General features: G+C 39.5%; 2 long non-coding RNA genes across 3 annotated transcripts; both read left to right on the top strand.

Annotated features, from left to right (window-relative positions):
* Positions 1-42,991: 42,991 nt before the first annotated feature.
* LOC148005134 (uncharacterized) lies at positions 42,992-46,153 on the top strand. Its single transcript, XR_015622903.1, has 3 exons — positions 42,992-44,167; positions 45,376-45,558; positions 46,058-46,153. It is a non-coding gene; the product is annotated as an uncharacterized LOC148005134 (long non-coding RNA).
* An 8,581-nt stretch (positions 46,154-54,734) lies between these two features.
* LOC120103503 (uncharacterized) lies at positions 54,735-111,191 on the top strand. Of its 2 annotated transcripts, XR_015622901.1 has the most exons (8): positions 54,735-54,780; positions 63,657-63,705; positions 77,018-77,089; positions 92,076-92,329; positions 93,050-93,146; positions 94,529-94,632; positions 99,034-99,127; positions 110,201-111,182. It is a non-coding gene; the product is annotated as an uncharacterized LOC120103503 (long non-coding RNA). The 2 variants fall into 2 exon arrangements; XR_015622902.1 differs by lacking the exons at positions 63,657-63,705; positions 77,018-77,089 and adding an exon at positions 57,029-57,375 and having other exon boundaries at positions 54,748-54,780; positions 110,201-111,191.
* Positions 111,192-144,179: the final 32,988 nt, after the last annotated feature.

The raw sequence follows: 144,179 nt of genomic DNA, 5'->3' as shown, positions 1-144,179 counted from the left end.
CTGAGCCAGGTCCAAGAGTTTCTAAACAAACTCAGCTACAACACGGTACTTTGCACTGGTGTCTGTATTTTCTTCTAGAGTACTACTACATGGACCTAGCCTTGGAATTGTGGGTCCTACTCCATGTACTTAAGGATTTTATTTCTTGTAATCTACTATATACATCAATTTCAACATTTGCATGTTCTAAATAAGTGTATTGTGGATTAAAGTCTCTGAAGGAACAGGACAGAGGGATGTGTAATAAGGAACGGGTCCACCTGATTTTGGAGGTTGCCAAGCAGGCTAGAGACCCAGGGGAGTCGATGGCTCAGATCAGGTCTGAGAGTGGTCTACTGGATAACTTATTTTAGCTTAAGGTCAGTTGTTTTTGCCCTAGTTGGATCTTCAGAACTGTTTGAGAACTATCTATATTGTTGAGGGAAATCCACCTTATCTAAACCTTCCTAATTCCAGTGTTTGTCTCAATCAGAAATACCCTCAGAACTGCTACATAAAAATTTCCATTATATTACCATTGTAATTTGGCTCTTTACATGATTTAAGTCTATTCATGGCATTATTATATGCCCCATAGAATGGATGCTATTCAATTATTTGCTTTCTGACATATTAAATATGTTTATTTTCATTATTTAAAATAATTCAAATTTCACTTTGCAAGGAAAGATTGACAGTGGAGTTAGTTATGGCAGCCTTCTTTCTCGTCCTTTGCTTTCCCATGGGGTTCAGGATTATTTCCACGGTCTCACTTCAGCCTGTCTCTCTTCTCAACATTTTTAGTGAAGACCCCTGGGTAGTCTCACATTTATTCTAGAAACCTTCTAGGCTCATTTGGGAATCTTGCTCCTTTATTTTATTTTTTGAGACATGTTTCTGTCTTCTTCCCTCCTATCTTCACGTCTTCTACTGAAACCACAATCCCAGAGATGTTTGGCCAAAGATTATGTCAGTCTCCTCTTTCTGGCTGTGGAGGAGACACTGAGTCTGCCTCCTGTTTCCAATCTAATGTGAAACACTCTTCCCACTCACTTACAAGTCCAAGTTCTGTCTACCACCTCTTGCTTTCTCCTCTGCAGGGATGACTGTGGCCTCTAGCTACATAAATGCAGTGGCCAACGATCTGTTCAAGAATAACATACAAAGTAGACAAACCTGTGAAACTTTAAAGACCAGAACTTTTGTAACTGGATTGGCCAGAGCCAGAAAAACCAAAGCACAGTGAAGTGAGAGTGGCTTTCTGGAAGCCATGTGTACCCCTGGAGACTTTCCTCTCCTTGGCACAAGAGGTGAGGCTGAGATGCTTGGCAGGGTCTCCGTGCTGCAAGACAGAAAACCAGCAAAGATATTGAAGATGTCACAAGACTGAAATTTGTACTCTAAATGGAGTTCTGCAGCTTCCAAGGCAGTGAGGACTTAAGAAGAGATGGTGTAAGACCCTGTCTAAGAACCACCAGAGGGAATGCTGCATACATTCCTAATAAATGTTAATCCTGGAAGCTGAAGACACATGGTGCTCTAAATTTTATCTAGACCTTTGCACTCCACAGAAACACTCATCAAAGGAGATGACCCTACAATACAAGTGAAGAGCAAAATCCCAGGGAGTCTGCCATAGCAAATATGCACTAAAATAAGTGTGAATGGAGGTTTTGGGCAAAAGTGAAAGGACACTAGACAAAAATACCAAAGTGTGAGAAGGAATGGAAAGGGCCTACAAAGGCAAATAGAAGGCTGGTAGAAACCTTTGTTGATTTCCCTATACACCAGTAATGCATTCAGGGACTACTGTATTTGTTGGCTTACAATACAAAAGAAAAAAACATCAAAGATGGGAAGGAATAAGTAGAGTATAGAGTATTCTATCAAACAACACTGATCTGGAAAGTGGGAAAATGATCAACCAATAGTGGCTGTTACTTGCATTTGCTTTGTTGGCCTTAATAGTCTACTAAAAACAAGTGCCTTAAAACAATACTCATTAATTATCTCACAGTTCTAGAACCCAGAAGCCCAGAACAGGGCAGCCAGGCTATGAGTTTTTCTAGTGTTCTGTAGGTCAATGTCTAGCAAGCAACTCAGTTTGCTTCTTTTGATACCAGAGGCATCAGATTTCCTTGGTACATGAACCTACTTTCATTGTTGGTACCATTTCTATTCATCCCTCTCCACTGACTCCAACATTCTTGCTACTTTGCCATAAAGACATTTGCTGTAGGAGGCACAGAGATCTTTCTGCTCACTGATAAGCATTAGAGGGATCTGGAATGTTAAACACACAGGGTTGTTCCTTCAAAGGAAGAGATGCATAGCCTGTTGCCCACCCAGAAGGCTGGGAATGGACATGGTTAATAGCCTGGTGACTTTGTACTATCTGTATTACCAAACCACACTGGACTCTTACTGTAGACTCTTAATCATAATCTTGTTCTCAGTTGGTCTACAAACCCATGTTTATGGACTGTGCTACATGTACTTTACAAAGGGTTTTGATGCAGTCACGACTGATGTTTATTTGGCTTACTTTGCTCCTGAAGATTTATGTATGCTTTATTATATACACGGAATTGAGTTAATTATAATAAGAAAAAGAGTTACCAAATTGTGCTGTGATTAAATATATCTAAAATGAACTACTTGGGGCCAGACTCCTGAAGTTTGGGCTAACACCGTCCACTTAGTTGTTTTGAACCGAACTATCTCCTTACCTCCTGCTGATCGTAGTTCCTCTGCTGGCTGTGGTGATTGCATAGATCTTCAAACTTTCTGATGACATTGGACTTAATAAATAATCCAGAATAATCCCATTTTAAAAAAATTGGTTTTTCTTACACAGGAATATATTTGCAAATCTAGATTTCATGGTATAAATAACTTTGGTTGGGAGACTTGTTCATTAGTCTTCCTCTAACAGTAAACTTTCTAAAGTCAAACTTTACAAATGTCTCACACATAAATACGGTCAATGTAGTCTTATATCCTCAGCAATCTCTATTTATTTTTCCAGTCGTATTTTGGTGGCAATCACTTCTGCAGGAACTTCCTCTTCCTTCATTGCGATGATCGGTTGCCATTTAACAGGCTTCATTCAAGGAGGCGTAGAAAGGCCACCGTGGGTGCTGGTTCCATATTTGTTCATTTCTCCTGTGAAGAAGCAGTCGCACTTTTTGGTATATTGGAAATAAATAAATCAAAACAAAAGGTCCTGTGGGAAAGCTTGATGACTCCAAATCAAACCTTGACTTATGAAGAGGAGGCAAAAGGTAGGATTCAGAGATACACAGAGTGCCAGTGTTGGTGACAAAAATCACAGTCTGGAGGTTGACTTTGGAAGGGACACAGAATGACGGGAAGCGGGGCTAACAGTGTGCAGGGTTGCCTCACTGCTGTGACTGCATAGCAAAGCACATATTATAGCAGCCTTAAAGAGTGCCTTGCCAAACAGAAAGCAGGAATTATGCGTCACTGAGTCAAATAGTCCCTTTCATTGCCTTCTCCAAAGAACTAAAACTCTCTGGGATATATGTTGGCCTTTATCACACCGGACTTGCTACAATCACTGCAGAATTCTTCTAATGCCTATAATATAGAACCAAATGCCTTGGCTTAGCACACAAGATGTTGCTTTTGTATTGGCTTGGCCTTCTATCCATTCTTCCTTGGCTTTGTTCATACTCCTAGCGTTTGCTGAGCTATGGACATTTCTTGAACAGTCTGTTCCACGACTGCAAGCATGTTTGTACATATCATTGCCTCATTTTTTCTTTTTTCTTTCATCCTATCCATGAAAATTTACCACCCACCTGTCTCCATTTATCTTGTCTTTTATTTTCCCTAGATCCTTCATGGAAAGTTAATCTGCTAGATATAAATGTATTTTCTATCGATTTAAATAAAAGTCCATGGTGGTAGAAGTTCTCCAACTTCACGGGTTTATTTCTCTGTATAATCAATATACCAAAGTGAAGTACAGTGTTTTTGAAAGATTTGTCATGTATTTCTCCGATCATTCTTACACCTCAGTATATCTTAGTATGCGTCGCAGGAACTGAAAAATAATATGTGTACTAGATATAAGAAATGAGTGTAAACCTTAGTGGAGAAATTGTATTAAAATGCATAAACATGACAACTACCAACATGATAATTACCAACAGAGTTAAAGAGGCCATGTGTCTTGGGTATAGAACAGACATACAAAACTGACCATGATGAAATAACTCTTCTACATTCCACAATGGAGTAAATGAGCATACCATATATAAAAGCACCTTAAAGACCCTGGGCAAGAAGCAAAGGACTATGGTTCCTGAGGAAAGGAAAACAACTAAACTATCACTACAACTGTCACAACAAGGTAGAGGTTAGGACAGGGTTTCCAATAAAAAGAGAACCCAATCTTGACAATATTTGTCTGAGTTGAGGTGATAGAGGACAGATTTCCAGGAAACGAGAATCACGAGAATTCATAAGTTAGAATGCCAGAGGAAAAGATACTATATAGGGAGATTCCCTCTGAAGATCCACAGAGAAGTTCCAAACCTGGATCTGGATGGCTATTTGACATATTGCAAGGCAGCTACCTGAGGCTGGAAAAGAATCCCAGAAGGAGAGGAAGATACTGAATTAGCAGAGTTTTCAAAAAGCTGTGATGAATTAGTGAAGAACCTGACAGAAAATAAGGGTCTGAGAGGCTGCTCAAAATATTCCTATCTTCAAAGGCCTATAAGGATGGCTTAGCAGTTAGCATGAATACTCTTTGTTCAGTGGACCCATACTCAATACCAGCTCCCACATTCTGGCAGCTCACAAGCACCTGTACTTTTAGTTGCAAAGAGCCTCACAGCTTCTTCTGCCCTTCAACTACCTGCCCTCATGTGTGCATGGACCTGCACATAGACAGGTACATAATTAAAACTAAAAATAAAGCATCAAAAAAGGCATGGTCTTGAGCCTGGCAGTAAATTTTGAACCGGATCTTTGATATTTTAACATATTGCTTAGCCATGGCAAAAAGCAAGTTTAAAATAATCCAAAAATAGTAATAAAAACCGGACAGCCAAAATTATGAAGTTCACAATATCCAGACTATCATAAAAATGAAAGGATTTTTAAAAATGCAGATTGTACAGTAAACAATCAGAAGGAAATTTGATTAATAGTAAAGAACTAAGATAAAGATGATGGAAATTATACACAGAATCATACAGACATCTATTATAAATATCTACATATATTCAAGAAGGTAAAAAAAACTATGACCATGATGAACAGATACACTAGAGTATGAAAAACTATTGAAAGAATCTAAAGACAGCAATGAGTATGTATATATATACATATATGTATATGTGTGTATATATATATTTCATAGATATAGACACTCAGTGTCTTATTGTTGTTGATTCTTCCTAAAGTAGTCAAGAAGGATTTTGTTTGCTTGACTGCTTCCTTATTTGTTTGTTTTGCTTAACTTTGCTTTAATGAAAATTGATATGTAGGTTATATCCATTCATTTATTTATACTTTAATTATATGTATTTACTTTGGTGTGTTTGTGCATATGGTGCAGTGGGCACGTGGAAAGGAAAACTGTGTGAGCCAGTTCTCTCTTTCAGCAATGTAGGTCTCATTATATTTGGTGGCAAATGTCTTTACCCGCTAAACCATCTTGCTGGCCTGATTTTATCATTTATACAGAAATTCGAACAACTTGTAAGTTTAAAAGACAGTTCTGTAAAACAATAAAATTAGAAGGCTTACACTATTCAATTTCAGTACTATGACTGTGATAATCAGTGGCTGAATGAGTGTGTGTGTGTGTGTGTGTGTGTGTGTGTGTGTGTGTGTGTACATGTGTGTGGTTTTTTTAAGAGTGAAGATAAATATATGCAGAGAAAGTTGTGAGTGTGTGTGTGTGTGTGTGTGTGTGTATGTGTAATGAAAGAGAGATTCACATATGTGCCTATACAGAATCTACTAAATATATGGTTAGTTTCCATCTCAAAACACTTGCCATAAATCAAAAATATAATGGGCCAGATATATTCGGCACCCCAGTTAAATCCATTACAAAATTTAAAACACATAAGTCAGTCTCTTGTAAGTTAAGCATCAAATTATAATGAGAGAGGCAGAAAGGAATAGAAGTAGGGAGGATGAAAGGAAGGAGAAAAAGAGGATGTGCGTCTTTGGAATGTTGAACAAATGGGTTACTATCTACCAAAAATAGGCGACCTTTGGCAATTTTGTGACATTTCTCACATTCACATAAATATAGATAGCATATGTGCAGCCCATGAGTATGGCTATAATGAAATGAGCAAAGCAATTTAAGATTAAATCAAGCACAAGAGAAAATCATGCAGTAATTACTGGAATGGCATAGAAGATCCAGAAATGTCCTCACATACTTTTATTTTTTCCCAGTACACATTTTTCCAACAACATTACATTTTTAACATCGAGGTAAGTGAGTGGAAAAGAAGGACTGTCCAGATAAGATCATGGTAGAAACGTGTGCTTGCAGCTAACCATTGATCTTTAATGCCCTATACAATTTGCAAAAATTAACCTGAGACGAATTTGGGATGGTGCAGAATAGAAGAGTGAAATCTGCAGCTATGTAAGGAAAGAGAAGCATAGTAGAAAAAAATCTTTATAATCTTGTTGGACAAAGTTTCTGTGGCATAGAAAAAGCACAAACCATAAATAAAAATTACCTGGATTTTCTCAAAATTAAAAACATTTTATTTACACATGACACTTTAGGAAAACTTTTTCCATACATCACAAATAAAGAACATTTTCACACTCCACAGTCAGATCTGATCACGTTCATAGCAGATAAATTATTTCGACTCAATAATAAAAATCCACACAATTCACATTTTTCAAAAGGGCAATAGACTTGACAGTCACTTTAGCACATGAGACAAATGACAGACAAGTGCATGCAAAGATGCTAAACATCATTAGTCATCAGTAAAATGTAAATTAAAACTGCAGCGAGGCATCATTACATTCGCAGTAAAATAGCCATAATTAACAAGACTAACAATAGCAGGTGCTCGGAACCATTTAGAGAAACTGTAAGTCTTCCATGTTGATGACAAGAATGCAAACTATACCATCATCTGCAAATCAGTCACCGGTCCCTATGGCAGAAAAGATTCTCTCCAGATGACTAGAAGGATTGTATCTTTAGGTATTTAAATGTTTTAATACATATGGCCAAATGGTTCCACTGACACATTAAAAGAAATTTGTTTCTAAATAACCATAAATTGGGAGTAAAACTACATATCCATCAACTGGCGAATACAGAAATGATGGCCTATGCACATCGTTGACTATACTCAATACTGAGAGCAAGTTTTTTATACATAGGACAACCTGTATCAAGCACAAACCATACTAAGCAAATGGCCCAGGACGCAAGAGACTACTCACAATTGGATTTGATACTTATGAAATTCTGGAAAAGCTGAAACAATAAAGTGAGTAAACATCCTGTTTTCCTGGAATTTCCTGGTTATTTAAAACTGGGCAGAACCACAGGGCCAATACAAATACATGTTCTCTATTTATATCCTGAAGGTGACAGTGGTTGTAAGACTATGTATAATTGTAAAAGGCTGGCTGAATTGCATGTTCTATGTTGCCTGAGTTTCCGTTGCTGTAAAAAAAAAGCCATAAAACAACTTGGGGAGGAAAAGTTTTACTTTGTCTTATGGTTCCGTCATTGGGGTTTGACACAGAATCAATGGAGGAACATTGTTAATGACTTCTTCTTGGATCCCATTCAGCAACTATCCTTATATATTCTTAATTCTTCAACTAAGTTTCCCTATCCCCAGGTTTATCAAGTTAACAACCAAGAATAGTCATCACAGATATGTTAAATTTTATTGTATTTAAACTGCATTTTAATAAAATAATATATAAGAATTTGGTAGGGATTTTTATGGAAGGCTCAATTATATGCTTACAATCCAGACAGAGAAGTTTATGTTTGGAGTAAGGAACAATAAAGAATTAGTATTCTTATATAATAAATAAATGGCCCTCTTGGGGTTTATAAAGGACTTGGATTTTATTTTTGGCATTAGTAACTATTTTATTTTCCTAGGTCTAAGGAGTCCTAGGGATTTCCTTAATAAAGGAAGTTAAAGCATGTACTTTTCGCTGTATTTATATAATAAAACTGCATTGGTAATGTGGAAAGATGGATGCAGGTGGAGATAATTTCACACACTAGTAATGACTTAATGGATTCCCTTAAAGATGCTGTAAATTGGCTAAATTTTACACCTCACATTCAAATCTAACAAGAGCAGAAGGAAAACACACCTGCAGATATAATAAATATCCTTTGACCCAGCAGTCTGAAACAAAACTTAAATAGAAAACTTCATCCCTGTATGTTACCCTTAAGAGAATTTACCTCCTATGACATAATGAGTGTTCTGATCATGACAGACCAGATGAAAGCATGATTTTGCAGGTGCACCATTTCTCCCTTGAAAGAAGCTGTTAAACCATGAAGGGCAAGTCAGAATCGCTATCATGTTTTTCCAAACACCAAGGAGATCACCGGGAAGAAAGTAGTACATGCATATCAAGTCAATCCAGGCTAATGCACAATTTCATTAACTATTCAGCAGTATGAGTTACTCCATGTTTTACATATAGGATTGGATTCCCTTTGGGAATGAAGTAGTGTAAAATCCTTGTTACAAAGGACCACTGGTGACAGAAGGGCTCTGTCTAATTTCTGTTGACATAGAGTGCTATGAAATGACACACACATCAGCTACTGCCAAGAAATTACATTAAGCATTGCTTTTTTTGAGATTTTCCCCCAAATTACTTATAAATAACTACAAGAAATTATTTATTGCATGTATAAGAAAACTAAAATCCTTCATATAGTAGGAACTCAGAGTAAACAAGGTATGAAGATAAATAAGAAATTGTAACATCTCATAAATAAAAATGTAGTCTATAACCCTAGTAATTTGAGAAATACAAATTAAAATAAAAATTGGACTATTTTAATCTATAAAGGTGACCCAGAATGCAAATTAAGGTTGAAAATGCCTAGTGTAGTAAATGACGGTGAAAATGTTGCAAAGTTAAAAATTGACTCCATCATTTTGGAAAACATTTTGGCAGAATGTATCAAAAGATCAAAGCTCAAGTGTTTGGACCCATCAATTTTTTTGCAACAATGCTTCTACATAAAAAATGACAGGTGTATAATGATATTTGTTGCAATGGTATTTGAAGAGGACTTGGTAGTCTTGCAGGATTATTAACTCCACCCACATTGCAGAATGCTTCATAAAAATAAATGACCATGTATACATTTAGGGTTATTAAAGAAATACCTTTCTACCATGTGTTACCATAGACTACCATATATCTATCAGCATATCGTGCCAAATACTACCATTATCTAGGTCTTAATTCTGTACCATTCTGTTAACTATTTTGTAGTGATATTTCTTTTAAAAATATAACTTTTAAGATTTAATTTTTATTTGTGTTGTTTGTGCCATATTTGTATCTGTGTTCAGAGAGTAAGGTACCTAATGGTCCAGTGTGAATACTGGGAGCAGACATTGGGTCTTTGGGAAGAATTCAAGCTCTCTTAATTTCTGATCATTTTGTAAATGCAGAAGTTTAAAGCAATTCGGGAAGAAAGAACTTGACATGACTTAGCCAGAGTTCCTTTCTTGTTTTTTCTTTCTCTTTGTTAGTCACTTCTCTCTCACATACACACCCTTTCCCTTTCTTCTCTTTAGTATTTGCTGAATGGTTTCTATTAACTAACTCTATATACGAATGATATAATATGGGAAAGATATGAAAACAAATTAAAGATACCATGGATTATGATAATATACTAGAGATCCAACCTAAGACAGTCAAACTTTGAACAGGGGGAAAAGGAGTCAGACAAGGATAACAGGAACATAAAGGTAAAAAGAATTTCCCAGATGAGTAACTAGAAGGTCTTTTTAAAGAAGGTACCAGATTCAGCATTAACCAATCAAGGTTTTCTGATTCCATTTGTTTGGAACTAAAAGAGAGCAACAACAAGATTGTCTCTATAAACTTAGGGAATAAAGTGTCATCAGGTTCATTACACGGAATGCAAAACTTCTGATCTCATAGTTGTCAAAGCACAGAAAATCTTTATTATACTCTCGGTTTTCCAGGATGAAAACCTCAAGAGTTCAGGATACTTTTTTCCCAATCAGGATGTGTGTGTGTGTGTGTGTGTGTGTGTGTGTGTGTGTGTGTGTGTGTGTGTGGTGGGGTGTGGTGTGTGTGTTTGTATGTGTGTGTATGTGTGTGTTTGTGTGTGTGTGTGTCTGTGTGTGTGTGTGTGTATGAACTTTTATGAAGTCACAGCAACCATGTGCTATCAAGTACACAGCTGACATGATTCATGCCAATCCCAATGACTACCAGGACATCAAAAGAACAGCAGAGACATTCTGACATGAGATAAGAGAAAGTAGAGACTTGAAGGGCTCTGTCCAGCACCCAGGGTCTAAAGAGCACTGTTGGGTGCTAATCTCCTTCCCGTTCCACAGGCTGTTTCCCCTCCTAGAAAACAGTCAAGGCCCCAGATGTGCAACAGCCAAAAGCAGCAAAGGACACACAGAGTTTTTGTTGTTGTAATGTTTTTTATTTCTCTTTGTGTTTTGTTTTGATTTGTTTTTTTCTTCAATAGTACATTAGCTTAGATTTTAGAGCAGAAACGACAACAATATTCTAGTCAAGTTGTTTGATATTTTTTTCTCCCACAAGTCTACTTATCTTCCATTTGCACATCTACCATTAGGCAGATGCCAGTTTTAAATTCTGTCATCAAGATATAACCTTATTTTCATCTAAAATTTATTTTAGAAGATATCTTATTTTAAATTGGATATGGAGGCAACATGTCCAGAATTAAAACACCACATTAAAATTTTTTATCGAACATTAGTTTTTTTTATTAAACATTAGTTTTAGTTTTGAATTTTGAATATGGAGGAAAAAATAATTCCTAAAGCCATGGAAAGAATTCTTTATCAAGTATATCTTCAAAAGGAAGGTTGGTCACCTACTAAGTCTACATTTATACTGGAATGATTCTATAAACCTCTCCCTATTCAAATAAGTTTCATGTCTTTCTGGTTTTGGGGGGGTTATTTTTTTTGTTTTGTTTAATGTTAAAATGTGTTTGTATAATTGAATTTTGCAGACAAGAGAGTAAAAAGGCTTCTGTTTACCTTGAAGAAGAAGTGAAATGCTAATTAAACATACACTTCTCCACAAAACTTTCTAAGTGTCTCTCTTTGGGATTTAAACTCAACTTTGTTCAGCATTAAATTAATCTCACTTTGGGGCTGTGCATTTCTTGTCAACAAGATGCTTGGTTGTGTTTACAACCTTATATTGCTTACAGAGGACCTCACTTGGTGCATAGTGTCAGTTTTTCTGAGTGACTTCATGCTAGATTACATATCAATGAAGTGAAACAAGCCAGGCTTTCAGAGCCCATGTGCATAAGGTAGACTTTGAAGAGCTCTGACATGTTTGTTGAAGAAAATTATGTTTTCCTGTAATAAAATAAATACAATGTTTGTCTGGAATATCAAACTAAATCTACATCAAAGGGACATAAGAAAATCCAGAGTACATGAACAAGTCCACAGATGAGCTCAAGAACAGAGAGGAGAAGAGTATCTGATGTCTGGGGGCGGGGCGGGAGGGAGAAGTTAAGTTTTACTGATGAAAAAAAGAAAAAAAAATTTAGCCTAGGTTAAAAATTTACTTTTACTTTATAGCTGAAAATAGGAAAATCAAGGTTAGCTCTAGTTTAGTAAGTCCCTCCTCTGTGTGGCTGTGAAGTGTGAACGGATCTGTGCCTGTCACACAGTAAGTATCATTTGAAAGAGAGAGGCAGTGGATAGACAGGGACCAGCCATGACCAAAACAGACAATGGGATCAGGCTGACAAATAACACAGGAAGGAACATCTGCTCTAGAAAAACATCTGAAGATATAGAACTCTAGATCTCTTTGTGCCTCTGTTTTGCCAGATGGGGTCTCTGCCTGGAGAGTGGAGGCAGGGGATAGACCAGCAGTGGAACTGGCATTTTGAATGATATGCCTGTAGGTTACTACATCACAATCTGCTCAAGAGTAGGTTGCCAGGAAGATGACACTGCCATTTGACATCCCAATAATTTCTTCGGTAACATATGCAATCAGTTCACAGACCCAGCCCAGCACAGTTGGCCAGAGTTGGAGGAGTGGGCGGGGACTTCTTGGCACTCCCAAGAAGACAGGTGGAGAAGCTGCGGATTAAGCTGTTTGCTCATCCAGCAAAGGGAGAAAGAAATGTCAGAGCTTCTTCAGCCTTTCTCTTACTGGTCTAAATACATTGCCTATTAACCAGACCAAGCCTGGCTATGTAAACAGTGATAATTCCAATTGTGTCATCATGAGTTAATTATCTTATTACTGTTTATATGCCAAAAGAGAGAAACCTCCCTGAAGGCAGAAGACTGGTTTATTTTTGTCTCCCTCCAAAAAAAAGTCTTCTATATTTTAAACATTATTTAAATAATAGACTTTGCATAAATGTACTTTATAAAGTGCTGCTTAAATGTTCTGCCTTATTTAGAAAGGAGCTAAAGCAAAAGGAACAAAAATAGAAGTTTTAAATTAAAAAAAAAAACATCAGAATTATAGGATATCAATGCCACACCTAAGAAGAGAAGTCTCCAGCTTTGTAATAATTCTTAATGCTGTCGTGTTTCTCTAAGGACCCTCTTTTATCTTCTTTTTTGAATAAAAATTGAGTGTGCATTAGTGCACTTGAATCCTCTTTGGAATGCATTGAGAATACAAGTGCAGTCATCAGGCAATCATAAAACTTGAAATGGAAAAAAAAAAAAAAAAGCTAACAGTGCACTGTTCCGATAGCGGATGAATCCCCAGAGGTGAGCAGGTTCACAGCACAAACCATCAGCCTGGACTCAAAATGATCATACCTGGCTCTACGGAACTGCAGGTTCATTTGGGAGGTTTAGGTCTCTGAGGGTCAGCAATGTAGAACAAAACCAATGCATGGTCAAGGACACAGCAAAGTTGAGGCTCATGAGACATTTATAGGATTTAGTGGCCTCCTAATATAGCACAAAAAGCCCCAATAGAGAAGAGGATCCTGAACATGCTCCTTCCTTCAGGCATCCACCCTCAAGTAGCCTACATCACAAGGAAGCTGAAGGTTAAAGCAATGAGGACCTACAGCGAGAGCCCAAGAGATGGAGAAGAAACCAAGAGTTGGGACTGTACACCTACATTACTTAGCAAGCAGGAACTGGAAGTTGGTAGGATGGGCTCTCAGCATCCTCCCTTTATCTACAATTTGACAAAACATAAGGACAGATGCAGAGATGGAGGGTGGGAATGAAAATGAGAAATTAGCCAAGATATGGACAGAAGGAACTAAATGAATATCCTCCACACAGGGATTTAAAATCCAAGAAAGCAGGTGTAGATAGGCTTCCAGGTTGGCCACAGATATAAGGAACAACCTTGATTATTTTAAAACTCTCCCTGGCGTGTAAGCACAGGGTACACGGGTAAACATGGGCAGTACACGAAAGGAGAAGCTTATAGGAATGGAAGCCTGAAAATGCTGGTGAAGACCATGGGAGGCCACCCAGAAGGGAGCTAGGGCAACCAGATTCTTCTTTTGTGCACTCACACCACAGCAAAACAAGCACATAAGTAGGGATCTGGGGTTCACCCATGGGTCTAGAATTAAAAGTATGGTAACTATAAGCATGCGTTACTAGAAAGGGCAGAATGAAGCCAGGCAGCCCAACCCATGTAGTAGAAGCTAAACTATGAGCTGCCTGTATCTTAGAACTCTGACCAGAAATGACCCTTCTTTATATACTGACTTCCTTACTTTTATCAAGAATATAGAAAAGAACTTCTGGTGGGAACTCCACCTGAATTTGCTGCCACTTCTAGTTTTTGGTTTTAGGGTGTTTTTTTGGGAGTGGGGATCACTGACCCACATCGTTGTGGTCAAAGCATCTCCCATTTGGCCATAGCAGATGTCCCAGTAAAAGCTTTGCCTGGATCCATTTAATGCTGATCTTTTTCCCTATCGCTTTGAACCTAAAATGTGGCTCCAATAATATAAGCATCAATGTGGTAGAGACATGAGAGTGGCTAAAAGAAACAGTGTCGGAGGCTGAGAGTTAAAGGCTCAGGATTCAGAAAAGAGTAGAATTTTCTAGCCATTCACTGAGAACATAGAAGTGCATGCTGTAATGTAAAATAATGTTGGTAATAGCCAGTATTTATTGACTTCTGTTCATGAGCAAGTCAGTGTGCTAAGTGTTTTCAGTGTGTTCATACCATTCACGGCCATCCCAAGAGATAGGCTGCATGTCTTTTTATTTGTGTGTATGCATGCATAGAAACAGGCTAGAAGATGTTGGGCAACCTCCCATCCTCAGATACCAGGATTCTGCTTTAGGACTGTCAATCACTCGTCCCATTTCCTGTTTCTTCATTGGTGTCATGTAACATTGACTAGAAATAGAGTCAAGGGCATATAAGATACCTGAAATTTTCTTGCTAAAGGAAAAAAAATGAAAGTCCAGGGAAGTTTAAACATTCACTGTCATTAATTTCAAGCTTTCTTAAGCGAGTCATCACAACAAACATCTCAGACTCAACTGACTTTCCTGTCTCCATTATTTTTGCTTGATATAAGCCACGTTCATCTTTCTCCTAGGTCACTGAAGCCAGTCTCCTATCTCTCTCTCATCCTTTCATATCATCTATACTTATCTGAGCAGTTGCAATGATTCTTTCAAAATGAAAGCCAGATTATGTTTCCCTTTGTCTTAAACCCATCCAGAGTCTGGATTTGTCACTTGCCGACAGTGTCCAAGTTCTCCTAATGACATACAAGTCCCTCTATGATTTAACTTTCTCCCTGGCCTCATCTCCTGTCTTCCTCCACCCTTCTTTTTCAGTCTCAGCTACAATCACCTCCTGAATGCAATTTCTGGTCTCCCTGCCAGAAACACTCTCCCCCACTTATTTATATACATATATTTCACCCCACAGTCTCCTTTTATCTCATCAAGCACTCTCTCAAAATTGAGACCTTCCTTGAATGCTCAAAATAAAATGGCACCCCCATGCATCCCTACTCCCACCACATCTTATTTCTCTCTATAGCACTTATCACAATCTGACCTTCTAATTATTCCGTTCACTGTCTGCCTTCTCCCCAGGAGCATGCACTTCAAGAATGCTCTCTCTTCCCTGATGCATCATCAATGAATGTCTGAAACAGTGTATACCATGGGGCCAGTAAATACTTGTTTGATGAATCAAAGCAGAAACAGAAAAAAATCAAGTTCTACATTAGTGTGTATATCCTTGATAGTTTATTATGAATAATGAGGAGATAATTATAGTGGGAGAAGGAAGCAGGACTTCTGGTGGGGAGAGTGGAGAAGACAATTCTAAAGAAACTGGAGGACAGCAACAGATGGAACTGGTCGATAAACAACAAAAGAGACACTGAAATCATTTCTATCCATTATGAGAAGCCGAGAGTATAATTCTCAAGAACAATGAATGACACTCTTTGAGGCCTTTTCCTTTTGCTATTGATGTATGGAAGCCTAGGGACATACTTTCCGAGAAAATCCTTATAACCCATCACTGTCCAATCAATTGGAGCTCTTGAGCAGAGGCAGGCGATGAGAAGAAGCCTGAGAGGTCTGGATTAGAAGCCATCCAATTAGATTGCCAAGCACTCTGCCCAAGCCTGATGGCCATAGCACAGGCACTTATGTCGATGAATCTCATCATTTCCAGGTGGGTGGGGGAGGGGAAGCACATTTTAAAAAATTGCTGGGTTACTTCTCAGATTTGGCCATTCATGTCGATTCTTTTCCAGTAAATCACATCAGCATAAACTGTCTGATGTAAGTCTTCAAAAAGGTACATCTGAGAGCCAGAAGGTGACTATGGTCATCTATAGCATGTTAAATATGTCTAGTGCTGAAGGAGAATTGAAGGCATCAAAACGGTTTTGGTTTTTTTTTTTTTTCCCAAGTGTGCCAGGTGTGCTCTTTATGGCTTCGTCTAACTGGAAGGCCTTTCTATTTTGGGTGAATTTCATTTTAGAGGTGTTGATTGTTTGCAGATGCTTAGAAAAGAGACAACAGGATAAAAACAAGTTTTCGGAAGTCCTTAAAGAAAGTCTTATAATAGCAAGAAAGAGCTTTAAGGTGGCTTCAGGACACCGTGTCTAATAAAGCTAACCTGGGATGATGCAGTGTGCAGAGTTTGAAAGCATGAATTCTGTTCTCAGAGTCTGAAAACTACGTGTTGTGTTCTCGTCTCCTGCAAGCCAGCAGGTCACCCCAAGTTCTCCATGGCTTCATTTGAGGAAATGAGAAGTGATCATCCACTTCCCCAAGTACACAGGGGGGTCCTGCACAACCTGCTCCTGCTGTGACCTACTTTGCTCCTGTCATTGCTCCGCCTACTACAGCTCTGTCAAAACCATGGTAACTAGACAGCTACTAAATGTGTGACAGCCAGGGAGATAGAACTTCAGGTCTTTGCTCTCCATTTCAAAGGACAACAGCTGCCTAAGAACTGTGTGACCTCTTTGGAGGCTAAAAGATTTTGTTTCATCATTTCGTGTCGCCAAGTATGCCTCGGTGGTCCCCGAGATGAGCATTTCTTTGAAAACTGCCCTGGTTGTTATCTTACAGAAGCAACCAAGCAGCCACTGACTCTTTAACAATCTTTCTGTTTTGAATTTCTTTCTCGCACTTAGTGTGTATGTGTCTTTGAACACACACTATCTTTTTTTTTCCTTAAATAAAACAAGGAGGCACAAGTATCCCTACATGTAAGTCAGAAGACAGAGAAAGATCCTTAACAGCATTTTTAATTTTATAAAATTTAATGCATTGATGATGGGGAATTTTAACTTCAGCCAACTAGGCGGCTAGATTGTCATAGCTTAAATAATCATTCTCCATTATTAAAAAAAATTAATGAAGTAAGAGTATTATGAAATTTTAAACGTTTTTCCCTCCCAAACTTCAACCACAATGCAATTTAAATATGTTTGGGGTAAAATCAATCAATTCTTTACCAAGGACAAATTACACTTCTCAAAACCTCTGTTGGCAGGCAGAGTGGACCACACAGGACTAACTGGAAGAAAGCTGCCCTTTGGAAATCCATACTATAGAGGACAAAGGCTCAGAAATGAGACCAGTTGGCTCCTAGCGGGGCTCCCAAGCACCTCATTGTTGCCAGTTTAAACGCTCATCATTCTACAATACTTCAGTTTCAAGATCATTAATAATACATCAGCTAGAGAAGGCAATACCCAGGCAAACAGGGATGACAGCAGGTAGAACACTGGGGACTGTCACAGCCATTAGCATGGCTAAAGCTGTAGTCCATAAACAGTGCATAAACTTCATGGAGACATAGCTAGGAAGAAGCATTATATTCTTTTGACCCAATAGACAGTAGGAAATGTAAATTTGTAAAGGCTTGAAATGTATCTATTTTCAAAAACATTTGCTCTTCTGTTGGAAAACCACTCCATATATATTAGAAAAAACTTAGAACATTTCCTAAGCCATTAAATAGCTTTTCTTCCATTTACTCATATATAAATAGATATTTAAAACTTTTTACCTAGTGTTCTATATATGATGCTATACACTTCACCAGCTGTCTCTGGGACTCTACTCTGTTTTCTCATCTATTTTCCAAACAGTCTCCCTTGTGAGTGATACCTTTGTGATACAGAGTAGACTCCAGGTTTGTTCGATGAAAAACTGGATTTTTCTCTCCAAAAAGGTAATTCACTCTCCACCTAAGGTTGTTTTCTGTATTCATTCATATTGTCCTTCGAGCTGACAGAAACACAGTCCTGAGAACTATCTTCAGAAAGAGCTGTAGGTGGAGGACTACATGTTACCAAACCAGACAGCGGGTGGGTAGGAAAAATGACTGTTTCAGACTCTGAGGAAATTAAAGCATAGGTGGGAATTAGAGGAGTTGAGTTAATCTCTGTCGAGGAGCATGTACATCTCTCCAGAAATGAAGTTGGGAACAGGGTGTTCCAGGCTGCATGCTTGCATTGTTCTAGATATAAACATCTGGACATTAAAATACATCTGAACTTACTATTACCATTTTTCCAAATCAACATAATTTGTAAAGTTATTTCAAATACATATCATTATACCCACAGGTAAGCATAGCTCTCCCCCTTTTTCAAAGATGCCTCCTTTTTAGTAGATATAATTATGGAAAACTACAATTGGCCAAAATACAGAGAAGAATTAATTTTGAGATTCCTAGCACCAGCGAGTACATCTACAACTGAATACCTACAACTAAGTTTCAGAGAACACTGTGGAAGAGTAGGCAGAAAGATTATATCAGCCAGAGGACCAGGTAATCTGCTGTGAGATTGTGTCTCTTGGAAATGACAGGGATTCCTCAACAGCATGGCTTCCTAAACAAAACCTATTACAAAGACAACATCAACAGATATTCCAACATAAAAGGGGGAAGTCAGCCCTAGACAAAACTACAGGCTGCCAATGACTACAGCCACTAAGGATGCTGTGAGAGAATTCGTCTTCCTCAGGGTTGAATACACTATTTGGTGATCCAAAATCAAACAGTCAACCAAAAGGAAATATATATGAGCAATAATACATAGAATTGGTAGGAAGTGTGTGTGTGTGTGTGTGTGTGTGTGTGTGTGTGTGTGTGTGTGTATAACATTACAGTAACAAATAAAAAGAGGCTATCAATTTGAGAGAGAAGTAGGAGGAAGGACACAATGTAATTATAGCTTAATTTTTAAAATGATGTCTCATTGCTACTGTCTTTTCACATTTCAAATAGCTTCTTAGTAATATGTACAACATTCTAGCCAGCAATGTAGTTGATATCAGATATTAGCTCATTTTAATATATTAGGTACAGATGTTTTGGGTATTATTTTCTCCTCTTCTTGGATTCTGAAACCCTCCTCTCTCAACTCTTCCTTCCAAGTCTTCTGTAGTCATTTTTCCTCCTACCTCTAATTTCTACATTTGGGATACCTCAGAGTTCGGTCCTTCAACATCTTCCCTGTACATTCTTTTCTTGGTCAACCCGTTTATCTCAAAGACTCTAACTCCTTTTACAGTAAAGTTTCCAAATTATGAATCTCAGATGTGAAGTGGCGATTACATATAGCTGACAACCTTCAAATTCTAGGCCTTCCTGTGACTGTCACCTGCCAAACTCCTAGCATCACTTATTTTCTTTCTCTCTTGCTTCCTTCTGGCCATTATTCAAACACTGATTTACTAGAACTGTCTTTCTTATATGAAGTAACTTTGTCTATAGTGCCTTATACCCTACTACACGATACCCTGCTGTATGGTGCTGTTTAGTACCATTTATTATCCAACTTACTATATATACAGTTTTTGATATGTTTCTCTTCTTGGCCTTGGGTATAAATTCATTCATTCACAGATGTTGTCAGTTCTGTTCACTGTCATATTTTACTACCTAGCAAAATGACTAGCCCATAGTAGGTACTCAACAAATAGGAAGAGGATGAATTTGATAAACTAGCATATAGATGAATAAATTAATAAATTTGATGCAGTTTAGAGCAGATACTCATTTAATAATGCATTTCTGTCCCAGTAAGACCATGTGGACTTAAGTTTGTTTAGTTTTTGCCACTCTCTAAATCAGAGCTTGGTGACACTCTTAGAAATAGAGCAAAGAATGACCAACATACACCTAAACTCTACTCTCTTATACTCTACTGCATGAATACTAATCTGGTGTTTTATACTCAAAGCAAAAATAATATGAAAAATATTTCTGAAGTCACAGGAGGTAGTGTGAGGTTTTTTTTTTCCCAATGAGAAACTTCAAGCTTTACACAGCCTTAACACTTTTTTATCATAGTTTTGTTAAGGCTTTCATTCTTTCAACACAAATATAATAAACACCTCTGAAGTAAAAAGTGCTACAGCCATGACCTTGGTTATATGAGGCCTGAACATTAAATGGTCATATCCAACTTCATATGTGGGAGTACAGACAAGAACTCAGCTCTTCAATTCTATATAACCTCTGTTTCCTTTCGAAGATTATCAATATTTAGTTTTTCAAGTTTCAATCTTACTATTTCTTTGTCTGTACCCAGCACTGTCCTTGGTCTGAGTCAGGTGTAAATTGGTCTCTTCGGTTTTCAGTATTAGGAGGGAGATAAAAATAGGAGACCCAGAAGCATTTAGGTTTTCTTCCCTCTGCAATAAAAATTTGCAGAACAGTGGAGTGCAGACTTCACTGCATAAGAATATTATGAGGGGTGTGTGTGTGTGTGTGTGTGTGTGTGTGTGTGTGTGTGTGTGTAATGAGTGCTTGCTCTCTGCTCATTTCCACAGCTCCATTTTGTAGCTTATCCAGTTGATTGGCCTTCCTGAAATCAGCCATTTGCAGATCTACTGTTTCCTGTGTAGCCACCAGCTGCAGGGTAGATGAGTCCTAGCAGAGTTTGAGCCAGCTGGAGGAACGTTTATTCATTGACTGGGTATCAGGCATTTCTAAATGGCTCACAAAATACTTTGCAGGAGTCAATTTGTAAACTCGGAGCCAGACTTCTCAAAACAGGATCTATCCAAGTTCTTCTCAAATCTGGCATTACATGCATGCTCTAAGAGTCAATACACATAGATGAAAGGCTATGCCTTTCATTTTGTCTAACTTTGAGAAATGTAGAAGGTTATTTCTTTTTTTAACATGCTCAGAAGCATAAAACCAACCCATTTCCATGCCTTTACAAAAGGACAGTTCATGGAGTTACATCACTCACTAGAGTGCCCACATACGTAAAGTCTAACATTGTTGGGCATGAAACACCCCAAAGCAAAAATAAAAGTCACTTGAACTGGAAAAAAAATCTTAATTTTTTAAAGCATGCATTATATGTGTAACTGCAAATAATTTGCATATTTTAACTCTTTTTATCCTTAGATAAAGGATAATAACCCTAGCTATGACCTCAGAAACACTGTGATGATTTTACACAATGTGTTGGCCATGTCTGTAACATCACTCATTTAGGATACCCTCCAAACATGTTAACCTCTATGAATTTTAGAGAAAATGTTGAATTCTCTTTATGGAAAAGACAAAAAATAAAACAATTGGGAAAAAAATTTTTTGAACCACGTTTAACAGTAGAATGCTTCCAGTCAGCCATTAATTATTCTAGAAGCAGCACTGATTCTTTTTTTTTTCTAAGCCAGCTTGGTGATGCCTGTGTACAACTTGAGAACTCTTGAAATTTCTGTGTCTTTCTTCAACAAATAGTGCATGCTCCTGGGAGAAGACACTTGCTGTTGATTGTGTCTAGTGAAAACTGACACGTCTTAGGGGAACATTTAGCCTGGACTAGTATGCTGAGTAATGAGACCACAAATTCATAATTTAACAGTTCACTGTTTAGCAGAGGTGACAACATGAACACAGAATATTCAAACTTGATATCATTTGCAGCTCTAAAAGGAGATACCTAAGATGGAGATAGCACGGTTTAGAAAAAGTGATAATATAGAAAGGAATTTAGTTTTGAAATAAAGAGCAGAAGAATTACTATTGAACTGACAAAAAAAATAAAAGGGAGTTAGCATTTGAGCCATGGTTGTTCTTTATAGTAAGCGTCTCTCAAATAGGCAATGTTTCAAGTACATAATAGCTTTAATTTTATGCAGATTACATATTTACACTATAATAAAATGGAGAATGGCTTAGTGGAGATACTTACTGCCAGGGACATAATTATTAATCAATATGTCTGTCTAAAGCTGTCAAGTCAGTTACTGGAAGCCATGTAGAAATTCAAATTCTCTTGTCATCCAATTCTTTCTCTTCAAGACTATATTTTACATTCAAAAAGCCACTGACATATAGCCAGATTCCCAGGAGTTTATATGCAGAGTGATATAGGAAGGAAAGAAAGGAAAAGAAAAGAACTCCTTCAGTCTCTTTACAAAGCAGATACACAAACACATGCTCCTTAAGCTATATCTATCCACACTGTTGTGCAAGCAGGCTGTCTAGCAGCTGAAAAATATTTTTGGATGTCTGGCTTGTTTTGTCACTAAAGACCATAACCCCAGCAAACAAATGTTGAGCATTTCTAACCTTCCTCAGCTACAAGGCAGGCTGTCTATAAGGTAGTAGGATTTCTATATGAATTGAATAGATTCTAAAACATAGATGACATCATAGTTTACCTTCAACACCATAGTTAAGACTGTTGAGCCATCAGCATCTCTCTCTCACATTCATCTTTCCTAGGCATCAGACAGTAAGAAAAAAGCAGAGGGTCTGAAGATATAGCACTGTGGCTACAGTTGTTGATAGGATGCCCATAGACCTTGATTTGGACTCTAGCACCTCACAAACTGGGTTTGTGGCACAAAGCTATAATCCTAGCACTCAAAATGGATGCAAGAGGATCAGAAGTTCAAGGTCATCCTCAGATACATAGCATTTTTTATGACAGCCTGTGATGCAGGGACCTTAACAAAAATAATAACATAGTTTTCCTCTAAATATTTAGTTAATGGAGGAAACTGTTGACCTCTAAATCTCCTTGAAAATCTCAGTTTTTAGAATCAAGTTCTCTTCCATTCCTCTTTACAAGAGCTAGGGTTTCTGTTGCACTGGAACTTGACCCGTTTTACACATGAGGTTTAGCAGATTCATTACCAATTTCCTTCAGATATCCTCTCTCTCCATGTCCCAATCCTAATAAGAAAAGACAAACCTCAAAGGAAACTTAAAATATTTAATGACTTTGACTTTTAAACATAACCCAAATTAGATAATAATGTCAAGTGATCCAAAATATCAAACTGAACAAACTGTATTCTTCTATAAAGTTCATATCAAGCAAATCCTCACTGATTTAGAGTACTTTCTGTGAGAGAAGAAAGAATTGTATAGGATTGGAGAATGCTTGGGGCTGGGTAGATGGCTCAGTCAGAACACTACTTGCTATGGAAGCATGTGGTCCTGATTTCTGAAGCCCAGCAGTCATGTAAAAAGAGGTATACACACACACACACACACACACACACACACACACACACACTCACATACACCACATACCCCATATACATACAAAATGTAAGAATACTTGCCATTTCCTCATGTTCAGGTAGAAATAACTAATAAACATTCTAGCTGGTAAAATTTGACACAGCTATACTTATTAGAACAGTATTAAGTATTTAAAAACATGCATTATTCTATTCTATTCATGTCATATAAATGAATAAAAAGGACATATGAAGGAACTGAACTAAATTACATAAGTGGGCTAAATACCATCAGATCCTATGTTTTTAAATTATCTTTGAAAAAAATTCTAAGCTCAATTAAAAGCATAGAGGGGCATGAGTCAAGGCTAAAATCAAGCTATAGAAAAAATAAGGCTAGAATCCTTTTGAGTGATCCTCCCCTTTCTCACACTGACTGTGTCATGACCATTAAAAAAATTGTTGTGTTTATAAAAAGATAAGGAGAGAGAAGGAGTATGTTTGGGGGATATGTAGTCAGGTGTGGGGGAAGGGGGTGCCTTTGCAGGACCATGCTGAGGCATCCCTTCCCCCTGAAGACCAGCCACATGAAGGTATAGTTTATTCAGGTTATGGGAAGGGGAGCTGAGAGGCTGGTAGAGACAGAGAAAGGCAGAGACAGAGAGAGAGAGAGAGAGAGAGAGAGAGAGAGAGAGAGAGAGAGAGAGAGAGAGAGGAAGAAAAAGAAAAGAAGAAGAGGAGGAGGAGGGGAGGAGAGGAGGTAGGGGAGGGGAGAGGAGAGGAAAGGAGAGGAGAGAAGAGAAGAGATGAAAAGAGGCCAGCCATGAACATGAGGAGAAAGAGGGGGAGGGGAATGAAGGGGGAGGGACAAGAGAACAGAGTGAGAGCAAGAAGGCAAGAGAGCAAGAAAGAGTGGAGCGGGGAGTGCTAACATTTGCCTCTGTATTTGACATGTTCTGACTGTGTCTCTCAGGAGAAATCTATATCCGGTTCTTCCTAAAACTGGAAATTTATAACAAGAGAAAGGGGAAGGATATACGCATATATTCATACAATAACAGTTAGTGAGAAGACCATGAATTTGAAGTACATTGTGTATAAGGGTTTGGAGGAAGGAAAAGAGAAGGGGGAAATGTAATTATGCTATAATCTCAAAAAATTAAAGGCTTATATTTTATTCATGTGAATGAATGTGTGTCTATGGGAGTACCATGTGTGTCGAGGTGCCTTTAGCTAGCAGAGAGGGGAGGGTGTATCAGATACCCTAGAGATGGAGTTACAAAGAATTGTGAACTGCCTGTTGTGGGTGATGGCAATGAACTCACATCTTCTGGAGAATCAGTAGGCATACTTCACCACTGACCCATGTCTCCTGCACCTCTTTTGATTTCCTTCAAACCCAGGGATGAAGCCTTCCCCACTAGGACATAACAGAGAACAACTAGAAAAGCACTGAGATATTGAAGTAGATTAGAGATGAAAAATGGTCCTTACATGAGACCTCTGAGGGGCTTTCTATGATATCTGAAGTTATTTAAAAGAGGTTTCACTATGTTCAAATCAAAGTTCACCCCAAAAGTTCTCAAACAAAAATGCCCTTAGCCTGTTCTAATGAGTATAGACAATACATCTGCACTGCCCCACTCTTTAAAACGTACCTGTGTCCAGCCCACACATACTACTTTTCCTTCTCAATTGCAGTTTTTGATTTGCAAGAGTAATTCTGTCAAGATTTGTACAAAGGAAAATGCAAACAAGTAAAGAAAAAAATTATTTACTGGGGATTTTAGTGATCTCCAGCTGTGTTTGTATGGGATGCTCACATAAGAATGCATGAGAGAGGGGTGAAAGGGAGAGAGGGGGAAGGTGATTTTAATTTGAGGCACAATGGATATTGCTAAAAGTTTTATTATAGAGGCAGGGGAGATGGCTCAGTCAGTAAGAGCACTTATTGTGAAAGTCACTGGTACCCAAGTAAAAGTCAGTCATGGCTGTTAGATGTGAATTGACTGAGGTATTGTGGAAATAAAAGAAAGAGGAGATTGATCTTAACAGAACAATGAAGGGCAGAAGCAGTCTCTGTGGGAGTGGAGACTTTGTACCAAGGTGCAGGTGGATTGGAGCTTTTATAGGGCAGGAAGGAATGGGTGATTCCATTTACAGATCTCTTTCCCTACAGTCTCAAGGTTGTAAACACCAGTGAAGTTTGCAGTGCTGACCTTCTTAGCAGGGGCTCTTCCCATCCTAACTGCCTGAAGATGTTATTATCCTCTCAACTTTCCTATCTGGAGTTTCTTAATCCACCTGAGGCTTTTAGGTCATTTAGCCCTTACTGACCTCCTGTGACTGTAACCCCAGAACCCAGGGATGGAGATAAGCTGACCCTTGGCACATGCTGGCCAGCCAGGTTAGCCCAAATGTTCACTGTGAGATAGTGTCTCAAAACTTAAAGTACCCAGCAATAGAGGAAGGTGCCTGACACCATTCCCTGGCTTCTGTAGTAAGTATATGGTACATGCACCTGCATACATGCATGCATGAGAATGCACACACGCACATACACACACACATGTGCATTTTTTTTACCTATCACTAGTCATGTCTATGTCAATAAATATGATGGTAAGGCAACAAAGGAAACCTGAAGGGCTCAAAAACAATAAGCAATTCAAGATACCTTTTTCCTTTGGATCCTTTCTGGCCATCCTGGCAGTTGTAACTTTTGAATCTTCATTCATCCTCAAAGACCTCACCTGATTGGGCCTGAATATTAGTGATAATTCTTAGGGCAACTCCCTGTGTGCTGCTAGAAGTCTTCAGTAGCGAATAGAGAGAAAGTTATGGAAAGATAGAAGCTAAAAAATAACGAGAGTGATGAAGACTGGTAGGCATCAAAATATTGAAAGCAAGAGATTAGGTCCTTAGTGGTAGCCCTCATAACTGCTATGAGAACCCAGGGCTTCCATAACCCATTGAATCTAAGCCCAAAGGCCTTTGTCCCCCTTTGTATTCTCTTTTCTTTTAAAAAATTCCTTACGAACTGGATCTGCTTTCACAAGTCACCAGCCACGATGCAACTGCATAATAGATAATTTAACAGAATCTAATCTAAGTACTACCATACCTTCAGTCAAAACTTTGACTCAGGGGCTTGGGGGCTCTTGAGTTGGAAAGTACTTGCTCTACCAGTAAGTGTGCCTAATTTCAATCCCAGCATCTATTTTAAGGAAGATAAGTGTGGTAGCACCTGCTTGTGATACCAGCCATCCTATTTGAATTGGCAACTCCACATTCCTAACCAGTGAGATACTTTGTCTCAAGAATACACATACATATATTAATTTTGCAAAGAACAGATACACACACACACACACACACACACACACACACACACACTATGAAAATGCGCACAGCAAAACCAGACAGACCTAGTCTATACCCTGTCTGGTTCTATGCTAAACATCATTTTATCGATGTGCCACATACTCATAGTGCCTTACTGTGTGACACACTTTGAGCCTCCTAATATTGTTCTAGCCCTGCCTATATCTTTTCTTACCAAACCCTAGTCTTATTATTTCCTTTGTTATGTCTCATTGCAATTGACAGACATTTATTTATTAAACAGTGATTACTTGCCAATTTTTAGGCAAATGATTAAGGTTATAAAAAATTTTAAAAAGAATTGTAAGGGGTTGGGGATTTGGCTCAGTGGTAGAGTGCTTGCCTAGCAAGCGCAAGGCCCGGGGTTCAGTCCCCAGCTCCGAAAAAAAAAAAAAAAAAGAATTGTAATCTCAGAGATAATATTTAGAGAGTTAAAAAAAAACAGTGTATGTTCCACAACCATCCCTGAATGACTCCAAAGGCTATATGGAGCTAAGAGAAGAGACTCTCAGGACTAAAACAAAGATCAGAAGCCTGCAAGTAAGAAAGTCCTACCCAGACAGAATGGAAGGCCACTGCTCTAGAGAATTTTCTCTTTATTGGGTAGACCATAAGCAGTAGGGTAGTAGGTCATACTTCAAGTTGTACATGTTTGATCAGAGAGGAACTATATGAAGGAATGGGTAAACAGGTCAGGACAGAAAACTAACTAGAAACTGGGAGACAAGTTGTGCAAAACATAGTGTCTGCAGAGATGCAGTTGTAAAAGAGAACTTTAGGATGATCCAGGTTTTGGGGGCTCACTGAATGGAGGGATACAGTAAAGTACTGAGGAGGGAGAGGATTGACTTTGGGACAGGCCTTGTTTCTGAGCTTGGCCCACAGGCTTATGTAGTGAACTCAGGTGGGAGAGGCTGGATACAACTCAAAGGCTACAGATATGGTGACTTCAGTAGGCAGCTAAGCTCCTATTTTCATCTGGTCCTAAGACCCATTATATGAATATAGTTTCATTCCTTAGGGATAAATAATATTCCTCAAGGTTGCCTTTACTGGCGTGTTAAACAATCCCACATGTCCAGCTATTAAAATCAAGTATAGCTACTATTGGCTTTGCCGGACTCTAACCAGGCCTGCTATATACCTTTCTATTTATTTCTCTCTATTCCTAAGGAGTAACTGCACCTTTCCATTTTGATTAAATTTAACTCGAGCAAAGTTTAGTGAGGAACTCCTTTCATCAACATTTGAGATGAAGGCAAGACAAAAAGAAATGCAAAAGGAGGGAAAAGGGGGAGCGGAAGGGGAGAAAGGGAGGTGAGAGGGAAAAGAGGAGAGGGGTGTGGCTCATCCAATTGCATAGACAATTTCTAGCAACTTATCAACATCATGTTATTTGTCTTTGAAGAGTTCAGGGTCAAAAGACTGGGCAATGGGGTAATTTTTATTAATTTAAATTGAAATACAAAATTTTCATTTTACTTTTCTTCTCTAAATGACAATAAAATATAAATCTTAAATTTGTAATTGAGATGCAAAATCCAATAATTGCTCACACACCATCGTAGATTGATAAGCCGGGCCCAAGTCATGCATAAATGCGTGCAGATACTGTCAAGCCAACTGCTCTTTATCACAGGCGGGACAGTGAGCAAGATCCCTAACCTGATAACAGCTAACGGGGCTGAGCGAGTATTTGAAAGCAATGAATCTTTTTTTTTTTTTTATTTCTTGAGAGGAAATGAGTTCCTCTTTGAGATGGTCGGTGGGTCTTGACACTGAACGGGTCAGTTGGCTCACTACAGAGGTCACGTGGGCCCTTTCTTCCCTCCTATTTGTATGCCACCTGTCTTCTTTGAAAGCATTAGATCTACTAATTTCCAGCTTATTTCACGCTAGGAGTCTCACGAGTTCATTTTCTAAGTGGATGTTACATCGCCCCAAACCGTCCTAGCACGAGGCCGAGCTTAGTTCTTGGAATGGCCATGGGTAAACAGCATGACTTCCTGCTTTAAGTAAAGGACGGCGTCATTGGGTGGGAGGTTTTGAACTTCTGGTCACTCTTCCTCGTAACAAGCTCCTGAGTTACTCATAGCATCATCAGCCAACCAGGAATCCATCAGCATCTGCCATTCATGCCAGAAATCACTCCACCAAAGGAAACTGGGAATTGCTACAACGATCAATCTGTGCTCGTTTTTTCACGTTGAAGCAAACTCCTTACGTATTCTTACCCTAACTGCTCAGAGTTTTGTTTGGTAAACACCAGGGAAGTGCGTGGAGAATCAATATGCCTGTAAAGGCATGAAATCCGACTTAAGGAAGGTCAGTAGGCAGCCTGATTCTAAGGGGGAAAGTCCTTCACTCAAAGGTGTAACAACACTTAGTCACATATTCTCTTGAAATAACAGATTCCGCAGCTATTCCTCGAGGAAATGAGTTTATGTAAACGAGAACATTCTGTATTGTGCTGCTGAAGTCACAGACTTTGCCAGATGTTCACAGTCCCAGGGCTCGCTTGCGTGACGTTGGCGAGCACTGCATAAACCCAGAAGGATTCGCCTGTATTGTTTTCTTTTCCACCGTCTGAAAGGAATTTATACATTTCACTGTGCTGGTTTTATTTTTAAAATCTAGCTGTCTTTAGTTAAATGCCACAATTTATCTTATAATGGTATTTAAGGGGCTTTTGTGGCACTGTGCCAGATTTATATTATTAGAACCTAGGCGTTTGCAAATGAACCTCTTTCAATTAGTGTTTCAGGAAGCAATTAAACTGTCTAAAGTGTATTAATGAATACACTGGAATTGGGAAGCCGATCTTCCTAATATCCCCATTATTAATGCACCATCTGCTTCGCTGCCTTAGGAGCAAGCATGATCTCTAGCCTCTGGTCCAGGAGACCCAGTCATTTATTCAAAAAGGTCACAGAAGCATACGTTTGTAATCAGCCTGATATCCCATACAATATGTAGATATTACATGGAAATATGGACATATACTTTTCTTGGGCTTTTGCAGATGCAAATGAACGTGCATATGAATTCTTTTACATTTCCCCTTATTTTCTGTGTCAAAGCACTAACAGCGTCATGAATCTCTTCTGTGTCTACTGTTGCTGCAGACAGCATGATTGCTGTATGAATACTCTGTGACTTTGAAGGCTACCATAGGATCTTAGATGAGACTGTCTCTTTTGATCACTAAAGAATGCTATTTCCTATTGTTTGTAGCTTTAATCACAGGAAGTTGCCTAGGTGCTGTAACAAAGCACAGTGCCACTTCTCAATATTCTCCTTAGGGTCCATGCCACAAGACATATTCTAGAAGGTTCTACAGAAGGCTGGGACTTCCTGAAGTTCTCCTTATTGAATGTATGATGGAAGGAGACTTAGAATTTGTGGAAAAGACAGGACAAAACAATGAAAGAGAGGTCACGGAGGACATCGTGCTGCTCTACACCATACCAAGTCTTCAATTCACTAATATCCAAACATCCATCTGGCTTTGGTGACTAATTGTTACTAAGGCAACCAGAATGCTAGTGATACATCCCCTGCTTTTAAAGTCAAGGAAAAAAAGACTTGAACTTAAATAAGAGCTGGAAACTAACTGGGTGTGAACTGTGTAGTCACTGAAGAATAGCTTATGAAAGAGAACTCTAGGGAGCAAAAAGGGTTCAGAGGGAAGTAAGAAAAGAGCTCCTCCCCATAGAATCCCGGACTTCTCTTGACTTCCTTTAGTAAATTCTGATCTGGGATAGACTGTAGCCTCCTTGAGTTTATGTGCAGATATCATACCCTTCAGTTCCTCAGAATGAGACCTAACCTAGAGGTAGGATTGCCATGGATTTAAATAATCAAAACTTGGTTTCATGATTCTATAATGACTAGTGCCTTTCAGAAAAGGTGAGTTTAGAATAAGGGGCATATAAGGACAAAAAACAAAACAAAACAAAACAAAACAAAACAAAACAGGGGCAATAGAATCCAGGGGATACTGAAGATTTCCAGCAAACTCTAGAAGCTTACAAGTAAGACATGGGGCAGATGCTTTCTTCAGACCCTCAAAGGAAGACGGCCCTGCTGTGATGATCAACAAACTTGTGCAAAGTGCCTGGCATTTTCTTTATGTGGGCCTACATGTAAATGCCTTTCTCATACACTGTAAAATGATTGATGGTAAAAATTTTGAAAACCAGAAAAACGTTATGTTTATAAATTACGCTTGAGGAGAAACCAACTGGTATTAGCTAACTTGAAATAATTTATATTCTGGAATCTCCAATAAGGACTCCAACTATATAAATTAACTGCAACAGATATTATATACCCCAGTCTACAGGAGGAAAAGAGTCTCAGTGAATTAAAATAATTTTGCATCTAGTGTATAGTGCTGCTGGGATTTCATCCACACCTCCATTTTCTAATTCAACTTTGATTCCCACGACAATACAAAGTCAATACTCCCCTCTGTGTCTACATAGCCTCTTCCTTTACTCTTACTTGTGCTGTACCTGGCCCTTTAAATAGGCTGGCATTATCTTCTCACTAGCAGCTGGCACATAAAAGCTAGCTTCTGACAACAATGGTTTGCCAAGCAATTTCCCAGGTTAGCTCTGTCTTGTGTATTATCTATTAATCTTATTACTGTTCCCTGGCCTCTCCAATTTTTGGCTCCTTTTCCTTGGCTCTGAACTATTAGAACTAGTTCTCTGACCATGCCATGGGCTCCCTGTTCGGCTCTTGGCTTCATGTGCTCTTCTAATTTTTAGACCCCGCTTCAGCCTTAGGTCAGAGAGACCACCTTCCTTCAGTTTCATTCCTGTTTTAATGACTGTGTCTAGTCCAGCTTTGCCAGTGAGGCCAATTCTCCTGCCTTGAATGGATGAAAGGCACTGGAAAGTTTCATATAAATACAACGATGGGTGGGAGTAGAAAGGAACTAGGAAATGATATAGGTAGAGTCACATTTAGTCTTAGCTGCTATGGTCCAGATAGGTTTTATACATTCATGTTGTAGAAACTGGATAAAAATAAGACGTAGATAGATTCTTTGGTTGTTGGTTTGCTCATGAGGACAGAGCTTTCACTAAAACATTAGACCTTACAGTCTAATGAGTTTATATTAAAACACACTTTTCCCCAACCCTTTGCTGTTTTGCTACAGAAGGTACCATCATGTGCTATAATATGAAAGTCCTCGCAGTTACATAGAAAATGCTAGTACCATGCTCTTGACATTGCAGTGTTTCAAACTGTAAAAGTAAATTTCTTTTCTTTATATAGTGACCCTTCTGTTATATTTCAGCATCAGAAGACGAACTAAGGCATTAGCAAAATTTATGTAGTTTAAAGAAAGGCACTATTTTTTTCAGTCATTATCAAATCAAGAATGTTACATTTTAAATTTCCATGCAGAACTAACAATCTGCATTGTTTTCGATTGAAACAGGTATACAAAGCATAGGGCCAGCAAAGATATTGTTTGCTTCTTGGAATCCTTTTAAAATAATATATTGTTAACTAACTAAAGAATAGTACTTCTTTCATATACTTGCTTGGATTTTTAAAGGTCGGCTTTGGAACAATCAATCATACCTCTCTGGTTATTGTAAGAGCATATATCAGAAATATAATTCAATCTAGTCTAGAAGCATTCAGGGCAAAGTACAGCGTGTCTGGCTTATTTAGCTTAACATAATGCTCTCCCATTCTATCCATTTTCCTGTAAATGTCATGACTTCAATTTACTTGAAGTTAAATAAAATTTTTCTAGGTATGTGTACCACATTTTCTTTATCCATCCCTCTGCTGCTGAATATCTAAGCTGATTCCATTTCTTAACTATTCTGACTCTTTTAGCATTAATGTGACTATGCCAGTATCATTATGGTATATATTGTTTTTGGAATGTATACTCCGGTGTGATGTAGCTGGATGACATAGTAGTTTTAGTTGTAGCTTGTATGTTTTTCACAGTAGCAGGACTCAGAAAGAAAAAGTATAATGTATTTTCTTACATGTATGGAATATCTATTTAAGGGTGTGTGTGTGTGTGTGTGTGTGTGTGTGTGTGTGTGTGTGTACACTTATGACATGAAAGCTCGAAGAGGGGCATAGGAGAGGAGAGTACAATAGTAAGCAGAGAATGTAGAATAGACAGGATAAAGGATCGCATGGAACATGGAAATGGAGCGTGGACTACCTGAGAGGGAGGCAGGGGACCAGCAAGATGGATCAAAAGAACACAGGCAGGGAAGAGGACATAACAAACAACAATGATACGTAAGCACAAAATAACCCATTGAGCATTCATCATTACCTTGTATGCTAACCTTAAATGATTTCCCCATGGAACCAAAGGCAAGAAAAGGTCAGATAAGAAAGGAAAAGACGACTACTAACATGATGTTATAGCAACCAAGCTCCGTATGGTCCCCATCTTCACTCTTGCACTGAGATGTTTGTCAATGATTTTACTTGGAGCATACAGCATTTCCCTATTTCACTTATGTTTTTGGGGGGGGAGTCTTTTTTAATTCATTAATTTATCCACGTTACATCCTGATTGCTGCCCACATCCGTCCCTCCTCTCCTCCCAGTTTCATTCTTACAAATCCCTCCCCCATCATACTCCAGCTCTCCTCAGTAAAGGGGAAGCCTCTCCTCATACCACCCTTCCCTGGGACATTCAGTCCCAGCAAGACTAAGTACATCGTCTCCCACTGAGGCCCAACTCGACAGTCCAGTTAGGGAAAAGGGATCCAATAGCAGGCAACAGAGTCAAAGAAAAGTCCCTACTCCAATTGTTAGAAAACCCACGTAAAGACCACGCTGTATATATCTGCTATAAATGTGTAGGGTGGTCAGTGCCTATATGCTATTTGATTGGTGGTAGGCTCTGTGAGCCCCCATAAGTCCAGGTTAGCCGACTCTGTAGGTCTTCTTGTGGTGTTCTTGACCATTCAACTTGCTCACTCAAGTTCTGCCTGATGTTTGTCTGTGGATCTCAGCATCTGTTTCTATCTGCTGCTGGGTGAAGCCCCTCAGGAAACAGTTATGTTAGGCTACTGCCTGCAAGCATAGGAGAGTACAATGAATGGTGTCAGGGGTTGGGTCTCCCACATGGGAGGGGTCTCCAATTGGGCCAGTCATTTGATTGATTAGCCATTCCCTCAGACTCTGCTTCATCTTTATCCCTACACATCTTGTATGCAAGACAAATTCTCAAATGGAGGTTTTGTGGATAAGTTAATATCCCCCTCCTTCCACTGTAATTTCTGCCTGGCTATAGGAGGTGGCCACTTCAGTAACTATATCCCCCACTAGTAGGAATCTCAACTAGGATTATCTGCAAAGTCTCCCCAGAGCCTTCCATATCCCAGGTCTCCATCTCACCCCAAAGATGCCTTCCACTAATTTCCATTCTCACTTATAGCCTTCTCTAGCTTCCCACCCTCCCCATACCTGATCTCCATCCCAGTTCCCCTCCTCACCCCATCTCCCTACCAGTCTCCTTTCTCCAGTCACCTCTGATGGCTATTTTGTTTCCTCTTCTGAGTGAGATTTACGCATCTTAACTTGGGCCCTCCTTGCTACATACTTTCTTTGGGTCTGTGGATCATAGCATAGCTCTCCTCTACTTTATGGCTTTTGTCCACTTATACGTGAATATAAACTATATGTGTGTTTCTGAATCTGGGTTATATCACTCAAAGTGATAGTTTCTAGTTCCATTCATTGGGCAAGTATTTCATATCAGTTCCTACTCCACATGTACACTGGGGATAAACTAGAGACAAATAAAAATTCAAAGACCAATGCAGAAACTGTAAAAGTCTGCTCTTAGAGGTCTCATAATTGATTGGGAAAATATCAATACTTACACATATGCAAATAATTCATTCCTTAGTACATTGTGTAACTAATTCACTGTGCTGCGTTCTATTTCATCAATAGTAAGTCTCTAAAGCTTGTACAAAATAAAATGAGCTGGTTTCTAGCTGACACCTGAACCTCGCTGATCCTAGCCCACAGCTCCCTGCTCCCAAACCCCATGGGAGAGAGAGCTCATTGTCCAGACGGGTGGGCAATCCTGAGACTGCAGGGCAGGAGAGACCACCAGTTCTGCCTACCTTTGCCCAAATCCCTAACCCAAGAAGAAACTGTATAGAGCTTCTGGGCACAGGAAGATGGGGCAGTCAAGTTGCAGGAGCCCTGCGGTCCAGACTGCACCTGGATCTGAACAGACCCAGTCAAATAGGTCCCTGCACTCAAATCCCATGGGAGGGAGACCTAGACCTTCAGAGGGGCAGACAATGCCTGGGAAAGCAGAGGAGACTACTCTCTACCCACATTTCTGATGCTAGAGGGAAACACATAACGCCATCAGGGACTCCTGTGCACAGGGATCCAGAAGTAGAGGCAGGTCCTTCTGGTTGCTGGCCTCACAGAGAGCTGAAACCTAGCTCTGAGGAGCGACTTCAGGCCCGAGACCAGAGGTAAGACCAACTTTTCTGCTCCAAGTGACCTGCCTGGTGGACTCAGGAAACACACCCACAGGAACAGCTGAAGACCAGTGGATAGGAACAACTACATGCCTGAAAGCAAAACACTCTGTTCCTGTAAATGGCTGAAAGAAAACAGGAAAACAGGTCTACAGCACTCCTGATACACAGGCCTATAGGACAATCTAGCCACTGTCAGAAATAGCAAAACAAGGTAACAGCAGAGACAGCCTGATGGTGAGAGGCAAGCGCAGGAACCCAAGCAACAGAAACCAAGACTACATGGCATCACCAGAGCCCAATTCTCCCACCAAAGCAAACGCTGAATATACAAACACACCAAAAAAGCAAGATCTAGCATTAAAATCACATTTGATCATGATGATGGAGGATTTAAGAAAGACATAAAGAACTCCCTTAGAGAAATGCAGGAAAACACAAGTAAAAAAGTAGAATCCCTTAGAGAGGAAACACAAAAATCCCTGAAAGAATTACAAGAAAACACAATCAAACAGATGAAGGAATTAAAAATGGAAATAGAAACAATAAAGAAAGAACACATGGAAACAACCCTGGATATAGAAAACCAAAGGAAGAGACAAGAAGTCGTAGATACAAGTATCACCAATCAAATACAAGAGATAGAAGAGAGAATCTCAGGAGCAGAAGATTCCATAGAAATCATCAGCACAACTGTCAAAGATAATGTAAGACAGAAAAAGCTACTGGTCCAAACATACAGGAAATCTAGGACTCAATGAGATGATCAAATCTAAGGATAATAGGTATAGAAGAGAGTAAAGACTCACAACTCAAAGTACCAGTAATTATCTTCAACAAAATCATAGAAGAAAACTTCCCTAACCTAAAAAAAGAGATACCCATAGACATACAAGAAGCCTACAGAACTCCAAATAGATAGGACCAGAAAAGAAACTCCTCCTGTCATATAATAATCAAAACACCAAATGCACAAAACAAAGAAAGAATAATAACAGCAGTAAGGGAAAAAGGTCAAGTAACATATAAAGGGAGACCTATCAGAATTATACCAGACTTCTCACCAGAGACCATGAAAGCCAGAAGATCCTGGACAGATGTCATACAGAACCTAAGAAAACACAAATGCCAGCCCAGGTTACTGTATCCTGCAAAACTCTCAATTAACATAGATGGAGAAACCAAGATATTCCATGACAAAACAAAATTTACAAAATATCTTTCTACAAATCCAGCCCTACAAAGGATAATAAATGGTAAAGCCCAATACAATGAGGCAAGATACACCCTAGAAAAAGCTCTTTGTTTTTTGCAAAGAAAAAAAGAGAGAGAGAGAGAGAGAAGACAAGCTCACCAATATAATCTTACCTCCAAATACGAAGATAACAGGAAACAACAATCACTATTCTTTAATATCTCTCAACATCAATGGACTCAATTTCCCAATAAAAAGACATAGATTAACAAACTGGATACATAATGAGGACCCAGCATTTTGCTGCCTACAGGAAACACAGCTCAGAGACAAAGACAGACACTACCTCAGAGTGAAAGGCTGGAAAAAAACTTTCCAAGCAAATGGTCTGAAGAAGCAAGCTGGAGTAGCCATTCTAACATAGAATAAAATTGATTTTCAACCAAAAGTCATCAAAAAAGATAAGGAAGGACACTTTATATTACTCAAAGGAAAAAGCCACCAAGATGAACTCTCAATCCAAAATATCTATGCTCCAAATACAAGGGCACCTACATGCATAAAAGAAACCTTACTAAAGCTCAAAACACACATTGCACCTCACACAATAATAGTAGGAGATTTCAACACCCCACTCTTATCAATGGACAGATCATGGACACAGAAATTAAACAGACATAGATAGGCTAACAGAAGTCATGAACCAAATGAACTTAACAGACATTTATAGAACATTCTATCTTAAAACAAAAGGATATACCTTCTTCTCAGCTCCTCATGGTACTTTCTCCAAAACTGACCATATAATAGGTCACAGGACAGGCCTCAACAGATACATAATGTTATAAATGATCCCATGCGTCTTATCAGACCACCACAGGCTAAAGCTGGTCTTCAATAACAATAAGGGAAGAATGCCCACATATACATGGAAGTTGAACAATGCTCTACTCAATGATAACCTAGTCAAGGAAGAAATAAAGAAATTAAAAACTTTTTAGAATGTAATGAAAATGAAGGTACAATATGCCCAAACTTATGGGACACAATGAAAGCTGTGCTAAGAGGAAAACTCATAGCGCTGAGTGCCTGCAGAAAGAACAGGAGAGAGCATATATCAGCAGCTTGACAGCACACCTAAAAGCTCTAGAACAAAAAGAAGCAAATACACCCAGGAGGAGTAGAAGGCAGGAAATAATCAAGCTCAGAGCTGAAATCAACCAAGTAGAAACAAAAAGGACTATACAAATAATCAACAGAACCAAAAGCTGGTTCTTTGAGAAAATCAACAAGATAGATAAACCCTTAGCCAGACTAACCAAAGGACACAGAGTGTCCAAATTAACAAAATGAGAAATGAAAAGGGAGACAACAGAATTAGGGGAAATTAAAAAAAATCATCAGATTCTGCTACAAAAGCCTATATTCAACAAAACTTGAAAATCTGCAGGAAATGGACAATTTCCTAGACAGATACCAGGTACCGAAGCTAAATCAGGAATAGATAAACCATTTATACAACCCCATAACTCCTAAAGAAATAGAAGCAGTCATTAAAAGTCTCCCAACCAAAAAGAGCCCAGGTCCAGATGGGTTCAGTGCAGAATTCTATCAGACCTTCATAGAAGACCTCATACCAATATTATCCAAACTATTCCACAAAATTGAAACAGATGGAGCACTACTGAATTCCTTCTATGAAGCCACAATTACTCCTATACCTAAACCACACAAAGACCCAGCAAAGAATGAGAACTTCAGACTAATTTCCCTTATGAATATTGACATAAAAACACTCAATAAAATTCTTGCAAACCGAATCCAAGAACACATCAAAACAATCATCCATGATCAAGTAGGCTTCATCCCAGGTATGCAGGGATGGTTAAATATACTGAAAACCATCAACATAATCCACTATATAAACAAACTGAAAGATAAAAACCACATGATCATTTCATTAGATGCTAAGAAAGCATTTGACAAAATTCAACACCCCTTCATGATAAAAGTCTTGGAAAGAACAGGAATTCAAGGCCCATACCTAAACATAGTAAAAGTCATATACAGCACACCAGTAGCTAAAATTAAACTAAATGGAGAGAAACTTGAAACAATCCCACTAAAATCAGGGACTAGACGAGGCTGCCCAATCTCTCCCTACTTATTCAATATAGTTCTTGAAGTTCTAGCCAGAGCAATCAGACAACAAAAGAAGACCAAAGGGATACGGATTGGAAAGGAAGAAGTCAAAATATCACTATTTGTACATGATATAATAGTATATTTAAGTGATCCCAAAAGTTCCACCAGAGGACTCCTAAACCTGATAAACATCTCCAGCAAAGTGGCTGGGTATAAAATTAATTCAAATAAATCAGTAGCCTTCCTCTACACTAAAGAGAAACAAGCTGAGAAAGAAATTAGGGAAATGACACCCTTCATAATAGTCCCAAATAATAAAATACCTCGGTGTGACTTTGACCAAGCAAGTAAAAGATCTGTATGATAAGAACTTCAAGCCTCTTAAGAAAGAAATTGAAGAAGATCTCAGAAGATGGAAAGATCTCCCATGCTCATGGATTGGCAGGATTAATATAGAAAAATGGCCATTTTATCAAAAGTGATCTACAGATTCAATGCAATCCCCATCAAAATTCCAATCCAAATCTTCATAGAGTTAGTCAGAACAATTTGCAAATTCATCTGGAATAACAAAAAACCCAGGATAGCTAAAACTATCCTCAACAATAAAAGGACTTCCGGGGGAATCACTAACCCTGAACTCAAGCAGTATTACCCAGCAATATTGATAAAAACTGCATGGTATTGGTACAGAGACAGGCAGATAGACCAGTTAATAGAATTGAAGACCCAGAAATGATCCCACACACCTATGGTCACTTGATTTTTGACAAAGGTGCCAAAACCATCCAATGGAAAAAAGATAGCATTTTCAGCAAATGGTGCTGTTTCAACTGGAGGTCAGCATGTAGAAGAATACAGATCAATCCATTCTTACTGCCCTGTACAAAGCTTAAGTCCAGTGAATCAAGGACCTCCACATAAAACAGATACACTCAAACTAATACAAGAAAAAGTGGGGAAGAATCTCGAACACATGGGCACTGGAAAAAATTTCCTGAACAAAACACCAATGGCTTATGCTGTAAGATCAAGAATCGACAAATGGGATCTCATAAACTACAAAGCTTCTGTAAGGCAACGGCAACCAACAGATTGGGAAAAGATCTTTACCAATCCTACAACTGATAGAGGGCTTAATCCAAAATATACAAAGAGCTCATGAAGTTAGACTGCAGGGAGACCAATAACCCTATTAAAAATGGGGTTCAGAGCTAAACAAAGAATTCACAGCTGAGGAATGCCGAATGGCTGAAAAGCACCTAAAGAAATGTTCAACATCTTTAGTCATAAGGGAAATGCAAATAAAAACATCCCTGAGATTCCACCTCACACCAGTCAGAATGGCTGAGATCAAAAACTCAGGTGACAGCAGATGCTGGCAAGGATGTGTAGAAAGAGGAACACTCCTCCATTGTTGATGGGATTGCAGACTGGCACAACCATTCTGGAAATCAGTCTGGAGGTTCCTCAGAAAATTGCACATTGCACTACCTGAGGACCCAGCTATACCTCTCTTGGGCATATACCCAAAAGATGCTCCAAAATATAACAAAGAGACATGCTCCACTATGTTCATAGCAGCCTTATTTATAATAACCAGAAGTTGGAAAGAACCCAGATGCCCTTCAACAGAGGAATGGATACAGAAAATGTGGTACATCTACACAGTAGAATAGTACTCAGGTATCAAAAACAATGACTTTATGAAATTCATAGGCAAATGGATAGAACTGGAACATATCCTGAGTGAGGTAACCCAATCACAGAAAAACACACATGGTATGCACTCATTGACAAGTGGATATTTGCCCAAATGCTTGAATTACTCTAGATGCACAGAACACATGAAACTCAAGAAGGATGACCAAAATGGGGATGCTTCACTCCTTCTTTAAAAGGGGAACAAGAATACCCTTAGGAAGAAATAGGGAGGCAAAGTTTAGAACAGAGGCTGAAGGAACGCCCATTCAGAGCCTGCCCCACATGTGGCCCATACATATACAGCCTCCAAACTAGATAAGATGGATGAAGCAAAGAAGTGCAGGCTGACAGGAACTGAATATAGATCTCTCCTGAGAGACACAGCCAGAATACAGCAAATACAGAGGCGAATGCCAGCAGCAAACCACTGAACTGAGAATGGGACCCCCATTGAAGGAATCAGAGAAAGAACTGAAAGAGCTGAAGGGGCTCGAGACCCCATATGAACAACAATGCCAACCAACCAGAGCTTCCAGGGACTAAGCCACTACCCAAAGACTACACATGGGCTGACCCTGGACTCTGACCTCATAGGTAGCAATGAATATCCTAGTAAGAGCACCAGTGGAAGGGGAAGCCCTTGGTCCTGGACCTCCACTGAATGGAATTCTGGGGACGAGGGTGCTAATGGGGGGAGGATGGGGAGGGGAACACCCATATAAAAGGGAAGAGGAGGGATTAAAGGGATGTTGGCCTGGAAACTGGGAAAGGGAATAACATTTGAAATGTAAATAAGAAATACCCAATTTAATAAAGATGGGTAAAATAAATAAAATGAGCTATGTTCTTTTAGAAAAGAGGACCATCCAGGGGAGAGGCAGGGACTGAATAGCTAAAAATGATCAAGGTTCTTCAACTTCATTAAATCAGTTTCCCACTTGCCAGGTAAGATATTCCCAGGGGAGCTATGTAAAGAGGGCAGGTAACGATTCTGTCATTGTCTCTTCAAGGCCTGGGGAACAGCATACAATTGCACTGGGTTATAGTCTAATGGCTTCTCATTAATAGCTCTAAAGGGATTCATGCTCCTGGTAATTTGGTTGGCAACTTACATTGCTTTTCTCATCCCAGTTCAATCCTGTTCTCAATTACCTTTTGTTCTTTAAATAATTCTCGGAGCCCCTTCTTTTCCATTAGGCTTCTCACAAATAACTAGGAGACATGATTTCTCCCCTCCAACCGCGACCAACTGCAGTACTTTATCAGACTACCCCGATTTTACAACAAAACTAATAATTCCACCTACTAGAAAATCCCTCAACCTCGGACAAGTAGGAGGACTTGGAGGCTTGAGTCAGTCTATACCCTGTCCCCTCTACAACTATATGACTGCCAAGAAATGTTCTCAAGCTAATGTTTATTAGCATAAGTGTTCTTGGTATCACAGTGAGAATGGTCCACACAGGCTTGAGAGAGCATAATTGTTTTGTGGATACTTCAACTGTGCTAGATACCAAGGCCACCTGTTATTTGGTGATGTGGGACAGACTATATCTGTCTTGCTCTGCATGGCTCCTCAATTCAGAGAGAGGGAATCATTTGGTATTGTTTTGCATAGGAGGAGGCTTATTTCACAGATGGTAATGAGAATAATGGAGAATCAGCAGCACTGACTAATTGGAAGACATCTGATTTATCAGATCAATCAATTGACAAATAAATATTTCCTTTGGCTGTTTTCTTTATAGGCAGGCATATATTTTGAGAGGGGGAAACTGGTTTCTTATACAACTTTGATACTCCTAGCTTTTCTGATTGCAACATTTCTCTCATTCCTCTGAGTTTCTATGCCTGTGTTTCCAATATACAGATTAACATGTTTATATTACAAAAAAAACTATGGAAATTGAATGATGGTCACCAAAAGTGACCAGGATATTCTATCACAAATATTTATATTGAGCTTTTGTTCAATGTGATTAAGGGCACTATGGAAATGTGTCTATATATCTATATCTATATCTATCTATCTATCAACCTATCTATCCATCTATCTATCATCTATCTATCTATCTATCTATCTATCTATCTATCTATCTATCTATCTAATCTCTGTAAGCTTAAATTAGGCTTACAAGCACTTCATCCTCTTCTCTCGGGTCCTGCCACTACATCCAAAGATTTAGTAACATTCTATTCAGCCGAGCATCCACATCAGTAACTCTAACCCATATCTCTTTGTAGCTCATAATTTATAAGTTGAGATTTACTTGGCTATCTCAAGCTTCCATTAAACCAACAGCATGGAGACAGAACTCATGAATGTCTCCTTCTAGAACACTATTCTTCAATGACATGACCTTTCCACTTGTGCCCCAGACAATGTGCCTTGCGACAATGGTTGCCATTTTTCTCCCCTTAACCCCACCTCCATGCCATCACAAAATTCTTGCTATCTAGCCTCATGAATATTCTAACTTTATTTCTATGGCTATTATGCTGGAGTCAGTGACCAACAGTTCTTTCCTGGGTTACGATATATTTCTAAATGATGTTCTCTAAGCTTTCTAAACACTTCATTATGACCAATCTTTCCACAGACAGCTCCCAAAGACATTTCTAAAGCAAAATAAGATCTTATCTCTGCCTTGCTGGATACCTCAATGGTTTTCTATGGTCCATAAAGACAAAAATTCTCTATAAGAACTACACATCACAATCTGCCTGAATCTACCAGCAGCTGCAGCCTTGTCCCATAGCACATGACTGTTAGAGGGGTCACATACACCTTTCTTGTTCTACTTGGAATCTTAATGAGTGTGTCATTCTCTGTAGCAAGAATATTCCACGTCTCTATAACCTTTTCCCAAACCACTCTATTTGTGCTGTAGATCTCAACACAAATATTTCTTTGTAAATGGAGTTTCAAGAAAATTCTTTAAAGAACCACACAGAAAGTTTGTGGGACTTAAAACCAAAGTCCCCCAAACTAAAAGTTTGTTGAGGCAGAGCAGCTCAAGATCCAGAGACTCGGTTGGCACACACCTGAGGCTTAGACGACTCAAAGCTCCCTGACAGATGCCTGACTTCGAATGCGTGCCATGCTTCTCACATAAAAGAAATTGTCCTATGGTCACAAAGGCTCAAAACAGAGTTCTCCATGCTAATGAGGTACCTAGAGGCCCAGAGGGCTTAGCTAATGAGATTTCCTTCCCAGCTGTTCCTCCCAGCAGGAGGTATTTAATCTCAGGTCAACCAGAGAAGTTGGGTATGGTTTTACACATCTGTTTTCTGCCATTAAAAACTGTTTAGAATCATGGACTCTCTCATGGACTATCTCTTTTCATCAAGATCTGCATTGGGGAACAATGAAAAGTAGGCCTTCACCTACAGAGTCATAGCCGAATCTCCTGTAGAAGGCCTCTCTGGGCTCCCAGCCACAACTACCACCAAACCTACCTCTGCTGAGCCAAAGACAATCACCCTGATGGAACAAGCCAGATCTCCCTTCCCCAACCTCCACCCCCGGCTAGATGCTGTTCTAGCCCATGGCTCGTGACTCCATTCTCAGTTCTTCTATGATTCCCAGCAGCACCTTGATGTCCAAGTGTCACGCCCACCTCGGCCGGCAAGGAAGACGCAACACGGTTGGATTCTCCTCAACAGCCTTTACTGCAGGACACCTTCATTGTTGACAAGGGGACCTCGAGCGGCAAAAGCGCTCGCCTTATATACACAACAGTATAATCCTTCAGGGATTGGCGAGGCACGGGTCACCCCACTATCACCCCACAGTCATCCCACTATCACCCCACTACTTGTCCTCCAGGGATTGGCGGAGAATGAATCACCTCACTAGCATAGTACCGCCCCCTCATAAGCATATCACCAGCCAACTGACACCAGGTGCAAAACCTGCGCATGCGCAGTACTATTGTTCACCACAGGAGGGCGCCGGATCAAACAGCTGCCCTGAGGAGGGGACAAGCCTGTGCATGCGCAGCGCGGTAAGTTGTTTACATTCAGACGGGGCTGGCTGTCGGCGCCATCTTTGTTTTGCCGCGCCGTTCCCTACATCCAAGAGTCAGAAAACCCCAAAGCCCCAGCCTTGTGACAGGCCCAGGATCCCCTCCCCAAACCAGCTCAAACTTCCCCATATCTTAGACTGCTCTTCCCACCCCCCAGAGCCCTGTTTCAGCAGTACTTCCTTATAGCCCAGAATGGGATAAGGGCAGTCGACTCCCCGAGTTCTACTTCCCCTGTGTAGCTGTGCCCTGTGGCAGGGTGGACACGGGCCCTCAAAAATTGCTTTTAATTTTATACTATTTCTAATTACTTAATATCTGTGTCCTTCATCACACTGTAAACTTCTACAAGTGTGGGCTTCTACTCAGGTTTTTGTTTCACCATTGGATCATGGATCCTAATGTAGTATTTAGAATACATTCTGTATTTAGGTAAAGTTTGATCACATTGGAAAGATGGCTCAGTGGTTAAGAGTAGTCACTGTTCTTCTGAAGGTCCTGAGTTCAATTCCCAGTACCCACTTGGCAGTTCACAAGTATCTGATGCCATCTTCTGCTGTGCAGATGCACATGCAGATAGAGTAACCATATACAAATAATTGTTCATAATAGCACGGATGTATAAACAAACAGGAAATGGTACAAGTTAGATTACAACTACAGGCCAAAGTGTGTGACAAATAGGAGTCATAGAACTGGAAGGATGAAAGATGAAGATAACTTCCTGAGGAAGCAATGACTGGAGACCGTAATAATTGAGACTGAGAGACTTGGGGTAAAAGTTAGGTCAGTAGAGAGGTAGTAATAGGCAATGTGTGTTCAAGTGATGATAATTTTAGGTGAGACATTGCTAAAGCCAGAATGAGCACAGTAACAAGATTCCTAGATGCCCAATGAGATTAAAATTGTAGCCCAACATACACATTTGGTCAGTAAACAAGCAAAAGAAGGCAGCATCTAGGGGCATGCACATCATTCAAATTTATTCCCAACTGGGATGGCCATTTCAAACCAGTGGTTTATATTGTTAGACAAACAGATATCCTAGTGGGTAGTGATGAGCAGAACAGGCACTGTGAATGGTTTGTTTGGGTTGGTGTAGACTTAGTTTCATTCTAAGGAGATAAATGACTCTGTGTCTCTCTACCAGCCACATTATTAACTGCACTGGCATTTTATTTCTAAATCAGAAGATAATCTGAGACCAAACAAAGAGGAAGTATTAACAAGAGGCCTTGCCACAGGCTGTTGACTATCTGACATTTGAGAATGAAGAATCGTTGCTTCGGGAATATTCTGAGTTCTTCTTATACACTCTGCCTGAGAAATGCTAGAACCTAACTTTAAAAATACATGTGCTCAATATGCTACCCGTGAGTTTCAATTCTAAGCTCTTGTCTTATTTGGTCAGGGACTCTTATACTTTAATGCCTCTGTTGACATCAAAACAGCACTCAGTGCTTCCTCTAAACCAATGCTTCTCAATTTCCTAATGCTGTGACCCTTTAATACACTTCCCTGTGCTGTGGCAAAACCCAACCATAAAATTATTATTTTTTTGCTACTTCATAACTGTAATTTTGCTACTGGTAGTAATTGTAATGTAAATACTTTTGGAGATAGAAGTTTGCCAAAGGGGTTTGTGCTGGCTGATTTTGTGTGTCAACTTGACAAAAGATGAAATTATCACAGAGAAAGGAGACTCCGTTGAGGAAATGCCTCCAGGAGATCCAGCTGTAAGGCATTTTCACAACTTGTGATCAAGGGGGAGGGCCCAGACTATTGTGGGTGGTGCCATTCCTGGGTTGGTGGTCCTGGGTTCTATAAGAAAGAAAGCCAGTAAGTAACATCCTTCCATGGCCTCTGCATCAGCTCCTGCTTCCTGACCTGCTTGAATTCCACTCCTGACTTCCTTTGGTGATGAACAGCAGTGTGGAAGTGTAAGCTGAATAAACCCTTTCCTCCCCAACTTGCTTCTTGGTCATGATGTTTGTGCAGGAATAGGAACCCTGACTAAGTCAGGGTTGCAACCCACAGATCACAGATTGAGAGCTGCTGTTCAAAATGAACTGCCAAAAAAAAAAAAAACAAAAAACTACTACATTTTATGAAGGGAATAGATAGGTAGGATGAACTAAAGAACAAGGAAAGTTATGGTGAAATTAATCCTTTCTAGAAATCAGGAGACATCAAAGTCAAGAAGCAGCTATTTTATCAGTTCCAGAGCACAAGTGACCTGTGCCACAACTCAATCTGAACAGAAGATAGCAATGAAGAGCCATTGGCTGCACAGTAAGAGGGTAGTTGGAAGCATACTATAGGTCAGAGGAGAGAGATTATAAGGCTGAATGGCAGTGATTGTAATAATATTTAAATTTCTTTCTGTAAATAAAATTGCCACAAGCTCCATGCCTTGCTTCTGAGAAGAATGCATAAATTCAATCTGCAAGATTGCTTGGGTCATACGTGTTATTGTAAACACCCATGCCTTTGTCCCACAGTATGACAGGATTCAATATCTTTATTGCCTATTCAATATCTTTATTGATGGCTGAGTTGAAGGAATCAGCAATGTGCACATCAACCGTGCACAATGTACTAACTTAGAAAGATTTGATAATACCCACACAAGTCAGGAATAAAATTCTAATTGACCTTTGAGAAGCTCACCAGACCGAGTTACTTTCAGGCAAGAAAAATTAAATAAGGACTCCAAGCTGTTCACAAGCTAAATATAAATATCCTAAACAAAGAAGTCAAAATTTCCCACTAGTCTTTCTTTTCCAGTCTTTTATTAATGCTCCAGATTACTTCTTAGATATCAAACTTTATAAAGGATGTATATATAAATCATAAAGAATTCATAAAAGTGTAATGTGTATTTAGAAAAATGGAAACACCATTGCGTTCTAGTACACCCAGAAGGTGCATAATACTTCTATATTCAATAGAGAAGAAAGGAAAGAAAGAAGAGACAGCAGAAGGAAGGAAAGAAAGCAGGAATGAAGGCAGGAAGGACGGAAGTGATTATTTTTTAGGAAAAGTAAGAGGAAAGAGAATACATGTGGCCTCTGCTGGGAAGTGCTTATGACCATAAAGGAAAGAATCATTCCTCAGAGGTAGAAAATATAGATGTCCATCAAATAGAAGTGACAGAAACTCGGGGACTCTCTGTGTTCTTTTCAGCCTTGAACATTTATTTAGTTTAATAAGTGGTATTTTCTCCCATTCATGAAAAACATGATTCTCAAGAAGGACATTTTTCATCGGTTACAGAGAATTGAAATCAGCTGCATCTCCCGAAGAGCACAACTGCCACACATATCACAATTATTTTCTTATGTTCCCAACTTCTCCTACTAGGGTTCTGAATTCTGCCCACATTTTCTCTAGAGTCTGGAAATGCCATTCTTTTTATACTGGAGTTAAGAAAAACACAGAAAAGATTTCAAATGGTTCTTCTCAGTTCCGACTCAGACTGAAGATGGTCTTTCCTGCTTCATGTACAGATACTGCTTCCCGACTTTAGAACCATGATAAGATTATTTATTAAGATTGGAACAGGCCCGAGACAGGCAAAGGACAGTTAAAATCAAATGATCGGAAAGTAGGGCCCAGTTATTAAATTTCCTAAAGGTTCTAAATTATTCTACAGTATGAACAATGTTGAAAATCATTTCTTTGTAAAGATAAGCAGTTATTTTTTTTTCCTTTGAAGCATCCCATACAAGAACCTATTTTGGAATAGCCCATAGACCCTGATACTTTTTCTTTACTTCATTAAGGAATGAGATAGAAACTTGTAGGATTTAATTATAGTAATGCTTTTCACATTTTTAAATCACTTGAGAATCATGTTAAAAAATAAAGGTTCTGTGGCTGGAGAGATGGCTCCTTTAGAGGACCCAAATTTGGTTTCCATCACCTAGATGTCAGCTACTAACCGGGAAATCTGATGCCTTCTGCTCTCCTCCACAGACATTGCATGAATATGTTGCACAGACACGTGTAGGCAAAATACCTACACACTTTTTTTAATGAATTTTAAAAAAGATAAAGGTTTTAATCAATTATAGCTTAGGTTTTTTATGATTCTGAACTTCTAAAGAAGTGTTTCTCAACCTGTGAGTCACAGCCCCTTTGGCATAGAATGACCTTTTCACAAGAGTTGTCTAAGACCATCAGAAAACACATATATTTACATTACATTTTATAACAGCAGAAAAATTACAATTATGAAGTAGTAACAAAAAACATTTTATGGGTGGGGGTAACCACAACATTAGAAACTGTATTAAAGGATCATAGCATTAGGGAGATTGAGAACCACTGGTCTAAAGACTGCTATGTGGTACCAATGATAGCTACTTCAGTGGGTATCTGTTACCCAAATACCCAAGTTAGGAAGTCTTTTCTATGTAAAGCTGAGTGAGGTGTGTTCTCACATACATATTTTGCTTGCCTAGGTTCTTCCACATCTGCTGTCTCACTTGACTTTTATTACATTGAGAAATACTCATAAACATCAACTCAAAGATAGAAGATATTATACTAATGACTTTTCTAATTCATCAAGTAAAAACAATAATAGCTATTGAGCCTAGTCCTATACAGTATATCATTCCAAAGAGACATAGAAAAGTCTCTGTATTTAGGGCGTCTCAATCACTGTTTTGATCATAGTAACCTGAGAGTAGCCTACTCTATATAGCTCTGTGCTAGCACAGCATATTAAGGTAAGGAAAGCAGAAGAAAAGTTCAGTTCCTCTCTGGTGGTAAGACAAGTCAGACTTCACACTGGGTCATGAAAGATCATCAACACTGAATGTAGTATGGCCTCTTTCCTCAGACTAATATGACTCCTGGGCTAGCAGGGATCTGAGTCTTGGGGACACTTGTTAAAGCTTCTAGCTCATTCTGTTCCAAGACAAAGATATTAACAAGGCACATGATAAAAGGTAATAAAATTAGGGGCAATTTATCAAGAAAGGGAAGTACTCCAAGAACAGAAGTGTGATGGTGAGCAAAGAAAAGCCTCTGCCCTAAAAAGAACACACATGGAGGGACCCATGGCTTCAGCTACGTATGTAGCAGAGGATGGCACTGTCTGGCATCAATAGGAGAAGCTCTTGGTGCTGTAAAGGCTCATTTCCCCAATGTAGGAGAATCAGGGTATTGAGGTGGGAGTGGATAGGTGGAAGGGGGAGCAGCCTCATAAAGGTGGGGGAAGGGCGATGGAAGAGGGGGGGGACTGGAAAAGAGGATAACATTTGAAATGTAAATACATGAAATATCCAATAAAAATAAATCTCAGTGTCTTCATTTACAATATAGGACTATTTCTTCTTTGTATCATTAACAAAGTAAAGAAAAGGACTTCTAAAGAGATAATTTTCCAAGGAAAATTTCCAAAGGAACTTATGGAAGAGCAACTCCATGCCTGAAAGCTGGAGACACAGTATTTGGAATTCTTTCCTCCAAAGTACTGGGGAGTCTGCATTTGCTTCACTGAGGTATGGGTTCTGAACAAGGGAAAAGTCGTTCACTTAACATCTTACTGTCCAGTTAGGACAACTTAGCAAGCTAGCAGTGTATTTTTGCCGAGAATTCCAACATTTAAGAGAAAGATAGTAGAAAGACTGGATAAACAAAACTCTATGGGAGTCATATCTTCTTTGGTGGTCCCCTAAGGAGATAGTGCTTGCTATTCATTGCTTCCAAAACCTAGCCTCATCCTATGTATGGGCAGAACACGAAAGGGAACTCTTTATCTGTTCACTTTCAAAGCCTAAATCAGAGAAGCAAAGCTGTGACAAACTCTGTCTGCAAATCTTCCAGTTCTGATTATGTATCTAGGATCTACTTTTCAAACAGTGGTTGGTTTTCCTGACCAGATAGAGCCAACATCTCTCACAGATTATGCCTAGCTCATTCAAAAGATAACATTGGGCTGGAGAGATGGCTCAGCCGTTAAAGGCTAGGCTCACAACCAAAAATATAAGATAACATAACAAAAACAAATTGAATATATTACAGCAATGCCACCCAGGCCTAAATGGGAAACTCCCATATACAATGTCAGGGGTTCATTTGCTTACTATAACACAACCATACTCAATAAATAGTAGCTAATATTGATAAGTATTAATATTAATAGTAGCTAATAACTACTGATCCTTTGTCATTCTTATGAGCTATGCTGTATGTGGTGGTAGATGGACTCACAAAGTCATGAGTTCAATGCCAACTTACACTACATAGTAAGACCTTGTCTTGAAAATATATTTGGAGCTCTGTATTCAATTGACTTGTTGAAATACCTACAAAGAGGCTGAAAATAATGACAGATGAGCCCCCAACAAATTGCACATGACCTTGGCACCTCTAGATTTTCATTGTTGGTTATATGAAGGCTCCCTTCATGATACCTTGTCAAAGCCAATAGAGACATGACACTGTTACCAATGTTTATTCAGCACAACAAAGGCAAATATAACTATAAGGCTTCAGAATTCAAGAACTTGTCAAAAGGTGCTCACACTAATGAAGAAATTGCCCTGGCTTACAAATGGTGCTGGCTGGATCTCGTGCTTATTTTTCATTGGAGAATAATATAACTTATACAACACCTCAATTCAGAAAAGGATTATTTCACTGCATAGTTTAGGAGCTTCTCTAAACTGTAATAAGTTTAGCAACTGAGATGTTTAGTGACAACACTGAACTAAGGCAGAAAATATCAAAGTTGGGTCAATGGTATCGATTCCTCCCTTTTTAATATTGTCTTAATGATCACAAAGAGGGCTGTTCTATTTTGATTTTTTGTTGTTTCAGCTGATGTTTCATGTTAGCCTCAAAACAATAGGGTAGGAACAGCTCTTAAAGTTTTGGTAATGAGTGCCAGGGTGTGCTCGTAGGCTGGCTGCTTCCAAAGGACATAAAAGATGTGCAATGAAGCAGTGGCCTTTCAACTTTCTTTGGAAAACATCCCATTGATTTCAGCCTCAGTTAAATCAACAGAACCGTGTCTCAAAATGTTCTTGAGAAATGCTTTGTCACTACTCGGAAAATAACAAATGCCTCTTTGTTCCAATTTCAAGATGTAAGCTGTATGCTGAGGCCCGACTGCACAGAGGATAGTATAAATATATAATCACGCACAGCTTCAGTGACATTTTTCTCATTTGCCTGGTATAAGCTGATATGTAGCTGTATGTGAATACACCTGGAAGAAGCCTACAATACTTTGTGAGGTCAAATGCCACAGACACCATCCTGCCAGCCAGCTAGAGCCAGCAAGCCCAAAGGAATTTCCCATCTATGTCATCATCGCAAAGCTCCAAGTCCCTGCTCATACTTCAGAACACAGTTAAGACAACTGGGAAAACAAAGGGCCACTGCCACCTTGTCTACCACAAGCTTAATTATGAAGCTCATTTTTGTTCTGCAATCAGGAAAAGCAAAACCTAATTTACAAGAGGAACTACTGCAAAAGGTCAGTCCTGAGAAGAGATTGATGCATTCCCACAAGGAGAAAACTTCCATTCCAAGCTTGGCAGTTGATAAACACACTTATCTCACTCCCCATGGTGGAAGCGGAGGGCTTTCGGGGGTCAGTGAAGTGGCACAGACCTGCTACGTGGCTCCCTGGACACTGTGAGGACGACTAGCACATGGTGGTGTGGCAGATGCCTAGCAAGGGACAAGACTCCAGGAAGGGCTTCATCCAATGCCTATTCAGAAGCTCAGAACTAGCTTTCAGAGGATGAATTCTACAGTTTGACATGCTCAGTGTTGGCTGCTAACATACACATAAACATACACACACACACACACACACACACACACACACATGTAAGCCCGCATGCACACATGTACACACACGTACATACACATATACACACATACACCATACACGTACATACATGTACACAAATGTATACGCATATAGATCACACATGTACATTCACATACACACATGCACAAACACACAAAAGATACCCACACACATAAACATACACCATTCATATGTATACATGTGTATACCCACATATATACACACTTACATTCACATAAATACACAGACACAGAAACACACACACACACGTACACACACACACACACACACACACACACACACACACCCCAAAAGAGAGAAAATAATATCAAAGCAATAGGGGTACCAGGAAGCTCAAACCGCTATCCAGGCTGGAGATACAGCTAAGCTGCAACTTTAGAACCTGGCTACAGCACAGAGAGCATATTTTCCTCTGGATCTGCAGTTTGAACGTTTACACCAAGTCACGGCTATCACACAAACACCTGGGCAAAATTGACACTGGGAAGGGGAAGCAACTTGGTCTTATTCTTTCCTCTGTGCCTTTGTTCCTGGAACCATAAGAGTAAAGCAAGACAAATATTTCTTTGGTATTGTCTACTTGTAACTACTTTGTATTATCTTCTGTATGATTTATTTAATGACATCAGTTTTCCAGGAACCTGAAAGCATGCTGGATCTTATGCTTGAGATTCCCAGAACAATGGAGCACAGCAGCTCCTCAGAGGTCCAAACAGTGACACACTAACCCACAGACTGATGAAAATTTACACTGAGACCCTAGATGCAAAATTAAAGAAAGGAAAAGGAAGACAGAAAGCCTATTCTCCAACCTGGTTCAGAGTTGCACACTATGAAATTCAATATGACAGTTGAGTTAATGAAACAGTTTGTCCTGAAAATTCTCCATTGGCTGTCACACGCATCATATCCAGCATGATCTAAATAATTGAACAAACATTGATTGGGTACAAACAACATACATGCTCATTAAATCTGAACAAGTAAAAATTGTTCCTTCAGTCAGGCTGCATCACTGCTAGCGAACAACAGAAATGCCCTTACATGTGGTAATAGAAGAATGCTAGGTGGCAAGAGCTAGCCAGAGGAGAGGGACAGTACCAAATGTGGGGCACAAGCAGGACACAGGAATAGCACACATGGGACTGAACTAATATTGCTGTTGGAAATTGGGGGCCATATGATGTTTCTAGCCATATATATGGCTGAAATCAATTCCTAATAAACCCTTATGAATTGTGTCAATGCCTGCATTGGGAGCAAGAGAGAACTATACCCCAGATATTTTTCCTCCCCAGTAAGAAGCAGAGCATCTTGCTGTAGTTTATGTGGCAATAAATTCTACTAGAGAGGAGGAATCAAAGGCGAGTCAGAAGTAAACAGGAAGAGAAATTCCCACAAGGAGCTTGGACATAGGAATGGTTAGAACTGGAGACTTGATTATGCTTAGATGTTAACACCTGTGGTGTTAGCCAAAAGCATGAATACTAGTGGTTTGTGCCAGTAGCTGGTTTTGGAACCCAAAGGAGGAAAGATTCTACTCTAAGACACAAAGAAAATCATATTAAGATGATTTTTAGCAAATCTCAAATAATAAATCAGATGTTAAAACAGCTAAAATGTGTAGGGAGAAATATATATCAAATAAGCTTCCTGAGTCATAAAATGATACTGTGTGGGGTAGAGGATTAGATGGATGGGTGGATGGTTCTTATAATGTTTGAGAGATCCTTCTGTCTGTGCCCCTTTTCAATGAATCAAGGACCTTCTCCAGAGCAGAGCAAGCAAATCACATGTCACTCAGGGAAAGCAATATGCATCACGTTACTTTTAAGTATCCTCCAGGGCAAAAATATAACCGGAGAAGTTACACCTCATCAGGTTCATCTTAACTTCATTAATATCATGAATACAAGATTAACCTAGGGCTCATACCAATCATCTTTGCTTTTGCAGTATGTTGGAAATTCCTCTGGCTCCAGCACAGGCTCAAGTCATAAATGCAGGTGGAACCAGACTAATGTTTATGTTTGGTTACTAGAATCATGAAAGTGAAGAAATTAAACACATTTAATAACATTGAAGAAATAAAAGCACTTTCTGTAGTGCTAAAGGAAGGTTAATATAAATATTTTCTATTAATAAAGGCAATCTTTCCATATTATGTTAAAATACTTAATATAATTATCAATTTTGGTACCTAACTGATCATAATTTGACATACATAGTTATGATTGAAGTTTTACTGGTGAGAAAAGAAACAAAATATAAATTCACCACTACCAGTATTTTTCTTCCATAGAAATATAGAAGTCACAATATCCTTATTTAAACAGTAATAAACTAAAAAGGGAGGAGTCTGTGATAATAACCACATAAAAACACTAAAAAGTTCTGAAACAAAGGACAGGGTAGGAATGACTGAGAGAAATGGGGATTTGTAGCCAAATATCTGATATGATAAATTTAACCAAACTTGAAGTAACCCAGTAATGGACTAAGATAGATAGATGATAGATAGATAGATAGATAGATAGATAGATAGATAGATAGTAGATAGTAGATAGATAGATAGATAGATAGATAGAGTAGCAGAGTGGGACTCAGCATTGTCCAGAAAAGTGAAAGTTGTTTTCTGACCTGTTGCTATGGTAATGACTGCTGTAGCACTGCAGAATTCTGGGATGCAACAGTCAGATGGAATGATCACATATTGAATCACCTGAATCTGTTTGAGGTAAGCCTAACACACCAACTATTTAGATAATTTTGAAAAGCATAAATGTTATTGATTCAGTGAGTCAAAGCTTCCAGCACAAAGATTAGATTAAAAGAGAACAGAGAGGGACTTTGAAAGCAATTGCTGACAAAGTCTTCACAAAGCTTAGAAGGCCCCACACTATCCCAGTCCCATAATTCTGATTATATGGCAGACCAAATGCATTTCTGCACATACTTACTAAAAAGTTAAATGCTGCTTAAGTGAACAATACTTTTATGAAGATTGATTATAAATTACTTAAGATCTTATTTCTCCTTGCCAATGTCCAAGTGGTACTAACTATCCTCCCCTTTATTCTCACTGAAACCATCTCCTGTTGCCTTCCACCGCCCCTCCACCACTCTGCCATGGTTAATTGTCTGCTTCAGATATGCAAGCCAGAGTCCTGCTCCAGAGTTTCTCTGTAAAAGTCACTCCAACACTACACCCAAGAAGAACATCCTCTCTTCTTTGAGATGCACTCAAATCTTACCTGTTGGACAAGGCTTTACACCTTTATATAAAACTGCACCAAGAGTTTGTTATCATTATACATGCAACACACACACACACACACACACATACACACACGCACACACACGCACATGCAAAATACACACACATGCACACACACTTCAGCACAAGCACACACATGCATACACACACATGCACACACACATACACACATACGCACACATGCACACACATGCACATACATACTGCAGAGACATGTAGCAGAACCAAGTTCCTTTACTTTGTATTACTATTAATCTGCCCTTCATTGCCTTTCTAAAACTTAACAAATGAAGAAAAAGAGAATGGTATGAATAGTTGATAAAAAAGAATATGTATATATAAACGGTTCAGCTATTTCAAACTTACTTCTTTTAAAATATCAAAAATGTGGGGGGAAAGATGTGAAAATATAACCAAGGAAAAAGGGGTTAATTTCCCACTAACAATGCTCAAAGTGAACCCAGAATTCCAGACAAAAGGCATAAAAATAATATCAAAGGAGAATACTTGTCTTTAACTCTATTTCAGAAGCTAAAAGTTAGATGAAATTAATATTAGAGTTTACAAAACTGGATTACAAAAAATAGTATGCTTACATAAATAAAAACATTTACCCAGATTTATTAATACATATTTTGTATGAAAAAATTCATGCATATGTTTATATTTTAATGAATCCTGGTATGAAATTTAAGTCATGCAACTATGCTCACAGTGAAGATATACAATAGTGTTATCACCCAGAAAATGTCCTCATTCTTTTGCTGTCACCTTCTACCCCAGAGACCTTTTCCAGGAACCCACTGCTCTGCTCTCTGTTATAATAGTTTGGGTCTTATAAAATTCCATGTAAATATGATCATATAATATTTTGAACCCTTTATTTTATTTCTTTTACCAGGTATAATGTTTTCATGTTTTATATATTATTCAGAAAGAATAGTACTGCTGAATAATGCTAAATTTTGTTTGGGTTAAAGCTATGGTAACTAGAACTGCTTGGACACAAATGCATGATAGTATACAGATTGACCTATGTTTTGATGTCTGTGACTAACAGACAGTTATTAGATACTGGAAACTGTCTGAAACTCTGTGCCGTTTTCATTTACAGCATCAGTCTGTCAAAGTTCAGGAGGTTCCATATTCTTCTAATTATTATCTGATGTTGTTTGGTCTTTTAAATTCTTTTTATGTTTGGTTGGGCTTTGTTTGTTTGTTTATTTTTGTTTCATTTTCAAGACAGAGAATCACTGTCCTGGCTGGCCTGGAACTTACTCTGTAGACCAGGCTGGCCTTGAACTCACAGAGATTCCCTGCTCTGGAGTGCAGGATTTGAAAGTGTGTGTGACCACCACCCAGTTGTCTTTTGAATTCTTACTAGTCTAAGAAATATAGACTTACTTTGTTTTTCTGACAACTGATGGCTTTGAGATTCCCTTTATGCATTTATTGACTAGATATTTCTTCATTGATATCAATTCAAATCCTTTACCCATCGAATGGTTTTCCTATTATGTTGTTGCTAAGAGTTAACTAGTCCTATATAAATCATTTAATAGGAAATGATTTAAAAATAATTTTTCTTGGTCTATGGACATTTTTAAAGAATTATTACGGCCTTATTATCAACTGCTTTTTCTATAATTCACATCCTGTTCGAGATATCATCATCAAGTGACAGTCACAAAATTACTCTCTTTTTTAGGAAGTCCTATGGGTTCCTATGCCCAAATGAATTCGGAGTCCATTTTTGTTACCGGTGTAAGAATGGTCAAGATGTATTTTTCCTCCAGTTAACCCATCACCAGTTGTTCATAGTCACATGACCATCAACAGATTGATGAAAATAGAACTCTATCTATCCATGCTGTGCAATAGAACACCAGTGACAGTTTTAACAAGAAACAGCAATGGAGTATTCTTCCAATAGCCTTACAGGCCACAAAGGCTTGAAATCTCTACTTCCTGTTTCTCTGACAACTATAGAAAATTCATCTTCAGTTGGGTAATCCCTTTGGATTTAAATGTCCCAAGTGCATACAAACACAAACTGTAAGTTTCTGGTCTTTGTTGAAGCTCCTTAAGGTAAAGCTATAGCCCTTCCTGCTCAAAATAATAGAACTTATGTTCTATTCTTGGCCACAGGTATAAATCTGACATTAGGAACTACCCAAAATATTACATATACTGTCCCATTTTTAATCCAGCTGTGTTTGGATTTAATCACCTGACTAACAGTTCCCAGAAAAGTTGGGTCACCTGAAGCCATGCTAAGAAGATGGGAAGAATAACTATCCCTTAAATGTGTTGTTTTTCCCTCTCCCAGCAACCTCTCCAACAGGCAGTTGCTTACAGGTGACCTGTATTGATAGGTTAGTTAGTCAGAAAGGTTTAACTTTTCCTTTCTCTCTCAGACACTGGACAAATCTTGGTCATGCTTTCCCGGACACTTGGGATTTCCTCACTTTGTTTCTCTAAAGCTTTCAACCTGCCTTCCCCACCCCTTTCCATCAGACAGCTGCCCACGCACCATGTGGCTGTTTCTTACAAACACATAGCTTTTTCTTTCTTCCTCTTCCCCATTTCTGTTCTCTTTGCAGCTGCCGAGGTTTACAGCTTACCTTGTCCTACTGTTCTTCACTTCATCGCTAATAAACCTGTCCTCAAACTACCCTTCTATTTTAAATCCTTTTACTAAGGAGATTAAGAACCCAGAAAATGGAACCTAAATTTCTCTGGTAACAGTATTAATGCACACAACATGGATGGAACGCACACTCGTTAAGAGAAGTGAAAGAAACCAAACACCACAGATTACGTACTGTATGACTGCGTGTATATCGGCATTTAAAATATTCAGAATTAATCTAAAGTGACAGAAATAAAAACCTGATGATAGAGGGAAGTAGAGGCTACAAAGGTGTAGGAGAAAATGTTTGCAGGATTGACAGAATTGCTCTGTATCTTGACTGGGCTGGTGGTTCCACTGTGCCTCTGTCAAAACTCATCAGATTGTAGACTTTAAATGGACGCAGTTCATTGAATGTGAATTATTCCCAGTACAGCCTCTTTTGAAAAAAAATTAGGCATTGGGCCAAGTTTGTAAACACCAGCTTTTTTTTCCAGGCTGCACACCTCAGAAGATCATTTTAATAATACCCAAGTGGACAAAGTGAAATCATGGGAAACTCATATGATATGAAGGATCCTCACTCAAATGTCCAAAGCAAGATATAAAGGACTAGAAAAAGCAGAACTCTAAAACTACTTAGCATAAAAGCTAGGAAATATGATTACCTGAAATTTACCACAGAATGGAATTACACAGGGTTTTTTTTTATATACATACATAATAGGAGCAGAACTGTGGTATCTGAGAGGTACTGCAAAGTGGTAAAATTCTATCCTTTGTTTCATCTATAGCCCGGGAAAGGGCAAGGAGAGCGGAGATTGGAAGAAAGGGGACAGAGGACAGAGAGAAGGAGACAGAGAAGAGAGTGAAGGGGACAGGAGAGAGAGTGAAGGGAAACTGAAAGCAAAACAAACAGAACAGAGGGGCAGATGGGAACAGGAGTAGAATAGAAACAAACAAATCACAACATAGATTAGAATTCTAGGGTAAGCTAGTCCATACATATGATTATGGGAAAGAAACAATGTAAGCAACATTCCAAACTGGAAGAGAAAGTCCAATGGAAACCCACATTGAAAGCGGTAAAGCCTGATTGTAATGAGGTAAAAAGTCAAATTGGACATTAACGAAAATGTTGAGAATCTTTTAGACAGTAAGGAAGAAAGCAGAATGGAGATGGAAAATGATAGGGTAGGGGACTAGAGAACAGATTGACTCTAAGAAGATTACACATAGTAAAGATTTTCTTTAAAGAAAATAATAGCATTGAATCTATAGTCGTGTTTTTTATTCACTTTACATCCAGATCAGCACCCCACCTCCCATTCATTCCTCCCCTCACACAGTCCCTCCTCCAAAACTCCTTCCCTTTCTCCTCTGAGAGGGGGGAGACTCCCTATTGTGTATCCCCCCTACCTTGGCACATCAAGTCTCTACTGCAAGGCTAGGCTCATCCTCTCCTACTAAAGTCAGGCAAGGCAGCCCAGTTAGGGGGATGGAGTCCACAGACAGGCAATAGTTTTAGGGACAGCCCCTGCTCCAGTTGTTGGGGGCCTGCATGAAGCCCAAGCTGTACATCTGCTATGTATGCAAACAGTGCCTAGGTCAAGCCCATGGATGCCTGTTGGTTGATGGTTCATCAGTAAGAGCCCCAAATTGACTCTGCTGGTCTTCCTGTAGAGTTCCTATCCCCTTTATCCCCTTTGGTGCCTTCAATTCTTCCCCTATCTCTTCAGTAAGAGTGCCAATGCTCCATCTAATGTTTGGCTGTGGGAATCTACATCTTTCAGTCAGCTGATGGGTGGAGCCTTTCAGAGGACAGTTATGCTAGGTTTCTGCCTGCAAGTATAACAGAGTAGCATCAATAGTGTCAGGGACTGGTGCTTAAGTTGGGGCAGTTATTGGTTAGCCATTTCCTCAGTAGTCAAGGTATTTTGAAGTGTTGACTTGAAACAAGAAAAATCATTAATTAGCAGGGCTTATTTACTACATTATTAGCAAGATGGATGAAAAAGGCCATATTTAGAGACACCTTGGGAATTATCTTGTACTCTCAGTTTAATATATACCCGTTTTTAAAAACAAAATTAATGTCAAACAACTAAAATACCTAAAAACTTGAGGAAGAATTGAAGCACAATTTTGTAAACACAAATAAATCATTTTCCATGTCTTATAAAATAGCAGAGAAAGAGCTGAGCCACCAAGAGATCTGAACAGAGAGAATGAGCACAATTATCCTCTCAGAAACAATTATTTTAAAAAGATAGCATATGACTCAGGAGAAATCAAAATTATGTTTGATTTTGAGAGTGATAATTAAAAAACAAAAATAAAGATCTGGAGACTTCTGCTGCTCAGCTGTACCACAAATCCAGCCTCAGTTCAGGTATGTGTGAAGATTCCTCCTACACTTGACAAGTAAACATTAGAGCTGCTTTCTTTTCGACAGTTCCTCCTTACCTTCTTCTGCTCTTCTCTTAGAAGTTCACATTACCACTATATCCCTACACCCCACCCTCCTACTCTACACCCAACCCCCACACTCATCCCCAACGCACCCCCAGGCCACCACCAAGATTCAGTGGCCCTGTGGTCACTGTGGACAATGGTAACAGCATATTTTACCAAGAAGACGACCAGATAAGCCTTGTCTTTCTATGGGAGTGAATTTGCACAGAGCCAATACAAAAAGAATATAAAAGAAGGCTAAATATCCAGATAATTGAGTAACCGATTTTGCTCATTTGAATACTAATGGTTAGAATAAATGTTCTTTACATTAAGATGAGAGAGAACAATAAAATACAGCAAGCAGTCAATGCTACAGACTTTTTTTAATTGCCTCTTCCCTGAAAATTGTAACTGATGTATACGCACTTCAAAACACCATGAACGTAAGACAGAAACTGTTCTAAATTCCAAAGGAATGGTGCATGGCAGCTGTCTGATGGAAAGACATTTTATTCAAACTTATCTTGAAGTGACAGAACTTAGGATTTAGTTGTTGTTCTTTGTATTTGTTCCATATTCCAATTTTCTGATAATATCCTCTTTTGTATTAAGAAATAAGAATATTTTCAAACATCAGGAGAAATAAAATGATATAAAGATTTAATTCCCTGAAATAAGTTCCCCAAAATGTTAGTGGAGACTATCTTGTGACCTTGTGCTTAAGGACGCTCATGTTTACTCAGTCCAGATTTGTGTATTTGTTTCACTTCTACAATTTAAATTCTTTTTACTCACTCTTACCAAGGCTCAGAGAGCAGATACATCTTTGTCTCATTCACAATGATGAACTTCCTACACTGCTGTGAGCTCTCTTATAATAGTTCCTTTTGGTCATAAAATCTGATTAACATTAAGATTTTTTGTTATTTAATAATGAAAAAAGTAATTCTACACATGCTGGTTAGGCTCCTACCTGGAGATAGAGAAGTATCTCAGAGTGTTTACTCGAAAGAATGAACACAAGGAAGGAGTTAGAAATGGTTGGTAGCACTGACGAAGTATGAGTACAGGCACCACAGCAGAGGAGTGAGTGGTATTTCTAAAGCATGAAGGGTAGCATCTACACAACCAAGAAGATTTGCCATGACTGCCAAGGAACAGTCATTGTCAAATAGATGTCCAGCAACGTGACAGGGGACAGATGAGATGAACCAGACTCTTTCATTTTCCTTTCCCTCTGACATACCGTCCATGTCTCCCATTCTATAACTCAGAGGACAAGAATATCTGGGAGATGTAGAGCCAACAGTCAGATTTCTGTAGCTCACAGCCAGACACAAAGTATGAGGAATGGGGCTAAGGGTCAGAGATAAAAGTGTTAGTGTGAGCTTCTGGGCGCATGCCCACCTCTACAACAGCCATGCATTTTCTACTCCATTCTCAGCTCGCTGAGACAATAGCCAAAGCATCTGCAGATGCCTGTTGCCTCCTGTAACCACAGTTGGATGTATCCCTTCTCTGTGACTTGGAAATACAGGTTGTAGCCCAGGAATGCAAACACAAAACAATGACTTGGACAAGAGGTGTCTGCGAGTGTCTGATAGTGGATAGATTTCAACAGTAGAGCCCCTGGAACCTAGTAATGAAGGAGGACTGTGTAAGAGAGGGATCAAGGATGCTATAGCCTGTGGAAAGGCAATGGTAGTCTTGTCACAGTCAATATTTAGAAATCATATTTTGTGAATGGTATGGAAAATTGTGTTATTGGCTGAGATCACAGGGAGATGAGTGTCAATGGAGCATAAAAGCTCCAAGTTCTGACTAGTGGGACAGAAGAGAAGGTATTAGTCTTGTATAGTAGCACATACATATAATTCTAACATTAGAAGGTTGAGGCAGGGATGGATTCTATCAGTTCAGAGCCAATCTAGGCTACAGGGCTACATCTAGAGTCAGGGTCTGTCTCAGACAAGCAAGCAATCAGAAAACCACAGCTAAGTGTTTAAGCACTTGAAGCACAATAGAGGCTTCAGATGCTGGGTCGTCTGAGTTCAGTTCTGCAGAACCCAAGTAAAGCTGTTCATAGTAGTGTCTTTCTGTAATCTCAGAGCTCCTATTAGTAGTCAGGATGCAGAGACAAGAGAATCTCTGGATGCACATGGGACACTTAGCCTGGCATACACAACAGTGAGTTACCTTGCCTCAAGGTGAAAGAAAAGGACCAACATCTGAGTTTGTTCTCTGATCTCTACATGTGCACTAAGGTGAATTTATACCTATGTACACACACACACACACACACACACACACACAAACACACACACACACACACACACACACAAAGCTGAGAGAAAGAGATTGAAAACAACAACTAAACAAACCAACAAATGAAATCCACCAGAAAATAACCATTGATCAAGGCTGCAAATAAGCTTGTAAAGTTGGTGGGAAACAGGAAGAAAATATCTTACTTAGAAGCCAAATTAAGACCGTGTGTGCAATGGGAAAAGATAAAAGGCTGTATCAGAAGCTGCTCAGAGGCCAGGAGGGCAAGGAGGAGGAAGTAATTATTGGAGTTATAAAACAGGAGTTCTTGTTGGCGATCTTGCCAAGTGCATTTTCATTGAAGTGGTTGAGGTGAAAGCCTAATTTGGGTGTTGAAAAGGGAAAAAAAATCTTAAGGACAGTGTAAGTCAGAAACTGTACTTTTGAGGAGATTGGTTTCAAGGGAGCAACATGAAATGGCTGTTGACACGGAAAATGCAGTCAAGATACACATGCTTTTATTTAGAGATGAGAAAAAGAATAGAATAGTTATATGCTAGCCGAAAATAGCCCAGTGACTGCCATCAAGTATTGATTGGGGGAAGGGAGTCAGAATACTTGGCAGGGCTTCTTGTTGTTGTTTTTAGAAAATTTAAATACGTAAATCACAAATTCATAAATTCCCTTAAGATTTTAGGAGCTGGTCCCTGAGGAGTGCATTTTACGATTTTATATAGTGGGGGCACGAGTAATACCTCAAGTGACTTGGTCAGCATGGAGGCTCCTGGTGACTGAAGAGCCCTGGCTGACTTGGGTGACCTCCTCTGCTCCGTTTCTGAATGTGAGGGAGTCTTAGAGTGGGAGGCAGGTGGTTCTGAGAGGGACAGAGGGGAAAGTAAACACGACTTCTGAATAATTCCCTCTGGCATATCAAGTTTCCGCATTCTGGGGTTTTTCATTTAAAGGCTCTTCTGCTTCCCAGTTTCAGGTTCATCCTCATGCAGAGGGATGAAGAACGGATGCAGCAATGTGTAAGCGTAGCGCCGATTTCCCTTTACTTTCTGGGATTTTTTTTTTCATTTCTATCTCGAGGATCAGGAAAAAGAAAATCTTCTATACATCACCCCCACGTCCTATCTTTCTTCTTGACGAGGCTTCCCATTCCCATCTATCTTCTCTCTAAACAGATTCTTTCCACCTCTGTGCAGCTACACTTCCTTGGAAAACACAAACTGAATCAAGGGTGAAATTGCAAGGAAGACATGGAGCTGGGTTTGGACAATGATTAAACTCTCATGTAATAACCAGAGAACCATGTAAGCCACGGGCAGGCCACGGGTACCGGGGAAACGAGGAGTTGATTAGTATGGTCCCAGGGTTAACAACTAGGGAAAATGAGAAAAATGATTAACAACAAGAGAGCACTGAGCAGTGTCGTTCCCCGCTGGGTCCTGGCAGCCAAGAAGCTGAGGGGTTTGCCCAGATTCCAGTTTCCTTGGCTTCCTACATTTAGTCTGTTGCCATTTTCAGGAACTAAGGACATCTGACTTTTGCAAGCATCTTTCTTTTGTATCTCTATATATTTAGGTGAGTTCAAGTCTTCTTGCCCTACAATAAGGTATCTATGATGTCCTGCAGCTGACTGTCTGCCCTTCAAATAATTTCTACCAAAGTCCCTGTTCAGTAAAGAATGTCCACCTGCAGTGTTCTCTATTTCCAACTGCATGAAAATGAAAGCAAGCTCTTGAACTTGGTGTCTCCAGCATTCTTTATTCCTACCACTGAGATCCCTGCGAGGACCCCAATTGGTTCCTACCTTCTTACCTTTGCCTTCATCTTCTGTCCTCTCTGGGCCCCACTGCAGAGCTAACTGGCTTTACCAGGCTGCCCAACACTGTTAGAGGACAGGCACATTCCTGACTCACATTTTTGTGATTCTTTGATAACATTTTAGCAACATTATAAATGCTGTATACATTAAGAAGGCATCAAACACTTCATTAAAAAATATATATGGTTTACTATTACCACAAATTAATGGATGAAACATATTAAATACGACTTCCCTAGGCAGGAGGAACCCTTTGTAAACCTTAACTCACCAGCATATGGAGCATAACAGTACATAAACAAGTGATAGCCCCTTCTGTATAGTAACAAAGTAGCCTGTGTGCATCACAAACTGTTTAGATCAAGCATCTTTACCATAACTGCTCCTCCAGAACACATTATCAGAATCTACAGAAACGTTATAGCCAAGCACAAGAAACCAGCCTCATTCTGAATTGAAGGACTCTGTATATAACACACTCCCCATACTCAAAACAGCCTCCAAGCTTCCATGATTCTTCTAGTCACGTGTTTGTTTCATTTGGTAAACACCTATTCAACGTTCAAGATTCAACACAAATGGCCTCCCATTCTACAACTCCATCCTCAAGGCCAAATGCCCACCGTAAACACACACAGCAGACTTGTGAGTGGAAAGGCTATAGTTTTGACTAGAATCCCTTACCTTTTCTTTCTAGACCTCCTACCTATAAAAGTATCTGGGGACTTCATTTAAATGTAACCTGAGCAAAGTCTCAAATTAAATACATAACAACAGACCCAAGAGTGATTCATACAGGTTTAGAAAGAAAGCAAACATAAAACGGAATGGAAAAACCAAGGGTGACTGGAGTTCTAGAAGTCAAAGTATCAAACGAGGAAACCATTGATGCTGTAGATGCTGCAAAGACCTGGCACCTGAGAAGTGCCATAGCTTCCTCACCGGGCAGAGAGCCAGATGCTTTCAAACTGCTCACAATCTGTGGCTTTGCGTTACCTAAGCATCCAGCAGTAGACTGTGACTTTTTATGCACACTCTTACTGTGTCAGAGCACAGAGTGCTGATCCCTCCTCTAGAAGAGCCACGCTCACCATTTGTACTCAAAGTCATCTCCTTATGAATAGTTTATCTGCAGCCCGCTCTCTTTCCTTAACCTCTACAGACATCTTTATTCCCAACACCTCCTTCTACATTATCTGATTCATTTAATTTCTTACTTCCTTTTAGTCTGATTCCCCCTTGCCCTCCTCCCCACTCCGGTTTCCTCCCTCCTGCGCTTCAAAGCTCTTGGAATCTGGAGCTGTGCACAGATGTTCCCATCCTGTGAGCGCACGGCTGTTTCTCAGGTGGTATCTTGGAGCAGGTGTTCTGATGTGCGCCTCCCTCCTTCGTTGTCTCTGCTGCTGCGCTCTCTATCCAAACACCAGATTGCACTGATGCTGTTTTTCTATCTAGAGAGCTCCGGATTCATGACCGCAAAGTAGGCTGTGCTTCTAGGCTGCTGGAGACGGGTGGCGATTGCAGAACATTTCTAGGGCACCATTGTATTAGCTACATTTGCCATTGACGGGTAGGAATGATTTAAGGAAGCAAAGATTCGTTTTGATGCATGGGTTGTCTGTTGTGGTGTGGAAGACATGGCAAGAAGGGTGAGGTCTGTAGGAGATGGTGTGCTAAGCACACGCTTGTTCCACTGTGAGGAAATCAGGGAGCTCAGAAAGGAAGGAGGCTATACTGCATTTTCAAGGCAAACATTCCAAGGAAACACCTTCTTCAAATGTTATCCTACCTCCTAAAGATTCCATAACCTCCCAAAGTAATGCCAACAGCTTGGACAAAGCATTCAAACAGAGATGTTTGTAATACAATAATAAGTGCTGGGCCAGAGGTTTACCAGAAAAGCATCATTTTGTACTATGACTTCATCCCATGCCTAACTGTGTCTATGTCTTCTCCCATTGTACTAGTATTTCTATAGGAACATCTCTTTCATACAGAATTTCAAATTCTTCTTGTTACCTTGAATTCACCTTCATATAAGCCAAACATACCAGCTGTTTCTGTCTCCTGGGAACATAGAGTAAAGAAACAGTCAAAGGGACTTTAGATTTAGCATCCTTTATAATAATTGACTTGAAGACCCTTCGTAGATACCAGTCAGAACCACAGTTACCTGCTGGGCAGCCTAGCAGGTGGACAAGCTGCCAAGTGAGGGGCCCTTTATGAGGACTTCGCTTTCCTCATTCCATTCCTGTTGGTTTGTGAGTTTGTCTTTGGCCTGAGGGTATGGAAGTGAATTTCTCTCTACAAAAAGGGTCCTGTTTTACCTTCCTTGTAAAGCTTCCTTTGGGAATCCATGATTATGGCAAAAATATTTTCTTCCTGCCTTTGTTCTATCCATGATAAATTAGCAAAATTTTGTCCTTTCTGTGATCGAAGGAATTATATATTTTTGACCCTTGTTAAAAGTAACACTCTTCTTGATGCTGCCTATGATCTCCACAGGTACATATATTTGAATGGATTTTTTTTTGGAACCTAGAGAATTAGGGAGAAATTTAAGAGTGAGAGGTGGGGGAGTCAAAAGATCCATAGGGGAGAATGCTCAGAATGGCTTATTAATGGATCAGCTTAAAACTCCACTCATATTCAGACAAACCGATTAGCTCCGGAAAGACAGGTAGAGCTCAGATCTGGGTATTCTGAGTGCCACCGTGGAGAGCATCTTTTTTTTTTTTTTTTTTTTTTTTTGGAGCTGGGGACCGAACCCAGGGCCTTGCGCTTCCTAGGTAAGCGCTCTACCACTGAGCTAAATCCCCAACCCCTATGGAGAGCATCTTATACCCTGTTCTTCTCACTTTACAAAGCAGATCCTCTGAAATTGTAGCATATGTTTTTATTGTGGCTGTATGTGTACAGTGTCTGCTTCTGTGTGCATCATATGTACATGTGGAGACCAGAGGTGAAAATCAAATATTGTCCAATGCTATCTACCTTATTTTTTGAAATAGTGCCTCTCACTGAGTCTGCAGTTAGCTATCTTAGGTAGGCTACCTAGCCAATGAGCTTGGGATCTTCTTGTCTTGGCTCCTCAGCACTGGAGTTACAAACATTTGCCTCTGCACCCAGCTTTTACATGGGTGCTGGAGATCTAAACTGTGTTCTCATGTTTGTATGGTAAGCACTTTATTCAGTGAGGCATCTTCTGCATTCAATTTAATGCATCATAATTTTTATTTTAGACGCCTCTGAGGGACATTTCCTTTATGAGAGAAGACAGCAATACATTTACTTATAAAGAGTAAAACCCAGAACAAAAAGTGACCTTTAAAATGGCACATATCTAAATGGGACCACTCTATTACTTCATTCAGTCATTCGTTCATTCAAAAATATTTATTGAGAATGTTCACTGGTCCAGGCATAAAACCGAAAATGAAAGAGACAACCCTGGTAAATTTTCTGTCAACCTGGATAATTTATTAACTTCTCTCTGCCTCGATTTCTCATCGATAAAATATGAGTGCTATTACTTACCTTGCAGAGTGTCATGAAAATTGAAAAAAAAAAGAAAAAAAGAAACCATTTATGGAATGTTTGTATCAGCTTTGTATTGAGGGCTATAATTAACCCTTTTCCAGTCTTATTTGATTTTTAACCAAGACTCTCTTAGTCACAATGACTTAAGATAATTTTAGTCTTATCAAATGCCCCCCCCCCACCTCAGAAAGAATTCTTCTCACCCTGAAGGTTAAACTTCTTCAAGCTCCTGCAGGTAGATCTTACAGAAATGAACAGAAAGTGTACTACTGGACTTTCCCTACAGAAAAGTCATAGAAACCATGGCAGGAAAACCACACCCAGCCCTTGCCCCTTAGCTATGCCTTTCCAGAACCTAGATTTTCTTTTGACCATTTTATTTTGCTTCATTTTGGATCACTATTCCCTCCATCTGTGGTGTGGTACAAGTATCTGTAGTGACTACTAAATGCAATTATTAAATGCAGTGAATGATTGCATATCTTAATGCTTTAATTATTTGATTTTTGTCAGCTGCATTTTTATGGGACCCATGAGAATAACTGAGAATGACTTTTCTGGTACTACATCTTGCAAATTATCTCATTTTATTTCCCTTCGCAAATCCGAAAACCCAGATATCTCTTTTGATCAGTGTTAATGATGATACTAGTAGCTGTCATGGGGAAGGTAGAGTTATTAAAGCTTAGATTTACAAACTAAATATATTTGAAAATAAAAGTACCCATTAGGGATTTCCTTCGATATTCTTACATTTAGGGGCAGGGATAATAGTGATGCTTTTAAAACATGGTCTTAACTTGTGTTTGCAAATATAACTACATATAGTTTGAAATGATGTCATGTTCATAGGATGTCATCAAAGCACGGGGTGACATTGGAGAACTTGCTTCAGTACCTAACTCATTCCCCATGCCTGCATTTCTTACCCCATAAATGCTAACTAACGGGTTAACCTTCTCTTGAGGGGTTTATCCCATGTGACCTACCTATTCCCAGTCTGCTTATAGTCAGAATACGTTCTGAGGAACACATCCTTTGATAGCTTTGTCATGTCGTGCATAACGTAATATTTAGTAGCTGATGACTACTAGGCACATGGTGAGCAAAACAACATGAGATTAAAGAGTAAATCAAGCACAGCTGAAAACGATGCAGCAACGAGACTCAATAGACAGGACATCTGGGAAGCTGCTAGCAGCCATGTCATATTGTTGTGTACCAAACTCCTTCAAAAATAATTAGAATAGACTCTAAAGTAATAACAAACCATCTAGTAAATATATCAGCCAGTAATGTAGTTGCTTATTGACATTATCAAGTGCTACTTACTATCATTGGATAAGCCAGGTTTTTGTAAGAACATAAGCAGAGTAGGTCTGTTTATCCCGGTATCATCAGCAGTATCTGAGAATTTCATCATGACACAGTGATTGGCTGCAACATCACTAGGCAGTAAGAATTCCTCAGGGTCATTACAGTCGCTTGGGAGCACCATCTAGCAGAGTATTTCAGTAAATGGAATGCTACACAATGTCCCCTTACACCAATCAACTAATAACTAAACTCCTGCATCAAAGCAAGTCCTTTCCTTAGCCCTTTAACTCTACAGGACTAACAGCCCTTTTCACATCACAGACAACACAATCGGTACTTACTCACCAATCACAGGTCCTGTCTGGAGTCTGGATTTCCAGAGGCTATCATGTACCCATTTTACCCAGAGCCACACGGGTTCCTCTTCTGAGCTCCTCTAATTTCTGAGGCACGATGCTGTTAGCATTCTTATCAAAACACATTCTAATTGTTTGTTTACTACTCTCCCCAATGGAAATCAAGCTGTTCACAGATTGCAAATGTCTATTCATATGGATATAAAAGTAAAGTGTGCACTTAATACTTCTTGAACAAATAAATGCAGTTTTGTCCCCTTTGAGGTAGCACCTTAGCATGTCACACAAAGTACAAGTCACTGGGAAGGCTTTCATTCTCAGTCTCAAATTTAATTAATTGCTAGTGTATATTTGTTTCTTGTTTCTGTGGCTTCCCAATACTGTGTATAATGCTTTTCTAAATTGACATTTTTTTCTCATCAGTCTTCCCCCCGTTTCTTTCTTTCTCCACCCTCCCCTTTCAATTCCAACTTCAGACACAGCTGACGGGTAGCAAAGATAAATTTCTCAAATGTGAACACAAATGAAACTGAACAAACCTCTCTTTTCACACAGACCAATGGTCTAAAAGCACTCCATGCAAAGAACGAAGAAACATCTACTTTCAACGAGAGTGCAGTTTTGATTAATGAGAATAGCCATTGTAATGACTGAGCTGGGGAATAGTCCTTAAAATAATTATAAGACCTTGAATCCCCAGAGATTTCCCAGGGACATCATGGAGCTTTCCTTGCATCTTGTCTAAAGAGAAAGTATCTAACCCAGGGAATGGACTTGAAGAGACCAAAGGAGGCAGATGTTGTGCATGTCCTACAAACCCTTCCTACTTACTGAAACTTGAATGAAACTAAGAGTTATTCTGTAGATAAATAGTTAATATAGTTCCAAAAATTTCATGATTGGCAAGCATCTAATTAATATTTATTATTATTACTATTACTACTACTATTATTATTATTATTACTATCATATGTGTTATGCCAAGGGTTGAACCCAGGGCCTTATACATTCTATACACCCTGCCATATACTTTGGCGATTCCCATTTTGATTTCACAACTTTTTAATGACGAAGCCAATTATTTCTTCTTCCTCATTTTTCACGTTACTGAATTGGCCTCACAAAGTCCATAAGTGTCAAGCACTCTACACTCAAAGCCCAAACAATGAGGTTTTGCTAACACTAGTTGAAATGCATGTATACTTGAAGATGTAAATTGCACTATGTGCTAACTCTGATATCTCTGCTCAAATTCCTTCCATCAGTCTAATCATCTATAGCATGAAGTCCAAATTTACAAAGGAGTAAGCAAGACATTGACATTGTGTCCCCAGCCCTCTATGGTGCCTAGACAGCCACCGTGTCCCACTGGAAATACATGCAAACACAAACCCAAGGGCATTTTTAGCTTCCACCAATTTGCATAAGTTATGAAACTGCCAGGAATACATTCATTCATTCATTCATTCATTTATGAAATCAAGGGAGGTTTTTACCTTGTATGTAAGACTATCCAAGAACTAATGTAGGTATAGCTGATCTCAAACTGAGAGAAACCTTCCAGTCTTAGCCTCTGGGTTGCTAAGACTACACATATGAGTCACCCAACCCAGCCTCTTCAACCTTCTTTGCATGCCTCTTCCTGATTCTTACCCTGTTTTCCTATCATTTCTTTTTTTTTTTCAGTCCCATAACCAATCTTGGTTATACTTTTTTTTTTAATTTTATTTTTCTTTTTTTTTTTCTATACATTTCGAGTGTTATTCCCTTTCCCGGTTTCCGGGCAAACATCCCCCTCCCCCCTCCCCTTCCTTATGGGTGTTCCCCTCCCAACCCTCCCCCCATTGCCGCCCTCCCCGCAACAGTCTAGTTCACTGGGGGTTCAGTCTTACCAGGACCCAGGGCTTCCCCTTCCACTGGTGCTCTTACTAGGATATTCATTGCTACGTATGGGGTCAGAGTCCAGGGTCAGTCCATGTATAGTCTTTAGGTAGTGGCTTAGTCCCTGGAAGCTCTGGTTGCTTGACATTGTTGTACATATGGGGTCTCGAGCCCCTTCAAGCTCTTCCAGTTCTTTCTCTGATTCCTTCAACAGGGGTCCTATTCTCAGTTCAGTGGTTTGCTGCTGGCATTCGCCTCTGTATTTGCTGTATTCTGGCTGTGTCTCTCAGGAGCGATCTACATCCGGCTCCTGTCGGTCTGCACTTCTTTGCTTCATCCATCTTGTCTAATTGGGTGGCTGTATATGTATGGGCCACATGTGGGGCAGGCTCTGAATGGGTGTTCCTTCAGTCTCTGTTTTAATCTTTGCCTCTCTCTTCCCTGCCAAGGGTATTCTTGTTCCCCTTTTAAAGAAGGAGTGAAGCATTCACATTTTGATCATCCGTCTTGAGTTTCATTTGTTCTAGGCATCTAGGGTAATTCAAGCATTTGGGCTAATAGCCACTTATCAATGAGTGCATACCATGTATGTCTTTCTGTGATTGGGTTAGCTCACTCAGGATGATATTTTCCAGTTCCAACCATTTGCCTACGAATTTCATAAACTCGTTGTTTTTGGTAGCTGAGTAATATTCCATTGTGTAGATATACCACATTTTCTGTATCCATTCCTCTGTTGAAGGGCATCTGGGTTCTTTCCAGCTTCTGGCTATTATAAATAAGGCTGCTATGAACATAGTGGAGCACGTGTCTTTTTTATATGTTGAGGCATCTTTTGGGTATATGCCCAAGAGAGGTATAGCTGGATCCTCAGGCAGTTCAATGTCCAATTTTCTGAGGATCCTCCAGACTGATTTCCAGAATGGTTGTACCAGTCTGCAATCCCACCAACAATGGAGGAGTGTTCCTCTTTCTCCACATCCTCGCCAGCATCTGCTGTCACCTGAGTTTTTGATCTTAGCCATTCTCACTGGTGTGAGGTGAAATCTCAGGGTTGTTTTGATTTGCATTTCCCTTATGACTAAAGATGTTGAACATTTCTTTAGGTGTTTCTCAGCCATTCGGCATTCCTCAGCTGTGAATTCTTTGTTTAGCTCTGAACCCCATTTTTAATAGGGTTATTTGTTTCCCTGCGGTCTAACTTCTTGAGTTCTTTGTATATTTTGGATATAAGGCCTCTATCTGTTGTAGGATTGGTAAAGATCTTTTCCCAATCTGTTGGTTGCCGTTTTGTCCTAACCACAGTGTCCTTTGCCTTACAGAAGCTTTGCAGTTTTATGAGATCCCATTTGTCAATTCTTGATCTTAGAGCGTAAGCCATTGGTGTTTTGTTTAGGAAATTTTTTCCAGTGCCCATGTGTTCCAGATGCTTCCCTAGTTTTTCTTCTATTAGTTTGAGTGTGTCTGGTTTGATGTGGAGGTCCTTGATCCACTTGGACTTAAGCTTTGTACAGGGTGATAAGCATGGATCAATCTGCATTCTTCTACATGTTGACCTCCAGTTGAACCAGCACCATTTGCTGAAAATGCTATCTTTTTTCCATTGGATGGTTTTGGCTCCTTTGTCAAAAATCAAGTGACCATAGGTGTGTGGGTTCATTTCTGGGTCTTCAATTCTATTCCATTGGTCTATCTGTCTGTCTCTGTACCAATACCATGCAGTTTTTATCACTATTACTCTGTAATACTGCTTGAGTTCAGGGATAGTGATTCCCCCTGAAGTCCTTTTATTGTTGAGGATAGCAGCTTTTTATCACATGCTACTGTCAAAATATATCTCAAGTCTGTTCTCAATGCCTAGATTGGGAATTTCTTGAAGGTACGAGTTTAATACATTTTCTTGAGCATTTAAAGTAAAACTTTATACATATTATGCACTAAAAAACTTTTATGTAATGAATAAATTAAAAATGCAATTACCTATGATAGTAATATAAACTTAAGTGATCTTTGGGCAGTAAAGTATATAGGTATTAAAAGAAAGAAACTAGGTCAAATTAAGAGACTTTAAGAGAGGAGGAAATTCAAATGTCTAATTGTAGAAACCAGTTTCAACCTCAGAGAATGTAAGGAAAACATAGAGCAAACATTATTCTAGGTTGAAGAAGAATAAGATTAATTCTGGAATCTATGAGTAGGTTCTTTTGAGATCAATCTCAAGCAAGGTTCCATAATATATCCTTGAATCAATAATGTATGATTTAAAAGACCTACAGAGAAAACACCAGTTCCCAGGACTTTTTTGTAAAACAAAACATACAAATGTCTAAAATCACTTCTCAATTTTGTTTTCTTAAATTTAGTAGTGTTGATCAGTGAGATGGCTCAGTGAGGAAGGAAGCTTCTTGTTAAGCATGACTACTACCTCATTCAATACTCAGAAATCACATACAATTGAAAAGAGTCAACCACTTCCCATTAGCTGGCATCTGACTCCAACAAGAGTATTATACCATGTATGTGTGCACATAAACATACAATACACAATTAAAACATAAATAGTTAAGATATGTATTATGATTTCTTATCCTTTTATGCATGTCAATGATTTGTTTTGATACTTCTTGGGAAAAACACAGGTTTACTAAGCAATTCCATGGCATCAAACTCATGGGAAGTAAATACAGTGAGGAATCAGAATGCACAGAGTATAAATAGGATTCTTTGTGTGATAAACCAAGCTACAAATGTCATCCAAAAAGTACAAATATGTGCTTTGAACACAGTATGAGCAGGACATGACTTAACTCATTATATAGCATGATACTCTGGGTTTATATCAAAAGCAGTCTAATACAAATATTACTTACATTTTATATGACTCATGCTCTGTTGTGATAACCACCACAGCAATCAAAAGCAGCTGGAGAGAGGAATAGCTTTATTTGGCACAGAGGCTGCAGCCCATCATCTAGGGAAGCCAAGTCAAAAGTTTAAGACAGGACCTTGGAGACAGGAATGGAAAGCAGAAATCACCAAGGAACATCACCTAACTTCCCCATACAACTCAGGAACACACTGGGTTAGGAGAGGCTTTATACTGGGCATATCCCTCTTCTATCAATTAACCTTTAAGAAAATGCCCTATAGAGATGCCCACAGGCTGATCTTCTAGAGGCAACTCCTCACCAGAGGGTCTTCAAAGGTACATAAGGTTGACAACCAAGAGTAGCAATCACAACTCATAAATACACTGACATACATAAAGGATATCAAGAGAGACATAGTATTAAAGGCAACTGTGAATCCCTTTCCAGTCTGTGACGTGAATATTGGGATTGGCAGGCCATTTACTTTAAAATAGGCAAAAAAGAAATATTAGGTTCAAAGATGAGCACTTAGAATGAAGGGGAAGAAACCATGTGTATAGTACAGGGTGTGTTTCAGGAGAAACATGTTAGAGTAAAAGCATCAGTAAGGCCAAGATATTAAATAATCTTCTCAGATAGAAATGGAATGAAATTTGTTTGGAATGACTTCAGAAGACAGAATTAAAACCTGAATAGAAATTCTAAGTCAAATTCATTATATGTAAAAAAAAAAAAAAGTTCTTGACAGCAGAACTATTCACAATTGGAATGGGCTGTTTTATAAGGAAGCAGGCTCTCCAAGCTACTGGCATTCAAATGAGAAGGACTAGCATAGGATTCATAAATATTCTCATCTAAATAGTCTGCAATAGGGGTACTGAAAGGAGGATGTTCTCTGGAGAAGGAGAAATATATAAAAATGATGGTGGGATCAGTCACTGAAATAGGATTGAATTTAGGAGGAGATGTTCCACATTTCACTTTGCTGACCTTAAGTGCGTGAACGATAGTCTAATAGAAGAGGCAAGGTAGGAATCTGTTATATTATCTAATGCCAGAAGAAAGGTCTGAACTGGAGGTGAGTTTGAGCACATCCATCCCACAAGGTCAGTACAGTCCAATCTGAACCCAATACATTATTTTTAATTATCGATTTTATTTACCTCCAATGTAGTCAAAATATTATCATTTAACATGTGGCCAATATAAAAATATTTAAATAATTTCTTTTTTCTTGTTATTGTTTATATATGTGTTTCAAATATGCTATACATAGATTACTTAGAGCATATCTCAATTCAGGTACCTGCCTTCTAATTCCAAGAACCTAGGAGATACATCTGGGCAAATAGGTACAATGACGGACAACATAGACATGGAATATCATCAAATTCTCTAAAATATTAAACTAAGATTAGCCAAGGGAAACTTTTAAAACCATATAAATGGAAGATCAAAGATAATAGAGTAAAAATATATGTGGTCAATTATGCTATACTCTAATGAAGGTTGGGGACTTTAAAATACACAACTAGAGCTAAAGAAATGGCTTATTGGATTTGAGCACTTGTCACTTTTGCAGAGCCCAGAATTCAATTCTCAGCATCCACATAGTGGCTCAAAATCATGCATAATTTCAGTTCCAAGGGATCCAATTCCCTTTTCTGGCCTTTGTGGTTAGTGTGTATCCATGTAGAGGACATGCATGCGTGCAAGCAAAACACTCATATATACAAAATAAAATTCTAAATGCATTGGACCCAAAGTTATAGAAACCCTGGGAGCAGTTTGACAGATAAGTAAATGCTCTAATCATTCTTAGTCTGAGGAGTAATACGTTTAGGTCCTATAGTTCTTTGTCTGTGGCCTGCCATAGACTTTGGATTACATTTGGACTAATAGAAAAGGGGACAATAGACAAGTTAAGTGGTGGCATCTTCCAGGGGGACTTCTATGCAAGGCATAGAAAGAAAGCATGTACCCTGCTTCCTTTTGGTGCATTCATGTACAGTGTCTTTTTTTTCTTTTCTTTTATTGGATATTTTCTTTATTTACATTTCAAATGTTATCCCCTTTTCTGGTTTCCCCTCCGAAGCCCCCATCCCAAACCCTCCCTCCTCCTGTTTCTATAAGGGTGCTCCCTCACCCACCTACCCATTCCCTCCTACCTCCCCACCCTAGCATTCCCCTACACTGGAGCATGAAGCCTTCACAGGACCAAGGGCTTCTCCTCCCATTGATGCTAGACAAGGCCATCCTCTGCTACATATACAGCTGGAGCCATGGGTCACTCCATGTGTACTCATTGGTTGGTGGGAGGTCTGGGTGGGGTGGTTGGTTGATATTGTTGTTTTTCCTACAGGGTTGCAAACCCCCCTTCAGTTCCTTGAGTCCTTTCTCTAACTCTTCTACTGAGACTCCGTTCTCAGTCCAATGGTTGGCTGCAAGCGTCCAACTGTTTTTGTCAGGCTCTGGCAGAGCTCTCATTCAAAGCATAAAATAAGTCATTTCCTTCTTTTAACATGATTTCATGGACATACTTTTGCAGGGATAAAATTGGAACACTCTTCTTACATGGATCTGCCAATATTGATCCTTCAGAATCAATGGATCGGAACAGGTAAATAAAGGCAGTCATGGGAGGAAAGCGATGTATAGATCAGCCCTGATCCAGTCTAAAATATATTCGCTTAATTAAAATAAATGGTATGGTTCATTTATCAGGCATAATTATTTAAACAGTATAGGTAAATCTGATTAAAGAGTGAAGTCGCATTGTGTAATTCCACTACTTAAGGCCAGTCTCCAAGCAGCGTTCCCTCTGCTATTACAGATACATTCAATAGCTAGAGACCCTACATAACACCATTTTCCCCTGGAAAAAAAATAGTTGGATGAAGGGAATGAGATCTTCAGAGACAGTGTCTCTTGGCCCTAGATGCTGATACGGTGTCCAAATCTTACACCTTATATTCAGGCTGATTGGTTCATATTAAAAATATATAGTGATTCTTTTATAAGGCTTATTTGACTTAAAAGTGTTTGCTCATTCATGTTGGTGTCATGCTGTGCAGTCAGACATTTCTGGACCTCTGTCATCTCATCTTTTCTAGCTCTATATGGCCTGCTCCTAACTCCATCATTTCAGTATTCCCAGATTTCCTTACTACCTCATGGCACCCTTGAATCTCTGTTCTCATGGATGCTCTTCCCTCCTGCCAGCTCATTCTGAGGATTCATGATGACTGCGGTTGCCATAGGAATGATTCATCTATCATAAAGGTGGCTGCATGAGATCACAAATACTCCAAGGAAAGCCAGGAGGAAGGGAGGCAATATTCAAAACAAGAGATAGATCGGCACTGAAAGTAGATGACAGCTTAATGAGAGGGGGAGATAAAGCTTGTACGTTTTCTGTAATTCTCATGCGTGTGTGCACATCGCTGAGAGACCCAAGCGCAGATCCACCGTCAAACGTGTCTCCCTGGCCCACTGGAGACTTTATCATAAAAATAGAATGTAATTTATAGGCTGTAAAGAAGCAGCCACATTCTCAACAGCCAGTTGGTGAAAATGAAAGCCAGGATAGCCTGGGGTGATCTTGGACACCACACCATGGGCATCCACTAATGGCTGCTTGTGAATGATAATTCACCTGTCATTTACAAGAAAGGACTAGAGACAACTTTGAAAAGATTTAGCTATCTGCCTGGATGGCTTAATGTTATAACATCTACTTTTATTCCTAAAATGGACCATTTTTATTATAATGTAATCCAACTGTCAATATTCCAATAGTCATGATCACTTTATTCTTGTATCTCCTTAATGGCATTTCAAAGGAATGTAAACCCACAGTCCAACTGCAAATTCAGATGAAGTGCATCTGACCATTGAGTAGTTTGTGACCTGGCTTGTAAACTGAGTCCTATTCCAGGCATAGACAGCTGCTTTATCATGAACAGAATTTTAGCTACTGCTAAAATTCCTCCCCTGGGGAACAAATCAACATCTATTCCTCTTAAGATTCCCAAAGACAAACCAAGGCATGACTCCACTAAAGTTCATTATGGGAATCAGGGACTTCATTTGGGCTCCCTTACAGAGCATACATGAGGGGTTACTTACACAAGTGAGTATGTTCCTCCTACATCAGGCCATACCTGAAAAACCCTCACCCAATAGGCATGAGAGCCTCCCCATAACTATGTAGGTAGAATGTCATTCCTCTACTCTTCCTTGATCTGTGTATATATGTCATTAAGTTAGAGTTACATACAGCAGGTGGTAGAGAGAGACTAGATGCTCAGAGGATGGTCTTATGACCCTCTCATCCCTCACTCAACAAGTCCTGATGGGATTCTTCCTTTGTAAAGTGAGACAACCAAACTCCTCAACATGGCAGTGGGCTGACATAAAGGACAGTCTATCATCGGGCTACATCAGGCTATAGATAGGCTTGTGAATGTGGCTAAAGATTGACCACTGTGAACCAGAGTCAAACATTTCACAATACAGCCCTTGCTGTAAACACATCAAAGGAAAAGGGTATGGGTAATGTGGACCAGCCACAAGGAAGCCACCAGGCAGCATGCACATCTTTGCAGAGATGGGGCAGAGACATTTTTGTCATGAAATATGATGCATTGATATCATAGTTTCCAAGCAACAGGATACCAATCAGACACTCATAATTCAAGGACTTATTGTCTTTGTTATGAAGAAACCAGATAAGCAGAGAAGGTAGGAGAACTCCTTAGCATAAGTATAATGGACAAATATGGCCTGAGGGTGTGGAGGACAGAACCAAGAAGTGATACCTGTTTAACTTCAGGCTCTTTGAAACAGAGATCAATCTCTCTGTATCTGTGGTAGCCCACTTAGCCAATACTGTGGTTGGCTTCTTGATCCTGTACCAATTCCCGGTGTAAATGGGTCCAATTGGAAAGCATATAACATGCTTTGGGTTACAGAGTACAGTTTTTGGTCTGTGGCCAAAACATTGGCAGTAAAACACAAAGCGGGATAGTTGTAGTAAACCTTCTAGAGCTACTTCCTCTAATATATTAGAGGGTTGTAAAAAAAAATGCTGTCACAGCTAAGTCAGACAATGGTTAGGTCTTTAAGACATTATCCTGTGGTTCCTTCCCCTTCTTTTGTAGCACCTGCAAATTTATTACATAAGATATTATTTTGTACTCAATCTAATTAGTTAGAACTATTTGTAGTCATTTGAAATACACTCCATGTTGATTAAAATAATTAGTGTAGGGCTACTAAATATTTACCTAAGATATGAATCCAGGGGGAATTTGATAAATTTAATTAGCAAGAACTAATTATTGTTATGATAGGAGTTAGGGTTTAATAAATATAATTACAGAGCACAAATGATGGCTTCTTAATTAATAGATACTAGTTGCAAACATAAGAGCCATTATCATATTTTCATGCAGGACATGCTATTCAGCACACCTTCCAGGTGTCAATGGTAGCAGTAATGGCAACTTACAATAAAAGGAGCTTGCATTTTATGGTGCTTATGCTGTGAAACTGAGTTCTAAGAGGCTAGAAATTAACTCATTTAGTCCCTATACCACTCTATTGTAGTCCACATTTTACATATATATAGAAACCTAGGCATAGGAAGGCCTAGTAACTTGTTCAAAATTACACACTAGAAAAAGACACTGGGAAAATGACCCCATGCAGTTTAGCCCACGGGTTCACATCTTGTACTATTTTTTATGGGGCCTAGAGCAAACAATAACCACCACCACAACAGAAATATAAAGAATGAATGTTTAAAAGGTCAGTGACCAAAATCTTATTTCATATTTACAATCCAGAGGTAGTAAGTTTTTGGTAACAGTGTGTATTCTTTCCTGATGTGGATAGTCCACATTGATTCCAGAATGATTGGACTGTTCACGTTATGCCCATGAGTCAAGGACACTCTACTGAACTAATGCTTTCAGAAGCTCTTTGTTTTTTTTTAAGGAAGAAGAGCTTGCCTGGCTTTTGTTATGAGTGTCTTTCCCCTGATCCTAGCTTATGTCCCTTCTACTGTCCTTCCCATAAAGGAATTTTTAAGTCTTTTGGTTATGACTTTGGGACACAGGAATTTCAGTTACAAAGAAAATGGGCAATTGTTGTCAATAATAGGTAGAGGCTACACTAAGGGTAGGTTGCAAAACACAGATTGTCTTATGCCCAGAGCTTTCTATTCAAATTGGATTCTGAGATATCTGGGTTGGTGCCAAAGAGCAAAGCAAACATAGAGACCACCTCCCTCAGGCCTTTCCTTGTTTAGAAGAAATTGTATTTCTCCCCCTGGTCAATCCTGAGACACAATTTAATCTTAGGAGAGCAACACAGACAAAAAGGAGAGAGAGAAAGAAAGAAAATGAGAAAAACCAATAAATAGTAAAAACAGGAAGCAGGAAAAGATAGGCCTGGGTGTACAATTTTTTTGTGTGCCTGTTAAATGAACTCTGGTGGGGATGAGGAGAGAGAATTATCCTATTTATATATTGAAAGGAATTTTAAATATGCATAGGCAGGGAGAGAGGATCTGCAGAGATTGAAATGCAAAACGCAGCATGGTCTGTGCTTCTTCCTTTCCACCTCTCAGTCCCATTAGCGAGCTCCTGCACCAATTTCTGGAAAGCTTCCTCTAAAACTCGGAGCCGCCCTTCTACTTACTCAGCAATTCTGATTTAGAAAAGTGATTCTATTTTTATAAAGGAATGGGGGCTTCACTTACAAAACACCTTGTAAATGTATAAGCACAGGAACATGTGGTTCACACTTGTACAATGAGGCACACAAGTCCAGCAGACCCGCTCCCATACAATGCTTTGCTCTTTTGCATTGCAACCTCCTCCCACTCAGCATCCAGACAGTTAAGATTCATAACATGCAGTCATGTCTCCTGCCCTTATGCAGGTAGAGAAGCACAGAGATGAGGTGGCATGGAAAGTCATCCTCATTAAACAGAACACAATCACTTAGCAACATTTAAAAGATAAAAAAAAGTCCACATGTCCCCATTAATACACTTTATCCCCATTTAAAAAGCAACATTTAGGGGTTGCGGATTTAGCTCAGCGGTAGAGCACTTGCCTAGCAAGCGCAAGGCCCTGGGTTCGGTCCCCATCTCCGAAAAAAAAAAAAAAAGCAACATTTATTTCAAAAAAATCATAACTTCCCTATCAAGAACTATCAGCTGGCTGTCCCTACTATGCACTTCTTACTACCTATAGGAAAGCAAGAATCACTTCTTTAAATGGTTTCTCTGTGGGGTAAATGCTAATGTATCAGTTGCCCTATTCCCTGACCCAAGACTAACATATACTAAGTCTCTAGCTAAAGTCCTGGAATAATGACTAGGGAGATGGCTTAGTTAATAAATACTTGTTTCTCAAATATGTGGGCCTGAGGAAATCCCAAGAATGCTCATATAAATGCTGGTGTTATGGCTTATATTGATCATCTCACTGCTGGGGAGGCAGAAACAGGGGGATCCCAGAACTCAGTGAACAGAGAGCCTATCCCAGTTACTGAGCTGTAGGCCAAAAAGAGACCCTGTCTTGGAAGTAGGTAGAATTCCTAAGGATGACAGACAGAATTGTCCTCTGGCCTCCAAACATGAGTTTACACCCCCATGAGCATGGAAACACACACACACACTCCCTCTCTCTCTCTCTCTCTCTCTCTCTCTCTCTCTCTCTCTCACACACACACACACACACACACACACACACACACACATTGATTTTATTTAAGAAAGACTTGTAAATATCCAGGAATAAGAAGAAACTGCTAGACACTAAGTCTTTTGTAAATTATTTCACATTTTTTTCCATCCTCAATCTCTCTGCTGTGCCATGCCTCTCACAAATACACAAAGTCTTTTTACATCTAAAGGAGATCTGCTGGCCTATAAGGTTTGGGAAGCTGCTGTTATCTGGCTATTTCCAGGGGAGGATTTTTTAGATTATTGAGGTTTGATATTGGTCAAAGCTTCTAGGTTTTAATAAGCTTCCATTTCAGTACTAAAATGTATGGAAGAAAGAAAAGGAAGGGGATAAATGAATAATGAGAGTGTGTACAGTGCTTCAATTTTAGTGCACTGAACATTAACTCTTTGAAACAGGAAGAGATCTTGGAAAATCTAGCTAGCTGTATCTTCCTTCTATTGAGGACCCAGGAGAAAGCACTTTACCTAAACAGACCCAAACATATTCTGCTTGGCTTACACCTGCCCATGAGCTCCATCAACTTCCTAGACATCTATGCTAGATGCTTCCCATTTGATGTTTCAACTTAGAGGGAAAGGAACTGGGAGGATCTGAGGGGATGGATGGTTAATTCTGCAATGGACATGTGGGCTTTGTAGTTTCCCTATGAAATCCAAGTGGGTTAAGGTAATTACAACCATGATTGATTTATCTTACCCCAGCACACAAATTTGGGGTCTAGTGAGAACTGTTCTCATAGAGACTTGGATTACTCTTTTTCTTCTAGATGTGACATTTCTCTTTTAGGGATCTAGTGAGTAGGAACTTAAGACTAAGTTCAAGAGCTTCTAGAAAACCTGAGCATGGATCCTGTACTAAAGGTCTTAGTGTGGAGTATATAACAAGACAACTACTAGCCAGGAGGAAGAAAAATTAGATTAGTTCAAGGCTCCATGTGGACAGTTTTCTGTAGAGCCACATTTATCATATAAGGACAATATGAATTGTCCTAGATGCAATCTTGTAGTGGAAACGCAGGGTAATGACTACGTTTATATTAGCTTTCAGGCAATCAAGGACTAGCAGTGAGGATAAGAGTGGCTTTAATGTGTGACGATCTCCCCCCTTTACATTTTCTTTTATTGAAAATAGATTTGTTTTTCATCCTGAAAACACAAATGTCTTCAGAAGCGAGAAGGAAATTTCACAAAGCTATCTATAATTCACATCTTGATTCTAAGCACCCAGTTGAAAGAGCTGAAGAGATGACTCAGTGGGCAAGCATGTATATCTTTCCACCTGAAGTTACAACTCCAAATTCTTTTCATCGAGTACACATACTAGGATCATAATCCGACAGGGTTGTTTCTCCAGTTGCTGTAGTGTAGCAACACAGAAGTAAATAAATAAAACTTTATTGAAAGAGGCCATGGGTATTTTCACTTTCAACTTTTTGTACTTATTAGGGACATTGTAGAATTTATTAGACACTCACTTCTTTTTTTAAAATTTTTTTCCTCCATCTTTATTAAATTGGGTGTTTCTTATTTACATTTCAATTGTTATTCCCTTTCCCGGTTTCCAGGCCAACATCCCCCTAACTCCTCCCCTCCCCTTCCATATGGGTGTTCCCCTTCCCACCCTCCCCCATTACCGCCCTCCCCCCAACAATCACATTCAATGGGGGTTCAGTCTTGGCAGTTCTAAAGACCATTAGAATACACCTAATTTTTCCCAATGGGTTGCCCTTCCTCTGGTTTACAATGCTTCTTTTCCTTCTATGAAATAAAGTAGACTGCTTCTCTCACAATGACTCCCAGTAGATTGGCACACAGACATGGATTTCATACAGCCCGTATTTCATCTTTCTTGCTCTATGTCCAGGTACAATATTCTGGAAGACTTCATCTTTAATATAACACAGTACTCACAGTCCTAGCTCAGGGCCATACCTTTCTTTGGAAAATATTTATTTGCCAGTAATGCATTCTTCTTCCAATCATCTGCACATACAGAAAGCAGGATTCATGAGGCACATCTTTCATTATAACTCCAGCACTAATAATGCTTCAGCCTCATCAGGGGATTTGTATCCAATATGACCAATTCCATTCCACTGTTTTCTGTTCTTCCATGTCTCAGCCCTCCTTTCAACATCAGACATATACCCTTATGAAAAACAAAACATGGACTGAATGCTTATAACCCCTTTAGTGTCTGTTTAAACTCACTTCCTATGTGATCTGGAAGTAGACCTTTGGGAGGTAAGGAAGTCATGAGGTAAAGTGATAAATGATATCTTTGCTCTTCTGAAGGACAATTTAAACTTTCAAGCCCTCTTCGTACCATGCAAAGAGACAGTGAACATAACAGTAATGGACTCAGAAGAGAAATCTCACAGAGCCCAGCCACGATTGCAAGCTTGATCTTGGGCTTCAAGATTGCATAATTGCAAACCACGAACTTTTGTTGCTCATAATCTACAGTGCTCATAATAATTCACTAAAGCAGTCTGAACTGTGCTCGCCTCTTTTCCTGTTGCTGTGATCAAATATTCTGACCATGTAAGTTAAAGGAGAAGGGGTTGGCTTTAGCAGTCAGTTCCAAGTCCAGTCTATCATGAAGAAATCAAGGGGGCAGGAAGGGGAAGCATCTGGTCACATTGCAGCCACACTAGAAAGCAGAGGGCAATACAGATATATAGTCTGTTGTTCTTCTTACTTCTTCCACTCTTACACAATCCAGAATCCTTTGACTAGGCAATGATAGTGCCCACAGAAGGTGGTCTGTTAACTTAATGGTAATTCTGTTAACATAATCAAGATCCTCTCACACTGGCCAGTCCACAGTCCACAGGCTAAGACAATCCTCCATTGAGAAGCCCCGCCCAGGTGATTCCACATCCTGTTAAGTTGCCAATTAAAATTACCATTACTAGACAAGTAAGAGAAAATCATTCAGTCAATAAAAAGAATATTCACAAATAAAGAATGTTTCAGATGTAAATAAAGGAGCCATGCACAAATTTCCTGGAAGTCACTAGAAGGGAGGAATGGATCTGGACTGTATAGTGCATGAAACCATGGGATCCTTGTGGGTCCCTTTGCTTGGAGGGTGGGTGATTTCTCAGCAGCTGCTGTGTTTGAAAGCACAGGATACCTATAAGGCCATTGCATTTCATAAGTATGATTTCTACTGTCCTCTGGACACAGATTCACCTGTACACTGTCACATGACAAGACAGAGCTCAACCTGCATTTTGAGAATTAGAAGCCTTTTTCTGCCTTTTGTACACAACCAATCTTTTGAGGTCCATCTCAAATTCTGGTTACCTTCTCCATTAAGCCATCGGATTTGCTTAGCCCCTATCATTATACAGATCACACACACACACACACACACACACACACACACACACACTCATAGACTTATTCACACTGCACACTCAGGTGCTCTTCATGCTAAGCTAAGGTAAATGATTACTAGGTACCTGGTGAGGAATGTAAACGTATCAAGGTCTTTCCCAGCAGAGCCCTGCAGATGCTTCCTTCCACACAAGACACAAAGAACATCTATCTTTGCACAGGAGACACCAGGACTCAGTGGCTGCCATTTGTTTCTCCCCCTCACGCTGTTTATTCACTCTTTTAACAAATACTCATTACTCCTCACTGAGGCTGTGACAGAGAACAAGACAGTCCTGCTGCCAGCCCTTATGGAGATGATAGCCCAGCAGTGTATGCAAGAGTAAATAAACAATTGCAAATCAGAGTGTGACCTACAACACTAAGCTAGGAGTGAATACTCTGGGAACACTCAAGGAGACAGCTGACCCAGACCTGGGTAGGGCTGCTGGCAGGGCAGCTTCTGAGCTGAGATGAGGGGAGGACTATTCAAAAAGTAATTTATAAAAGATCTAGAAGTTAAAAGGGAAGGGAGGGAGGTGTGGGGGAAATGTCTCACTTAGGGTAAAAGAAGATTGTCATTCTTTGCATGCCAAACACACACACACACAGAGTCACATACACATACACACACACACTCACATACTCACATATACACACACAGTCACACACACACAAACACACACACACAGTCACACACATACACACACAACCACACACACAATCACACACACATACACACACATACACACATTCATACACACATTCATACACACATACATACACACTCACACACACATACACACACAGTCACACACACATAGTCACACATGCACACACGTACACACACACACACACACACACACACTACACTCAGACTTATTCACACTGCACACTCAGGTGCTCTTCATGCTTTGTCTTTGTTCAGCCTATAAGCATCAATGTGTGAAGAGTGAGCCTTTTATCCTACATTTCAGATAAATCATCTGTGTCTGAATTTTGTTTCAGTGTTGATAGAAATCTAAGTCATTAACCTTATAAGGACCCTTTGAGTTTTTCCCTTAGAAGGTAAGTAGGGATAAGGCTTTTCTTAGAGAAAAAGCTAAGAAGAAAATAAGGTCACATGATCAGCACTCCATAAACATTCCCTGCCTTCATTCCTAAGTCAAACCTTCTAGACAGAGAATGCACTAAATTCTGTGAATTGTGTATAGAAGCACCTGCTATGGTCAGGACAAGACCAACCTTTTGACGAGCATCTCGGCACACAGGAGAGAAACATATTCCTGGGATTCAGCAGCGGTAGTGGTGGGGAGAATATTATGCTGGCGAATGGAGGCATGTGCAAAGCCAAAGAACAGGTAAGGGTTGGTCCAGAAAAGTTCACGGAGCTGATATAGGGAACTAGATACTCTGACTTCTTCCTGAATCTTCAAACACTTTCTGCACAGAGAACAGATTCCTAATGTATCTTAGATGTTGTGTGTCTGTTTTGCCAGTTAGTGCAAAAACTCATTAAACATCTGAGATGGCCTGGAGGCTGTAGCTATTTCCAGGAGCCTCATCTCAGCTTCTACAGCACCCTTTCATTCGTCAGCAGAGATCCCCATGAACCCTTCCCTGGAAGGTACCCACAATCCCTCACTACAGACACTCCAGGGTATACATTACCCATCCAAAATTACTCGGCATGAAGCTCATGTCTGCACACCGCACCATCCCTCCTGCAGAGAGTGGCCCTGCAGTGAGGGTGCTCAGGAAACAGTTAAGGAATTTTAAGTTCACATGCAAACACATTTACACACATACATGGTATACAGACAGGAGAGGTCCTTGGGAAATAAGATCAACTTTGTATTTCCTGGATCCACTAAGATGAAAAGTAGGACTCTGATGAAAATGATTAATATGCTTTTGGCAAGAAATAAGCTGGCCAACAACAGAAAACTTCACATTCAGTGAGAGATCAAATCTTGAGGCAATAAGACAGGGAGAAATAAAAGGATATGCCCAATATCCTCCTCTGGCCTTCAGGAGTTTTTGCATGGGTGCATACAAATTCATACACACAGGCCCACACACACACACACACACACACACACACACACACACACACACCAAGAAACAAATGTGAATGCATGCCAGTGTCGTTCTCAAGTGATCCCAATTTTAAATATTGGTAATAGTTATAATAATCACTGTGGCTATTTCAGTAAATATAACCCCCCATAATCTGTAACCTTTACTTATCAGTGGCCTCTTTTGTAAGCACTGTGACTTCCCTCTGTGTGTGAAAAGTTAAGGTCAGCACAGGTAGGTCAACTTTAAAGGGACGAAGACTCTGTAAGAAGCAGATTCCAATAGCAATTGGCTCCATCAAAGATTAGGCTGAGCAGTGTGAACCCAGGCATGCTGGTCAGACTCTTGTTACTCTAACTTAAAAGAAAAAAGTTTGTTTGGCTCATTCTTTCAGCTCATGATTATCTGGTTCCATTGCTTTTGGTCTGGGGAAAGACAAGGGACATCATGGGAAAGGGAAGGTCCCCCAGAGCCTGCTTACATCATATTGCCCAAGAAGCAGAGAGAGAGAAGGTGCTTCTGCCAAAGTATAACTTTTGAGAACACATACCCACTGTGTTCTCCAACTAGGCTCTGCCCTCAGTAATGCTATATGATCCATCTGAGGATTAATTAAGAGGTTAATTTGGGGCCCTAAGAATCCAGTCACCTACCAAGATTGCTGCAAGGTTGGACCAAAACTTCAACACTTGAACTTTTTGAGAGATTCTAACCACAGTACCAGAACCCCCTCCAACATAGGTTACACCAAGAGAATAACCAAAAGCGTTTACCAAAACTACCTGTAGGTTTCTGAATGAACAACTTAGACTCAAAAGATTAGCATATCTCAGAGAAGTAGACAAGAATTGGTGCTATCCTTGGCAAAGCTGATTTCACACTGATGGGGAAGATGCACAGTCTTGGGTCAACATGCCCTTTAGATGGCATCACCTGCACCCAGGTCTTGTTCCCTATTACTGCCTTTAGGCTAGTACAGCTTGGAGATAATACTGCCATGACAGGGCACCCAGCTGGCATCAATTAAAGCACATTGGCTGATTGTCAGATGGTTCACTAGATATGTCTCACATCTAACCAACAAGAAAGGCTAGCTGCTATACCAGCTGGCCAGGCCAAACCATCTGGACTCTGTCCAGAAGGACTTCAAGGAGTCCTGAGGAGAGGCTGCATGTGAATTTCAGACAGTGCCTTGCTCTCTTGCAGCTTCCAACTGGGGGACATCTCTCCACGTACTGGTATGTTTGCAAGCTTCATGCTTAACTGCTGAAGTGTCTGAGCCATATAGAAAAGTCTCTTTGACTTCATGGATAAGTCTGTAAATTGCTTTTATTATGATAAATTGTCCTGGAAGTTCTTCATACTAACTGTATACCCTAGTAAATGGCCAATGCCCCTCATAGCCTTGGTTTCCTACCTGGATCTGAATGTCTCTCCATCTGGAAAAGAGAAAAGAAGCCAATGCTGGTCAACCTGATGATGGCTGAGCTTTCTCACCCTGTATTAGAATCCCCAATGCTCAAAAGCTCCCTGCCAAGTCACCATTTAGTATACATCTCTTTAGAAAGGCATCAGAAATTAAGGCTGGTTGTAATGACTTCCTGAGTAGAGTTTCCAGTGGATCCACCCCACTCAAGGTGGAGCAGTCCTTATAGGATGAGAGCAAACAGAGAGGAATTATTCTTGCATCAATACAGAGAAAGGTCCTAGACTCTGTGGACATGAAGCTTGTGGTCCTGAGCTACACTCTTGGACTTCTAAGGGCCTAGGTTCTCTGCTACAGACCATCCTTGAGAGTTGATTCTAGTTCAGGAAGTCTCTTTGGGAACAGACCCAAGACTGTCTCTATCTCCACCCCCACAGTCCACTAAAAGATTCAGAGAAAACACAAGGGTCTCCTGAATCTCACTGATCAGTGTCTACAGGCCAGGGATCTCATCAAAATGGAGATGTGGAGAAATTGAATACAGAGTGAGAGAAGAAAATACATTAGCCCCCTCCAAAGGGTTTGCTCTTTCTTATTTCGTTATTGTCATGGTACTTCTTACCAGATCTTGATTTTGTTGTTTTGTTTCATAACTTTGGAAAGTTTGTGAGTAGAAGGATTTGTTTTGCTCCCATTTCCAGCATCAAAGATTATATATCCATGTTCAAAATGTGGTTATGTACTGAAGGAATGGGCTGACTTCATCTGATCATGAGGCTCCTCCCCGTTCTATGTACACCTTCACAGTACCTGAGATGTTGTGTTACATGAGAACAGAAATGTATTACTTGTTATAGTTGCTGGGAAGTTGAAAATAAAGACGTCAGCAAATTCAATACCCCACAGAGACCCTTGAAGCATAGGGGGCATACTCTATATTCTCACAAGGTTGAAATGCAAAGAGCATCATGCAGTAAGAGCAGTAGGGCATGGTATGGTCACCCACTAAAGATTCTGCCTCTTAATGCCATCATTAGGTTCTTAACATATGAATTGGAGGAAGGGAGAGGACACAACGTTCAGACATTATCAGTTAGCATCAAAAGTAGACCTCTCTTGGATACCTTCATGACAAGCTAGGCTGAGTCCTCCTGCTTTGATGAAGGAGCCAATAATGACATCTTGAGAGTTTAACAGGCAAGGAGTCCATGGGAACCTGAAGGACTGCATTCTATTTGTGAACCCTTGGGATGTGGTGCACAGTAGGTACTCATTAGATGTGTGCCGTGCAAATGTCTGAACAGATGCATAGGCAGCTACTCCAGGTGGGAGGGTTAGAGTGAGAAAGGCTCACAGGAAGGTTTATGGTGCAAACAGACAAGAAGTGATATTTGCTCATTGCTATTAACTGAGACTCCAGGTAATTCAAGGTCATAGCGACAGACACGTTGTAATTTAGTCTAGGCAAAGAGCTGTATTAAGATACCATGCCCTCCAGCCAGAAAGTGCCCTTGTTGCTGCACTCGGGGCATTAAGCCGGAAAGCCATTGTAGTTCTCTCAATAGCTTTATGAAAGAAGTGTCTTGATTTCTTCATCTCTATCACTGGGGCTTTCCCTGCAGGTCCTGCTAGAGGGAAGAAAACAGAATCCTGCTTCTGACAGCGAGATTCTGGGGCATGTGTATAAACCCTGAGCAAGGAAGAAATACCACCACAATATTAGGTCGGGGATCCTTGACTTGCTCTGTCCCTCTGTCTATTCTCTCCTCTGTATGGAATTTCCAGGCTAGACTCCCATGCTTTCTAACAATAATATAAACCGGAGGCATCTGCTTTCATCGTGCTCAGCTGAAAGGCCTTTTAAGCTCCCCACTGTTTGTTTTGGTTTATTACCGAAAGGCTAAAACCGTTAAAAAAAAATCATTGTTGTGGGTATTTTCCAGTTGAGATGAAATATTTAACAAGGGTAAGGTAGGGAGGAGGAAGTTTGCTGAAAATACCATTTTTTAAAGGTCAAAAAATGCATAAACCCATTACTTTAATATTGTTTGTTCTCACAAGACACAAAATGTTCCAAGCTTTTCCTACTCCAGATTGTAGCGCACAAATGCACACAGGTATCAGATCCTTCTCCCCAGCCCAGCTATGATCCTTTTACAGCCTTGCTTAGAATCTTCTATAGTTCCACATAGCCCAGAAAATAAGACACAGTATCCTCAGCCCAGCAGGAAAATCCTGCCATAAGCCGGCTCGACCTAGTTGCACAGCCTCACTGCCCAGAGGGGCCTCACACCCACCTCCAGATCAGCCTGCTGCAAAAATGCGTTCTTGCAGAAAATTTCAATGTATAGTTTTACCTCTCTATGTCATAACATCACAGCAGTCTCTCAGTCTGAAATTACCTCCTTCCTCTCCTTTCCCATCCATGATGACACATCAAAATCTTACCCACGCTTTCCAAGTCAGGGCAACCTTGCCTCCTCCGGGATAACTCCCCACTCACCCTAATCAGAGCTCTCTTAGGGACAGGTGGTCACACAGTACATCTGTTTGTCATCATCCACACCCTCTAAAAAAGCTCTGAGTTTCTTAAAGGGAGGGATTATGGACCATAGAACTTCACGCCCCCCCCCAAAAAAAACCAATGCCTCCACATTGTATATACCTAGTGAATGTTATTTCAATGATAAAATTAATAAAAATACAAAGTCTTTTTTTCCTCCCTATAGAATTGGCTCTACTATTTGTGAGAAAATTAAAACTTTAAAACATGCCAAGGCACTCTGCATAATGGATGCATCTTCTGATTGGATTGTAATTAAAATAAGATTTTTTTTCTCCCTGTAATAACATAGTTACCTCCACTGGCAGAAGGGAGATGGCAGACATAATGGATAGTTGATGAACAGTTTGCATGTTGCTATAATGTATATCCCATTATGTTTCCTGCTTCAGTAAAAGAAGAAATTATAAGAGCCCACTGTCCACTGCCCTGCCCCAGCTATAGCTGGATTGAACAGGACAAGAACACAAGGAATGAGGGCTAACAGAGGTGGGGAGCTCCAGAGCTTGAGGGCACGAAATAGAAAAGGTATGAGAACTTATCAGAAGCCCCACAGAAGCCTGGGACTGGGTCGAAAGAAATCCACAGAGCTCTTTTCTCTTTATGGATTCCGAGTCAGCCTCTTTCATTGCAACAAGAACTAGAGGTAAGATGTATTATAAATACAATAAAATACACACTGTGAATTAAAAATATAGTTTGAATATAATATAAACTGCTTTGTTAATTATTTGCATATTGGTTTCATGATAATAAAAATTAGTTATATTGATGGCTGGGGAGACCACTCAGTCTAAGAAAGTAAGTCATCAGCAAGCATGAGGACCGAGGTTTCGTTTCCAGAACTCAGGTTTTAAAAGTTGGGCATGATGACACCACAGATTTGTAGTCCCCATTCTAGGGAAGTGGGCACAGAAAAATCCTTAGGGCTTTCTGGTCAACCAGTCTAACCCAGTCAGCAAGTTCCATACCAATGAGAGACAATCTCAAGTATAAAATAATGTGAATAGTACCTTGATACTTATCTTTGATTTTCACATACACATGCACTCAAGCACCCAGATATACCTGTATACACCAGACACACACACACACACACACACACACACACACACACACACACATGCACGCGCGCGCACACACCAAAAAAATGCATCCAATATATCTGGTTAAATATTAATTTCAGGAATATGACTCAGTTAATAAAGCACTTGCTATGTAAGCACAAAGAGCTGAGCTCAAATCCCCAGCACCCATGAAAAAGGTTGGAGTGTGAGGGCTTCTAACCTCAGAGTTGAGGGTTGGAGACCGGCAGATCTTGGATGATCACTAACCTGCCAACCTAGTCTTATTGCTTGACTTGCAGTTTCAATGAGATTTCCAGTCCAAAATCAAGAGCAGGATGGAGAGTGTTAAAGGACAATGCCGGAAGTCAACCTCTGTTCTCCAAATCACACACACAAGTGAGTACACCTGTGTGCATATGCCTGTACACCATTTACCAATGTATATATGATTTTTCTTTTTTACCGTTTATATGGCTCTTGAAACACTTAAAATGGCATTTGGCATTATCTTTTGCCTCTTGCATTGCATTTCTAGTCTAGTGTAAGTTTTCTAAACTAAATAGAATGTCAATTTTTCCCACCTCCAAAAAGGACAGAAATCATCATTCAGAGCATGGATCAGAGCCAGCTAGCCTCATGATAACAGGGGAGCAGCTTTCTGGACAGATGTATACAGTTGTTTTCTGAGAGCTGAGAAGTCTGCTGGTATCATTAGTAAAGCAATGGACATTGAAACAATGCCCATGGCCGTGGGATCCTGTATTCCCAAGTCTTATGCAGAAAGAGAACTAAGCCCATGTTTCTAATGTTTGGCTATAGGAACAATATTTAATGGAAGGAACTCTCTTAAGCAAGAGCTGTAGTTTTGTCTGTCACTTGCATATTGTTTAGTGTTATCATGGGACTCATTAATCATTAATGGTTTACTCATCTCAATTTCTCTAAATGTATTGATAAGTACAGTTAACTGATTTTTAGTTCAGGATACCATTTGTTGTGGGTGACAGGCACAATTTCTTACCCAAGAAAGGTTTGATACATGTTTGGATTTATATAATCCAAATAGTTTTTAACCTAAAAAAAAAATCTTTTGGGGGTTGGGGATTTAGCTCAGTGGTAGAGCGCTTGTCTACCAAGTGCAAGGCCCTGGGTTCGGTCCCCAGCTCCGAAAAAAAAAAAAAAAAAGAAAAGAAAAAAAATCTTTTGTCCTTCAACTTCAGTAAATTGAGATTTATCACAAAAACTGATCATTGACAGCAACCTTGCTACACAGAGAGTGTGGAACTGGGGTGAAAAGTAAGGCACAAAGTTATGTGACTAAAGCTGACATCATCACAGAAATACTCTTGTTATAACTAACTTAATGTCAGCTTTAATGGTACTTATCAAAAATCTTTACTTCTGCAAAAAGTGGTGTATTGATTGATTATCTGTTACCAAGTAACAAAGTTCCCCATCATTTAGTATCTTAAAACAATATGTAGTGCCTCTGAGTTAGAATATACCATTAAGATTTTTCATCTCAATTTTTTTTTTATAGTCAAGGTTGGTCCTCACATAAGCTCTCAAATTGACTCCCAAAATACATTCGTGTGTGTGTGTGTGTGTGTGTGTGTGTGTGTGTAGATACTTGTATATAATTATTTGTAGTACAAAGAAAAGTTATTGCAGAAAATTGTCACACTTTCCATTAACTATATGATGATTCATTTATTATTTGTACATAGTCACAATTTCCCTATTTCTCCCTCCTTCCTGCTTATATTCTTTAATCACAGAATAAACTTATTTCACAAAAGGCTAAATCAGCAGCCTGAGCAGAACCAGCCCCCTTCCATCATGTGTGAGTCCTACAGAAAAGTGGCTTGTAATGCAATTCTTGGTAAGTTTTCACTTGCAATTGGACTAACGGATTAAAGACTGAAGATGGAGAAGCCCCTTGCACAGCGGAATGCGAATGGCTTCTGGAAACCAGGCTATCAATCTCTAGATAAACGGGTGTCCACCTTTTTCCAACCAATCCATTCCACCCAAGAGACCCTGTGAAAAGCAACTGGCTGAATGGGAAGTCGCAGCATTCGTAATAACAAGGAGAGACAAAGTCTTGGGAACACGCTATGTTTCATTTTCTATCTGTGCTTTTCTGTTTGTTGAGGCTCATCAAATTCACACACCCCCACCCTACCCCCATACTGCCACCAACAACCAAAGAATCATGGAAGAAGAGCTAGGGAGTTCTGTAAGAGAAAAGCAAGCAATTGTATAGTGGTACTAAGGGGAGACATCTGCAGATTAGAACATCACAGGCAGGTGTCTGAAGAGCCAGCCTTGTGTTGTCTGCATGCAGAAGAACTGTGTGTCCAAGTCTATTATCCCACTTGCCCTATGCTAGTCCCCAATCAAGACTGAATCCCAGTTGACATTTCCCTCCCTGGGCAATAACAATAATACCACTAGTCATATGACAGCTTTATTACAAATTATTTTATAGTTTAATGATCTATAAAGCCTTTCAATTGTTTCCCTGTCTAATATTCAATGTGATTCTCTTAATCAAAAGTGGTGAAGATCTTCGTGCATAAAGATCTAGCTTCTAATAACTTTCCCTTGTTTTCTCATAAAACTCGCTTTTTGTTTGTGTATTTGTGATGGTAAAGAGTGCTCACATGTGCTATACAAGTGCTTTACCTTAGAGGCACATCCATGGATGTACTGTCCTTAGGCAGTCTTTTCTACCTATGCTCAACTAGCACTCTAGATCTTTCTTCTCCTATATGTAAAACAAGCCACACTCCCTCCTCTGACATCTGCCTCCCATGTGGGCTCCAGAAAAACTACCTGCCCTCGATGAAATCTCTAAGAAACAAAAATGAAGGAAAGGGACTCAATTGATTTTTGGGGGCTGCACATGAATTTATGACATCATCTTCTCTTTATTTACCTTATTCAGACAATTCTTTACTTACGGTCTTATACCTATGTTCCTAACAGTGAGAATACTGGTGAGCTCTGTGTAATTAAAGTTTAATTTATCCCTTAGTTTCACCCATATCTCATAAAAGCAGTGTGTGTGTGTGTGTGTGTGTGTGTGTGTGTGTGTGTGTGTGTTTTATTATTGTGTATTCCATTCTATTTCCCCAGCATACCCTCTGCTCTATCATCTGGGGCAGAAATATTGTGTAGTAATTTATTCGCCTCTCTTCTTAGAGCTTACCATTCGCCAGCTCCTCTGAATCCAATCAAAATATTTCTCCCCATCTCATCCTCTTTATGAATTCTATTAGGTATTTCTACGTCTGTTAGTTTCTGAGAGCTGCTGAGATGGTTCGTTTTGTGTGTCGACTTGATTGGGCCCTAGGGTGCCCATGTATTTGGCAAGACATTACTCTGTGTATGTCTGTTCGGATGTTTTTAGATGAGGTTAACATCTAAATTGGTAGATTGATCAAAGCAGATTGCTTTTCCCAACAGAAAGACTAGCCCTCCCAGGAGTAAGAGGAAATTCCTCTTCTGGCCTGGCTATTAAGCAGAGAGATCAGTCTTCTTCTGCTTTGGACTTAAAATTAAACATTGGGAGCTCTTGGTTGTCAAGACTACCAGTGTCTGGATTGGAGTATATCAATAGTTTAAAATAAAATGAAACACACTGTCTAACAGAATCACAACTTATGTTTTGGAATAGCATATGCAACCAACCTCTGTAGCCCAAGAATAGCTGGTGAGGTGCAACATGACTATGGCAAGGCAGAAACCAGACCTTCTATCTGGACAGTTATTCCAAAAGCTTAGTGGTTTGATTGTAGGAACACTATGGCCTACTGCTATAATCTAAAATAAAGAAACAAAGGTCTTAGTGAAGTCATGATTTTGTGCATATGGTTATGTGGGAGTGAGGTGATATGTTTGGGGGCTATCTATTAGCTTAAATCTACACATTGAAGCTTCCAATAATACTTCAACACCTTAAGTTAAATTACACAGTTAAATGCCATCTGTCAATTTTTCCTTCCCTGTCAAAACCTTAAGCCATGATATCAGTGTTGTTAATTATCTGAACAAGCTGCTCACATAAAAATAATACCATCACAAAAGAGATCAACAATGCCTGCCTAAAAGTCCCCATCTTCTATTTTTATATGATGTTATGGTAGGGGAATAGTAGTTCACCAAACTGAAATGGCCTTTATTTTATCTTAACAAATTAGCCAAGCTAAAGGGAGCAAGTGTGGCAAAGGGTTCAATGGGTAGGAAATATAGAAGGAGATTTCAATACATGATGCTTGTTGGCTGAACACTGTTCTTGTGAAGTTCAAGGGAGAACTGATGAAGTCATGTTAGGAAGAAAAGGTTCCTAATAATTCCCAAGCTGTCATCAGAGGCCATAACTATCATCAGAGAAAGAATGCAGATGCGATATATTAATTTCCGGATGGATGGCCAGATCACATCATTCCACATGTTCTAACAGGTGAGGCAATCGTTGTCCTAATAATTACTCATGAAATGTCCACTCCAGGTGATATCAATGGGGACTGAAACAGGAAAACATCTTCAGAAAGTTCTCCAGAGTCCAAATGACAGCAGAGCCTGTGAATTTTCTGGCCAATAGCTAAGCTATGGGGCCATTGTATTGAACATTCTGTTCTGAATGCATCCAACCTTGAATTTGAAATGATGGATCTCCCTGGATTTGAAGCCCCCAACACTATTCCATTAATAAATATTCATTTTCCTTTTCTCCCTCCGTAGCATTTTCTCATCAATCATGGCTGAAGTCACAGCTGCGAAAGCCCTTTATCCATTAATGTTCATCTTTAGATGAGGCCGTGGATCCTTACCAAATTATGAAATTACTGAAGACTGGGTGTGGATCGTTTGTTCAGTGTGTGTGTGTGTGTGTGTGTGTGTGTGTGTGTGTGTGTGTGTGTGTGTGTTGTTTAATTCTCTATTGAGTCTGTGTTTATTCCCAGAATAAAATCCCCCCAACACATGTTGTCTTCTTCATCTTCACCTTGATAAATCACTCCATTGGATTCTACTGTCTTGTAAAAATAAAAACGATCCCCAAATGTTCAAGAATTACTCAGGGACTATTCAGTGTTCAATATGTCAAAGCAGCCAAGACAGTCAGTCAGGAAGAAGATTAGAATCAATGAAGAAAAATCCATCCTGGCACAAGTTGTCCTGTTGCCAGTGCAGTCAGGGAAAGGCCCACTCGTGCGACACTCTCATTACTGAGAGAAAAAAGTCTTCAAGCCTCAGAACAGTTGTGAGACCACAGTCTCTGCAGCCTGAGTTCTTAGGACAAATCCACAGTTTACTTTGTCAAAATAGATACTCCTAAGGAGTGGCTGAAGGTTGAGCGTTGTTTTAGATTCCCTTTGTCCTCCCACTTTTGATCAGACAGGATTGCAGTCTGCAGCCGCCTGAACCATAGTGATGTGTTCTGCAATAACATCCCAAAGATGGGTGATGAGGTTTCTAGTCATCCCTACTGATCCAACATCAGGGGCTGTCACTCTGACACAGTGTCAGCTACACACAGTCTCTCTCCTCTCATTCCTTCTAATCATTACTATTATCATTATGTCACATCCTACCCAACTTCTACCCAGCCCAGAAACTGAGGTAATTTAAAAGGTAAAGATCTGCCTGTGTCTCCAACATAAAAGGCAGCATTGATTAGCACTGTTGATATGAATATCAACACAACCAATACATTACTGAAGAGTATTCTGTAAACATCTTGTGTGGGCAATGGCTCAACGCCATTACGTACATTTGTGAAAAGCATCCACTGAATGGGGATAGGGTAGCTACAAAAAGATGTTGGAGAAGGGAGTGGGAGTTGACGAAATCAGGGTAGGTTCACTCTGGCAAAAGCAATGGAGAAAATGAATGTCATTATCCCAACAGACGATCATAACCCTGGCACTGACCTCTGTTGTCAATGATGGCAAAACATTTCCAAGTGCAAGGGAATTTGTTATTCTGCTCTCCTGGATATAAAGCAGAAACTAGAGATTTCTTGAAGCTTCAGTTCAAGCACACATTCCAAAGGTTTTACAGCCGCATGAGCAAAAAGTAGCTATGCCAAGTTAAAGCCCTCATCCACAGAATGGAAGCCTGAGACCTAAGACAAAAGCACAGTGGCCCATGATTACAGTGGTCATGTGACCAGGGCTAGAGGCCAAGTCTCTGTGTTTCCAATCTTTGATTTCTCCTCTGTACACATCCATTTAAAACAAGAGGTGTTGGTAGTAACACAGACTTCTTGTTTCAGGAGACTGAATTCAGCATACAACTGTCAACAACTACTGAGACCAGGTCAGGAGACCCTTCGGCAAGTTATTAAATGTCTACAAATGTCTGCAAATGTAAGTACCACCAGTTACAATCTACCTTTAAGTATCTTGCAACTTTACAGTTGCATTCGGACCATGAAATAGACGCAACTTATTTTGCTAGAAGATCCAAATAATGGTTAATTATAGACACAGAGACCTTCAGAGAGATGATTATTGTATTTAACATTATTATTTTTAATAAACCCATTGTTATAATCACATGGAAAATGAGACTAAAAGTCTGAAGTATTTGTAAGCTTAAAAGAGGGCAACTGGCATCTGCATAAAACAATGTAATGCAGCAAAGAGCTCAGAGCAGTCCACAGTTATAGCTTAATGAACACAAATCTCCAGCACCAGATGCCCAATGTGACAGGCTTCTGACTCACTTCCAGCTCTTCATAGCGTGGCCAAGAAGAACAGGCTTGCAGTACCTCCTCAGCCAACAATGAAGTCCAGAAACGAAGAAAAACATAGGCTTAAACCAGGACCTCCGAATGAAGCAAAATATATGTGTATTTTATAAGGAAATGAAGTGAGGTAGTGACCTGGCATATCGGAGCTCCAGAAGTAGCCAACCGGTGTACTACTCTGGCTCTTCAAAAGACCCTGGAATTTTCTTTCTGGATTTTTCCTTTGCACTGAAAGCATGACACTGACATCCTACACACAACGGTGCCACAGAGTGTGATCTATTGAAGTAGAAAAGAAATAAGGGAACCCCCTGAGAAAGAACATAGAAGTGATTGAGCAGAGTGTCAACAGCTGAGCCTCTACCCCATCTAAACTCACGAAAAGGAACAGTTCGTGAGCTAAGGTTTGTCCTTAATACATGTGACCAGGACTGGCCAAGGAAGGGGATGATCCTTTGTTTGTAAAGACAACTTACAGAGAAAGTGAGGTAGTTAAATAGAACATTCTTTCTTCTCTATGAGGGCATTTTGCTGATATTAAGGGAATACTAGACTTAACACACACTAGGAAAATATGTGCTACCTAGCCCTACCTCCAAGCTACGTGCTTACTCTGTGCATTTGTTAAGGAAAATAAAAATTACCATTTACAGCAGAGACATGAAAGATATATTGAAAAAATAATAATCAAAGACAAAGGCAATTATTTTGAGATTAAGAGAGAACATGAGAGGGGTGAAAGGGAGAGGATGTGGGAGGGGTTGAAGGGTAGAAATGGAAGGAGGGAAATAATAGAACTATATTTTAATTTAAAGTAAAAAATAAAAGAACAGTAATACATTACTGTTTTTGTAGTTTGTTTTTCTATAATTTATTTATATCTGAACTAAATCTTCCCCATTAGTTACTAGTTTGCCTCTTTATTCTTCTACCTGGAATAATTGCTCCCTCTGAATTGCAACACTCTCTCCTTGAAGGAAGGAATGATTAAGGAACCTTCTTAGTCATGCAACTTAATGGGCTGAGGAAACTTACAAGATTTGAAGATCTCTCTTGGAGATTATATAAGAAATAATTTCTGGGGGGGGGAGGGAGCCTCTTCTAGTGAGTTTCCTTCAATGTGTGCAGAATACTCCGTGATAGATATTTCATGAGGTGTCACCTGTGCCAGGTGGGTGCAATAGTAATGCAAGTAACCGAGACTCACCCACTATCTCTATGTAACCCCAATACCACCTTAGGTACGGTTGGATAGAACCATTTGTTTGATGACTTATATGGGATGGGAAGACTTGTATTAACATCTTCCCAGGAAGTTACCCCATGTTCCACTGCTTTGTGCTGCAATTTCTGTCATATTATCCAACTTTAGATAAACATGTGAATTTTCAAAGTATATTGTACAAGCCAATACCATTAAATTTATAGGCGATGTTGAGCAAAATTCATACTTACCTTGAATTAGAGAGCTATATACCTTATGGTGAAAATACTTAACCAAAATAACTAAAAATATAAAACTGCAAGGAAAACACATTAAACAGAAAAAAAAAAGATTGCTGTCCTTCAAATGTCACTGGGTACAAAAGCAACAGTGGAAGCAACTGGAATGAAGACATTAATGAGCGTTTATTATCTAGATATATGAAAATTCTCTGTAAATCAGTGAGAAAGAGATAATACAACTAATTTAATATAGGTAACAGATAAGAATAGGCAACTCAGCGTGATGTAAAGAGCTAATTATAGTCACACTTAGTCCTTGGTGACAGTCAGATAAGCAAAGTTTAGAAAGTAGGAACAAGAAATATTTGGAATTGAAGTGTTCTGGAGAGATTTTTGCAGAAGCTATAGACATTAAAAATACACATCATCCCATTATCTTGCTATTATCCTGTCCCTGAGTACATATTCCAAAGAAGTCCTCTCTTTAGTCCACGAAAAGTTTTTTATGAAGACATCCATTTTCCTCTGATAATCATTTCAATTGCCAACTTGATGAACTGTAGGGTCATCTGGGAGATGGGTCTCTGGGTAGGCTATTGAGGGACTATCCTTTTAGGTTAATTGGAGTGGGAAGACATACCCAAGCAGGCATTGTTCCCTGGGCTGAGAATTTGGATTGAATAAAAGTGAGCTGATATGGAGGTAATTTGACCAAATAGCTCAGGCTTCTCCCATTGTGATTTCTCTTCCATGATGGAATATGACTTCACACTGTAAACCAAAATAAACTCTTCGTTCCTTAAACTGTTTCTATTGGGGTAATTTAACACATTAATAGAAAGGTAACTAAGAAAGTCCCCATTATTTGTGACTAATGGACAGTGGCAACAACCTAATACCTAGAAATACACGAAACAGAATTCTACTAAGAAACACTGTGTTAGGCCCAGGCATCACCACTGGGTTTGGCATAAACAGTGTGAGAACAAAAAGTAAAAACAGAAAACCAGTAAACTGCTATATTCTCATTAATTAAAAAATATATAACACCTTTCAATCATATACAGATAACTAATATATTTGGAAATTACACAAGGGAGAGAGGGTGCTTTTGCAAGAAAGAAATGAGATTTCGAAAGGGAAGTAATAAATTTAGAAGGGAATGAAACAAAAGAGATTAGCACAGTGATAATATTATACTATTTATTGTTGCACGAACTTACTCTGCTGGAATACTTGTGCTCAATGACTGCTAGTACTTTCTATGTGCACTGGGATTACAAAGGTGAATGGGTGATAAGGTTCTTCTCTTGCCAGTCAGGAATAGAACTGGACTCTGTGAGTGAATTGGCAGAATCGGATAATTCTAAGTGAAATTTTGATGTTGACAATACCAGCAACATTGCATTCAAGGTTGCTCATGTTTAGTAAATCACAAATTAACATACAGATGTGTCTGTATACACACACACACACACACACACACACACACTCACACACACACACACACACATGAATGAATTTAGGTGAAATGGGTAATAGAGCTTGTTGACTTTTTTCAGGAAGACATTTTGGACTATAAAACCATAAGGATTCTTGTGAGAAGACTTTCTGTTGCATGTGACTCAGCATGATTTGTGTGTGCGCGCGCGCACGCGCGTGCGTGTGTGTGTGTGTGTGTGTGTGTGTGTGTGTGTGTGTGTGCACTATTCTGTTCACCAGATATACGCAGCAGTCACATAGGGTGTAGAAAGGAAATATAATACTCTCTGATTAGCTAATTTTCTCTAGTGTTACTGCTCATTGAGTTTCTGCCCTGGAGCCCAAACACAGCCCCGGCTTGCACTGCTGTGCTTGATTCTGTTTCCTGTGAATGATCTACCTGCCTCTGATCCCAGTGGTCAAAGGAAAGAATAGATTCTTTCTAAATAAGAGAGGGTACCAGTCAATGCACCATTCCTGAAATTCTAAAGCTATTATAAAAGGGGGGAGGACTTTGTGAATCTGTCTAGGAAACATGTATTTGCAACCTGCAATGACTCGTAACATCAGAAAATGGTATGCTTGTATGAACGTGTGTGTGTGTGTCTGTGTGTGTACATCAGAAAATGGTATGCTTGTATGAATGTGTGTGTATGTGTGTGTTTGTGTGTGTGTGTATGTTAGAGCTATTTTTCAAAAGATTTTTTTGTGATATTTGTCTAGGCTATATGTATTTGTAATCTTTACAAATTTACTGGCTCTGTAGCATCAGGAAAGATGTGTTATGTGAGTGAGTGTGTGTGTGTGTGTGTGTGTGCGCGTGCGTATGTGTGTTTCTGTACTTATGTGCCTTGTTTATGTGAGTGCATGGTTCTTCCATCCTCCTTTTTTGCACATTTTTTAATTATTCTAAACCAGAAACAATCAAAGCCATCCAGGCTAGAGGCACTGGCTGAAGCTAGAGGTGGGCAGAGATTTCCAGCAGAAAAATAAACTCTTTCAATACCAACATTCGGCATTTAAAAACCTGAGACGCAGGGTCTATACGACATCCATCAGCACTCTTTCCTCAGTGCTGGCAAAGATGTAGGGAAGTGAACAATGTCACAAATTTAGCAATGCATTTCAAGAGTTTAATACACGTCCACAACCTCTGACCAGTAATTGCTCTTATGGGAATCGTACACAGGAAATTACCAGAAATACAGGCCAAGATTGACATTTAGAAATATTTAATGCAGCATTTTGCATGTGGCCCACATGTCATCTCAGGACGTCTGTCCTTTGCAAATTAAATCAAGTCATTCTAAGGCTCTATCTCAAGTCTTGGAAAGTCCCAATTCTCCTTCCAGATCCTCAGTGGATCTCACGTCTTCACAGTTATAACTCTTAACTCTGACTAGTATCAACCACAACAGTGACAACAGAGATCAGAAAATGTTTCCCCCTTTCTCCAAAACAAAAACTTAGAACTTGCGCATGTTTTGGTCATTATCAAGGCATCAAGAAAATTAAGAGACTATATGTAACATGAAGGCAAATAAATTTCAAATTCAAATGTCCTTGTTAAGCAGTCAACCAGACTTCCAGTTAAGCCTGTTTCTTGAGGCCCAGCTTCCCCTACTAATTTTTAATCCCTTCCTCCTCACTAATCTTGTACTAATCCTAAATTTAACCCAACACATTTAATACAGCATTTAACTCTCCATGTTGCTATATACAGGTTGATCACGAGCTCACAGCACACCAAAGCCTTATTGAGTTATTATCCTATGTGCTCAGTTAAGAAAGAATTCTTTCCTGTTAAACATGCACTGAGAGTAAATTTCTCTTTCTATTGTTGGCCCATTTGATGTCTGGAAATGTAGCAGTAGTCACTCAGCTGCTACACTATGGTCTTCCTTGACTCTGTGCGGTTGCTATTCCTTTTACTCTATTGCGTCATGCCCATCCTCAGGACCTGGTTACCCCATCCTTCTGTGATGCCCAGCAGCAGAATGTATTGATATGTGTTTTCCTCTGTGATCATAAAACATAGAGCATTGGCCCCATCCCCATGTGTGAGGAAATGTGATGGAAATTTTGTGGTAGTAAGACAAATCCAAAATGTATCATTGAATCCCACTAAGCAATGTCCCAGAACCATTCTGGTGGGGAATCACTCAAAGAACTGGACCCTGATGAAAAACAAGCTGTTACTATTAGCTCAGAGAATCACCCCACTCCACGGTGGTGAATCTCTTTATGATGGGTTGATGCCTAGTGGGTTTTTTCCTCCTCTGGTTTGGCATGTCCATTGGTGCTGTCCTTGATGCGTTCATGTTTGGACAGTCACGTTGGTGAGACTTTATGGGATATTTAGGAGATACAGTCACACAGCAAACTCTCTGACTCATACACTCTTTCTGCCTGTCTTCTGCCATGCTCCTCAAGCTTCAGGTGAGGGCTTGTTTTCTAGTTGTTTTCCTTGGGTTCAGACTCTACAACTCTTCATTTTAATTGGGTTTGGTTTTCTGTAATGGTCTCCATCTGTTGCAAAGAGTAGTTTCCTTGGTGAGGGGTGAATACTGGACTTATCTGTGGTATCTTATAAATCTGTGTGTCAGTGGGGGGAGTATATGTGGGGTGTGCATGTGTGTGTGTGTGTGTGTGAGTGATTTATGTCTGTGTGTAGAATGCCTGCATGCATGTGTGTAGAATAAAAGTTACATAATGAAGCGACTGAGCTTCTCAAGATGTTTGTTACTGAAGCATAGCCTAGCCAATCCTCACAGCCCCAGGGCTTCTCTTAGGAATGTATTCATTATACCATTGAAGCTTGAAACAAAAAAAGTCTGGTCCAATGGATGTGCTGAATAAACTAATGAATGTTTTAAATCAAAAATGTCATTTTCTTCACTGGGAGGCAACATATAGTGAAAAAAGATTAGACTTTGGAGTTACGGAGACTCACTTTAAATCCCATTTTGCCACTTAGAAGCTGTGACACCTTAGGCAGTTCAACTTTCTAAGTCTTCGGTTTCTCATTTAAAGAAACATTTTGTCTGAAACGCCATTCTTTAAAGGGTTTTTGAGCATGTTAAATGAGACGACACATAAAAAGAACCTGGTTTGTTGCCAGGCATCATATATTAAATTGACTATTAATGATATCTCTTTCTTACTTTATTCGAGAAAATGTCAAACAATGCATGGTACAAGTCAAAGACAATGACTATGCTATTGACAGTACAGCAATGGGATCAATAGCAGCAAGTAACTGATTATGAATACAGGTCTGAGGAAGAAAGAGAAAGAAGTAAAAGAAAATGACGAGATTTAAAAGGAATATATGAGTACTTCCTTTGATTTAAATAAAGATGACAGAGCAGATTATATGTGCTTTGACTTGACTTCTGGGCAAGGGGCTTGGAATTAAAATTTCAATTATAGATATCTTAGACTCCAGGTCATCCATGTAGAGTTGCTAAATTGATGAATAGATATATAGGTCTAGAATTCAAGAAAGATCTATGGCTGGGAATATAAGTGTTTGTTGATCAAATGAGTGATTAAGTGAATGGTTGTGTGGGGGCCAAGAGACAGAAGTTAGCATTTAATGAGTTCTTTGGCAAGCATAGCTCACATTTAATTTGGCCATTTTCACATCACAGTAGTCATCTACAAGGGGTTATGCAAGATTAGAGAAGACCATACTTATTTAACCAAATACAGTCCCTGGTAATAAGCCATTTCAGAAGGGTAAAGAATTACCCTCATTAAGTCACAACTTTAGGATGCTAATTATTTAGCACTATGTTTGGGTTTCATATGTTTTAGTCAAAAGTGTCTCCATTAGTACTAGTTATTAAGCACAGATGGAGATGGTAGTTACAGGAAGATGGAGTAACTTCTTAAAATGATCAATTAAGCAACTTTTATTGTTTTACAACATCGGCTCTCTGAAAGGCATTTCTCTGGTCCTACTACAGGGTGATAAACTAGAATCAGGCATGAGTCTCACCTAGTAAGAAGGTCACAGTTTCACATGGGCTGGTGAAGAACTAAGGAAGAGGGCCAGGTTAGTTGGAACAAGAGCAATGGTTTCTAACTTGGGAGGCCAGTCCTTTGCATGATTGTCGTGACTGTTTAGCTGCAGCTTGATGCCGATGCCTCAGGTCTACAGAAAGTGATGTGAAGAGGGAGGAACAGGGGCAGGGGTCTGTAGGATGCAAAGGGACAGGAACTTTTACAAAAGAGAAAAATCACCTGTTAACCTGCTTAATTATAACTGAGTATTTAGAAAGGGGTGGGCAACACACCAGAGAATGTATATTCAGGCTTTTTGACTACTGGGTTAAGGACTGTGATCTTTACTCTGTAATAGATAACAGGACTCCATTGAAAAACCTTGAGCAGAGGTGACATCAAGTCTTACAGGGAATTTAAAAGGAATGGTATTTAGAGGCTTTCCTGGGGATAGTTTTTTTTTCTCATCTTAAAGTCAGGGAAATAGTATTTACTGCACAAAGATGGTTTTAAATGAGATAACCTATATAATGCTGTGGTTGCTTCCCTCCCCATCTTATTTCCTGAAAGTGAGCTGATAATATCCACCTGCTCCTCATTAAGACCCCACGGGCAGTAACTGCAACAACACGAAGATATTAACAAGGGCGGGTGCTATAAAGGCAGCTGGAGCCCCACAAGCAGGGATTTAGCAGATAAAGCAAAGGCAAGCAATAAAAAGAGAAAGGTGGAGGAAGAGCTGTTCGCCAAGGGCTGTTGAAAAGAAATAAATTGGAAACCTGTTATGCATGTATCTGGGACACTGCTGTTGACCTAAGAAGAGAGCGACCACCACAGAGAGAGAGCTCCAGTGGGGATAGAGCACCCAGGAAATAGAACCCCCAGGCTGTGTGAGGGGATAGTGAACACAGTCCAACTATATTGGCTGGCAGAAGGGATCTAGTGTTTATTAGGAAAATGGCTCTTATCTTGCAATTGTGCCACTATCCCAGTGTCTATCAGTAAATTGACACAAGCAAAGTTCTAATAGGAAAAAATCTGCAGGGATGGGAGCAAGAACCTGCAAGAGACCACTAAAGACAATGACACACCAGGGGCAGCTGAAAAAACTGAGCCTTGTCTATGACACATATTAAGTCTTTACCTACACAGAAATTCAATAAGATAACCCCAGAACTGGGTCCCACTGCCAATCTGGTAGTTGGCTTAGCTAGTGAAGTCACAAAGTCATCAGAAACCATGAAAAATTTGCTCACTGCTCATGGAAAGGGCAGGAGGGACAATGTCTGATACTTGCTCTCCAAGCTGATCATGGTCTAGAGAGGAAATTGTGAAGCCCTTGGGTCTCCATAAAAATAGACAATTGGTAGTGATGCACACAGATGGTCAGAAGGCTTCGTGTAATTGAGCTGCTGTACTCAGGCTGCTGCATGGAGGAGGGAGCACAAGAGTGGAGGCCTAAAGAGTAATAAACAGGGAAACGAGAGAGAAGTAAAGGTTGGTGACATCGCACAGTCATACAGTGATGGTAAAGTTAACTCTAAGGCACTCTAACCCTGCTCTTTCCATGAAGTGCTGGCATGAGCACATAGCTGGGACATTGAAGACATGAAAGAATGGGTTAGGATAGCAGAGATCACTGTCTTTTTATAAAAATTCTCCAGAATAACTACTGTCATCCATGCTTCGGGAAGAGGTATGGGCCATGTTGTCTCCTAAGCAGTTAGCAGACAAATTAGCACTGTTTCCCACTAGATATCCTTGGCAAAGAGCTGGTGGTTTTTCTCCTAAATAAAGACAAAAGTCCACAGGGTAAGAATATTATTAAAAGAAATAATCAATAATTACTGAATGGAATAGATAAACCTTCCAAATATTAAACTGGCGGGGGGGGGGTGTCTCACGCAAATCCTGGATAGTGAGTCTGGCAATTGTCTATAACTATAAATATCTATTGAATGACTCAATGAAACATTGGAAACAGCAAATAGAACACAAATACATAAATGATCAAATGTGCATGCTACTTTATCAGATATCCAAGCTTTAATTCCTCAGACAAAAGGCTTTCTGAAAACATGTACAATGATAGTTTAGGGACAGAGACCTGTTTGTACTCAACTCAGTAGCCAAGCTTAAGTTCCACTTGTGCTCCCGGAGTCCCACAGCACAGGTAACCCCATCTACCCCACACCCAACCATGTATACACAGAACCCACTTTGTGCAACATCATAGATATGTATGCATGCCTGTAAAACTAAAAGAGTTAGTGCCCAAGCTTGATTTCCACTGCTGTCTTAAACATCCTAACTCACAAAAATTTGGCAGGAAGTAAGGGTTTACTTGACTTACAGTTCCACATCACAGTCCATCACTGAAGCAAGTCGGGACAGAAACTCAAGCAGGAACCTGGAGTCAAGAAACAAAGCAAAACCATAGAGCACTGATTCTTAACCTATGAGTTGTGACCTCTTTGGGGATTGCAAATCAGATATTTCATTACCTTTCATAACAGTAGTAAGATTTCAGTTATAAAAGATCAACAAAATAATTTTATGGCTGGGGGTCACCACAGCATGAGGAACTGTACTGAAGGGTTACAGCCTTAGAAAGATTGCCAGCTACTACCATAGAGGATGCTGCTCCTGGCTTCCTTCCTCTGGCTTGCTCAACTAATTTCCTTATACAGCTCAGGCCCAGAGTCCCAGGGACATCACCACCAACTGCAATGGTGATCTTCCTACATCAATTAGCAATTAAGAAAATGTACCACAAATACACTCACAGGCCAATCCAAAGGAGACGATTTCTCTATTGAGATTCCCTCTTTCCAGAACTTTACTTTATGTCAAGTTAACCAAAACCTAATTATTACTCTTACCTGCTAAGCCTTAGGGAGATCAAAACTGACTGATATCATACACGAGAGAAAATGATACTGACTGGGGTCATTGAATCTGAACTTTGTTAAGCCGCAATTGTAATAATTGAATTCTATGATGTAGATTGTGTTTTGCATGAGTAAGATCACAGAAGCTAAAGCAAATAACAAGAGTACTGCTATCCTTATTAGCCCTAGGCTTACCTTAAGTGTAATCTCAAGTCCAGAAATCCCTGTCTTACCATACCAGTACCTCACCAGGTCTTCCCTAGCAATATTTATGTGCAAACTGTCACCAACCCAGCCATGTTTACTCCGAGTGCACCATATGTAAAAAACTAGAGCATGTATGTCCTTAACAAAATATAAGTGGATGAATACACACACATACAGAGAGAGAGAGAGAGAGAGAGAGAGAGAGAGAGAGAGATGCTTTCTGTATGTGGCTGTTTCTTTCAGGTTGGCCATGACAATTGTTGTCTTGACCCAGAGAAGCTCTGCTCACTCCCATGGAACCCTCATAAAATGATATGTATTAACATTATCACATGGAGGAAGAGGGAGGGTCATAAGTCTCACAGGAAAATCAAGAGGGTCACCAAGATCGTTTTGGTGGGTATGCTTTCCCTAGCATTATGTAAGCCATAAACAAGTGACTAGAGTAGAACTCTTTGTCACTGAAGCTGATAAGGGACTCAGGTGATGATGCTTTTCTCTAAACATGAAGGCTATAGGTGAGGCTCTTCAGTAGTAGAGCAGGCTCTAACTTTCCTAGGGGAGGGACTTCCTAGATACCTTTGTGTCACCCCCGTTCCTATAAATATTTCCAATAAACTAACTGAACTTGGACAACATTCTTTCTTTGTCTGCAGGGCTGCTTTCTACGTGGGGAAAGATCAACATCTCCAGATGAAAAGAAACTTGACATTTTCAAATTCTAACAACATCTGGGTGACTTCCCAAGACTAAAACGTAGGCACGAAGGTATCTACTAGAGCTTTGACTCTGAAACCCAGGGCAAAAGTTTCATTTCACCACCAAAATGTTGCTAGCTCCTCCCTCCTCCATGGCACTGTCCAGTCCTGCAGAAAGCAGCCTTCAACTTGAGCATCAGAAGCATCACACCGTCTGTGTGTTGGAACCAACAGAAGTCTGTGCAGCATTTCGATGTGTTAAGTCACCGAAGCTTGCCAGAGACATCCATTCTCCTGAACATCTAAACCACAGGGTACCCACACTGCCTTCACCTTCTTCTGCCCTAAAGTTTGGTTTGTGTGAGACTTTCACTTCATTTGCAAATCTCAACTCTCAATCCTAGGTTTCCAAATGAAAGCAGATCCTTTATTTGTGGGAAATTGCACCCTGTCAGAAAAATCAGCATATATCCATGCTAGGAATCAGCAAAAAGAAGTGATCTCATCCCAGCAGAGGAAGATATTAGATATTAGGGCCCATTAGTTATTCGTCTGTCTTGGCCCCGGGCAGAGCCGGAAGGGAACAGAATGCCAAGTGCTACTGAGGTTGATGATGAGACATGGTGGCCGTGACCAGGAGATGACTGGGGAGGCAGAGGGTGGCAGAAAGGCTGGGAGGTGGGCTAGCTGCCTGGAGCGCTCAGGCATGATTTCCTGTACATGATTCCTCAGTGTCACTCACAGCTATTTATATAGCAGCAATGTCACGCCACATCAGCTGCACCTGTGGCCCGTGTGATGACTCTCAGTCTCAGATAAATACCATCGATGGACTTCAGGATGATGGGCACAATGGAACACCCTGGTGATTGATCTGTTTGTTTCCATCCTGGGGCTGAGGGTCTATTAAATAAACACTGGTATTTTGAAGGAAAAGCAGGAGAAATGACTACAGGATGGACTTTTTCTATTTCTTGCTTTGCTTTGGAGGTAGTGCTTGTTGTTTACTTTTGAGATTTTTTTTTTCTTAAGTGAGAATGATTTTTTTTTCCTCAGACAAATAGATCTGAACAAGAACGGGATGGCCTTATCCAGTCCTTTGCAGAGTTTACTCCCTGGCTGGCAGGATGCCAAGGATTAGCTGACTTCCCTGCTCTATTGCAATATTCTGCTCTAAAATCAGATCAGGCATAAAAAGCACAGAGTCACATGACCTTCCCAAAGACCACCCCCCTAAATGCATTGCTCCAATCAAGCTGGAAACTAGGGGCTATGGCACATCACATTACTTTGCTCACTTTGCATCAACCCTAGCTAGGGTCTGAGGCAACCTTAGGTCTCACATTGTACCCTGAGTACTTAATTTTAGAGGGCAGTTATTCATAAAAATGTATTTGTAATTTGAATTATTAAGAATAAGAGTTACTATTATTAATTATTAATTACCGTGAACCTAAAGAGCCACTCACTGTCTTTCCAAGGTAGAAATCGTGTTGTTGTTCCAGATTTAAAATTCAGGAAAAGCTTATTCCAAATTTTCAGTGATCCTTTTCTTTTTTCCTCCACTGGTCAGAAAATACTTTATAAAAGTATAGTAGCTTTTTCTTTCTTTTCCTTTTTTGTTTACAAAGTTTAGATCATGTCTTTGAGCTCCATGGGATACAGTAGAAAGTTTGCAGTAGAGTGTCTTGTACCCACCTTAAGATCATATTCTTCTTCCTACCCTCCAGAAAGCATTGTACACTTGAAATTTATGATACAGATAAGTACCTTGGACAGCACAAATGTACCCTGCACCTCCACTGGGCCTATCCCAAAAGATCCTTGAAACAATGTGAAATGATCCTGCAGACCCTTGGGGCCCCTGGTGGAATCTAATAAATGAGATCATGGCTCTTGACTTCTTCTGTGAGGTCTTCTATAATCAACCCCAAATGAAAGAATAATAACTGAAAATTAAAATCTGTGCATTAGTGCATTGTGAGGAATCTGACTCATAATATCACATTTTTCTGAGGGGAGTGGGGGAAGGCAGGATCTTTGAAGAACAGGAAACAAGCATGTGTTACATATTGTGCCACTGAGTGTAGTCCATGTTTAAAGACACTTGGTAATGAGACAAAAACAGACTGTAAACACGTACATGCATGCTTGTGTGGCAGCTGACCATTCCCACACAACCCAAGGAAGAAATACATAGATTTATCTTTATGAACAGGGTATAAGTAACCTACTCAGACTATATAATGTTACTAGTATGTATGTTTTCAAGACTGACCATTTGGTATCCAGATAGCCAGTCCCTGGGAAGGACTATTTCCCCCACTGTCAGCATTCATTAGTGGCCTATAGTTTTTGTGCAGGGTTGAGGCTTTGTGGTCTTTATCTATCAACTTTGTCATCTCTAGTGTTGTTCCTAGTTCTTGTTCAGTTCATTTTAAGGTAGTCATGTTGGTAAGAGTTTATATATGTAGCTTCAGATATTGCTAGGAGATATAGTCCTGATACAGTGGCTCTTACAAACTTTCTACCCCCTTTTCCAATAATATTCCTGAGTCTTAGATGCAGGAGTTATATTGTTGATATATCAGTTCAGGATGGGTACTACAAGGTCACTGCATTTTGATCGGTTCTTGTTGTTTTCCGACATTCTCTCTGTCTGCTTCAAAGAGACATTTGTTTGAAAAGTGGTGAGACCTATGCTTTTATCGGTGTGTATAAGGACAAATATTTAGTATATAGTTAGAGTTTATGCTGCCTTAGTAAAGTGGAAGTTGTAAGTTCCTCTCTAACATGTATGAGCTTACTAGCCCTGGGTAGTTAGCTAAATTTCCAATATCAGGCATGGGTTCCGTCTTGAATGTGTCTTAAGTTCAATCAGAGAGCTGTTGGCTCCGGCTAAAGTATTGTCACAATTAGGTGGTTGCTTTGGTTCAAACTGTATTCAAATCATGTTCAATGATATGTATATACATCCTTCACCAATGGAAAAGAAAGAATAATGATTAGGCATGTGGCTGATTTACTGATTGGTAGAATAGATGATTTGTCCAAGATAGTTTGAGAAGCAATCTTATGTACTTATCAATTTTGTAAATTATCTCTTTCTTGTCCTCCTTACTACATTAAATGGAAGCTCCATGAGGGAGGGACTCTCTTGGCTTCCTTCAATCTTTTGTCACCAAAAGCTAATATATGAATCTACCTATGAGAGAATGAATGAAATGTGATTAACTTTTTGCCTCCATCATTCATGAAGAAAATGTATTTGGCACTCAAGTGAAGAGGCTCACTAACCAGCTCTCACTCATTCTCCAGCATCAAACCCAGGAAGCAGAAGACTTGGGACTATAGCTCCATATTGACAAGGCACAACCCTGGAGAAATATAATTCATCTATATAATTTATCTTATTAGGAGCTTTCCAGAATCGTGGGCATTCCAATGGCAAGATACGACTAGTGATTGGTACTACATTTAACTGTTTAGTTCTATAAACACACCACAGACATTTATAAATCCGTAAACAAGGCTAATTTTCCGGGATTTATAACATTATGCAATCACAGAAGTCATAAACTGTTATCTTAGAGTATCTGGGAGAAGCAAACATCACTCACCATACCTTAATATTTTGACTTAAAGTATATCCCATTGACAGGAAATAGAGGAAACGTTAAGACAGAGTCTGCCCTGACTCTACTGAGGGTGCAGTCTTATAAGACCAACGTGGAAATGAACAGATGCCTCAGCGCTTCACAATCCATTGCTGAGTAGCAAACCCTTCTGTGCTAGGGAATAAAAGCCATTCCATTATGCTCGTGGATTGTGTGTGTGTCAACATTCCCCAGAGAGGCTTGCCTCTGTTTCAGGAAAACTGTCATCTCAACAAGGAAAGTCAAGTAGCTGGAATCACATGTATAATTTCATGTTTGATACCTGGGCCAAGATGATTGGGAGTGGGCTGAGCTAATGATATTGCCTCTCTGTAGGACACCCTCAGAGCATGACAGATTCAGAGTAGCTGACTTCTTGCATGGTATTTAAGGTTTTGAGATTAAAGCGTCCTGTGACCAAGGAGGAGTCTACCACAACTTTCATGACTCAATCCCAGAAGTTGTTTCGGGTCTATTAGCAAAAGAAACCCCACGCACATGCCAGCTCAAGGCAGGAAAGTTGTCTATGGATGGGGGTGAGTGGAGAGCCTGAAGAATAAGCAATTGTGCTACAAAGATTCTCCACTGAAGATGACTTCCGGGGCTTTAGAGAAGAGCTACCAGGGATTCTAAGTGTTCTGCAGTGCAATTCACAGGTTCACAGCTCAAAGAGCTGCCTTATGGATGTCAGGCATACCCCTGTGCACAACAAATGTTGATACCTTACAACAGAGAGCTAGAAGGAATACCAGAAGGATCTACCCAAGATCACGCCACAACCCCTTCCCTCTATCCAAATCTTAAAAGAGAAAGTCAAGTTTTAATGTATTCTTGACCTTTCTCAGATAAAACTAGTGTTTCTTCTAAGTTTGGTACTCCTGATACTTTGTGTAGACCTAATACCTACACCAAATAAATGCCTTTAAACATCCCCAACTACATAAAGTCATCAGCGGTTGATGAATGTGAAAGCTCATGGTGAAGGCGCAGTGATTAATGGTATATTTGCATGATCTCAAAGTACCTACATATGAACTATCAAGTAAAACAAAAATTAAAGGCTTTCTTTTATCATGGATTCAAACAAGAATACTTGAAACAAGACTTCAAGGTGACAAATGACCACAGTATGTCCCACACAAAGCATTGAGAAAGTGTGACATTATTTTTAGAACATTCCTGCTCAAAATGAATATTTTTTTAAACAAGTAAATTATGATCATGTTTATTTTTCTGGTCAATGTCTGCTTTTCTATTATATCTTCTTTTAACTATTTAATTAATTCATTTACTTTACATCCCAACTCCAGTTTTTTCTCTTTCATCTCCTTCCAGGGCTCCCCATCCAACTCCCTTCTCCATAACTCACTCTCCCTTCCACTTTCAGGGGCACATAGAGAATGAACCACCAACCAGGGGACATTCATAGGACTGGTTTAGGTCCTCTGCACATATGTAACAGTTGTGCAGCTTGGTTTTCATGTGGGACTCCTAACAGCATGTCTCTGACTCTGCTGCCTGCCTTTGAAACCCTTTCTCCCTACTGAGCTGCCTCTTCTAGCCTCAATAGGAGAAGATACATCTAGTCTTACCACAATTGATATGCCAATTGATATGAGTCTTAACATGATTGAATATCAAGACGAATCTTATCATGTTAATAATGTGATCTTATGGTTGAGGAATGTGCTACAAAATTAGTCTATGCACTTGAAAAATGAAAGGTCATGAAACAGTATCTTTACTCCGAAAAAATTCAGAAAAGAAAATACTAGATTGCCACCACTTTGATCATTCCCTGCATGAGCATCACACACATAAGAACACACAAATATTATAGATAATAGCAAGGATAACAACAGAACAAATGGGACATATACAGAGTGGGCAAATCTGGAAAAGGGACTTACCATAGTTGCCACGCTATTCTTACAATTTTTCTAGATGTTTTCTATAGGACTGAAATTGTATCAAAAGAAACAACAATAAAGTAATTTCTTTGTGAGTCTTTGGTAGTTCTACTTAGAGTCACTGCAATTCTCTCTCTCTCTCTCTCTCTCTCTCTCTCTCTCTCTCTCTCCATTCCTCCCTCCTTCCCTTCCCTTCCTCCTATCCGTTTCTGTTTACTTCTGATGAGAGCTTTATTAAGAGAATTATAGCTATTGAGAATATCCAGTCATGATAAAGCCATGATAAGGCCTTTAGATCTAAAACACAAAAATTACTCTTAGTAGATTTAAAAGGGAGAAGGTTAAGCTGCCATCTCCTAACTCACAGAATTGTAACTGCTTAAAAAAAAAACACACGTCCTGATCTATACTTTCCTGGATTCGATCTGACTTCCGGGAGAAAGATCTTAAAGGTCTGAAATGGTGTTAACCATGATATGTTATATGATATATGATATGATATGGTATGATGATAGGATACAATATGATAGTGCATATGATTCTACTTATAGATCTCTTAGAGTGTATCTTAGGTTACATTTAAGTTGGTATAGCAAAGAAATCCAAAGCCTAGAAGTTTAAATAAGGTAGTATTTATTCATTCACTGCTCAGGCTGGGCAGTTCTGATGTCATTGAAAGCAACTTCAGTCTCTAAGTCTGAATGAGCAGCTTCAATAAAATTTTCTAGCTTGAGGAAAGAAGCAAGGAGTCCAAGGCAGAAATTCATGATTCAAAGTAAATATGGAAGTGTGCACGCATCATTTTCATGACAAGTTTATTGGACAAAATTTAATCACTTTCTGCAGCTACACAGTAGGGACACTGATCAATATGCCTCTATCTGGAAAGATGCAGGCTCTGAAAATCAGAGTAAAGACAATGTTCTCTTTTCAGAATGGAATAGAAAAGAAAATAGTAAATAATTAGGGCCACCACACCTGGATTAGAGATTTGGTAGTTTCAGTATGACAAAGGGGCCTCACAGTCATTTTCCCAAAACAGGTATTGTATTTAAAAAGAAGATTGAAAACTGTTGGGTGAGGAAAGTGGAGGGGTCCCTGAGTGTACTGAACAGATAACGTCTGAGTGGGTGTGTATTGCTGACATTGCCATGCCAGTGTCAAAGACCACAATGTCTGCCATCCCTTCCTTTTGGAATCAGCTACAGCCAGGTTTCCAGGATGAAAATATGCAAGGCAGTGTTATGGAGAAGATGAATATCTAAGATAACAGCAAGTGGAACCCAAGGCTGCCTCAGGATGCAACCCTAAATCTTCTCTCGACTTTTTTCATTACTAATTAGAAGCAATGGGATTATTTATGTCATCAAGTTTCACTTCCTTTATATGATTACTGAGTGATTTCCACAAAGTAACAGGCAAATTAATTACTCAACATTTCTTTTTAAGTGACTGTATCCTGACTCATCAAATTTACGAGTCACAAATCACTTGACATACATCAAATTAATGAATTATTCCAGAATAGCTGATCTAACATTACATACACACACATACACACACATACACATATATAATATATATACATATATACATACATACATACCTACATACTAGTTCATTAAAGCTTTGTTCTGTTTTTGAGAGTTTTCATTCAAAATTACATTGAAAGTGTCATTTTTTTCCTTCCTCTCTTCTCAGCAGGAAGCAGGAAATTGAGGCAGCTTCTACAATTTTGCCCAGCTTCATTACTTCAGTAAGGAAGTTAGGAGGAAGCTAAGGAGCAGTTTGTCTCTTTAGACCACGTTGTGACGATGTTTAGAAATAAAAATGTGTCAGGTATTTTTTCATCATGTCAGATATCAATAAAATAGTAAACATTTGGGCATCATCACAAAATTACACAGGCTAGAACCCACAAAGCACCACAAAGTGTCTTTCAAAGTCTCAGTCCACGTATACCTTGAACAAAGTGAAGTTCACAATCGTAAACATTAAAAACATCAGAGAGAAATCCCAAACAAATACCCTACTGATGCAAATCAGGGCCTTGGGGTGAGGGGAGTCACGCTCTAAACCAACAAAGGGAACAAAACTTTTACAAATTGGAGCTGAAATTAATGAGTAGATCTGAAATAACAATGTGATGTGTGACCAATTAAGAGAAAAGTTGGCTCTTTAAAAGTATTAAAAGTTGATAAATGAACAGCCACCTTAATCAAGAGATGAAATCTAAATTAATAAGAATCAATTAAAATATTGTTTTATAAACTTATATTGATCCCATAAATGGAATGAAGTAGGATAAATGAATAAATCCCTACATATATTTAAACTACCAAACAGTGAACCATGAGTCTGAGTAATTCCTAATAACAAACAATATTGATACATCAATAAAAATTCTGCCATGTTAGATATCGTGGCATATGCCTGTAATTCCAACATTTAGGATTGGAAGCAAGAAAACCAAATGTTCAAGAGCACTTTACTACATGTATACCCCAACGTCAAAATTGGCTATATTAAACTCTTTCTCAAAACAAATCAAAATAAAATAATCTGATTAAAAAAACATTGAAGTACCTGAGGACCCAGCTATACCTCTCTTGGGCATATACCCAAAAGATGCCCCAACATATAACAAAGACACGTGCTCCACTATGTTCATAGCAGCCTTATTTATAATAGCCAGAAGCTGGAAAGAACCCAGATGCCCTTCAACAGAGGAATGGATACAGAAAATGTGGTACATCTACACAATGGAATATTACTCAGCTATCAAAAATAATGACTTTACAAAATTCATAGCCAAATGGATGGACCTGGAAAATATCATCCTGAGTGAGGTAACCCAATCACAGAAAAACACACATGGTATGCACTCATTGATAAGTGGATATTAGCCCAAATGCTCAAAGATGCACAGAGCACATGAAACTCAAGACGGATGACAAGGGGAACAAGAATACACTTGGCAGGGAATAGGGAGGCAAAGTGTAGAACAGAGGCAGAAGGAACACCCACTCAAAGCCTGCCCCACATGTGGCCCATATATATACAGCCACCCAATTAGACAAGATGGATGAAGCAAAGAAGTGCAGAACGACAGGAGCCGGATGTAGATCGCTCCTGAGAGACACAGCCAGAATACAGCAAATACAGAGGCGAATGCCAGCAGCAAACCACTGAACTGAGAATAGGTCCCCCGTTGAAGGAATCAGAGAAAGAACTGGAAGAGCTTGAAGGGGCTCGAGACCCCATATGTACAACAATGTCAAGCAACCAGAGCTTCCAGGGACTAAGCCACTACCTAAAGACTATACATGGACTGACCCTGGACTCTGACCCCATAGGTAGCAATGAATATCCTAGTAAGAGCACCAGTGGAAGGGGAAGCCCTTGGTCCTGCCAAGACTGAACTCCCAGTGGACTAGATTGTTGGGGGGAGGGCAGTAATAGGGGGAGGGTGGGGAGTGAAACACCCATAGAGAAGGGGAGGGGTAGGGATTAGGGGGATATTGGCCAGGAAACCGGGAAAGGGAATAACAATTGAAATGTAAATAAATACCCAAGTTAATAAAGATGGAGGAAAACAAATTTCTCCCAATAAAAATGAGCCCAAGACCAGATGGATTCATTGCAGCAATGTTCTTTTAAAGAACAACAAAACTGGTGCTCAACAAACCACTCCATAAACTGTGAAGGAAAGTAATGCTCTGACAAACTCCTTCTATAAAGTCAATATTGCCCTAATAACAAAACTAGATGGCACAACTAGAAAAGAAAACACTGAACAATTTCTATGACAAAACGTAGACATAAAAATAATCATAAAAATCGTACTGTTGAATGCTCAGCCTTAAACGGGACACCTGCATTGCCTACTACAAGGCTCAGAGAAAATGGTGAAGAAATAAGGGCAGGAAGAATATAAAAGTTACATGCATGGTATGTACTCACTGATAAGTGGATATTAACCCAAAAGCTCAGAATACCCACAATACAACTCACAGACCATATGACGCTTAGAAAGAAGAAAGACCAAAGTGTGGGTGCTTCAATCCTACTTAGAGGGGGAACAAATAATAACAGGAGTTAGAGGAAGGGAGGGATCTGGGAGGAAGTGGGAAGGGGGAGGGAACAGGGGTATAGGATGAGGTATGGGAAAAGACAGAGGTCCAGAGGGTAAGGAAAATGAATAGAAATATAAAGCAGTCGAGGGTGGGGAACTGGGGGAACCATTAGAAAGTCCCAGTCGCCAGGGAAGCAAGAGGCTCTCAGGACCCAACAGTAAACACTAGGATCAGCAAAATACACTATCTCAAAAAATAGGGTGGACAATGATAGAAGAAGACATCCAACATCAACTTCTGGCCACCACAAGTGATCACACTAGCACACTCCCATGTGCATACATGCTTACACATATATTACACACTGACACAATCAAGTTAATCTAATTCCAGAGATACAAGGACAGTTCAACATAACAATAGCTATACTAAAGCACATTAATAAAAGCAAGAACAGAAACTTCAAATTATCTCAATAGTTTAAAAAGAAATGCATTTGATGAAATTCAACCTCACTTCATAATAAAAGCTCTGGGAAAATTAGGTACAGAAGGAACATATTTCAACATAGTAATAGTCCCATGTATATGAGAAACCTATAGCCAATTCAGAATAAATGAGGAAACTTTGAAGGCAGGAGATATCAATATTCACCACTCTTATTCAATATGGTACTTAAAATTTTAGCCGAAGTGATGAGGCAAGAATAAAAGAAATACAAGTGGAAAATGAAGAAGTCTAATTATTCTTATTTGCCAATATTATCTATACATAATAGACCCCTTAAGATTGCGCACAAAGACTTAAGACTTGACAGCCAAATTCAGCAAACTAGCAAGATAGAAAATCAACATTAAAATCCAGTAGCTCTTTAATAAACTAATAAGAAAGGAACCAATAAAACAATTGTGCTTACAATAGCTGAAAAATATAAAATACTTAATAGTAAAGCTAACCAGTGTTGTAAAAGAGGTCTCCACTGAAATATGAAGATACTGGAAGGTGGACATAGCTACTGTCTTCATAGATGGGCAACATTAATATTGTTAAATCATCATATTACCAAAGAAAAAATAAATTGAGTGAAATCTTGCTCAAAACCCCAAGAATATCATTCAATGGATGAGAAAATATAATCCTAAACCTCATATGAATATGAACAATCATAGCAAGAACTGATGTAGGTGCTATCTATCACAAAACCTGATTTCAAATCATAAAATAAGGCTACTGCAAAAAAAAGCAGAATTCTGTTAGTGTAAAAAAAAATGGAATAGTGTAAATGACTCAGAATTAAGCTCACACAGCAACACCCATAGGACTCTAATAAAAAACCGTAATAGGATTTCCAGCAAAGTTACTTATAAATGGTGCTAGAAGACTTGAAGAGCTATGTGGAGAGAAATGAATCTAGATACTTATTCTTCTATATAAAAAATACCTTAAAATAGGCCCAAGTTCTGAAACTTTGGAGCTAGGGTGGGTAAAGTACTTGTTAAACAAGCATGAGATACAGTTTACATGTTCAATACCTGGGTAAATTCTGGGCAAGATTGGCAGAAACCCACCTGTAATCACAGCTCAGGAGGCAAACACAGAGAATCCCCAGAGTAAGGTACCTAGGTAGTGGGACCTGTCAAGCTATGTGCAAGTGAGAAACCTTGCTTTAATAAATAAATAGAAAGTCACACACGCACACACGCACACACACACACACACACACACATGTGCATGCGTGCATGCGCGCACACACACACAACACACATGTCATGTCAATACATATGGAACAAATATGTATACATCTCCCCACAAATATATATTCAACAACAAAAACTAGACCTGAAACTTGGAAATTACTGGTAGAAATAGCAGGGGAAGCCCTTCAAGATACAGACAAGGTAAGGATTTTCTGAATAAACTCAGTGGCCCAAGAACAAGAATCAAGATTCAATAAATAGGATTAGATAAAATTTAAACATTTCTGTATATTAAGAGAAATAAAGGCTAAAGGAGACACATGAAGAGTGGGAGAGAATCTGTGTCACCTCAATATATAAAGAACTCAAATATTAGTTACATGAATGTATTCCCTATGTTTTAAACAGCTGTGGATCTTTGTAGTACCTTTCATTTCTTACAGAAAGAGGGTTCTCTGGTGAAGGGTAAAAACTACACTGCTCTGTGGGTATAAGGATGAAAAACACAGGAATTATTACTGATGTAGGGAAATGGCAATAAGAAGTTCTCCTCTATGATCTCTTTGACCTCAGGTAGTTTAACTAGGTTTATGGTACCAGAAATAAATTCCCTTCAATTAAATGGTCCTTCAGTCCAATTAGATAGCTGTTGGTAACCCAAAGATAAAAGTGTCACTATTTCACCATTGAAATATCCTGAAAGGCTGGTCATTATCATGGGGCATCATGGAAGTGAGGGCAAAATAATACCTATTGTGAGATAGTATCTTCTAGACATGCATTCAGTACATTCACTCATGAAAATGTCACAAAACCCCATTATTTTATACATTTAATATATGCTAATAACTATAAAATAGAAAGCCTTAGTCTACTATGCCTCACCAGGGACCAAATAGCCTCCTGACTTTTTCTGAGGTTCAGATCAAAAGGAATTCCAACTCTGGCCTCACCGATGTCATATGCATCTCTTTCTACATTACATTTTCTTCGACGCCTTTTTTTCGATAAAGGACTGAGAGAGGGGAAGCATGTAATGATCTTAAAAGCCAACACAAATGCAATACACAGCCAAAGACATAACTTATGGGATGGTAATAAACCCCAAGAGTTGACCGTCATATCAATGTCATAAATATATATATATATATATATATATATATATATATATATATATATATATATATATGCCTTCCTGTGATGTATCTTCTTTTGACATTCATTTACACTTACCACTCAGTTTTTGGCTTATCAGAAAATAATTTATCAGTCCTTACATCCCTCCATGTCAAAAGCTAGGGCATCTTTCTCCTTTCTCTTCCTTGTGGTATCTGTCATCTACATTGCATTACCACAAGACCAGAGATTGCCTGTAGACGACAAAAGTCCATCTCTAGCAGAAGATGTCAAGAGAAGCTAGCAAAGCACACTGACCAGCTAAAAATGAGAGTAATAGCAGAGTGTGGGGTGTTCATTCTTCCTCTACCACTTCCTGTCACTAGGGCAAGAGACATGTTTTCTGAGCTAGTTTCCTTAATGATAATTTGATGATAAAAGTACCTTATTCATAGACATAAATTAATTAATACACGTAAATTACTAAGAACCTTGCCTGGTGTAATTAAACCTCAAGAAACATTAGCTGGTATCACCATTAATGTTATCACTATTAATATTATTAAAAGCTGACACTAGAAGATCATTGGTGACCTTGTCCAGAATTATTTGAATAAAACAATGGGGGTATATATGCCACCATGACAAAGATAGATGAATGTATGAGAGAAAGTGGAAACATGAAATTTGGACGAGACTCAGAGAATAGATATGAGATAATTAAATAAGGCTAAAGGTCAAAGAAATCAATTCCTTTTTTCCCCATAAAAGATCACATGAGAAAGATTGTTCCAAAGCTTTGCTAATTCTAGTGAATTGATGTAAATTATAGTCAGCTTTAATAGTTAGGAAAATATTAATTATAATTTATCTTTACACAGAAGTTTACAAAGTGGGCATCTTATTTTATTCTTAAAATTGAGGATACACAGCAGGGCCATTTTCTTTCCTTTTTTTTGTTTTTTCTTTCTTATTTTTATTTTTTCTTTTATTAGATATTTTTCAATTTACATTTTAAATGTTATCCCCTTTCCTGGTTTCCCCTCTAGAGACCCACTATCCCATCCCCTCTCTCCCTGCTTCTAGGAGGATGTTCCCCCACTCATCCACCCACTCCCTCCCACCTTCCAGCCCTGACATTAGCCTACACAGGGACATCGAGCCTTGACAGGACCAAGGGTCTCTTCTCCCATAGATGCCCTATAAGGCCATACTCTGCTACATATGCAGATGTCTACTCTTGTGATGGTGGTTTAGTCACTGGGAGCTCTGGGGGTCTGGTTGGTTGATATTGTTGTTCTTCTTATGGGGTTGCAAACCCCTTCAGCTCCTTTAGACCTTTCTCTAATTCCTCCATTGGGGACCCTATTCTCAGTTCAATGGTTGACTGCAAGTATCTGTCTCTGTATTTGTCAGGTTCTGACAAAGCCTCCCAGGAGACATCTATATCAGGCTCCTGTCAGCATGCACTTCTTGGCATCCACAATATTGTCTGGGTTTGGTGTCTGTATGTATATAGGCTGGATCCCCCAGGTGGGGCAGTCTCTGGATGATCTTTCCTTCAGTCTCTGTTCCACACTTTTTTTCCATATTTTTTCCTGTGAGAATTTTTGTTCCCCCCTCTAAGAAGGTCTGAAGCATCCACACTTTGGTCTTCATTCTTCTTGAGCTTCATCTGGTTTGTGAATTGTATCTTTAGTATTCCGAGCTTTTGGGCTAATATACATGTATCAGCGAGTATGTACCATATGTATTCTTTTGTGATTGGGTTACCTCACTCAAGATGATATTTTCTAGTTCCACCCATTTGCCTAAGAATTTCATGAAGTCATTGTTTTTAATAGCTGAGTAGTACTCCATTGAGTAAATGTACCACAATTTCTGTATCCATTCCTCCGTTGAAGCACATCTGGGTTCTTTCCAGCTTCTGGCTATTATAAATAAGGCTGCTATGAACATGGTAGAGCATGTGTCCTTGTTGTATGTTGGAGCATCTTTGTGTATATGCCCAGGAGTGATAGAGCTCGGTCCTCAAGTAGTATGTCCAATTTTCTGAGGAACCTCCAGACTGATTTCCAGAGTGGTTGTACCAGCTTGGAATCCTACCAACGGTGGAGGAGTGTTCTTCTTTCTCCACATCCTTGCCAGCATCTGCTGTCACCTGAGTTTTTGATCGTAGCCTTTCTGACTGGTGTGAAATGGAATCTCAGAGTTGTTTAGATTTGCATTTTCCTGGTGACTAAGGATGTTGAGCATTTCTTTAGGTACTTCTCGGCCATTCAATATTCCTCAGTTGAGAATTCTTTGTTTAACTCTGTAGCCCATTTTTTAAAACGATTATTTAGCTCTTTGGAGTTTAACTTCTTGGGTTCTTTGTATATATTTGACATTAGCCCTCTAACAGATGTAGAATTGGTAAAGAATCTTTTCCCAATCTGTTGTTGCCATTTTGTCTATTGACAGTGTCCTTTGTCTTACAGAAGCTTTGCAGTTTTATGATGTCCCATTTGTCTATTGTTGATCTTAGACCATAAGCCATTGGTGTTCTGTTCAGGAAATTTCCCCCTGTGCCCATGTGTTCAAGGCTCTTACCCACGTTCTCTTCTATTGGTTTGAGTGTATCTGGTTGTATGTGGATGTCCTTGATCCACTTGGACTTGGTATTTTTACAAGGCAATGAAAATGGATCAATTTGCATTCTACATGCTGACTGCCAGTTGAACCAACACCGTTTGTTGAAAATACTGTCTTTTTTACATTGGATGGTTTTAGCTCCTTTGTCAAAGATCAAGTGACCATAGGTGTGTAGGTTCATTTATGGGTCTTCAATTCTATTCCATAGAAGAAAATTAAATTTCAGGCTGTAGTCTTGTCCCAAGCCACAATCCTTACCAGGTAGATTTATCTTCCAACTGCAATTCTTTTTTTTTTTCATTTGTAATTCTTAAAATCTAAAAAAAATAAAGAAGTCAACTATACTTAGGAGCCTGAGAATTTCCACTGTCATAATCTTTGATTTATTTATTTATTTTTACACTCCAGATTTTATTCCCCTTCTGGTCCACCCCAAAGGTTCCACATCCTGTATATCCTCCCCACCCCAATTCCTTCCCCCCCATCTCCACCGCACCCATTCCACCAGACCTCTAAACTTCCTGGGCCTCCAGTCTTTTGAGGGTTAGGTGCATCTTCTCTGACTGAATCCAGTCCTGGCAGTCCTCTGCTGTATATGTATTGGAGGCCTCATCTCAGCTGATGAATGCTGCCTGGTTGGTGATCCAGTGTCTAAGAGATCTCAGGGGTCCAGGTTGAGACTGCTGGTCCTTCTACAGGGCTGCCTTCCTCCTTAGCTTAGCTGAATAGTATTCCATTGTGTAAATGAACTATATTTTTTGTATCCATTCTTTTGCCATGGGGCATCCAGGTTGTTTCCAGCTTCTGGCTATTACAAATATGGCCACTTTGAACATAGTGTTTTTCTATTGGAGAGTTGCTGCTACAATCTAAGGAGAATCTTTTTACAACTAGGTTTCAGAATCCAAATATATTCTATGAGAAAATCTGTACTGTCATTTCTCCTGATTCATATTGGACACCTAAAACAAGTCTATTTTCTCACTACCACCACCCCACAACCCTGACCATTTTCCATTTCTCCATATCTTCTTCCTTTTTCCACTAAACCACCTTGACACCTGAGCCTAGAGCAAAACCCTTCCTCTGCAATCCAGATTTGACAGGTTGAGAACTCCTTTGGAACTCAATCATCAACACCCCACCCCCTTAGATCTTTCTCTGAATCATCTCCACACTGGCTTTTAAGATGAGCAAAAGTGATGGCTTCTCCCAGTGACCTATCTTCCTGGAAAAAAACAGTCTTAAACCTGTTTCTTACATTTGTATTCTCTCCCCTGGTCCCACAGGTGGTCTGCATGGCTCTGTAGTCCAATAATGGAAGTGTTCGTAGCATTTCTTCTCACTCCACCCTTCATCATCCGACAGGGAGGGAAAGAGCAGGGCAGAAAGATAAACGGTGTCAATTCTCATCCAAAATACCATTCTTGGTGCTGAATTAGCCAAGCAAGTCATGAAGAAGAGGAGGAATGTGGAGCCCTTAATAGAACCCCGAACTCTGAAGTGGGGGGTCTTAACATTTGCTCACCCAGGTCTTTGGCTTATCAAGCATAGTAGATTTCAAAATCTGTCCTATTTCTTGGTTTTACTCATCCAGGTTAGAATTACTGTTTCAAACCTCCCTTGGATAGTTACAGCATTTATACATGCGGTTGTGAAGAGGCTTCTTCTGTTATATCACTCCCAGCCGCTCTGAAGCTGAATTTAAATACTGTGGTGTTGGAGTTGCAAAAGTTGGAAATTAGGTTAAATAAATCCTCTGAATGTAATTTTCTTTTTTAGGAGAGAGGATTTTAGGGGCAGAAGAAAGGCAATGCTGGCTTTCTATTGCAACTATAAAAGGAAACACAAATTTAGGGTTTTAAGAAACACAAACTTATTTTATAGCTGGGGGGTCATAAGTTTGGAATATATCTCTTTAGGCTAAAATTAAAGGCTATCTATTTTCTGGAAGCTTTGGGCAAATCCATTTTCCTTCTTGCCTTTGCAAGCTTGTGAAGGGCGGTGGCCTTCCTCCATCATTAGGGTTATCAAAGAGGGTTGAGTCCTTGTCATATAGAGCGACCTCACACTTGGTTACTAATCCTTGAGACACTTTCTTCTGCTGCTTCCTGTTCACCACTAAGTTCACCAGGATAATCTCCCAATTTTAAGGACATTTACTCAGGAACCTTAACCCCATCTGCCAGCTTAATTCCCCTTTTCCATGTAATCTTATGTTTCCACAGGTTTCAGGGATCAGGGTACAGAAATCTTTAAGAATCTCCTAGGGTATTGTTTTAGGCACTTTTCTGTTGCTGTGGCAAAGCAATGAGGTATGAAGGGTTTATTTGTCTCAATGTTTAATGTTATAGCCCTCATTGCAGGAAAGTCATCATGGTGGGGGTTTGGGATAGCTATCCACATTGTATCTGCAGTCAAGAAGAAGACTGTAATAAATGTTTGTGCTCAACTGCCTTTTACCTTTTTATACAGTCTAGGATATTACCCACAATGGATGGGCCTTCCATCCCAACTAACCTAAGACAGATAATCATTCACAGTACTATCCAGAGGTCCAGCTTCCAGGTGATCCTAGATGGACTCTTAGGATCTGTAACTACAAACACAGGCCACAATTTCATGGTCCTCCTATGGATTCTGAATTTTGAAAGACAGTTGCAAAGTAGCTGTGGCCTTAACCAGCTGCATACACTTCCATGCACATAACAATTCTACAAGGTTCCTTGCCTTGTAGGTTAAGCAAAACTGGGTTCCCAGAGATATGGGAGAAGCCATGAAGACTATGAGGCAACTCTTTGCGGCATGCACTGAAGCATAACTCTGTTCTATTCTCCCCTTAGCAAACCACTTTTTTTAAATGAATGTTCTCTGTGACTTTGGTAAATCATATTGACTCGGGACACAGCATGTTGAAAGCTGTCTGCCAGTTGACTAATTTCTGATACATGCTAACACTGTAGCTTCCATAAGTTGAGCTGGATGCTCAGCTATGTCAGGTGTGGTTGTACCCAAACCTGTTTATGCCAGTTGGATGTGCTGTTGCAATTATGTAATTAAATTAAGTGTCACATAAACCAATGAAAGATGAAGCTGAAAAGAGAGCCGTTTTTATGTACACTGAGTGGAATGTTTTGGAAAGCCTTGAAAAAGATGAGTCACTTAAAATGAAAGGGGCAGGAAAACGAGACAGTAAAACAGCAGCAACTGATGAGAGATAAAAATCATAAAAATCCTGGGATTTTCCAGAAGAGCAGACATGGTTCCGACAGTGGGTACCTAATGATGGTGAAGGAAGCTGAATCTGGTGATAACAGCCGGAGGAAGTTCTTGATGTTTCAGAGCCTGAGCACCAATGACCTTGAGTTGTTTTACAGGCTGAAGAACAGTCGGGTTAGACTTAATTGATGAGACGACCCTTAACAATGCACACTCTGAAAAGAGCGGGATCAGAGGGTTAATTCTACAAAGTAATGGGTGGCCAACATAGCTCTTCCTGGATCTCCCTTAAATCCTCCTTATCACTCTGCCTATAACTTGCTGGAAACTCCATTTTTTTCCCCAAAAAGTCTACTATTTTGTCTGACCCCAAGTTGACAGGCAAGACCACTGAGATAATGCTTCGGAAAAGCTACTTTCAGAAAACCCAGTTCTTGACTTGCTAACCTTTCCCCGTGTGGAGACTGTACTTAATTCATAGAAGAGATAAAAGCCCGTTATGTCAGAGCTTCTGGGCTGATCTCCTTTTAGTCTCATGAACTTGTCTATACAAGAGGATGAACACTTTGTTTAGTCATAGTCTTAATGGCATCACAGGCCTTGTGCCCACACACTAAAAGAAGTCACTCTTGCATTTTAAATGCATGAAAACAATGGAAGGATATATGTAAAATATATGTAAAAAAAGAAAAGGCCTTCCTGTGCATTTCCTCCCACATCCCTATTTTTCTCTGGGATTTACATTGTGTTGATAGCAATTTCCTTCAAATGAAGCATTCCCCAAAAGAAGGGAGAGGAAAGCTTAGGGGACTGTGGTGATTTAAATAGGGATGCCTCCCCCCAAAGGCTCACATATTTGAAGGCTTGGTGATTAGAGAATGGCCCTTCTTGAGAGGGTTTTCAAAAGTTCCAGCCTGACTACCCCCCCCCCCTTTCTCCCTGCTGCCTGTGGATCTGGCTGTAGAATTCTCAGCTACATTTCTAGCACTGTCTGCCCGCCTGCCACAATGTTCTTTGCAATATTGAAAATGGACTAAACCTCTGAAACTAAACCAACCCCAACTAATGACTCTTAAAAGCTCTTCCTTTACAAGACTTGCTATAGTCAGTTCTCTTTAAAGCAGCAGAACACGAGGACAGGAACATTGGAAGTAAATAAAACTTATCAGTCTATGGAAACTGAAGGCCCCTCCCCAATGTTATAAAAGCAGTAAATAAATGCCAAGAAAATGAAACTTTCTGACCAGGCAAAATGCTTATAGTTTGTGCAAAATGTTCCAGCAATACATTTTTGAGAGTCTTCACCCACTCTGGAGTGGGTCGTAGTAATTCAGTTACTACTGAGTAACATGCTCCTGTAAGAGCTTATTATGTACTTTCTTATTAGCAGCTCAATACATTTACTAATTAATTAAAATAGATGTGGGGGAATCATTTTTTTGCTCTGTCTTCAATGCTGTATCTGGGATAAGCAGACAGTGTTTCCCTGGGAAAAGTCAAAGCCTGTTTATTTACACCATAGAGTCAGTCAGTGGCTGTGCGACCAGGGACAGTTAGTTAGGTCACTGAGTGAGCTACAATCATTACATTGGTTAATATTGCAAGTCAAATGCAAACATATACAAAATGGGCATCCATTAACACTTGGTAACTCTGGACCTAAAGATGCAGAGCAAAGGAATAAGTGGTAGAAGAGAAAATCTAAAATAAAAATGAGTCAATGAATGTTAACGTTTTTCAAAACCAGAAGAGTACCTGTGCTCACTCTTAATCATCAAGAAGACAGGATCTAGAATGACCTAGGAGACAAGCTTGCAGCTATGTCTGTGTGGCAGTTTTGAATTAGGTTAGTTGACGTGGGAAGACATACCCTAAATGTGTGCAGCACCATTCCATGAGTTCCGGTGAAAAGAAGAATGCAAGCTGAGCCTCGGCATCCAACACATCCCGACTACAGAGTCAACATGGCCAGACGCATCAAGACCCTGCCTGCCACCATGACTTTCCAGCTGTCATGAACCAGGACCCTAAGATTGTAAGCCAATAAATCTTTCCTTCATTAATTTGTATGAAATTTTGTCACAACAATGGGGAATAAAACTAATACAGAAACCCACAGACAAAAAGCTAAAACATGACCCAAAGTTGAACTAAGGAAGTGGTAACATAAATTTCTCAAACACCAAGCAAAATGACCAGTGATATTTTAGATTTCTAAATTGCAGTCCTACTATTTTGAAAACTTGTGAACTTAGAAATAGTTAAAAGGAATATGGGATAGAAATAAATAATATAATTTAATTTTCATTGTGTACTACCTTGCATATTTTATATTAACATATAAATGATAAAAGGAATAGAAATATTTTTTTGTTAAACTTTTTGTGATGTGTTCATCTATGAATGAGGGGTAGATATCAAAAAAAAGTTTCCACTTTCCACTTTTCCCTATGAACACATATCTCTGTTGAAATTAAAATTTGAAAAATTAAAACTTATGGGGCAGAAGATTATGAGCTTTTAGGAATTATGGCTATAATATTGGAATTGTTGCTAATGTGACAATGATGTCTTGTAGCATTTTCATTCACTTTCATATATAGGTCACTTGATCTGACCACATTCTAGGGCTTTTAAATTGCTTATTTTATCAGATTTGTATATATATATGTATATATATATATATACATATATATGTGTGTGTGTGTGCGTGCGCACGCGCACGCATGTGTGTATACATACATATATATTAGTTATGATGAAATTAAAATGGAAATTTAAAAATTATAGAAAATCTCCCAGGTTTCCCTTCTCTTAGAGATAATATTCTAATGCACAGACTTTCAACTTGTCCATGATTATGCAAATTGTTATTTATGTACATCCACGTACATTCAAATGCACATATGATTTGCTTAACCCAAAATGGCATAATATAATTCACACAATTCCAGAAAAATAATAGGAATATTTCAGAAATATATACAACATTTGTACAGTTGGGATTTGCTAATTATTTCTATATTCTTCCACATTTGTGATATGAACTACTTTAGTAAGGATAGTATAAAATATTATCAAAATTATAAAGGCTTTTAAATTTAAAATGAGTTCAAAGACAATTAGCTTAAAAAGCCCAAAAGGCTTTATTGAGTTAACAGTAAGTTTAAAATATGAAATTAATTTTAAACCATTGATTTTTTTCTCAGCAAGTGAGACATTTAAATAGTTTTTTATTCAGTGTTTCAACTAAAAAAAACTAAAAATTAATTCAAGTCAGCTTTTCTATAGTGTTTGCAAATAGGTCTTAATATTTACATAATCTAGAGAGCACAACACGCCAACCCTTTGGAATGCTCGTTGTTTGTCAGAAGGCACATGTCATGTCTACAGTCTACAGACCAACCTTGGGCTTACTTGGGGTATAGGTAGGAGGCAGAAAGACCCCCTCTGGTTCTGGAGACTTCTAAAGTACTACTGAACATGGTGGATCTTTGCCATTCACCCTTATTGTACACAAACAAGTGATGGCTTTGAAATTCTACACTTGATCAAGAGCAGTGGTTCTCCACTGTCCTAACTTTGTGACCCTAGCTTTATGAACCATAAAATTATCTTCATTTTTACTTCATAAACGGTTACTTTTTCTACTGATACTAATTATAATATACATATCTGCGTTTTCTCTTGGTCTTAGACAATCCCCGTGACAGGATGGTTCAACCCCTGAAGGGTTGAGAACCAGGGATCAGGAGAGAATCTAGTCCTGTAAAATTGCATTCACCTGCAATAATTGCCTCTGAGATTTGGAAATCAGAACCCTGGTTCTTATTCTTCATTGTGCTTTCTCTTGAGAGATTCTCCCTCTACTGAGAACTAAAGAATGTCCTCTAGGTCCAATTATCCTTCTAGGACACTGTCACCCTACCCACATGCAAAAGTAGCAAGAAGACCATTCCCCTAAATGAAGCTGCAAGGGGAGGCCTGCTCTGCCTTGCAATTGGTGGGAACATTTATGAAGCCTTAGATCGAAAGCATTGCACTGGAAAGTATATTCATAAGGGAAGTATAGTTTTGACTCCTAACACTAGAATCCTTCAGGTAATAACTGAATAACAGAAAATGTTCTGCCTCTAATGTGACTAAGGACTCTAAACAAAAAATGTTCATAAGAAGTAATATCTGAAAGATAATAGTTTTTCTTCTTCTTCTTCTTTTTTTTTTTTTTTTTTTTTTTTTTTTTTTTTTTTTTTTTTTTTTGGAGCTGAGGACCGAACCCAAGGCCTTGAGCATTCTAGGCAAGCGCTCTACCTCTGAGCTAAATCCCCAGCCCCCGATAATAGTTTTTCTTAAATGCTCTTTTGTCTTAGTTTTGAGGACTTAAAGAGAGAGAGACGGCCAATTAAATCCGTACTTCAACAGGCACCCTTATTGGACTGTGACACATAAGTCACAATATATACATCCCACTCACACTGGGGCCTCAGAAAACCAAGACCAACTCTAAGCCCCAAATCCTGCCAATATTAAACTAGCCAGTCCTAAACCTAGCCAACGTGCATTGCTGTTCCCTTCCTGTCCAAGCCAGAACAAATGTACTTACCTTCTAGTCTTCTCCCTGCCTCTGTCTCAAGACTGACCCTGTGCTTTTCTCAGTGACCCTGACTGGCATACTGTCTCCAGAGAATTGTACATACAATAAAGCTAAATCTCTTTCCAGTGTCTTTCTTGATCTGTGTCTAGCTTCCCTGTATTTCACCAGAGGCAATGTGGCTAAAACAGTCCATCTAGAATAGCTCAAATCTCAATGCAGAGTTATTAAGATATCATTTAAGAAAGTGTCTTAAATAAGTGGAAGGGATTACATGCATGCAATTAGGTCTTAGGTGGCTTCTTTACTGATGGCGAAAGGCCAGTCTCAGGTGACCGAGGAACACTGTGATGAACATTGCTAGTGCTGGTCAGTGTGCAGTTACCGCCTTTTTGGGCACAACTACATCTCCATTTTTGTGCCCAAAGAATTTGAGCAGGAATGTCATGCTTTGCTTCCAGGTTAAGTCATTAAAAATTGCGGAAAATATTGTATTTCTTCCTTTATTTTGTAGTGAGCACAAACATCGAGGACAGAAAATGTAACCAAGGATTCCAGCAGCCTGGATAATCTGCTCCATTCTCTGCATGCAGAGAATCCAGTCTCTTGGGTTGAACTGATATCTAGCAAATATTTTCTGGAAGAAGAAAAAGACTTGGATGCTTGAATTTGAGCATTTTCCTCATAGCACATGCCTAGATTAATCCATATAACGTATCAGCAGGCAAATATAATACTAAAATGTCATGTTTCTGACTTCAATATGTAAACAGGAACATTATCCCATAACTTTTCATCATATAAATACAAATACACAATATATGATCATCTTAGAAGGGCTTTTGAAATCATAGTTTACATGACTGAAGAGACATAACTTGAAACCTCCTAGTAAAGGATGTTCCAATATCAAACCTATTAATTCCATATCATTCAAGTCTAAACAAATATTCAAGGTAAATGTAAACTTGGCCTCCATCACAACTAGAAACTATACAAAATAGAAAACAACACTGTCTTAGTTACTTTAGTAATTAGTTACTTTAGTGCGGTGACAAAGTACCATAATAAAGGAAATTATAAAAGAAAGAAATTTGACACACAAGGTTCCAGATAGTTAGAATCCATGACCATCAGAGCAGGTAGCATGGCAACAAGCAGACATGACACAGGAGCAGGAACTGAGAATGTAACCTCTGATCTACAGGAATGAGGCCAAAACAACAAAACAAAACAAAACGAAAAAAGAGGTAACTTGGAGTGATGTGCTGTTTTGAAACTTGAACACCCACTTCCCAGGACATACCTCCTAATCCTTCCCAAACAATTCCATCAACCGCAGACCAAGCATTCATATATATATGAGCCTATGGGGTGTGGGGGGCATTCTCATTCGAACCACAATAAAACATGAAATGTAGCAAGGGTCTTAGCCTGTGAACCATGCAGAGAAGAAAAACAACAAACTGAATGCTTCACCTACGTGTCTGATCCAAAGAACATTTTGAAACAAGAACATGAGTTTATTAGCCTGAGATGATAATAATTTTCAGAAGCCCGAGATAGGAAAATTTGCAAGTATCAAAGAGAAGAAAGATAGGCAAAAAGTAAGAAGATAAAAATGTTTCGGGAGTCATCATAGGTTCTCCTTGAGTCTAATGTTGAACGTGAAGCTGTGTGCTCAGAGAACTGCATCACATGGCGATGAGCAAGGCACAACTTCACTCTGTCAAGCAAAAGAACTGTAAACTGACACAGGACAGAGAGACATTTGAATTCAAGCAGTCTATGCTGCCAGACTTCCCTGAATATGCAGCACACTCGGCAGAGACTCATAAAAGACAGCAAATAAGAAGCAAACTAAATTAGCCCCAGAGCAAAGGTTAGTCCATGCCTGCTTCCAAACAAACAAATCACAACAGAGAAAACCTTTAACAGAAACATCAAAAGGATCAAACTAATCCATAAATAATTTCATGGCTTGTCTAAACAAAATTTTTTACACTCTTTAAAGGAAAAAAATGAAGCCTAAAGTTTCAACAGCACAATAAACAATATCAGGCATCCAAGTAAGACGCATTAAGGGTCCAGGCATGTAGCTCAGTGGTAAAGCAACTGTTTAATATGCTTAAAGCTCTGGCTTCAGTTCTTAGTACCACAAGTGAACAAATATTGTGTTAGATGGGGGGAGGAGGAAAGATGGCCGACTTTCACAATAAAACTCAACTGATAGGAATATGCAAAGAGAATAGAGCCTCTTGAAAATCAGTTGATCGTTTTAAAAACATTACACATATATAATCAATCCTTTAAATAAAATGTGTATATATATGCATGTATATGAATATATGAAAGATTCAAAAGAAAAAAACAAAAACAAATTTAGCTAGCAAATCAGATGTCTGAACGGACTGTCTAGCAGATTGGACACCGAGGAATAGAAGGTGAGTGAACATGAAAATGTAAGGATTTCTAAGTAGGTAAACAGAGCCATAGAGAGAAAAGACCACCCACAAAACAAATGCGTTAATAAATGGAACCTTGGCATCTTAACTGTAATGGAAATCAGAAACAAAGGAGAAGGGTGAGAAAAATATTTGAGAGCATAACAGCCCCAGATTTGTCCAAATTTGATAAAAATACTGTCGGCCCCCAGAGCCAAGAAGCTTAACGAGAGCCAAACAGTATAAATATAAATGAAACGACCACGAAGCACACCGTCATTTAATTGCTATGAGCCAATGATACAGAGAAAACATTTAAAAGCAAACTAAAAAGATAAATAACACATAAAAGAGCAAAGGTAGAAATAAACAGAGATTTCATGTCAAAATCAATGTAAACAAGACAAAATGGAATAACATCTTTATGGTGCTCCAAAAAAGTCAGCCTAGAAATATCTATTCTGTGAAAAATATCAATAAATACAAAAATGAAATAAAGGTGCATTGAGACAAGCAGATTCTGAGAAAAGCTGTGACTAAGAACACATTACTAGCAGAGATAGTTAAAGGAACTTGAAGCTCATTTAGACACAAAGAGGACCGACAGAAATGGTAAATATAAATAAATATGGAAGATTTTACCTCATTTCTCCAACTCACTTTTAAAAGACAAACCATATTGTACGATATAAAATAAATGGAGACAAATGAATGGCAGACTTGTACCAATAAAAGTGTTCTGGCTTGCTTTCTGTTGCTATGCTAAACACCAAGACTAAAAGTAACTTGGGGAGGACAGGGTTTATTTGACTTACACTTACTTGTCACAGTCTATCATGGAGGGGATCCAGGGTAGGAACTCAAGCAGAAGCAGAGGCAGGGGAATGCTGCTTACTGGCTTGCTCTCCATAGCTTGCTCAGCTTGCTTCTGTATATAGATAGATCAACCCTACCTACCCAGGCATGGTACTACTCATGCTGGCATGGGCTCTCTCACATCAATCATTAGTCAAGAAAACACACCCCAGACTTGCCTATAGGCAAATGGAGTCCTAAGTTTGAGGTTTCGCCTTCCCATGAAAGGGAAGTTTATAACAAGTTGATATATGCTAACCAGCATAAACAGGAACTGTTTTACTACTTGTATAAACCAAGTAGCAGTAGAATATGCCTTGAAGGTAGATTTGTGGTAAATCTGTATTTGAGTATTTTAAATGTTACAGGGTAGTTATCAAATGTCGAAATACAATAGATTCCCATTGAGGGCTTCATTAGACAGGCTGCTTGCTCATGATATCAGAGGTTTTGATTCTCTAAGTATAGGAATTAGCCTGTGAAGAGGCTGGGTAAACGAGTCAAATAATGGATGCGACGGCTCATGCTGAAGGCCTTTAGACACTTTAAGGTATCATTGCTCTAGAGATACCTACAACAGCAAAGATAAAATCCAATATCTTATACTGCACAGATGGTCCAGTTGGTAAGAGTGCTTTGCCTCACTAGCATGAAGACCCAACTTTGAAATTCTAGAACCCATGTGATTTCTGGGAGCACGGTTTGAGCATCCCAGAGCTATTGTAGGGATGGGAGAGACATGACAACCTTCAGAAGCTCAGAGCCAGCTAATCTGATGTTATGTGCAAGCAGAATAACCCCAGAATGTCTGTCATGAACAATGTGAGACACCTAGCACTCTTCTATGGCCTCCACATATGTGGCATGCCCATACCTGCATATACACATATAAACACACACACACACACACACACACACACACACACACACACACACACATACACACAAACACAGTAAGATCAATATTTTAAAAATACTAAATTATTCCAAATTAAGAAAGAAGAAGCTATGGGAAAACAATAAAAAAACAAGAAAACTAGAGAACAAAGGGAAAATTGTCAGACTTAATTAAAACATGATAGACCCCCTTCCCTTCAAAATACAAATAAATACTTAGGTTAAGAGACAGACTTCCAGATCAGATAACAAAGTCAGACTCCCTGCTGAGATGGCTCAGTGGTTAAGGCTGCTCTTGCTGAGGTCCTGAATTCAATTCCTAGCAACTACGTGGTAACTCAAAACCATCTATAGGAGGATCTGATGCCTTCGTCTGGCCTGCTGATGCACATGCAGCAGAGCACTCATAGATTAAACAAACAAACAAACAAATAAATAAATAAATAAATAAATAAATAAATAATTTTAAGTCAATTTGACCTCTCAAAAATCCTCTTTAATTATAAATACGCATAAAGATTAAAAGTAAAAGCATGGACAAGTATTCACCATACTGATGTCAATCATCAGAAACTGTTGATTATTCCTCACTGTCAATATGACTATAGCTTTCAGCATGAGGCTCTTGATGTGGGGTGGGATCTGCTGTCTCCATTGCAGTGATGGAGGTACAGGCCCTTCTCAGCTTTTCCACAAGCACGAGGTCCTCATGCTTTATACAAGCAATGCTTTTACCCACTAAGCCATCTCCCCGCCCCACCCCCACTTCTCTGAGTCTTAATTAAGTATAATGCCCAACAAACGTCAGTGTTTAAAGTCTTGCCTATCATTTGGGTTTATTCAACAACTTATTTACAGCGTCTAAGTTTATTGAAATCTGTTCCACTGTTGACAGGCAACAAGCAGATGGAGTTTAGGACTGGCAAATTCAAGCCATCGAGCTCACAAATCGAGAGAATGGACTCACTCTAAGAACAGACTGCACTGTTGAAGATAAAATGAATGGCTAACCTTTATACACCAGCATTTTACTGCTGGGAAGTTCTAAGCCCCGATGAAAACAGTTGGCTGTCCATCTGGCAAAGGTGTTTAAAGTGAACTTAAATGCTGACTGCTATTTTGCAGTACTAATTTCTTTCGATAGATGTCCACTCCATTCTCTCTGCAGAGGCATAAATAACAACAGAATCTCAGCCATCTTGCCATTGAAATCTCTGTAACCTAAAAGTTACCCCTGAATCACTTTAACACTGACACTGAGTGTGGGTTGTAAGTAATGACAATAATTTATGATGACTTCAGCCTATGAAAATGCCAGCTATTGGGGGTAAGATATATATGACTACATTTAACAAGTTTCCCTTTATGCACAATGATCTTAGATATTTAATGAAGTATTCTAATCAATAGTAAAATGCCTGACCAAAGCTATTAGCTTTAGCATTAGAAGGCTAAGAGGTAATACTATCCCAATTATATCATAGCTGCTAAGATAGCAAGGAAGCAATCAGCCTGGAAAAATGGTTAAATTACTTAAGTGTTACCTGGAAGAAGCCAGGAAGCCGGCATATAAATTCCCAGTATTAAAATTGCAATGGACTGGCTTAGCACATCAGTAGCTGATTGGTGAGTCGTTTTGGCTACTTCATCTTGCCCTCCAAATACACAAGTTTCTGCCTGTCTGCAGGCTTCCGGGCCAAAAGGGTAAGATCAAAGGGTACAATTTCTTCTGCTGCTACAAGGTTTCCCCGTTTAGTCCCTGCCCAAAGGCTAAAAATAAGGGCAGCAAAGCAGGTAAAGGCATCCATCAAACCGCCCATGTGTCACCCCAAACTCACTTGTGGTTGGGTCAGATCCTTGAAACAGGGTTCTCCACAAAGGAATTGGAGTAGAAGTGATAAACACTTCTTGGTATGATTTAAAAACATTTCATCGGGGCTGGGGATTTAGCTCAGTGGTAGAGCGCTTGCCTAGGAAGCGCAAGGCCCTGGGTTCGGTACCCAGCTCCGAAAAAAAGAACCAAAAAAAAAACAAAAAACAAAAAACAAAAAACAAAAAAAACATTTCATCAAGGAGTACTCTCTATGCTAACACTAGAAGTCATGGTGTGATTACCAGCCTGGGGGGGGGGGGGGTCAGAAGCCCCTGATTCTAAAAGAAACACAGGAGAATTGCCCCTGACACCCTGGGCATTGTTTCACAACCATAGCGTGTTCCTTTTCATTGTCGCTTCGAAGCCGCTAGGATTTCAAGGTTCATTTGTTATTGCAGCATAGCTTATTGGATCTTGACTAATGCAAAGCTAACAAAAAACAAAAAAGGAGGTCTTTGTGTTTTGACTGTATTGTAGCAGACAGTGCTTTTATGACTGCTATATCCATGAGAGATTTTGGATATAAAGGAGAACATTGCTTGATATTCAACCAACAAGAGGGCTCAAATGTGTAAGAGTAATTTCAGCCACTTTCAAAATTTTAGAATAATATAACCTTGCATTTGTGTGGCACTTTTAGCTTTTTTTTTTTATGTCGTAATGCTTTGAGATACACAGCTTTACAACGGTCCTAGAATATTTTTAAGTGCGTAAAATCCCAACTTTACTACTGAACAAAGCCTGCAGCAGCGGGACTTTAAGTGCAGTGTCCAGTAACCCGGCCAGTCAGCAACAGAGACGAAAACAGACGGCTGCCTTTGGTTCCCCCTCTAATCAAGAAATGCTCCGAGCTTCTAGCCTTGTTGCAGATTTTTACAAGCTTCGCTTTTAATAACCTTTCTCCATTGCACTCCTGACTTATTACCTTCCTGGCTTCCCACACTCTTATTTATATGCAGTCTCGCTCCAGCCGCACATCTCCACGTTTATGCCGCGTTTACTGTGTTGTCTCCTAACTAGAGTCCATTATCTGCTGAAACAAGAAGGATGTTCAGGAATAAAACACATCTTGCCTGTGGCTGCCAGGGGAGTGGAGCCCATCACCGGGGCCAAAGATGGATCTGTGCTGCCTGGAGTAACCTGCTGCTTTCATGTGTACCTCACCTTTGATGAAGAACGGGCTCCAAGCTGAGTAGATTCTAGAAGGCTGAAAACAGAGCACACAACTTCACCCAGGGATCCGCATCTGCAGTGTTTCCCTTTACAGGCGTATTTCTGACCAGGAACCGGGTCATCTGCATTCAGAGCCCCTCAAACAGGCTGTCTTGTCAGAGAGCTTGCATTTGTCGCTAATTTGGCTTAGACAGAAGAAAGGCCTTCCTTATAAAAGAGGCTAGAAATTCCCTGACCTAAATTGGCTACTGAGGAGGGTTAACTATTGCTAAAAGTCAGGTTCAAAGCCTGCCATCACTCGTGCCTAGATTCATCATCTGGCACATATTCAATAAAAAGAAGAAAAGTACCGGAAGCCTGGGAAGAGAGCCTGGGTACTGGGGAGTCATGCTTCCCCAGAGTCACAAGACACGCGGATCCTCCCTCATCCCTCTGTCAGCTACTGTGAAAAAGAGCAAAAGGTAAGTATAATATCGAGTCTAAGGGCTTGGAAGTCAGACGCCCATATTTTCAAAATCCGAATTAGCACTTAATAGGTGGGTGACCTGGTCCAAGACGTGTGACCACTTCATGAGTTGCTTTTTCTCATATGTATAAAACAGAGGGATAACCACCTTTAATGGCTGACTAAAGATTAGGCTTTGAAGACATAATGCATGTAAATACATATAACACATGGTGTGGCAGAAGGCCTGGCTAATGACTGGCCCTTCGTAATAAAGTGACTGTATGTTTGCTCTGATCTCTCTCGAAACCTCCCTATGAAAGAAGCTGTGTTGTAACAGTCCCTAAAATCAAACAGGACTCTTTTATATAAAGAAAAGCCCAGCCCAATATAGTCCCCCAATATATATTCATTGAATTAAATTGCACGAAATCATTTCCAGAACTTTACATCCATAGGCAACTTCCTTGGCTTGCTTCACTGGTTTCTATATTTCTTTAAAAATTAAGCTTGGCTCACTCCTGCCTCAAGCTTCTGGGTATTTTAGCTGCTGATATGGAGTGTTTATAACGTTTTTGTGTATGAAGAATTTTGTATTTGGTCATGTATTTTCACAAAGTTATATAAATACCAATACCATAGTGCAGTGTTTTAAAAAAAAAAAATCAAGATCAAAACCGACCTTTTATCTATAGGCCACACTCGTTAGACTGGTTTTTCTAGAAAAAGTGGAAGATGGTCACAAGAAAGGTTAGAGTTATAGCTCTGTATGGAGGAGGGTGATCCTTTAATACAGAGGAATATCTGTGTCATGTCATCTAAATCTGTCACGGGATTTTAAGATTGGAAGGGAACTTAGAGGTCATCTAGTTCCCTGCTCCTTACCCCAGGCAAAGTCTGCCAGCTTCTACCAGGGAACCTCAGAACAGCTCTGGCTCTACAGGGGCTGGCATCAGCCCCAGCCCACATTGCCAGGTCCTGGTGCAGCAGATGCCCACGGTTAAAGAGGCAGAGGGGAGGAACTAATAGGCCTATGTAGACAGTAGTGACCACCTCACACCAAGGATCCTGTCCAATCCACTTCATCCCATACAAAATGAACAGCAGTTTGTAGGGGTCGTGGAGGCAAATATGTTTTTGAGAAACATAGACCCTTAAAGCATAAGCATATTCAGGTAAGCGTGGGTACACGCCTGAAGGCTTAGATGCAGCTGTGCCCACAAGGACAGGCAGGCAGCAGAAAGCAAGATGTGGTTCATAGACAACCTTTAATTCATGGAGGTCACAGAGTACTTTCTCTTTTAAAAAAAAATAGGACCATCTGCTTCATTATCAACTCGACTGCATTTACTGCACAGCTCCTTTGTGAGAATACATCTGAAGGCAAGCATTCGTGGTGCCTCCCTGATATCCTTGGGAGATGTGGGGTGGGGGTAGATGTAGCACTAAATCCTGCAGACTGCAGTGGTCAAAGCCTTGTTCCAGGCAATGACCCAGTGAGTACAGGAGTCTTCCCCTTCCGCAGCTCAATCTCAGTCCCACGCCCCCACAAAGCTCAGCTTGGGCAATGGCTGAATCGTATTTACATTTTAAGTCACTGTTGTGTCGTAAGGGCAAGTTTTGATAACTGCAAAGTACTCAAATTCAGAACTTCCCCCTCCGCACTGAACGGTAAGTAGTTTACTTTTCAGACAGCATGATTTTTCTGAGGCTTTTATTCCACACCATCACTGTGTTAAGAAAGCTGTCAAGTTTTGGAATTTCATGGAGAAATGTGAAGTGGCCTTTGTGAGCTCCAGAGGAAACCTCAGAGGCCTGACATTCTGAATGTGATGGCTCTATTTACATATATATTGTCCTTCCAGAGAGAGGCTGTGGGTTTGGACTTGGGATCACTGTATATAGCAAGCTTTAGTTGGCAGGTGGGGCTTGCCCTCTTTGTATATCTGTATGCATTCCCTCCCTCCCAATCTCATTCATTCTTTCCTTTCCTTCTTCCCTCATTCCCAATCTCATACATTCTTCCCTTTCTTCCCTCCCTCCCACTCATTCATTCATTCTTTCCTTTTCTAACCTTCCATCTCTCACCAGTTAGTTCATTCATTCATTCATTCATTCCAAAAGCATATCTTACTTTCCTTTCAAGGTTGGGTTCCAATCCTATCATGACAGAAGATATCAGGAGTGAACCATAGTAGACTCAGATAGACAGAGCCCAGATGCATAGATAGGAAAGATGGATTCTTAACAAATTGAATTTCCCTCTGCCCCCCTAAAAAAAACAACAACAACTTGGAATCAAGAAACTATATGTATTCTTTTTCTGTGCTTCTTTAGGCCTAAACTATGAGAATCCAGCAGCCTTTTAGAGTCCTCTCAAGAAAACCCACCTACATTTATTTGACTGCTAGATGTGGCCTGTGTTCTCTGCCTCCCTTCTCTTTGGCTTGAGTATTCTGGACTTGACTTCACCTTAAAATATTCCACTATATTTGTATGGGGCAGTTGTGTTAATCTTTACATTTATGTATGATGTCAGTCATTTGAAGTGATAAGCAAGAAGGGAAGTCTTGTCCTCCACGAGGACAAAAATATAGGAATCATGACTGTTGAAAACTAAGCAGGGAAAAGGTATAAACAAGGGAGAGAAAGAAGTTGTTCCAAGTGCAGGAGGCAGCATTTACCCAGAATTTGGGTGACAAGTACTTTCTCCTCCCAATGCTAGGGGATTCCCTGTCCCTAAGATAAATCTTTTCCTAGGAGTTAAGGCTTTGGCCTACATCCCCAGTGATAATGCTGACAATAAATACGTGTTGCCTTACTTTTGTGAAAGATAAAGCCATGGTGACTTTTAGGACCCCAAACTGGAATTCAGAGAATTTGTTTATAAAATGGGTATGAAACAGACATAAAAACCCCAACCCTCTGTGTGTGAGTATTGATATGGGAAAGAGAGACTCTTAGGATAAAAGTGACAGAGCCAATGGCGTACTTTATGAGGCATCATGCCATTAGCCTAGGACTTTCATCATAGACAGAAAAGTATAGCCATGGTTGTGGGTAATGAATAGGAAATGTGAGGTGCCTAACAGAGCAGTGGTTGGAGGAAAAATGGCAAATGAATTAAATGACTTGACTGGCAAGACAAGAGAGGGGCTGTTGGTTATGCCAGGAAGAAGATGTACTGTTAGGCATTGCAAGGAGCCACAAGTGTGGTATCAATCATGCAGTGATGAGAATTATAAAGTACAAATTAGGGGCTAGTAGGAAAGGATTAGAGCCAGATGCTAGAGGGCCAGACTATGCCTAGCTTTTAGTAGACAATCGGGAGCCATTGAGTTTTCTTGAGGA

The sequence above is a fragment of the Rattus norvegicus genome, chromosome 6 (assembly GCF_021556685.1).
Source record: "Rattus norvegicus strain SHRSP/BbbUtx chromosome 6, alternate assembly SHRSP_T2T, whole genome shotgun sequence".
Classification (NCBI taxonomy): Eukaryota; Metazoa; Chordata; class Mammalia; order Rodentia; family Muridae; genus Rattus; species Rattus norvegicus.
This window is presented reverse-complemented; position numbering and strand designations above follow the sequence as displayed.